The 118,945-nt window shown below is 42.2% G+C and overlaps 3 protein-coding genes and 2 long non-coding RNA genes across 10 annotated transcripts; 2 read left to right on the top strand and 3 right to left on the bottom strand.

The window, feature by feature from the left end:
- Positions 1-7,549: 7,549 nt before the first annotated feature.
- CIR1 (corepressor interacting with RBPJ, CIR1) lies at positions 7,550-50,142 on the bottom strand. 2 transcript variants are annotated; one of them, XM_039495543.1, is made up of 10 exons: positions 50,003-50,142; positions 42,101-42,195; positions 41,461-41,534; positions 38,593-38,603; positions 38,434-38,489; positions 37,948-37,996; positions 37,642-37,759; positions 12,320-12,426; positions 10,724-10,809; positions 7,550-9,128 (listed from the first exon to the last, which is right to left on the bottom strand). In XM_039495543.1, exons 1-10 carry the CDS (start codon positions 50,072-50,074, stop codon positions 8,417-8,419), a joined length of 1,380 nt encoding a protein of 459 aa, XP_039351477.1. In that variant the 5' UTR covers positions 50,075-50,142; the 3' UTR covers positions 7,550-8,416. The 2 variants fall into 2 exon arrangements, with proteins under 2 accessions (XP_039351477.1, XP_039351476.1); XM_039495542.1 differs by having other exon boundaries at positions 38,593-38,606; positions 50,003-50,141.
- A 30-nt stretch (positions 50,143-50,172) lies between these two features.
- SCRN3 (secernin 3) lies at positions 50,173-60,346 on the top strand. Its single transcript, XM_039495545.1, has 8 exons — positions 50,173-50,216; positions 50,706-50,877; positions 51,787-51,968; positions 52,857-53,056; positions 53,835-54,047; positions 57,038-57,200; positions 57,581-57,761; positions 60,146-60,346. The coding sequence occupies exons 2-8, from the start codon at positions 50,707-50,709 to the stop codon at positions 60,308-60,310; spliced, it is 1,275 nt and encodes a 424-aa protein (XP_039351479.1). The 5' UTR covers positions 50,173-50,216; position 50,706; the 3' UTR covers positions 60,311-60,346.
- Positions 53,375-55,811, bottom strand: LOC120375014. The gene is made up of 2 exons (XR_005586397.1): positions 55,588-55,811; positions 53,375-53,725 (listed from the first exon to the last, which is right to left on the bottom strand). It is a non-coding gene; the product is annotated as an uncharacterized LOC120375014 (long non-coding RNA).
- Positions 60,347-65,259: 4,913 nt separating the features above from the next.
- On the top strand, positions 65,260-67,635 carry LOC120375013. Its single transcript, XR_005586396.1, has 2 exons — positions 65,260-66,186; positions 66,601-67,635. It is a non-coding gene; the product is annotated as an uncharacterized LOC120375013 (long non-coding RNA).
- Positions 67,636-69,068: 1,433 nt separating this feature from the next.
- GPR155 (G protein-coupled receptor 155) lies at positions 69,069-117,757 on the bottom strand. 5 transcript variants are annotated; one of them, XM_039495539.1, is made up of 17 exons: positions 117,325-117,753; positions 107,530-107,678; positions 105,773-106,299; positions 94,169-94,568; positions 91,174-91,339; positions 89,443-89,598; positions 88,760-88,843; positions 86,151-86,271; positions 83,816-83,900; positions 83,639-83,729; positions 81,681-81,894; positions 80,877-80,984; positions 78,689-78,822; positions 76,721-76,816; positions 75,408-75,472; positions 74,507-74,644; positions 69,069-71,180 (listed from the first exon to the last, which is right to left on the bottom strand). In XM_039495539.1, the coding sequence occupies exons 3-17, from the start codon at positions 106,236-106,238 to the stop codon at positions 70,958-70,960; spliced, it is 2,547 nt and encodes an 848-aa protein (XP_039351473.1). In that variant the 5' UTR covers positions 106,239-106,299; positions 107,530-107,678; positions 117,325-117,753; the 3' UTR covers positions 69,069-70,957. The 5 variants fall into 5 exon arrangements, with proteins under 5 accessions (XP_039351473.1, XP_039351471.1, XP_039351472.1 ...); XM_039495537.1 differs by having other exon boundaries at positions 117,342-117,753; XM_039495538.1 differs by lacking the exon at positions 117,325-117,753 and adding an exon at positions 117,083-117,240.
- Positions 117,758-118,945: the final 1,188 nt, after the last annotated feature.

Genomic DNA, 118,945 nt, shown 5'->3' with positions numbered 1-118,945 from the left:
AAATCTTGTTAAATGTTATTAATTTTGACTTAGAGCACATAGCAGCCCCCTGTGCCTTGTATTCCCTTATTAGGGATTCATGTCTTATCAAATATCTAATTAATCTCCTAGACATCATTTGTTCTGGCCAACTTTATCTCAGCTGGTCCACGGGGACAACTCCGAATATTCTCGGTGACAAAGCTCCCTTGAAGATCCTTTTAATTGTCTAAATTAACTGCACCAAATTTGCATGTCAAACGGTAAAGGGCAACCTGAGATAAAATGTAAACGTTTTAAAAGCCCCAAACTAAGCACTTGATTTGATAACTAGGCTTTTTAATGTTATGGAAGACAACTGCTCCTTTCCTTTTCAAAGACAGTTGATCTATGCAAATAGTGAATTGGAAATGCTTATGTCCCCATGCAGTCAAATGGTCCTTGCATGTTATTTGAATATCAGTGGCTCTGCTATTGAAAAGGTTCAAGGATGCTCTCTGACTTCTTTGTGATTACTCAGTGCAGCGTCTTATTCTGAAGAAAAAAAACCTCAGGAATAATTAAAGGCTGGGCTAAGGCCTGGGAACACATTTGGGACAGGAATCTCATTTAGACAGGCTCTTTCAAAATAAGGCACAGTTAAATTGACCAGAAGGCAATTATTGAAATGAAAATTATTTTCACTCCCTTTGTCTCCTGACCACCAACTTAACAGACACAGTATTTTTTTAAAAAAGAAAATGGTTAAATGAGATAATTGCGCTATTTAAAAAGAAAAAAAAGTTAATTTAGTGTAGAGTGGAGGAATAACATTTTAAACCAGTACAAGCTAGAGAGTGCAAATAAAATCAGAAAAAGGATTGTGCTGTCAGTCACAAATCAAATATTTTTTAATTTAAAAAATTCTGCTGTGAATATTAATAGACGGCATTTCACTTTCCCCAACACTGCTACAAAACACTAGCAGAACGTATTCCTACATCGGTTGTTTTAAATGCACACAAGTGTAGCTCAGCGGCGGTGCTGACAGAAGGAATCTTTCTGCACTTTCAATTCCTTTTAAAAACAATCTTGAGTTGATTTTTTTTCCGGCTTAAATTATTCAAAAGCATCGACTATCTCCACTTTCTTTTCTCCTTTCCTGACCTATTTTTGTCTTCCTTATCCCCACGTTTTAAACTGAGACCGCTCTGTAAGATGAAGGAAAATCCTCTGGCTTTTCCACACCACTCTTTCCCCGGAGTGGCTAGAGGATCTGTATTAGATGTATTTTATTCTAGGGCAGGCGGGGAGAGAGACAATGGGAGCTGGCGAGGATGACACTGGCGGGCAGATGTAAAATAAACAGTGCGCTTGCTGGACTGCAGGACATGAGTCCCCTGCTTGTCAGTTGTTGGGGTTTCCGAGGAATGCATTCTCCCTGGGTGTTGGGCAGAAGTCAGCTTTGTTTTCAATCCATAATAAAACACATCAAAGGAAGTCATCCAGGTCCAGTTTCTGCCAGGCCAGGGTTACAATTCTCAGCTCAATGATCAAGGACCTCTTTGCATTGCCTTTGCCCCTTGGGGTCAGAAAACGTCCATCATTTACAGACTCCCCAGAAATGAAGAAGGGAGCAACTCTAGGCCGCAGAGCCGGTTCGTTTAACCAAGAAAATAGAAAGCATGTAACCTTTTAAAAAATAAATGGCACCATTCTTTAGTACTTGTTGGTGATAATTATATGGTCTGGGGACTACAGAACTTTTGTAGGACTGGATAAAGAACAGACAGTGTGAGAACCGAAAAATAATTCTGATTCACTCTTTTCAATTACAGTTAAATGGCATTTCTATAGTGGGAGCCTGCAAACCCGGGAGCAAAAAATAACATTGGGACATAGAGAAACGGGTTTTTTTTTTTCGTGTGTCACCCTCTAATGGGAAGGGAGCCAGAGAAGTCGAATGATGATTTAGATTCGTTGCTGTTTCGGCCCGGTTCAAACGCGACTTTTATGACTATTAGTAATTTACATTTTGCCTGCACGGTTACTTCCAACCAGTACACGTTGTGGGACTTAGCTTCCATACTCGATCCTGTAGCTAACCCAATGAAACAAGATTAAAGATAAAATATCTGATAAAACTATTGCTAAATGTCATTCGATCACTCTGCTCCTGATTCACCGGAGATGTGGCTCCTGCCCTCCCCTCCAGGGTGTATTATAGTCCTTTAAATAAATAAATAAAAATAATAAAAGTAGTAAAGGTAGCATGAATATTTTTGTTTGAGATAATATATAACTCCATCTTTGTGTATGAACAGTTATTTTTTACCTTTGTTTAAATATTTCAATTGAGAGGGAAACTATTTATTGAAGCTCTAATTTATTTGCAGCCATTAGCTGATTTAAGAAGATTTTCTGCCACACTCCCAAAATGCAGATGAAGGAAATCTTACAGAAATCCCGCCCATTTGGGTAATTGGTACACTAAGTGTTTATTTTAAGTGAGAATAATTTAGCTACAAATTTTCTTAAGGAATAACATTCTTAACACATTAACAAAAAAAAAGGAAAACTCTGATTTGCTTTTATGTTTGACAGTCGCTCTTGATGCCTTTGAAGGACGCGTATAACTGTAGCTCTTTGGCGCCATCTAGAGCTTCAGGAGCACAGGGCGGCACTTGCTTCGCTCCCTACGGCACAAGCCCAGAACCGCTAAGACTGTTATGCCGGCGCAAGAAAGATCCCTGCTCATTTCGTTTGCCAGAAGGACTCAGCGCCGCGCTACGTGGCGTTCGGGTGAGCCTGGCTGGAGTCAGTTTTTATCTGTGCAAGGCTGGAAATGTTAGACAGGTAAAGCTAAAATAGGCGGCTCTCTGGCAGATACCTGGATTTCAAGTGTATTGGAACCCCCTACAAGGCAGATGGAGGTACCGCAGCAACCCTCCTGGCCCGTCATTCCCGAGAGCAAGGGTGAACCACCCCCAGCAGCCTTGGCTGCGGGTGCAGGTCCATCAAGCCACACGCCGAGCCTTTCTTTAGCAGCCAGGGGAGACACAAACGACGCGTGTTCAAGTTAGTCCTATTGTTTCACGAGCAAACTTACCAGATGAGGAGGAAAAAAAATCGAGCCAGGCTGCAGAGATCACCCACCTGAAAAAGGGACCTGGCTTGGGTCTGGGCCACCGCTCCATCGCTCTTCCACCCCCGAGCTGGCCCAGCACCCAAGCTAGGCAACCAACCGGCCAGGGAACACAATGGAGCCGCTTGCTCTGATCTGTAGCCCTCCCTAATTCAGTGCAATTACTTTATGGGCAGGAGTGGCCCTTTCCAATTAGTTCTAGCCTCCAGGCCACACGTGTATGGTTTTTAAACGTCCACCTAATGTGCGGTTTGGGGCCTTAATCCCCAATGGGATCTGCACCTTGGTGCCACTCAGCCTTTGACTCGTGTGCAGAGCTAGGCTGGAGTTAGTATTTGGGAACTCGGTCATCCGTGACCATGCAAGGAGTAAAATATGTTCCTCAGTAGCAGGCAGCTACCTTTGCACTGGGAAATGCGGCTGAATTTGTGTTGGTGTTTTAATACAAATCCCCAGCCCTGCCTGTTTCAGAGATGTGCTAATTACTACTTGGATAGCAGGGCGCAAAGTCCTTGTCCATTTCCTAGTACAAAGTAGGTTGCTAGAAAATTTGAAATTGCCTTTCAGCCTAAAGCTGCCTTACCTGAATGTCATAATTACAGTAATTATGTACATCCAAATTACATGCTAATTAAATTAGAATCAAATCGTTCTAAATCGAAATCAAATGAGGTAGCGAGAATTAATCAATGACAACATAAATAGAGAGCTTCCTTCAGGGATATTTATTGTAACGATCCAAGCAGGAATTTGATCTGAGTCACCTGTTTATTTACTTTCCAATTAGTAATAATTTATTTTCGTTCGCCATAAATTTCAGCGATCAGTTTTCCAAGCGCCAAGAGCTAAAGGAAAATTTGAGCAGTGTGAAAAATATGATCTAGGTGTCGGTACTCCGAGTTACTCGAACATCAACAATGCGAACTCGATCGTCATCCTAAAATTACAACAAAAATCGACCCCTACTAGAGGCTGCGGAGTAGCGCCCCACGGCTACTTCCCAGGGGCAAGGGCCAAGGCTCCATTTTGACCATAATGTACACTGGCCTATGGGAGCACAATGGACAACGCCCTGTTTTCCTGCTGATCACTGGCATTCCACACCTGATTAACACGTTTCCATGACAAGTTAAGCCTCTCCCTTGTTACAGCGCAAACAGGAGGAGACGGGCCGAAATTAAAGCGGAAGACGCGTTTCACCTGTGGAATCCGCCGCGCCGCGAGCAGCTAAAACGGGCCGGGCCGCTCACTTGTTCGCCACGCCCCGGCTCCATCTCCAGAATCAGGCCGCCCCCCACCCCCGGGGAAACTCCCCTCTCAGGAGCAAAGACTGTCCAGGGGCTTGAACCTTGGGGCCCGTCTCTGCCCCCGCCCGCCGACCAGCAGCCCGGGGCCTGTAACCCGGGGGGCCTATTAGGAGGAGCCGATTATTCTCTTCGTGGGGCACTTTATTCCCACCTTGGCTTGGCTCCCGCGGGGGTGCATGGGCCGAGGGGGCGGCCCCGGACACGCCTTCGAAGCACAGAGGTGGGCCCAGCAGCTCCAGCCTTGGCCGAGTTCCCCGCGGTGAAAGACTCACGTCTGACCATTCCCCCTCCCCCAGTCACTCGAGCAGCGGCCCCTCCTCCGGCGGCACTGGGGCTGCCCCGCCGTGTCCCAGCGGGCCGGGCTCCCGTTCTGGCTGATGACAAAGGGGCTCCTGCCTGAGCACCTGCTGGCTCCCCTCCTCTGCACGGGGCCCCGCTGCCAGCAGAGGGGTCCCCCGGCGAGGACTCGCCTGTTTACAGCAGCACCTCGCGGCCGAACTTCCCACAACTTTCCCTGAGGCGTGTCAAGGCGCGGTCTGCTCGCAGCCTGCAGGGAGGGGCTGCGGGGGGGGGTCCCAGACATGACGGGCCCGGCTAACACCCCGCCCCGGAGATGGGGTTTCGGGGGGGGGGCTCCCAGACATGACAGGCCCGGCGACCCCCCCGCCCCGGAGCTGGGGTTTGGGGGGGGGGGGGGCTCCCAGACATGACAGGCCCGGCGAACACCCCGCCCCGGAGATGGGGTTTCGGGGGGGGCTCCCAGACATGACGGGCCCGGCGAACACCCCGCCCCGGAGATGGGGTTTCGGGGGGGGGGGCTCCCAGACATGACAGGCCCGGCGAACACCCCGCCCCGGAGATGGGGTTTCGGGGGGGGGGGCTCCCAGACATGACGGGCCCGGCGAACACCCCGCCCAGTCAGGGGGCTGCAGAAAGGTGCGGCGGGGAGACAGCGGGAGACTCGCCCTTTGGCCCGCTGCCTTTGCAGCGCAGGTGCCATGACCACCTCGGGGCTGGCGAGCCCCCGGGACCCCTGCTCCCTCCCAGAGTGCACGTGCAGCGGGAGCGGCCCGCAGGCTGCCCAGCCCCTGCCTCACGGGCAGCTGCCTTTAATGTTGCGGGTTAAGCGAATTCGCTGCGGGCTTCCGCACGGGTGGTTCCCGAGGGCTGGGGACTTACCGACCCGCCAGTCATCCGGCGCCAGGGTTAGTCCTGTCCCGCGGCAAACGGGAGCTGACATCTCCGGCCATTCGTGAGCCAACAGCACCTCCTCCCGGAGCTGACTCGCTAGTGTCAAATCGCGCCGCTTCCACCATCCCCTGCGCGCGCAGTAGCCGGGGGCCTCGGGCGGGCCAGTGCGCTGCAGCGTTAGGGGCCCCCGCGCGCGGTGTCTGCCTAGAGCCCCGGGGCGGAGCAGAAGGTGCCGTGGATGCCTAGGGCAGCCGCACAAGCGCGCTCCCTCAGCACGAACAATGAAGGTCTCCTCGTGCCCCGCAGGGGTTGGAGGCCAAGCACAAGCTGCTGACTCTAGCTTCGGCAACAGGCCGCTCTGGAATCCTGGCCCCTTTGCGCTAGGTTTGAGGCACCCTGGCTGCCCTCCTGTAAAAGCTCCATATCCTGGGGTAGACAAATCAGGCCCTTCCAAAGAGCAGCCCTGCCAAAGGGAGCGGGGGCTCTCCCAGACCCTCCCTTGGGTTTTCAGTTTGGAATGGGCAACAAGGTTCTTCGCCTGACCCAGTGTGAATCCTTCCCCAAAGCTGCCTCTGCTCGCTGCTGAAGGCAGAAGAACCGTTTAACTAACAAAAATACCAGATTTATCAGCCTGCCCTATGCTGCCTCTTACCCAGATATTTCCAAGATTGCATTGCTTGTTTCTGTCCTTTCCAGGTTGCAGACAAAACAGCCAGCCAGCAGAACAGATACACACCCCTTAACCACAGACTAATACCTGCTCCATGCATGCACAAAGGCAGTGTCAGATGCTCAGGATACACTTTACCAACTGCCTGCAAACAGAAATCAAACACACACAGCATACACAAATGCCTACTACAAATAGAGGGGCTCAGCCCTTCCTCCTATCTTCACCAGAAAGTTAGTAGCTGTATTATAGCCAAGCTGCAAGGCTGGTAAGCCACTAGTACATATCGAAGGCACTGTCTGCCATGTGCAACAAAATACACTGCATTCATGGAGAGACAGACTGAGCTCTTCATCCTGCTCGTTGTTATTCCTTGTGCCCTTTCAAATTGGGTTCAAAACACCATTTAAATGATGAATATGTGGGATATCAAAACAGGCCATTTCCCCAACCACCCAAACATTGGAGAGAGTGACCCTGGCTTCTACCTTGTATACAGGCAGCCATGTGTTTTTTTTTCCAGTCTGGTGATCAGTGTTTTACACACCTTTTGAAACAAAGTAAATGCCACTTGGTAGCAAAGGTGCCTGGTTCTGTAGGTGCCTCACCCCCAATATTCAGGTGGATGTGCTTGAAAGTACTTTATTAATATGCTGTGAGTCAAATGGAATATGCTTTAAAAGGTTACATCCTACCACTGGGCAGTCAGACTAAATCCCAACATTTCTCCCAACAGTTTGTTTGGTTTGTTTGTTTAAGATTCTCCCCCAAATTTATCAAATCTTGCCTCTTGTCCCTTTTAAATGACAGCTTTTACAAGCAAATACTATGGATTAATTTAGGGCCCAATCCTTCCAAGTGGCAAGTGCCATCAATTCCCATTTATATCAGCACTGCAAAGGGCCTAAGGGGCAAGCTGGTTCAAAGTATTTAAAGAAGAAAAGCCTGACATGTTTTAAAGGGTGAAAACTTTCAAACCCCAGTGTTTAAAGGTCAAATCACTTCTGTAGCATTTTAACTCCATATGATATTTAAAAACTTCTGCCTGGCAGTTTTAAGATGTGCAGGTGGGACAGTTAAAGAACTACAACCCTCCATTTGTAGTCAAGAGGGGAAAAACTTGCTTGCCTGAGTCTGATTGCATCATTTTACCATTTCACTGCTAACTAAAGCATTTTCCATGTTCTTAAAAACCATAAAGACACCATTCTCTTTGCAGCAAAAAAGCATGTGATTTTTCCTGCCTATGCCTTTGAAATGACTTAGGACTCTGGAAAATTAGGCGATTCATACTGTTTATAGAAAGTAACAGTTTATTAAGGTATAATAATTCATCCTCGTGGCATATGGCGGGGGGAATCCCACAACTGTTAAGAAAAAAATAAAAGTCAAACTGCTGCATGACAACACAAGAATGAGCATTTGCCTTAACTTTCTATTGCACATGAGAGATCTTGGAAACAGCTGAAAGGGTGAATATTCTTTTCATCTCTTGAGAAATTCTTGAACAATAACAACACTGTACTGGCACATACCAACAGGGGTTCAAGATGCTTAGATAGCCCTGATTAAGTTAGACGCTGCAGGAGGTCAAAAAATGTTGGCTATACACTTATGTGGAACTATGTCTGTGTTGTTTTAACAGGTGAAATTGCCCTCTTATGTGAAACCTCTGAAAAAGTTTCAGTACAAAAATAATCTAATCTGAGGTCTGAAGCAGTGATTTTTATCCTGAACTATGTCAAATAATGTTTGGCATCATTACCCCCTGCCCCTCCAAAATTGTTACATCTCATAAGCAAGAAGAAATAATACTCTACAGAATGTTAACACATCATGTACTGGTATTTTACAAATATTTCTGAACAAAGGAAGTATAATTTACAAATGGTCTAGGGCTTGTTACACAAATACAAGAAAGGTTCACCAACAAAAAGATTTCTACAAAAATACCATAATATTTATATCTAACTTACAAATATCCCCAAATCATGAATGGAGTTGAAGCTGTTTTGTAGGACATGACAATTTATAAGAATTGGAAAATGAAAAGTGACTTCTTAGAAAGAAAGCAATGCATGACTGAGCCTTGGTTAAAGGTATGCAATGAAAAGGAAGATGTGTTTGCACCTGTCACCCACCACACTATCTATATTTTCTGTCTCTCTCTCTGCTTCTACTTCTGCTGTTTCTGCCTCTTTCCTTATGGTCCACTTTACTGCACTTGTCTCCACAGCTCTCTCTACATTTCTTCTCTCTGTACACATCTGTGCTGTGGCTTCTGGTTTCATTTTTCCTGTGCCACTCTTCACTGGGGCTTCGACTTGGTCGTCTTCTTATCTGCCTTTGCCTGTAATTGCTGTGACTTGTGCAAGAGCTTCTCCCACTCCTCTCATCCTTGCTTTGGCTTCTGCTATCCCTCTCATTTCTTTCAGTTTCTCTCTTGTCTGTGCTCTGGTTTCTGCTTTTGGACTTTCTTTCACTCTCATAGGAGCTCCATTTGTTGTTCTCCCCAGAACTATCTTGTTTTAAAAGTCTACACTTCTCCCTGTCTTTGTCCTTGTTACCGTGACTACTGGAGGGTTCTTCATAAAGTTTTTCCTTCTTAGTCTTTGCCTTCCCTTCTGAATCACTGCTGTTAGCCTCTGAAAACTTGTCTTTTTTTCCTTTCTTAGAATACATCTTATTTTGTATGGCTTTGCTGTCAGTCTCACTATCACTGCTGCTTACTGAAGTCTCACTGGAGGAGGAAGAGGAGCTGATCTTATGTTTCTTGTGTTTACGTTTGCTTTTCTTCTTTTGCTGCTTTTTCTTCTTTCTGTCTTTCTTCTTCTTCTTCTCCAGACGATCCAATTTCCTTTTATTTTGAAAATAAAAACAAATAATCAAGCATTTAAAAATGTAGCACCGCCTTTGTGTGCCGTCAATACTTAAGACGATATTACGCAGTAAACACGCAACATTTTCTTACAAAGTGTGTTGAGCTTTTAATTTTTAAATTTCTGATCTCAAACTAAACTGAGTATTTAAAATGTAGTTCCCCTCTAGCCCTCCCTCAGAACTACTGTACAAAGAAGTAATTTCTAATGGACCAAATTTAGGAAGGTGAGGGTAAGAAATGTGAACTGGGCCTTACAACTGGTAGCGCAACCAGTTTGATTCTGTAATATAACAAGAAAAATTTTCAACGGCAGAAATAGCAGTTAGGTGCCCAACTCCCAATGACCCTCAATGAAAGTTAGGAGCCTATCTGCTATATGTGCCCCAATGTTAACAGCTTTCTGGAGAACGCTATAATCTATTCAGTCATCAATGGAGGGGTAAAATGTCTAGTCAACAGTACACTGTTCTAATAGGCAAGCAAACACACTCATTTTCATTTCAATTGCTTTTGCCCAGTTTTGTAATTTTAAGCTCTTGGTCACTCTTTATTTTGTTAATTCTTATCCATGAGTCAGCCACTAAATTTGACATGCTACCTAGACTGCCTTCATTGGATTTAAAACAAATTGAGAAGTTTAAAATCACTGAGGACCTAAACACTTAGCTAAATTGGAGCATTTAAAAATATACAGTAATTTAAACAGTATGTTTGGGACATTAGGAAACCAAACAAAATTATCAAAGGTTAAATTATTGAATTTCTCTCTCTCTCTCTCTATACACACACACACACAATTATCCTTCATAAATAGTGTAAACTGTTTTCCTTCCTTAAAGTTAATTACATTTTTGGACCTCACAATACTCACAGAGTGCTCTTTTAACTTTTCTTTAGGTTATTATATTTAAATAATATGTGTGGTTTATCAGCCAGTGATTCAAAATTGGTTAATAAGGACACAGAAAATTAGAGAAGAAATGTAAAACCTCCTTTCCCCTTAAGCATATGAAAGCAACAAGGCAGCAGCAGAGAAAATACAGACTTTGTTTGGGAACCACAAAAATATCCTGCGCTCCCTCTGCTGGCTAACCCTAATCCTAGGGCTATGGTAAACTTTACCACCACCATTGATGCTGATGCACAGAAGACAGGTTAAGTGTAGCTCCCTTAGGAACAAAGGAAATATGTCAAGCTTTGCCAAGTGCAAAATCAACAAGGAAAGAAATTTAATTTTAAAACTTGGAAGAGGGCATGGTAAATTATGGAGTGTAAAATAATATTTTAAAATAGCAACTGACATTGTCCTCTATGAGCCAATGCATATACAATGTTAGTGTGTCACAGCATTCACAGTTAAGTATGAAATGAAAATGAAAACGAAGCCATTAAAATTGCATTACAATTGGATTACAAAACGATGGATAAACATGCTGCATAATACAAAGTGTAGTAGTCAAGTGTAGATTAATCTAAATTGATTTTTAGTAGATGGAAAACTGTAGTTAAAAGGTATTGGCTATATTGCTAAACTCATAGGAGTAGGTGCCATGCAACTGCGATAAAATTACCTCAGAAGTTTCTGTTTTTGTTTAGTTGACAGTGATTTTAAAAATTCAACTTCTGGGTCGTCATCTCCTTCACTTGCAACAAATTCCTATGAAGAGAAAAAGTAATAAGATACCATATCCTTACATAAAAATAAGGTGACATTTCAAATTCATGATTCCTGTATTAAAATATTATGAACATTAAAAGGTGTGTGAGAATTTGATTTTATGTATATAAACACACACACATATACACCTCCTATAGAGCAACCTTGGGAACATAAGCAGTTAGCTTGCTACAAAAAGGGAATCTATACTGGGTTTAAAAGGAGTTGGGTGCCAGAGTACAGGAACCATATAGCACCATAACGTGAACACTATAATGTTTCCACAGGCTAAGTCATTTAGGGAAAGCTTTCCTGAGTTCTGTCTAGTGTAAGAGATGGAAGCATTGGTTGGTGGATGGGAGACTGCAAGTCCCACTGAGTCACAAAGAAATTTAGGCAAGTCACTTAACCTTTTTCTACATTAGCTTACTATCTTGCTTATACCCATCCACCTCACAAGTGTGTCATGATGCTTAAATTATTGTCTATAAAGTGCTATACAAGTACAATATGTTGCAATTGTATTTTCTACCAACAACAACAACACTACTAAAAATCAGGTCAGATTTAAATTTAGGAATTTTAAGACCCCCCCCTTCCTTTCAAATTATATGCATCTGGAATACCCAATTTCTCACTCTTCACATTTTTAATTTTAATAACACATGAGCAATGACAGGGCAGAAACTAGGACAGAAGTTCTCCATTTGTGACTTTTCTAAAAAAACTGGTGAGAACTTTGCAACACATTTAACGCTAATCCCATAAACTAGATTGTCTCCAGAGTACATAATTTCTTGTGAAGGCAAAGAATGCTGCTTATGTGCATAAAAAGGGACATAAGCAATTGTCTGTTTACTCAGGCTTTTTAGGAAGGATTGCGAGGCAGATTGTCCCTGCCCTGCAAGTCCCCATCCCCACCTGGTCCAGTTATCTTACTATACGAGTGAGGTTGCTTTATGGTGGGCTTGCTAGTTTGGATAGTGTATATAAATTGCATATTTCACATTTTTGTTAAAGCACCTACAAATCTGGAATAGGCACTATGTGAAAGTCTAAATAAATACAATTATATATTTAAAGTCTTGTAAATAAAATTATATAATACAAATAAATTAAGATAAAAAGCTTTAAATAGAGTGTTATTTTTTGCATGCTTTTCTCTGGTTTCATCCAAAGCCAGTTCCGGGGCAAGGCTGCAGGCAGCAAGTATCACATCAGACGTATGTTGCAGGCGCCCAAATCATCCCCTCTGGGAGATATTCAATTTCTAGTAATCCAGGGGAGATATTTAATTTATTAAACTGTGGCCTTAAAAAAATAATTTCAGATTTGTCACTTTGGCTAAAACTAAGCAGCAAAACACAATAAGTTTCAAGATATTTTCCACTGCTGGATCTATCCAGCTTTCCTATGGATATGCATATTGGAAAAATGTTAAGTCGCAATTCACAAGCAATCACATTTAGATTTACAGACATTTTCAGCTTACTGATAAAAAGATCATTACCTGTGATGGATCATTTGCGGTCAAGTTTCTCCCCAGTACATTTTGTTTCAGTGCAAACCCACTGTTTCTCATCTCCGCTATTAGCTCTGAGGGGTGCATTGATGGCCCTGTTCACAAAAATCACAGTTTGAATGTATCATTTATATCTCTCTACCTTTTTTGGGCTCCACAGTAGGAATTCAGTTGAAGCTTTGTTAAGTAAAATCACAGCTAAATCAACTCAATAATCTTCTGCTGAGCAAATAATCAGATATGATTTTCTAAAACAGCAGTCTGGAGATTCAGAATAGAAAATAATTGCATTTTTCTTTAAGTGCAAGGGGATTCTCTTCTTATGTAACTTTGTCATGTTGAAAACAATATATTTAGGTATTGTCTGGTTGTATGCTTTTGACTGTAGTACAAAAAATATAGGAAGCCTAGAACAGCCATATTAACTTCAAGATTTTTTAATACTTCCTCTCTCCAAAAGCAATAAGAAACCACACTTTTAAGAGGACATATAGCATTTTTCATAATCGTACAATACACATTTTAAAACTTTCCCATATATTTTTATGATTTAGTAATTGGACTTCTCTGAAATAATTTTTAAAGAACGCCCTGTACCAAAGACTGTTTTTCTTCGAAAATATAATCAAGACCAGAGTTACATAATATGCATGTACTGATCACCTTGTTTACATTTTCTTTGTTTTGTTTTTTAGTTTTAAATACTGACTGTGGAGAGGTGGGAAACATCACTGTAAGTTCCAACTCCTCAGCATTTCTGTGCATACTTGTCACTGTATAGATCAGAGCCAGGACGACTATGCAATACCAAAAAGGCTATGTACATCCGCAAACAAAACATATAACTATTGCCTGTGAAAGAGCTGTTATAATTTATTAGGTAAAAGGTAGGTGAATCATAAAGATACAGGCCATTCACCAGTAATTCAACATACGTAGCATCTCAGTATGCCATCAAACCTTAAAGAAATTTACTAACAATGTAATATATTTTAATTACACAATCTGTAATGCCAGATTAACAATTGGATGCAAAGAGGAAAGCTATTACTCTTCAATTTTGTCTGAAACGCTGTCTATGCTGGATACCTTTTGACTGGCATTTTCAGAGAGATGTAATACCTGAAATGGCAGACATACTCTGCAGCATAATTAGGTGCCAGTGAGACAAATGGGCCAGCAGATGATGACCTCAGAGCCAGCCCTAGGAGGGGTAGGTGTGAGCAGACCAGAGAGAGCATAATCTGGTCAAGATTCAGAAGGGATTTATAGGTCAAGAGCAGCACCTTGAGTCTAATTCTGAATGTGACAGGCAGAGAGAGTGTAACAGAGTCAGAACTGCTGCTGTAACCTTGCTCCGCTTATCCATATCTGCTCCTGATGCATTATCCTGGTACCTGCTTATACCAGATGGAAACCTAGCAACAGAATTTGGTACCAGCTGAAGTTTTAATGATGCATACAGGGAAACAAACAAAAAGGGCATTACAATAGCCTAAACAGGGCAAAACAATGACCTCAGAACGGGGGAGAGAAAGGCAGACACACCAGGGCAACGGACTTGAAAAGACAGATGGCAAATTTCACCATAGCAGAGAAATCAAAATGTTTAATCAGACCAAAGCCCAGAAGGACACTTCTAAGCTAGCACACATGAAATGTGGCCATGGAAGAGATACACCAAGTGACAGAATAAAATAGTAATTCTAGAACTCCTGCCTTCTTCAGGATCTCACAGCATTTTACACACATTAACGAATTAAAACTAGTTATCCCCAGTCAGCAGATGGGAGAAACTGAGGCACAGCAAATATAGGTAACGTGTGCAAATTTTCCCCAAAGGGGGGTGGGGAGAGAATAAATGCATGTGCTATTTTGTTTTTTATTATATAAAAAAGTCTGAAAGATTCTTAAGATTTTTTCCCCTATTTCCCTTCTTTTGCTGTAGAAATATCAGCAATTTCAAATCTTTGTCTTTCCTATTTTTGCTGGAGAACTAATGAGCTAGAGTGGGAGCTCTCTAAGCCATCCATTCATTCACAGGCTACATAGGGCTATTCAGCCTCTTGCAAAGAGATCTCTTCTCTCAATTCCTCACCTGGTATTTAAAGTTAAATAGGTGTTAAGGGAAAAAAGAAAAAGGGCAAAAAATCCAGTTTTGAACAATCTGACTAAATATCACTAATTCTTTTGGTGCTTGTGATATCATGATTTTTTAGTTACCTAGCTATCCATAAAGCAGCCTGCTATAGCTCCGTTTTTGTTGGCTCAGCTGCTGTGAAGTGGCCACAGAACCTGTTTACCTGACTCCTCCAAGGAATATCTTTCTTAAGGGGCTTTTCTGGCAGCACAGACCTGGTAGCATGATGCCTGTGGCACACAGGCATGTCAGAGATGGGGGGCAGAGATGTGGCTGAGCTCAAAACACTCCAACTATTCTCTAGACTGGCAGAATGGCCCATAGGAGGTAGTTCAAAATTGTCATTAATCAGAGTAGTCTTTCGGGGGTAGCTGTCTTATGCTACAGATATGCTCAGGATCTGAGAAGTGCAACAGAGAATTACAGCCCCCGTTCCCTCTCATCTCCTTGATCTCTTTGCTTAGGTTGTGTCTTCTAAGTACGCCTCCTGGGAGACCTTTGCACCACTGCACACATGCAGAATTCATGTCTGGTGCAAAAAAAAATTTCCAGCAAAAAATACATTGTGCCCAAGAAGTGCTGAAGTTCTACCTTTCACCCACCACAGGTCGCTGTGGCCCCAGAAGAGCCAGCAGCTGACTGCATTCATCACAGCATCCTGCCCGCGGAGCCAGGTTAGGACAGACAGAGTGGGGCACACAGGGCTGCTGGGGGATCCGAGGCTGGGCTTCAGAAGGACTAGTGGGGGGAACAGATGGGGAAAGCACTCATGAGCTAGTGGGGTGACAGCATTGAGTCAGGCACTGAATGGGAGGGGTGCTGCAGGGCCACAAGAGGGTGCAGGGACATGTGCAGATGTGCCTGACTGAATGGGAGAGGCTTGGGATGGGGGGAGGCTCCCCAACTACCTAATAATTCCTCCCTTCTCCCCCCAAAAAATCCTGTTCCATACTTCTCCCTCCCACACCAAGCAACCCTCCAGGTTCACTCCCACAGTCCTTCCCGCTCCCTCAGCTCCTTCATTACCCCTGACTCCTCCCAGCCTTTGCACTGCTTCTGAGGAGTGCAGGAAATATGTTTCTGTATTGTAGTTCAAATGAATTACTCAAAGTTATGTATTAATATGCCTACTAAGGAATCTATTTGTCAAAAAAACATTACTTGCATCTTTTTTTGTGTGTGTGTATACTATAACAGACATACATGCTGACAGGTATTTTGAAATAAATTACCAAAATATTTGAAACCATTGTGATTATATTGTGTTATTTTGACAAATAAAAGAGGCAGAATTTTGCAGAGTTTTTCAAATATTGTGCACAGAATTTTGAATGTTTTGGTGCAGAATTCCCCAGGGAGTAGAGAGGTACAGTTCAGAACTGGGGCCAGAGTCTTCCAGGAATAAACTTCTTTAGTTTTAAAATATCTCTCTGGCCTTCTTTGCATATAATAATTGAAAAGAAAGCACACTATTTTCTTCTTCTTTCCATAAAAAGCTTATGGGAATATATCTTACTACTGATTTTTGTACAAAGCTCCAATTGACTTTGGTTGACATTTAAGGCCAGATTTGTTACTTCAGTGACTGCTCAGAATCAGACAAACCCCAAACTGTATTTAAACATCTCTGTTCTCCAAAAGCATGAGAAAACTAACTGTATTCAGCAAGTTATGAAGTTTGCTGGGAAAAATAAGAACCAGTGGAAGGCAAACCTGAAAAGAAAATGAATTAAACTAGTAAGAGATTTAGACAATTTCTACTTTTTTTTTTAAATTATGGAGCCATGCTTATAGCTCCACCAATCAGTAATACTTTAGGTTCGAACCAGGTTCTACTATAATTATAAGTGCTTAAAGGAGGTAAGCAACATTAGACCTATAGGTGTATTACATTGAAGTTACATCAAAGGTGCCTACAGCACATGGAAAGGTTCCCTTTTTTAGTCTGTATATATTGAAACATATAAAATAAACATGATCCTTATTTTGAGACTCCACATAATTCTGGTTAGTGAAACTGGCTTGACCTGAAATTGACAGGTTTGCTCTGAAGACAAAGGAGAATTTTCTGCAAACTTTGAAGAAAACTGGTCAAACTGAGTTTTAAGTCGGTAAAAAATTATTCATTTGGAATTTTGACAAGCATAACAGCGTTCTAGATCCCATTAGCTCAGAAATGTCTGGTTAGTACCCCTTGAAATTTCCCATATATTTAAATCTACTGCAAACTTGTGCTCAGGCTATATTTGAAGAAATTGCTCTAAAACTACAAAACATTACTAACGATAGTTGTATTTCTGATGAAAGGTTATAGCATGTGTATGACAGACAGAGTGAAACAGGATGCCAGATGTTATGACCCTGGACGGAAATGCAGAACTATTTTGCTGATTGAGCCGTGTAGCTAGATGAGGTGAATTTCATTAGAACCAACTAAGGAAGAAAAAAAAGAAAGCTGAGTTATTCTTAAAAATGATAGAGCTAAGAAGAGGACAGGAAATCTTGTAGAGGGAAGCCCTGGGGATAAAACAGTGAAAAGAAGCTTGAGTGAGGGTTAATGGAAAACTGTAAATAGCGTCCTGCCTTGAAGTTTTCTTACATATGTTATGTTTCTAAAGCTGCAGAATAAAAGCATACCCCAGGAACAGGCATACATTCTCAACAAGCCCCTGCTGTGCATGTATACTATGTTGTGTGGGGGAATGGTGTAGGTACCTCACCCATTCACAGTGAGTATGTCACCCAATAATGGCTGGTTAGAGTGAGTATAAGAATCCTCTCTGTAGTTGCCAGGTAATGGAGAGATTTTTCTGTCTTAAAAAAGGTAGAGACCTATGTTTTTTGGATCTGTAGACTTGGTTCTAGTTCAGGTGCTGGTGGTGTATTTATTTAGTCATTTGTAGCTGTGAGAACCAAAGGCTAATTAAGTAGAGCTTGTCAGGCTTTTGGGTTGACTGGCAGGTATCCAGCCAGGTCCGCAAAGGTTCTGGACACATGTTGCTAATTGAAAGAATTGAGAGACTCAGTATCAGTTTTATAAATTTTATTGAAACACAAAAATAAAATGTAACCAAAACTAAGCTACTATTAATAATATTAAATGAACTAGGATCTATGTTTTTACAGTGCCTAGCACAATGGAGTCCTGGTCCATGACTAGAGGGTTCCTGGGAGCTACAGTAATACATAAGAAAAAAAAAAAAAGCAACACAACTATCAAATCAATATCAAAATCAACAAATTGGCCTCAATACTGGACTGCAATTAAACCATCAATCCTTACAAATTCTAAGACAGAATCTGAGAAGGTGGCTGTTTAGTTATAAATCCCAACTAAAGAATTTAACCAATGTCTATTGGGTTTATAATTTGAATGGTTAAGAAGCTTAATGCTGAAAGCAAATTATTCTCTAGTGTCTGGAACACAATCCCAGAGTTAATTAAAAAGCTTCCCCTTAGATTTTAAATTTCTGTGACCTGGCTAACCCTTTCTGCCCTTCCCCCCGCCCCCCACACTCCTGCCTGGAGATATTAGAATACAGACTTTAACAACACACTCTTGATAAGGAAAAGTTTGAAACTACCAGAAGTTACCGGTGACAATCTCAAGTCTCAGGATTTTTAAACATCAACCACACTTTAATGAGTAATTTCATGAGACAAAAGTTAGGGCTGTTTCCAGACACCTTCCCCATGTGGACTTTATGGGATATCTGACTCTCTGAGTAGGAGCTGAATCTACAGTTAAGGAGCCAAGCAGTGATATTTTGCTAGCACAGTGCTTCTCACTAGCAGACCTTCTTTGGGTGCAGGGAGACTGATCAAAGGCTGGAGTGGCCTTGTTGGTGCTTGTGACTTCCTCTCGTCAAAGTTGCTGGCCTTATAGGATCTGGAACTCTTACCCCTCAGGTAGTCTGCTGACCTGAAAGACTAGGGGTGTCAGCTTTACCCTTGATTCTTATGGCTGGCGAGCTTCGCTCACTCCTTCTTGCAACATCTTCCCCCAAGGTCTTTGGACAAGTCCAGTGTAAAAGCTATTTTGGAGTCATGCAACTTGATCCAATTACATCTGAATTAGGCCATCCTTAGTGATCATCAACTTGGAAAAGTTCCACTTAAATCAGCAATTTTAAATATATTTGATGTTTGCGTACCAGAGACGGACATCAGCATTTCCTCAAACCACATAAAACAATCTGGATACAAATGACCACTTTGGAGGAAGTTGGCATGGAAGTTGGGTGTAAAAGGTCCTGTGTCACCAGTTTATGGAAAGTTAGACATAAAAATCCTTTAAAAACTAGGATTTAAATCCTTTAAAAGCTAGGACCCCTTTTCAACAGTCACTCAACATTCATTCATCAGCAAAACTGAAAATAACATCAAACAATGATCTGTTTCATCATCGCCACTTTCTATTCTTCTTGAAACAAGGCAATTAAAGTACCTAAACTATTACTGAACTGGGCAAACAGCTTGTTGTCTGGAATCTACATCTTAACAGAGATAAGTTACATACAAACTTTTGAAGACACCTATTTAAGAAATAAAAATTGCAAATTTCTATAAAGGTCTGTATAGCCATAAAAGCGGTTGTCCTCATATAGCAGCAGGTCATTGCAGAATGGTACCAGACTTTTTTCCTCTATATGATGACAATTGGCTAAACTGTTTAGCTTTATGCATAATTAAAATTACATTATGGAATCACACAGAAGAACCTCCATAGTTAAGGATGCATCCAGGGATCCAACACAAGACCCTTATTTTCATGGTCCTAGTAACTGTGCAAGGAGAAACTATTTCCAGCTAAGTCTCCTGTGGTGTGTCAGAGTGACCCTCCCATGGACTCAGCTACCCAACAACTCTTCAGCGCAAGTCCGACTTATCTCCCATAAAACACCTGCTCTCTATTGCCCTTCTTCCACCTACACCTATTATCTCTCCACTGAATGTCACTATCCACTTCTGGGCTCCCCACAATGCTATTGTATAAAGCAAAGGGAGACCTGAATAGGTAAAGGGCGAGGTAAAGGGTTACTTAGTGGGGGGAGACCTAGATTGTGAGCATGTCCTTAGATGGGCTCCAAAGCTACATTGACCCCGATAGCTCTGCTTTGCTCTCTGCTCCCACCAGCCTACCTTAGAATACCTCCCTGGTGAATCACAGAGTCAGGCTAGCAGCATCAAAGAATGGAAATAGTTGGTGGAACTTGACAGTTCTATCAGCTTTTCCTTGTAGGGAATCAAGCAACCGGTTATGGCAAATAGAAATAATTCTAACATTTTAAATTAAAACATACAGTGTGGCCTACATCTGAGCTGTCATGTGAATGAATGTGCTAAGTTTGGGGCAATTGTGATAAAGTTAGTGCAGCCTGAAAACATTTCAGGTGAAATTTCAAAATGGGCTTATTTGGAAATGTTTCTTCTGCTAAAGTTACTATTTGAGAAAAAAATACAGACAATTCAGTTGGCTCAGAAAAAGTTAGAGTATTAAATGTGGAAACTGAACTCATTTAATAAAGTGTGAAATTAGGGATTTTAGTCCTGTTTGAAGTACAATCCGAGTGCAACCGTAACAGAGCACTCAGATTTCTCCTGATATTTAACTGAGATCAATTTAACTGCATCAATCTGATGATTGCTATTAAACAACAAAGGTTAAAAAAAATCCTATATTTTACTTGCTACAGGTCTAATTTACAAGTTCTCTCGTTCCCCTTTTAGGCCCCTCCCTTCCCATACACAAGACGACTGGAAGTTATGTCTGAAACTATTTCCTTTTAGGTCCTGTCCACACTCTGGCTGAAGTCACACAGCCAACAACTGTATTTAGCACATAGTAGTTGCTATCATGGTTTCCACTAACAAATGTGGGCAGGGATTTCTTTTTTTATTAGAATAATGCTGACTAAAGTGTAGGCCTACATTAAAGTGGTCTAAAGCATGGTTTTCAAATTATCCCCAATGGCGGTGGAAAATTAAATTAAATACAGCTGTTGCTAGAGTAGTTCAAACTGTAGCATGGACAGAATCAATCTTTTGGTCACTAGTGACCACCAAAAACGGCACTTTGGTATTTCTCCTATCTGCTCCTGATGCATTGTCTTGATAATGCCTGGTTAGTTGATTGACAAAAGCTTTCATTTCTGTCAGCACTGCAGAAGACCAAGCTGAGTTATTCTGCTGCATGCAATCAATTAAGTTACCAACTAAGTTTTGATTCTAGACTCCTGTGGAAAGTGTTGAGGTAAGAGGCAGTGAAACCACAACTCATTCCCACCAGAGGCAGATGACAGTAACTGATTTTCAGACATCGTGTTATGCTTGCATAGTAGTGGCATTTACTGAATCTTGTTTTGATTCATAACAGACAATTTGATAGGGAAGTCACTGATCATAGGCTAACAGGTGTCATTTTTACAGTCACTTTTCTAACAGCCACATTTTAGTGCACCCCAGTTGTTTGCATATATTGCAGATTTTACCAAAGCACAGATTGTTTAGATTAGAGATGGACCATGAAATTCAAGTTTGGGAATGGAAGTTGCACAGATCCAGAGTGCTGAACTAGAAACAGACCAGTGTGGCAATGCTGACTTCACACAGGTGAAGGGAGCTGGAATGGGGGTTCTGGTTTGGGACAGTTTCTAGTTTAAATGTGTGTTATTTTTACTCTAAAAGGAACAACCCTAAGATCCATCATTATAGAGCCTCCATAGATGTATGCTGATGAATCTGATTAAGAACTAATCACCTGCGAGATGGTATTCTTTGAATAATGCACTGTTTTGGGAATAATACTTGGCAAAAGCAAGCTGTCTACTCTCTCCTATCCAAAGAGTACCTGAGACTACATGCTACTGTAATATTTCCAAATTTGCATTTTTCAGATGGAATAAACCTACAGCACTGTTCTACTTTGCTTCCTATGCAGCAATGATTCTAGGAACATGCTCTTATATTTCAGAGAGGGAAATAGATGACTATAATCACTCAAGCTTTAGACCTAGTCCCTCTAGCAACTTCTAAAGAAAAGAGAAGGATTTACTAGATTACCTATTCAATGTGAACTCTGCAACCTACGTTTACAAACTAGACAATCCTATTGGTCAAAAACTACATAGGCAAGTGTAGGAGTCCCTGGACTGGATTGCAAAGGGAAGAAGTGTTGAGCCGTGGAGGTCACCTGGATGAGTTGTTCATATTATCGTCAGATCTGATATCACAAAGTCTTGCTGTTCTGAGTGACTTCATTGACTATGAAGACAAACTCTTCTAGATTGATTCAAGAGCTCTTAACAACCAAGGGCTGTCTCTCTGGTGGGCTTTTGCTGAGTTAGCCCCATACTGGATTTATTTTGGAGTTTGAATAAGAGATCCAGAACACTGCTTCCTATGGTTGGAGGTCAGGGCTCACGGTTTGAGGTGGAAGACCTGTTTTAATTGGTCTGTCCTTGGAGACTAAAGAAAACTAGCTAGACTTCAAAATTCTTGGAGGGAGTATACCGTAAAAACCAATGAATTATTCTACCCAGCAGTTTCTTGGAACACACTTTTTCAGTCTCTACCATTAAATACTCTCAAATGTCCCCCTACCTTTGTGTCATTGGAGAAAGAAGAAAGTTTATCACCAGTGGTGGAAATCACAATCTGAGCTTGATCACAGGACAGAATTTTTGAATTTAGATCATGGCTGTGATGGAGATAAAAGCAGAGCTCTTTTTCACTCCACCACAAGGACAATGAAGTCCCAGACAGCAGAAATGTTCCAGGTCAAGACAACCTAATGAATCTGGGCTACCTCCACTAATACAGAGTTGAGCATTTCTCACTCAGAATTTTTCTACTACTTCCCAGAGAAGACTTATTGAGTTCAGATGAGATATGCACTTTGATGGAGTAATTTTCATACCCACTGTGGGGGAAAATAGTAAGTGCAACATCTTCTATCCTTGACTTTAAATTAGTTTTATCCTTTGCGGTCCTGGAAGTGCTTCATGAACTTCAGTTTACAGCCTCTATTTGGGTCAGTCTCTCTCATGGGTTGTTAAACTGAGTGGGATGATACTGACTCTATTATTGGTGAAGCAAGTCAGTGCTTCTTTGGGGGAGAGCAGAAAGCCAAAAATTTCTTCAATAAGCAGTTATTAGATGGCTATTGTTTAAGAAACTGGCTCTTGATGCAGAGAATCTTGACAATAATTGCCCTGTATCTAACCTTCCTGTTTTGGGGAAGGTTACTGTGAAGGTTTTAGCCAAACAGCTTTGCCAATACCTTGAGTATTCCGATAACCAAATCTAAAACCAGTTTGAAAGGATTCCAGGGTAAGTTATGGAGGCAACTCTGAGGATTTTCCTCCTGGCAATGGACAAAGATGAAATATCTGTGGGGTCAAGTAGGAACAAGTCAATGGGACATATGTTTCTAACTCACTTCTGAAAATCCCATCCTCTATTCCATTCTCTCAAAGAAGACCCAGACAATACATCGGGCAATAGCTCCTCTGTCCTAAGCATTCTCTTGCATGTGGTGCCGAAGGTTCTAACCTGTTAGCTTTCCTGTTCAATGTGCAAATAAACTCCCTCATATAGCAAGGACGTTTGGGCTGCGAGGACACCAATCTGCTGATTACGCTCAGTTCCTCTTTTTAATATCAGACCTGAATAGGGGAGCGGCTGAGCTCTCCCAGTGTACGTCTGAGATTGGGTCCTAGATGAGGCTCAATCCACAGAAGATGGCGGTTGACTGGGGGAAACATCCAGGAGATGATAGAGTTGATTTCTTGAAAGAGGGGATTTGCTCACCTTTTGTCATAAAGACACACAAACTAGGCAGGTGAAGCCCCGTTGGATCCCTGACTGCTTTTACAAGGCCAGGTAACAGCTATGGCCAGAAGTGCTAATTTTCATCTACTTTCTGAGACAGATTTTTCCATTCTGATGCAGACCTTGCCATGATGATCCATGTGTATGTCATCTCTAGAATCGATTACTTATCAACAAAGCTTCCCTTAACTCTCTCTCTCTCTCAGATTTCATCCAATATGAAACATGGCTGCCCACTTAGTGGTGCTTCTCACTGGCTTCAAATTTGCTTCTGGATGCAATTAACAGCAATAGTTTGAGCTATGAGGATCAATATTTGGTTGTTTTCAAACTGCAATCAGTGTATCACCAGTTATCTGGGGGGCTGACAAATGAAACAGTAACAGAACCAAGCAGTAGAGAATTGTTGGGCTTGGGGAGAGAGAACATTTGCTCTCTTACAAAACAGTAATGAAGATAATGAGAAAGTTAAACCAGTGGTCATGCTTGGCTTGGGGCGGAGTCCTGGTTACCTGAGCAACTACCCATCCTTACTTTATATTATGGTAACTGAGATCAGCTGAGGCACTTGAGCTAACAACCTCCTTGATTTAAATATGAGAAGGCTAAAGACATGGTATTTTCAATGAGGGAACCTCTACATTGCTCACTTCTCCCCCAAGTTGGTTTGACAAGACACAAGGCCAATATAATCAGTCATGCTTTTACCAAAGACTATATTTGGGAGGATATTCAAGACTTCTCTTTTTTGAGGGGCAAGGAAGTGGTCTTATTGACATAAAGAGAAACATGTCTTCAGTGAATTAATCCATGCTTTTATAAAACCTAAGTATATTTAATGCCCATAAACCAAAATATTGAGAATTTTGAAGCATGAATTTGGGATTAAACTAAAATCTGACTGGTGCCGAGGCTAAGTGAAGATTTTGCTGGGATCCTACTGTTTACAATCAAAGTGCTCAACTGCAGATCTTTAAGGGGGGTTTTATTTTCTATGCATTTTCTGATGGTACCTAAATACAGATGACTATTTACACATGGTAGTCACATTAAACAACTTTTTCTTAATAAAAGACTATTCTAGATTAAGTAGAGCAAGGAATTAAATTCTGCTTTCTTATTGCATGCTAACTGATTTTTATCTGCTAGGAAACAAAAATTGGTATTAAAAGTACCATGTTGTTCACTGTTTTCTGAAGCAATCAGAGCTTCACTTCTCTAGTGATGCTTCTAAGTTTTTAGAAGATATTGAGCCAGTTGTGATTCTTCTGACTATTGCTAACAATTTTCATTCCAAATTTAATATTATTACACTGTTGCAGGTGTGTGAAGGCATCCATTTTCTCCAATGGAATTAAATGCTCATTTATTTTACATGCCATGACCACAGCCTTGGAGTTATCCAAATATGAAACTAACTCTGGTGTTTTATTATAACCTCTTGTTCCTCTAAAAGTAAATTCCATTACCGAACTTATATCGCATATTTTAAATCTGTGTGTACCACTTTCTGTAAGTGACATTTTGGAATGAACAAATATCAAAACATTATGAAATAGTTCCAGGATTATGAACAGACCACTGATGTATTCAGAAATTAAAAGCTGCTGTTTGAACTCCATAAAGCATCAAAAGAACAAATAATTGACAGATGCTGGTAGCTAATTAGAAAAATAAGGGTTGTATAAAATAAAAAAAAAACTTTTGGCGGCTAGCTGTACTTTTGTGTATAATTATTAAATATAAATACATATACACACAGAATACCAATTTGTAATCACAACTGATGTATAGTATTGCATATAATTTAGTATTGCATATAATTTTTACCTTATCTTGATTATGAACCTTAGAAGTTATGCTTGTATCAGTAAAACACATTTTAAACCAGCCTAGCCTGAAGAAGCATTTTGATTGCCTAATTTAACTTTGTAAAGGAGTCGTAAATCTTATAGTTGGTCTCTGTAAACCTCACAGCTGGAACATTCTAACACTACCTTGCAGTTTCCAGTGATCAAAGTTACTTACTTTATATATCAAACTAAGAATTTCATAATGGAAATAATGCAACATCAGGGGGTGCAGTTATCATGAAATAATTACACTCCTGGGAGATTACAGATAAGGCTGTACCCCAGGGGTGTGATTATCCCATGATAACCAACCACATCCACTGAAATTGCCTTATTGCAAAAATAATCTCTATTCACTGGTGAAATATTATTCAATAGGCGATTTTTTTTTTAAAGGTTTTTTTTTTTTTATCTTGAATCACCAACTGAATAAGTATAATGGTCTGCATGCAAAGAAAAATAAAACGAAACTAAGTCAGTACTGGGTTGTTATTGTTTTCCTGCTTGCTGCAGCGTAGCCCTACATTTTAGATCTTGAGAAACAACTGTCTCCTCTCACAGAACAGGACTCTGATTAGCAGGAGACATGTGCTTTAATCTGTAGAGGCCCAATCCTGCAGCAATTCCACATGTGGAATTCTCACTGAAGTCAATGGGAGGTCTGTACACGGAGCAGATATGGTATCCAGCCCGAAAGGGCAATGCAAGTCTGTTTGTATGTAAAGAGGAAAATAATTCCAATGCAGGTTCCTTAACATATCACTACCAAAGGCCCAAATGCTTTTTTATTAACTATTAAAACAATTTCAGTTTTTACAGGAGTGATAGTTATTGTTGTTGAATTGCAACTTAATATGTCACACTTGCACAGTGCTTTTTATGTACAAAATGTTTTCCAAACATTATTGAATCAGTCCACACAACAACCCTATGAGCTAGGTAATAGGATCACAGTTTTATATAGATGGGGAAACTGAAGCAAAGATTTTAAATGACTTGACCACACAGTCATAATCTCCTTTTCATTCACTTGCAACTCTGAGGCTGAAAATAGTCTCAGCCTAGAGGAGCCGCTTTTTTGGGTTTTACTGTGAAGGGGCAGCTGGGGTGGAGGATTGGGGATGAGATGTGAAATTCCCATTCACCGATTTTGGGGATGGGGCTGAGGAAACAACTTTTTTTTTCTCCCTTTTTAAACCCCCCTCCTTTACCCCACCCCCCGAAATTTCTCATGAGTCTGTTTAGACATAAGAATATAAGAATGGCCATACTGGGTCAGAACAGTGGTCCATCTAGCTCAGCCTCTTGTCTTCTGACAGTGGCCGGCACCAGATGCTTCGGAGGGAACGAACGGAACATGGCAATTATCGAGTGATCCATCCCATCATACAGTCCCATCTAGTGCTCAACAAAAAGCAACATTCTAGAAGAGTTATTTATACACACACACACACACACAAAATTCAGTACAGGCAATTAAAAGTTAAGTGCACTGTTCTTAAACACCTAAAGAACAAAGTGAGTAGGATTTTAAAAAAAACTTCTAGCAGTAGGCTACCCTAAAACTGTCAACAAGACATCAGAAATAGCTGAAATGTGAGAAATTATGCTTGACAGCAGATCATCATGAAGTATAGCATTTATAGTTCTGCTCATCCCCTGCCTTAGTCTCTTCAACAAGATCCACCCAGCACCGCCTGAATGAAAACTTTTGCCGTATTTAAATTGTAAATAAATAATTTTGGCTTTCAGTGAGATTTAGGAGCCTTAGGCACTTTTAAAAATTTTACTCTTAGACTTTATCAGATGTAGAACTAACATTTCAAATAACATGATATTTGAAACAAAAACAGACATTCCTCCATTAATGCTATGGGGCATCTTAACATGGTAGTCTAGTCAACAAAGGTTTGTCCTTATTGGGAAACAAAATAGAGAGGAATATTTGACTAAGTGCAATGTTCAAAATTTCTCTTAAATAAGGCAAGCACCTTCCCTATGTCCATACAGTAAAAGTTTGGCAGTGATAGATTGCTACCACTTTATTTGACACAGCTGGCCTGGAAAGGAAATATTTGTCCTGTGTTTAAGAGCCCTTCTACTCTACAGAACTTTAAAGACTTTAGGACTAGGTTATAATGGGTTGATTCCATACACAGCAACATGGTTATCACATGGTTGCTAGTTATATGAATGTAATATGTTTCGATCCTTCTTCGGAGCAGGCTGTAAACAGGTTAACACTACTGATCTACTCTATAGACAGGACAAGGCAGGGCATTGCTTGTCTTCCCATGAACCCAAGGTATGTTTACATTTGAGCTGGGAGGTACATTTCCCAGCTCATGTAGATTTACCCAATCTAGCTCTGCTCAAGCTGCTGGAGAGAGGACTTAAACTGGGAGTTTCCTGCCTCCCATGTAACTGCAAACCACCAGGCTACAGAGTCACTCCGGTATTTTCTCTTTGGCCCAATGATTCTTTCATTATTCATTCAAAGTGGAACAGCTTCAACATGGGGCCAGAGAGCCAGCATGACAGTAACTCTAGCTTGGTGGTTAGAGCACTCAGCTGGGAGGTAGGTGACCCAGAACCACTTTCCCTGCTCCAAATACTTATTTTATGTTTTTAATTATTTACCCAGAAGGGAACAGCTTCTCCAGAAGAGACTGAGAACACCTTATACCCCAGCGGCTAGGACACTCACCCGAGAGGCGGCAGATCCTTGTTCAAATCTCTCCTACCCTTCAGATGGAGGATGAACTTGCACTGGGAGTCTCCCCATTCCAAGTGTCTACTCTAACCACTGAGCTAAAAGTTATGAAGGAAGTCCTCCAACTTCTCCTTCCCTGGCATTTTGTATAAGCTTCTCTGTAGGATCCAATCAGATAGACAAGGTCCAAGCACATTTACTGGATCAGGAATCGCAAGCACGTTAGGAAAAGCAATGTGCATCTTCCCCTGGTTCACGTATCACTCTGAGTCCTAGGCACCTGGCATGGGGCTGCAGTGTGCATGCTCAGAGGCAGATGCACAGGTACTTAGGGAACTTTTACTGTACAAATCTGGGCACCGGGTGAGTTCAGGCACCTACAGAATTTGAAGGTAGGTAAGTGGAGGCCTTGCGAATCCCAGTGGGACCTGATTCTGGGATTTAGGCACCTAAAGCAGCAGGTAGGTGTTTAAGTCGATCTGTGAATCTAGTCCCTAGTATCTAGAACAGTGGTCCTCAACCTATTTACCACTGTGGGCCGCACATGCAGCTCTCTGTGTGTTATGCGGGCTGCAGCCACACAATATTATATCTATATCTGTATACACACACAACCTGTACGGCCCTGAGGATGTCACATGTGCCGCAGCTGTGTGCTGATTGGGCCGCAAGCAGCCCGTGGGTTGAGAACCACTCGTCTAGAACGTTACAAAATCTTCGTATTAATCCACCCACACACACCCCAAAAAATCAATCCCACAATTCTCATTTAGGTCTTGGGTTGGCAGCCAAAACAAATGGAAGTGCTTTGGATTATTTGTGTTTTATATGGATTCCTGCTAGCTTTCTAAAATTAAAGGGAGGTAACATTTATTTGCTATGCATTGAAAAGTCACAAGCTCTCACTTGGATTTTTAACTAATGCTCTCTTCATTAATTGTTCAGGTATTATAAAGAAATTAGTGACAGGATTTATTGAGCACCTGGATTTTGGGGAAGAAAGAGGAGTCAAAAATGACATCAAAGTTATGTGCCTGGGCAGCGGGAAAGACAGTACAATTGTCAATGGATAAGCCAGGACTAGCAAAGGGAAAAAAGCAAGCAAGCCAATGGGGAAAAACAGCAACTGTCATGGATTCCAGTTTAGCCATGTGTGTACACTAATAATTAACCATTTAGAGTCTGTATTAAAGCTACAGAGCATATAGCTAGTGATATCAAATAAAAAGACACAAACTCAAGAATCAGGAAATTCACTGATGCTCACTCACATCAACTAACTTAAGCCCCATTTGCACATGTAGGTGTAAAGCTTTCCTTCTCTATTATGGACAAGGAAAGCCCAGAATGCAGTAGAAACCAGGTGTATTTGTCTGTGGATGGGAGACGGACAAATGTTTGGGACACAGGGAAAAATGCAGGGAACCAATCAGGGGATCTGCAACCCGTGTGCTGCAAAAAATTATGGCTGTCGATTATTCACAGTTAACTCATGCGATTAATTTTTTTGAGTTAATCACGATTAACAGTGCGATTAAAACTGCAATTAAACAATAGAATACCAATTGAAATTTGTTAAATATTTTAGATGTTTTTTCTACATTTTCATATATATTGAATTCTGTGTTGTAATTGAAATCAAAGTGTATATTATTTTTGATTAAATATTTGCACTGTAAAAATTATGAACAAAAGAAATTGTATTTTTCAATTCACCTCATACAAGTACTGTAGTGCAATCTCTGTCATGAAAGTGCAACTTACAAATGTAGAATTTTTTTTGTTACGCTCTAAAACAAAACAATGTAAAACTTCAAAGCCTACAAAGTCCACTCAGCCCTACTTCTTGTTCAGCCAATCACTAAGACAAACAAGTTCTTATTAACAATGTCACCAGAAAGTGAGGACAGGTATTTGCATGGCACTTTTGTAGGTGGCATTGCAACGTATTTGCATGCCAGATATGCTAAACATTCATATGCCCCCCTTTATGCTTCGGCCATCATTCCAGAGAACATGCTTCCATGTTGTAGCATTTGCAGATACAGGAAGCAATTCATGATGAAATTCTCTGGGCAAGACTGGAAGGCCTTTCATCCTATCTACTCAGCTGTTTCTAGCCATTGCAAACATTTGAAAAGTCCCTTCTATGTAAAAGGCTAATTCATGCCTACCATCCAGATAGTAGAGAGTCTCTGTTCCTCCTTGTTACCATGTGGTTTTGGATAGAAGACTGGTAGGAAGATATCCTGGTTACTAGGGAATTGCGAGACCACCTTTGGCAGGAAGGCTGGGTTTGGTCACAGTTGAAACTTGTCCTTGAAGATGACTGTATAAGGGTGGCTCCAAAGTAAGGGCTCAAATCTCTGAGACCCTTCTGGCAGAAGTGGCCACTAAGGCGGCCACTTTCCAGGATAAGTAGAGCAGCGCGCATATGGCCAGCAGTTGAAATGGAGGTCCTATTAGACTTGCAAACACCAAAATGAGGGAGTGGCTGATGTACTTGGGGGTATAACTGCTCCAAGGCCCTTAAGAAAACGACCACAGATCAATTTTGAGAAGACAGACTGGCCACTTACCCATGAGTGAAAAGCCAAGACTGCAACTAGATGGACCCTAACAGATGAAACTGTTAGGCAAGGGTTCTCAAACTGGGGGTCGGGACCCCTCAGGGGGTCGCAAGGTTATTACATGGGGGGTTGCGAGCTGTCAACCTTCACCCCAAACCCTGCTTTGCCTCCAGCATTTATAATGGCGTTAAATATATAAAAAAGTGGTTTTATTTTATGGGGGGAGGGCACACTCAGAGACTTGCTATGTGAAAGGGGTCACCAGTAAAAAAGTTTGAGAGCCACTGCTGTTAGGCCTTGCAGTTTCAAGTGGATTAAACAATCTAGAATGAAAGGTAGTGTTGACTGTGTAGGCGAAACCCCTTGCTGTGCAGACTAGATTGAGAATCTCTTCCACTTTGCCAGGTAAGTGGCTCTAGTGGATGGTTTTCTGCTCCCTAACAGTACCTTGTGAACAGGCCTGGAGCATGCTAGTTGTGCAAGGTTCAGCCATGGAGCTTCCAGGCTGTGAGTGAAAGGGACTCTAGGTTCCGATGACATAGGTGGCCGTGGTCCTGGGAGATCAGTTCTGGAAACAGAGACAGGCGGATTGGCAGTTCCACCGAGAGGTCCAGGAGGGTAGTGAACCAGTGCTGACAGGGCCAAGCCAATCAGGTTAAGATGCAACCCATCCCTTCTGACCTTCACCAGGATCTTGTGTATGAGGGGAAAGGGAGGGAATGCATAGAAGAGATGATCTGTCCAAGGGAGGAGAAAGGCACCTGCAAGTGAGCCCAGGCTGTGACCAAGAAAGGAGCAGAACTGAAGACACTTCTTGTTGTGCTTCATCACACAGAGATCTATCTGGGGAGTCCCCCACTTCTGGAAAATGCCTTTCACAACATCTGGACGGATGGACCACTCGTGGTGGTTGGAGAAGGATCTGCTGAGATGATCATAGAATTCAAGATCAGAAGGGACCATTATGATCATCTAGTCTGACCTCCTGCAAGATGCAGGCCACATAGCCGATCCACCCACTCCTTAGCAAGAGACCCCTGCCCCATGCTTCGGAGGAAGGCGAAAAACCTCCAGGGCCATTGCCAATCTTCCCTGGAGGAAAATTCCTTCCCGACCCCAAATATGGCGGTCAGCTGAACCCCGAGCATGCGGGCAAGACTCTCCAGCCATACCCTTGGAAAAGGTTATATCATATCATTGACCCATTGTACTATTTACCAGTGTGGCACTTAATTGACCTATTGACTAAGCCCGTTATCCTATCATACCATCTCCTCCATAAACTTATCTAGCTTAATCTTAAAGTCATGGAGGTCCTTCGCCCCCACTGTTTCCCTCGGTAGGCTGTTCCAGTATTGCACTCCCCTGATGGTTAGAAACCTTCGTCTAATTTCAAGCCTGAATTTCCTGACTGACAATTTATATCCATTTGTCCTCGTGTCCACATTAGCACTGAGCTGGAATAATTCCTCTCCTTCCCTGGTATTTATCCCTCTGATATATTTAAAGAGTGTAATCATATCTCCTCTTATCCTTCTTTTGGTTAAGGAAAACAAACCAAGCTCCTCAAGTCTCCTTTCATACGACAGGCCTTCCATTCCTCGGATCATTCTAGTGGCCCTTCTTTGTACCCGTTCCAGTTCGAATTCATCCTTCTTAAACATGGGAGACCAAAACTGCACACAATACTCCAAATGAGGTCTCACCAACGCCTTATATAACGGGACTAGCACCTCCTTATCCCTACTAGAAATACCTCGCCTAATGCATCCCAAGACCGCATTAGCTTTTTTAACGGCCACATCACATTGCCTACTCATAGTCATCCTACGATCAACCAGGACTCCTAGGTCCTTCTCCTCCTCCGTTACTTCCAACTGGTGCGTCCCCAGCTTATAACTAAAGTTCTTGTTAGTCATCCCTAAATGCATAACCTTACACTTCTCACTATTGAATTTCATCCTGTTACTAATACTCCAGTTTACAAGGTCATCCAAATCTCCCTGGAGAATATCCCGATCCTCTTCTGAATTGGCAATACCTCCCAACTTAGTGTCATCCGCAAACTTTATCAGCCCACTCCTACTCTTGGTTCCCAGGTCAGCAATAAATAGACTGAATAAAATCGGACCCAAAACCGAGCCTTGAGGAACTCCACTGATCTGTTAGCTTGTTCTGCAACCCTGGGAGATAGGAAGCTTCGAGGTGGAGTGAGTGGGCTATGCAGAATTGCCACAGGCGAAGAGCTTCCTGGCATAGGAGAGAGGAGTGTGCTCCACTCTGCCTGTTTATATAAAACACTGCTGTCGTGTTGTCTGTAAGGACTGATACACACTTGCCCTGCAAGTGGGGTTGGAACACCTGGCAGGCGAGGTGCAATGATCTGAGTTTCCTCATGCTGATGTATTGTGAGAGCTCTTCTGGAGACCAGAGGACCTGAAGAACCCCAAGTGAGCCCCCCATCCCATCGCTGACACGCCTGTAATGAGACATTGATGGTTGGCGCCTCAAGAATGGGACTCCTGCATATATTGCCCACAGGTCCAGCCACCAAAGAAGGGTGGTGATCCCCAAAGGGGGAAGTGAGACCATCATGTCCAAATGGTGTCGGCCCGGTGCATATACTGATGCCAGCCAAGTCTGAAGAGCTCTGAACCGTAGTCTCTTGTATTTCATTACACAGGAACATGATGCCACAAATACCAATGCTTCAGGCAGTTTCTTCCCATGGTAATGGGGTGATTTTCAGGCTCTCTCTGAGCACCCTTAGAGCTTGGGATCGGGTTTCTGTGAAGAAGGCTTTGGCCTGGACCGAGTCGAGGATCAACCCAATGAATTCTATCCTTTGAACCAGGGAGAAGGTAGACTTCTGCATATTTATCCACAGTCCCAGGTCCTGGAAAGCTGATTAACTTTACAGTTGCCTCCACCTAGCCCTTGATCTGACCTCTGATCAGCTAGTCATCAAGGTAAACCCCCTGCCTCCTCCGGAAGGCTGTGACGATTGCCATTCACTTTCTGAACATACAAGGGACCGCTGACAGGCCAAATGGGAGGATAGTAAATTGGTAGTGCACGTGGCTCACGATGAATCATAGGAACCTTCTGTGAACCCGAAATATGGAAATGTGAGAATAAGTATCCTTCAAATCAAGGGTAGGATACCAGTTCCCTGGATCCAGAGAAGGGATAATGGAGGCCAAAGAGACCATGCGGAACTTCAGCTTCTTCATGAATCTGTTGAAGTTCTGCATGTCCAGGTTCAGTCTGAGATCGCCATTAGCTTTCAGGATTAGGAAATAACGGGAGCAGAACCCCTGGCCCCTTAACTCCAGCAGAACCTCCTCCACTGCTCCCGCCCTTAGGAGCAACTGTACCTCCTGGGCTAGAAGTTGCTCTTGAGAAGGGTGCCTAAAGAGGGACAGGGAAGGAAGGTGGAAAGGAGGGGAACAACTGAATTGAGTATCCCAGTGCTATCATGCATAGCACCAAGCAATCTGAGGTAATGCAAGCCCTCACCTAATAGAAGTGGGACAGCTGGTCCACAATTAGGGAAATTGGATCCAAATGTCCTGGAACATCATCACCAAGCATCTCATCAAAAGGCCTGCTTAGACCCTGCCAATTACCCTAGGGGGTGCAGGCACGGAGGCTGACAAGGACTGAGACGGAGGCCTCCTTTTATAGCCTCTACTCTTTCTCTTACTGTAGTCTCGTCTTGATTGTGGCAGGTAGAAGCAAGCCGCCAGTTGGGACTTATAAAGAAGGAGCCAGAGTATGTAACACTAGGGATTTCAGGGTGGCTTGAGTCTTCAGACTATGCAGCTTGGCATCTGTTTGCGCCGAGAAGAGTGATGTGCCTTCAAAGGGAAGATCCTGCAATGTCTGCTGCACCTCTTAGAGTAACAGAGGACTGAAGCCACAAGTTTCTCCTCATAACTACAGCTGAAGCCATGGATCAGGTTGCAGAGTCAGCTGTGTCCAAGGCTGCCTGAAGAGACGCCCTTACCACCGATTTTCCCTTCTCAACTAGGGCCGAGCATCCACCCCTGGACTCCTGTGGCAATAGTTCCTTAAATTTTGCCACTGCGTTTCAGGAATTAAAATCATAATGGTTCAGGAGCACTTGCTAGTTCATGATCCTGAGCTGGAGGCCACCAGCTGAATAGACCCTTGCTGCCAAAAAGATCTAGATTTTTGCATCTTTGGCCTTGGGATTTGGCCCCTGCTGCTCCCACTCATTGGCTGCTGAAACCACCAGCAAATCCAGTGAGGGGGTAGTTAGGGGTGGGGGTTCCAGGAGGGGGTGGTCAGGGAACAGGGAGGTGGGGTTGGATGGGGGTAAGGTCCGGGGGGGGAGCAGTTAGGGGCAGGGGGTCTCAGGAGGGGGCATTCAGGGGACAGGGAGCAGGGAGGGTTGGATAGGGGGTGGGGTCCCAGGGGACAGTCAGGGAGCAGGAAGGGTTGGATAGGGGTGGGGGTGGGGTCCCAAGAGGGGGTGGTCTGGGGACAAGGAGTGGGGGGGTTGGATGGGTCAGGGGTGCCTTCCCTACCCGGCCCTCCATACCGTTTCGCAACCCCAATGTGGCCCTCGGGCCAAAAAGTTTGCCCACCCCTGTGCTAGGAGGTGCATGGCTTCAGAGCACACAAACTGTGGAAATTATAGTGCTTATGTTTAAATGGAAAGTATGTCAGATGTACTAAATCCCTTTCACTATGCTCTTAGCAGTTGCTTGGGAAGAAGGCCTGGGGACAGGTACCTGACTAGGAAAAGGCCTGGGACACTCAGAGATTACTTAGGGTTGATGACAAACTAGTTAGGTTTTCAAGACACTGAAACGTGGCCTTGGTGCAGTTATAAATGGGAAGAAGAATAAGCACAATACGATGTGTGAACACTTATTTACAAATGTTTTTAAATTTCACAAGAGTATTTGATGATTATATATGTCAAGATTGACTTCAGCACAAAATTGAATTTTCTGAGTATAAAAGCATGTCTCACTAGCAATAGCTATAAAGTATAATTCCCCATCCCCCTACCCACACACATATACCAGTAAAACTTTCCAATCAAAATTTCTTCTAAGCTGTAAACAACATTATAAGCCATTGAATACAGAGGCTCAGAAAGACTGCCATCTCATCTACAACTATACAGTTGCTTTTATGATGGTATGCTCTTCTGACAATGTTTAAAAGCAAAGCAGCATGATAGTTTCTTGAAGTAAAGCTTTATGGCACTTCCTTTCAATAAAGGAACACCAAATAACTTTTTGAATTAGTCCCTTTAAATAAGACAGATCGTCAACAGGCTGACTATGCAAAAAGAACTAATAGTTATTACATGAAAGCAACATAGTTTAGCTTCTATCCTTGGCCTCTCTGCTCAGAAAGTTAACGAGGGTGCCAATTGTAATGGTGTTCCTGAAGAAATGACTTGAGAATACATTTCATTCTGAGACTGTAAGATCTGCTATAGTCTGCAGTGGAATGTGCCACAGCATGAAGACTCCTTTATGTTTTTGTAACACACCTCTTCAGTGCAACTAGAATCACTCTTAGATACTTCATTATGACTGTGAAACTATCACAATCTTGGGTCAAATTACTGAAGACAAAAATTGAATTCCCCTTCAAGCATTCAAAGTAAATATAGCGTGCTATGTATTAAATCACATGTGCATCTGATTAAAGGATGGTATGATCTAAAAATAAAATGCAGCGTGTTTCTAGTCAACAAGAAAGATGACAGAGCAAAATCACTGTTCTTGAAGCAGTGGTAACCTAACACTAGGGGAAAATGTGGCATTTAGAAAACTAAGCCTCAATTACTTGTCGATTAATTTATTTAGGCACTTCAGAGATCTAAGAAATTAAGACAAACTACCCCTATGTACTCGATCATAAGCCGGTTTGTTTATAAGCCAACCCCCCCAGGATGGATAAGTAAAAATGGAAATTTTTTATAACCCGTTCATAAGCCGACCCTATAATTCAGGGGTCAGCAAACTTTGGCTCCTGTGCCACCAGGATAAGCCGCTGGCGGGCCAAGATGGTTTGTTTACCTCAAGCTTCCACAGACACGGAGGTAAACCTAAGTAAACAAAGTATCCCGGCGCGCCAGCTGCTTACCCTGATGGGCCGGGACAGCAACTGTTGGGGAAATGTTTTGGGGATGGGGGAGAGAAGCTGGGAGTCAGGGGAGTAACCCCTGTGACCACCCCCCACATGACTCCACCCCTAGCCCAGGACCCCCCCACTCTCCCCATCCCATCCCTTCCTACCTTATCTGGGGAGGGCCAGGGGAGGATGTCTCTGGCCTAGCTGGAGCTGCTCCGACAGGCTGGGCAGCGCGGCCACAGCCTGCTCCAGCGGGCCAGACCGGGCAGCATGGCCGCAGCGTGCTCCAGCGGGCTGGGCGGCACGGCCGCAGTGTGCTCTGGCAGGCCGGGCAGTGCGGCCACAGCCTGCTCTGAGGGGTGGGGCCGAGCAGCAGGGCTGCAGCCTGCCAGCCCCGGAGCTGCAGTTGCTTCAGAGGCTGGGGGGACAGCAGCCTGTCCAAAAGCAGAGACTCTGGCCCCGCCTCTTCCCTTCTGGCTCTGCTGCCTCTCCTTGCTCCTTCTGTTGTGGGGAGGGGCTGTGTCCACCTCTCCCTCTCTATACCCATTCATAAGCCAACCCCCTTTTCTGGTGCTTCCCTTTTTTACTAAAAAAAAAATTCAGCTTATGAACGAGTATATACGGTATGTCACCAGTATGAATTGGTGTTCCCTACTTCCCATGCCCTTATGGTTTGAGTCTGAATTGTGGTTACACAATTTTGATGGTCCATTTAACTCATTAGTTTATCAACACAGAAGAATCTTTTTTCCATTCAGAACTGAAGTAGACATCACAAGGCTGCATCAGAACTAGATGCCTACATAAAGGGGCAAAGCAATGTCACCAGGACAATGTTCATAGGATTTCTTTTTCACATATTACTAATTAGATCTTTGGAATCTAAGATATGATCTAGAAATTACAATAGATACAACGTTTAGAATCAAGGATTCTCGTTTCCTATTTCATCTACCATTTGAAACATGATGTACCTGTACATTCAACATTTAGATCTAAGAAATGCCTTCAAGATTTATGGTCAGTCCTTTCTGAGATAGACAATTACAAAACATTTTAAATGCATTTCTAGTGCCTACCTGATCCATCACTGGAAACTGAACTTGCATTAATTCCAGAAAGACCAAACAAAGGACATTCTCGGTCAGTGTTTACATGACCCCACTTGTGGCATTTAATACACCTCACATTCCGCACCTGATGAATAAACAGCATAGACATAATTGAGTTAACAATATAATTTCATGTCTTCTAGTAATTTGCTATGTTCTTAAGTCTAAGGAGGTGTTTTAACTTACTGAATAGGATACAATTAATGTGAATGTCATGTAGTTAGACAAACATTTGAAATACACCTAAGACACTCAGAGGTAAATGTAACTTGCCTGGATACCAAATGGCTGATCTCTGATGTTCATGTCATCCTTAGCATATCTGTTATATGCAGAAAGAAACAGATTAAAATCTTAAGATTAATACAATCAAATAATCAGAAAAGTTTTTCAAACTATCATATACAAAACTACCACAGAACATCTCATTGTTAGATGTATAGGATTCATATCTATTCCAAAAATCAAAGTATCTCAAACAATACACACAAGTGGGAGGAATTTCAAATAACTTAAAAGTGTACTTAAGTGTTCAGTACTAAAACAGTTGTTTTCAAATGTGCACCTGGAACAAAACCAAGAGAAAAATAGCTGATTGAGGAGTTGTGTGTGTTCTAGTTTTAAAAGCTTGATTAACCAGCCATGACAGAATAAGAGAAGCCACCTGCCTGAAAAGTAACAGAAGGAAAGAAAGCACAACAAAATGGAAACTAGCTCCAAAAAGAGTGGATTTTATCCAGATAAATAAACAGTTCTTACTTTTCTCGTGGGGCTACTTTCTGCCATTCAAATTTGTACTCAGTTTCTCCCTCTTGCTGTAAAACATAAAATACAAGAATGTTGAAAATCTCATATCAAGTTTGAAAGTTATATTAAGTAATTGTAAAGAAAGTGTTAAGAATTGATGTGCTGGATTACCTCTTTGGTTTCTTCTTTGAAGTACAGAAAAGCATGAAAAAAAAATAAGACAGGACATTAATCACGGACATAGCCTGTTGTGGATATCTACATCGGAGGCAGAACATTTTAAAGTTCTATAATACTGTAATACTGCCTTGAAACATAAGTATAAAATTTCCTCCCCTCAGACTTTTCAAATTAACACAACAAAGGAGCAGGAGGACATAGCTGAAGTTATAGAGCATTTTTGCTCCTTGGTGTTGAGCTCTGCATTCATTAGTAGTAAATACAAGTGAAGTTCAGAGTAACAAAACAACCTAATGAGCCAGTATCTAGGGTCTTGATCCTCCTAACACTTATGCACAAGCTTAACTTCACTACTGTGAGTAGTCTCAGATTTCCACAGGGCTACTTATGTTAGTGAAGTCATACATGTGCTTAAATGCTTACAGGATTGGGGCCTACGTTTTCAATTCTTGAGAAAATACTTAAAATAAGATTTCATAGTGAAACATTATTACACAAAATGAAATTAATGTTTATCATACAAAGATTTTGATTTAAGGTAAAGTCCAGTGATACATTACTGTAAGTTAGATACAACAGTAATATAGGTACAGATCCTTTAAGACTTAAAGTTTAAGTCAGAGACTCTCAACCTTTCCAGACTACTGTACCCCTTTCAGGAGTCTGATTTGTCTTGCGTAACCACAAGTATCCCAAGTTTCATCTCACTTAAAAACTACTTGCTTACAAAATCAGACATAAAAATATAAAAGTGTCATAGCATACTATGACTCAAAAATTGCATACTTTCTCATTTTTACCATATAATTATAAAATAAATCAAATTGAATATAAATATTGTACTTACATTTCAGTGTACAGTATATAGAGCATCTGTGTGACATTTTAGTTTGTATTGACTTCGCTAGTGCTTTTTATGTAGCCCGTTGTAAAACTTGGCAAAATCTAGATCAGTTGATGTCCCCCCTGGAAAACCTCTGTGTACCCCCAGGGGTATGCATACCCCTAGTTGAGAACCACTGCGTTAAGTAATTATCGGCAAATGCTATAACATTAAGAATTTTTTAGGTTTTTCTAAATACCATCACTATTCCTGGATAACTATTCAGCATCTCTCTACAGGGGTGCTTTCTTAATGATACAGTAGAACCTCACTAATTTTCACTTAGCTAACCACAAATCTGATTATTCTTACATAAACTCTACCAGCCTCACTCGACTTTGTAGCAATTGAACAATAGTGCTGTAGTAGGATCTCATATTACTGGTTATCATTACTTTTACAAATATACTCACCTACATTTACTACTAGACTATGAAATGAAATAAATAATTAAACCTAAACTGTACTTGTCAAGATAAATGAACACATTTCTTGCTAATTTATAAAATGTGGTAATTCACAATCTGTTTCATTAGTAAGGTTCTACTGTACTTCCTAGCAGGGGCACAGGTTGCTGACATGAAGAGGAACTCAATCAACCAGTTTTCTCATTAGAAACCACTGGAAATCTGTTTCATTGTTACTGTAAGGCAAGTTCTAGTTATATTAATGTCTTTGGTTAAAAGTACCATAAAAACCAACTAGAAAAGTAGGCATTAAAACAAAAAACAAAACAAAACATTAATTCAGGTACTATGTCCCTTAGTCCCTTGCTAATTTTTGTGGTTTTACAATAATTGTAACTTAAAAAAAAAGTGTGTTTCTCACTTCAGGGGAAACTGGAACACAGGGAAAACCTATTGACTATACCGGGGAAAGAGACAATCCAACTATGCACAAAATGCTGTCAGACACACAAAGTAAACTAACACAAAAACTAGAGGAAAACAATATTCCTGTATTTCAGAGATAGTCATTTTAAGGGTTACTTGTAACAACAGTAAAGTTAAAAGATTACATTTGTGTCTAAGATTGTTTAAATTGACAGACTTTTTAAGAACCCGGTTTAAGAGCCTTTAAGTTAAATTATAGAACTTACTTTACAAAGAAGCTGTCTCATTTCCAAGGGCTTCTAATGTGGATTCAGATTCTCTCTGGTCATACTGACAAGATGTGGGCTATTTAATTATTCTGATTAAACATTATATGCTTTTTAGCGATGTACTCTCTTGTAATTAGAAGAAGTCTTAGCACGTTACATTTGATTCATTAAAGTACTACCTTATTCATACTACAAACTCACTTAGAAATAGAAAAAAATCTGCTAGTGTTCTATATATCTACAAAACACTATTGCAGGCAGGTCCTACTATAGAAAGGTTGCCTGACACTTCCCATTATAAGACCCTGTTTCGGTCATTTTAACAACTTTCCCAAACTTCAGTCATTTGGGTTAACATTTCCCTTGCAAGGCTTCTGCCTCAGGCTGAGATTTTTTTTAAGTTTCAGCAAAAAAGCTTAAGGCATTTCAGAGAACACTATTAGGGTAAAATATGTTGTTTTGCCCAGGATTTAAAAAAAACAAAACTTTACAACCATTTCAGTGAGAAGCTCTAGCACCACCATGCTTCGGAGCAAAGGCTTGAAATTTGGCAGGAGAAACAGGGATCACCATTGTCAGGGATCAACAGAAGGTACATCTTGTAAAAATGTTTATACTTTAAAAAAAAAAAAGTTTCTCATTCCAGAGAACATTGGGAAACAGTTTTCCTGTGGAAACAATAGTATGTGATGTCATAAAAGATTGCATATCTCATAATGCAAGTGCACAAAGGTTGCCTGGGCAACATTAAGTATGTCATTTCCTAACTTTTGAGCACTTGACGTTACAACCTTAAGGTTATTAGCAGTTTTTTGTGCAAGCGCACAACATATTTAGATCAAATTTTCCACAAGATGTTAAGAAATCAGGGTACCTTTCTTTGCTCCTGGTGGGGCCTCATACATAAAATTAAGACCATTCTTCACACGCTCATCACCCATAAGCAATCTAAATTAAAAGAACAGTTTAGGACATATCACAGGAAATACACAAATTTACGTTATTTATGAAAAGAGCTATTTTACAATAGACATGAAAAGCACACAAGAGAATTGTGACAATAATTCACAATTTCCCATTTGTTAGGTTAACATTACAGATTAAATATTAAAAGAATATAGAGATTGGTCAATGGCTTTGCAGGCACTGCTACATAACACAATACATGAATGTTTCAGAAGACACCTGTCTCACTTCTGTGCTAGCAGCATTATGAAAAACAGACTTGGGCTGGTACACTTGTACCACACACATTTGCAGCAATCTCTGGTAACTTGTTGCTCCAAGCAGAGACCGTAGTATTGCATTTATATGAATCAGATGAATACTCATAAAACTTTTGAAGTATTAGTTGAGCAAGCAGAAAAATGATGGTCCAAAACAAAAGGAGCGACCAAAATGGAAACCAGGCGGTGATGCAACTTCAAGCACCTGAATATGGTCTGTTTCTTGATACCATAGAATACAGAGAGGGAGGAAAATTTAGCTTTTATTCATACTGCGGAAGTTCTCACCTATTATCATAAGATTCCTGTTCTTTAAGGTATTGTTGCATTAGTTCTTCTTGTTTCTTCTTATCATACGATATTTTCTGTTCTGCCATCCATACCTATTTAAAATACACATTAGTTAAAAATTAATCTTAAATGTTCATTACCTATAAGTAAAATCCTGTTATAGCAGAGATGCACATAAAGCAATATAGTCTCACAGTCTACTTATATATTAACCAGGGCTGTAAAGCAATTAAAAAAAATTAATCACGATTAATCACACTGTTGAACAATAATAGAATACTATTTATTTAAATATTTTTGGATGTTTTGTACATTTTCAAATATATTGATTTCAATTACAACACTGAATACAAAGTGAACAGTGTTCACTTTATATTTATTTTTTATTACAAACATTTGCACTGTAAAAAACAAGAAATAGTATTTTTCAATTCACCTAATACAAGTACTGTAGTGCAATCTCTATCATGAAAGTTGAACTTACAAATGTAGAATTATGTACAATACAAACCTGCATTCAAAAATAAAGCAATGTAAAATTAAAGCCTACAAGTCCTTGTTCAGCCAATCGCTCAGACAAACAAGTTTGTTTACATTTGGAGAAGATAATGTTGCCTGCTTCTTGTTTACAATGTCACTTGAAAGTGAGCACAGATATTTGCATGGCACTGATCTGGCCAGCATCACAAGATATTTACGTGCCAGATGCGCTAAAGATTCATAAGTCTCTTGATGCTTCAATCACTATTCCAGAGAACATGCATCCATGCTGATGATGGGTTCTGCTCAATAACGAGCCAAAGCGCTGCAGACCGAAGCATGTTCATTTTCATCATCTGAGTCAGATGCCACCAACAGAAGGTTGATTTCCTTTTTGGTGGTTCGGGTTCTGTAGTTTCCACATCGGAGTGTTGCTCTTTTAAGACTTCTGAAAGCATGCTCCACACCTCGTCCCGCTCAGATTTTGGAAGACACTTCAGATTCTTAAATCTTGGGTCAAGTGCTGTAGCTATCTTTAGAAATTTCAATTTGGTATCATATTTGCATTTTGTCAAATTTGCAGTGAAAGTGTTCTTAAAATGAACAACATGTGCTGGGTCATCATTCGAGACTGCTGTAACATGAACTATATGGCAAAATGCGGGTAAAACAGAGCAGGAGACATACAATTCTCCCCCAAAGAGTTCAGTCACTAATTTAATTAATGCATTTTTTTTTAACGAGCGTCATCAGCATGGAAGCACGTCCTCTGGAATGATGGCCAAAGCATGAAGAGGCATATGAATATTTAGCACATCTGGCACGTAAATATCTTGCGATGCCTGCTACAACAGTGCCATGCAAATGCCTGTTCTCACTTTCAGGTGCCATTGTAATTAAGAAGTGGGCAGCATTATCTCCCGTAAATGTAAAAAAAACTTGTTTGTCTGAGTGATTTGCTGAACAAAAGTAGGACTGAGTGGACTTGTAGGCTCTAAGGTTTTGCATCGTTTTGTTTGAGTGCAGTTATGTAACAAAAAAACCCTACATTTGTAAGTTGCACTTTCATGATAAAGAGATTGCACTACAGTACTTGTATGAGGTAAATTGAAAAATACTATTTCTTTTATCATTTTTACAGTGCAAATATTTGTAATAAAAAATAATATGAAGTGAACACTGTACACTTTGTATTCTGTGTTGTAATTGATATATTTAAAAATGAAGAAAAAACATCCAAAATATTTAATAAATTTCAATTGGTATTCTATTGTTAGTGTGATTAATTGTGATTAATTTTTTATCACAATTTCTGAGTTAATAATGTGAGTTAACTGCAATTAATCGACAGCCCTAATATTAACATGATTAGAATTGTGATTTGCTGCTTATGATCAAATAACATCTACAAATTCTTCATATAAACAAAATAGAATAAAAGGATGCCTGTACAAAATTATATCCTATAAAATAATGTCCAACTACATCTGTATGTGCAGCAAACAATCATTGCATTGCAAAATGATGCAGATAAAAGAGGTATCATTCCGAGGTCATTTTTCTGCAGATGTGCACATCATCAAAAATAGCTAAAAGCAAAAGTTGGACTGTAATAAGGGAAGACTTAAGGTGTTTTAACCCACAGAAATGAATCAAATAATATTAAATAAACTTTATAAGAGGATAATAAGATGAAACAATACTACCATCATCCAACTTTAGGTTATTTTACTCTAAAGAGATGCCACAGAAATTATAAAAAATGAATTGTCAAATTATAGCTTTCTTATCTCACATGTGGCAGGAGGAGGAAGGTCATCTGGACTGAGATGGGCTGCTGGAAATAAGCATCTCAGCGGGATAGGAAAAAGAGCTGGCTGCAGTGCTACATCAGCTCTGTGTAGGGATACTGCTATGCCCTCCCACTTTTTACCAGCCACAAGTGTGAGCAATGGGGGGAGGTGTCGGAGAGGGGTGGCTCGAGGGGGCAGGGCCTTGGGGAAAGGGGGCAATGTGAGGGAGCGGGGCCATGGTTTGGATGCCCGTGGCCCTGTCAATTTTAGGGACCTTCCGTTGCCCCTGGCTCTGTGGATCAAGATTACAGCCTAAATGTGGGTTTCTGAACAGCAGAATAAATCACACCCATCCTGGATAAGGATAATCGTGTGATAATCACCTAACAGCACTTGGATCCTTTACAAACTATTAAGTTAGTTAATAACAAAAACTGCACATATGCATTTACATGTACAGATATGCACAATGGTGAGCTCAAAGCAGTTACTAAATATACCAGTCATTGCCTGAGCTCAGTGTTATACTTTCAATGGACACTACCAGGAACACACTTCAATGCTATGGTAAGGAGGGCAGTATAAAAACCTATATAGAATAGAATAAAGCCAAAGTACCCCCCTCTGCACCATTCTGGCCTCAGGGTAGGTCAGATAGTGTTTCCACCCTTTCCCCCGGACTTCTGCCAGTCAGGTAGTGGGGCAGCTCTGACTGAAGCTGATTAAGGGATATAATGAAGCCACATTTCGCCCAACTGCTTTGGCCATACACCCTCTCTCCAGTCAGCACTGCCCACCACTGGGACAGGAGGTCAGGGCTGCCTTGTACTGCTCTGATCCCCTAAACAAACTTTTTCCTGAACAGGCACCTTCTGTCAAGGTCTATGCTCACTTCTATCAATGAATTTGTTCCAGGGTCCTCATTTGTTATTGGTGCAATTTTCTATCTTGTGGCTGTAAGCTTTAGTATACTATTGTCTCATCTTTATGGCTTATGTCGTATATTAGAGGCAAAGTAAGAGGTCACACTTCAGATGGGCTGTTAAATGCAGTTATTTTATACTCATCACACATTGATTTTTAGGTGCAGATTAATCAATCTCACAGCACAATCTTGCGTACAGTCCTCTCAATGAAGCAATAATTAGCTAGCAATAATTTGTTAACAGAAAATGCAGTTAAGTCACAATCTCATGTTTAAAAATGCAGAAATAAAGAACATATTTCCAACTTCTACATGTCAATGCAAGTGACTCTTAAAATAAGGGACCTGATCACGCAAACAGATGTGCTAATGTGGCCATATCATATCTGTTTCCAGATTACAGCCAAGATTAGGACCTACTCCTTATGTGCTATAACCAGCCCCTCAGGTTTGTCTGCCCTAGTGATCCCCCCCCCCCCCCGACACACCCCATTAACTCAAAGTACTTAACATACTTAACACATTAACTACTCTGATACTTGTAAAGGTTAGTCTGGATTCTCCCCAAATGTTTATTACAAATACAGATGTCTGGAATAGCCTTTACAAATATGTTAACTACCTGGAGTTAATTGGCAAACAAGGTAAGGGTTTGTCTACACATGGATTTATTCTGGAATAGCTAGCTACGCCATGTGTGATAACTCTTATGGATTGTCTACACTTAAAAGACAACTGCAGCTGCATCGTTGTAGTTCTACAGTGAAGACACTACCTATGCTGACTGGAGGGGTTCTCCCATTGGTGTAGATAATCCGCCTCCCCAAGAGGCAGTAGCTAGGTTGACAGAATTCTCCTGTTGACCTAGCACCAAAGGTTAGGTTGGGTTAACTGCATTGCTCAAGGGTGTGGATTTTTCGCATCCCTGAATGATTTAGTTATGTCGACCTAATTTCCTAGTGTAGACCAGACCTTACTGTGGATTAAGCTAAATCAGGAAAAGGCATTCTTATTCCACAAGTGGCCATACCTGGAGTTATTCTGCAATATTCTGCTTTAAATTCAAACCCTACCTCAACCCAGAGTAATTTTCATGTATAGAGGAGCCCTAAAAAGCTCTAGCATAGACAAAGCTGGGAAAGGTCTACACTCCAGACTTCTGTCAGCACAACCAAGTCAGCGAGCGGTGTATATTGTAGACACAGCTACACTGGCAAAGCTGTTTTTAGCAGTGTAGTTCGTTTCAATCATAGAGGGTGGTTTTACTAAACAGATACAAAGCACAGCTTTGTCAGTATAAGCTGCATCCACCCTAGGATCACTTTGCCAATTTAGTATACTGGTATCCTCTACCGGTAAAGTGTGCCTACTGTTGACATAGCTGCAGTGTGTAAATCTATCCTGGGCAGCTGCTTGATGTATTGTGCCAGCCAGGATGGCTCTCATCCCTTTTTTAATTTTTTTAAAATACTTTGACAATACACTCACTTCTCATGACAATCAAATAATGTGAATCTGGAAAAGTTGAGGAAGAAATTACCCACTTCCTGTCTTTTTAAGAGCCAGCCTTAAGGAAAATGGTGCCCTGGGCGAACTTGTATTTTGGTACCCTGTCCTCCCTGGGCGTCACCTCCCTCATTGCCTGGCTCCCGTGGGCTCCCCAACCCCTGAACCCCCATCCTGCACCCCAACCCCTGCATTGTGCCCCCTCCTGCACCTACATAGGGAAATTGACCTGGATGCATGGAGCAGCTGGCTTTGCTGCTCACTCCCCACTCCAATGCTGCTCCTCCAACACACCCCTAGGAGGTTGTGAGGGGAAGAGCGAGGTCAGGGCTCCCTGCATCCTGGTCACTTCTGCCACCCAGGGCTGTGTAAGGGGAAGACAGCAGAGCAGCAGCTCTTGATGCTCACCTCACAGCACAGCCCAGGTGAGGTAAGTGATCTGGATGCACAGAGCGCTTGGTGTTGCTCCTCGCTCCCTCCCCCCCCACAGTCCCCTGGGGTCATGGAGGAATGTTGGGGAGTGAGCAGCATCTGTGCATCACTGCTCGCCCCTCCCCCATGTTCCTCCACTGGGAGGAAGCAGGGAGAAAACTGGGCACCCTACCACCCAGCGCTCCCCTGCTAACCAGGAAAAGCTTCTGACTCCATACTGACAAGGGGCACCTCTGCACTGCCGCCCGGTATCCTCTTGACCACAGTGCCCCTGGGAGGTTGCCCGGTGACCCACCCCTAAGGCCAGCCCTCTTTATAGGTTACTATTATCTAATAGGTTACTGTGCCCAAAGTGTGGTTTGCATCTCATAATACAGACTGAAACCCATTTCTGCCAATGAATCCAGGCTGATGGTCTCTAAATCCAGAAACTGGATCTGCATGGAGTCGCATTCAAATACAGGGCACCAGCTCCAAAATGTTTACAATTTAATTTCAGAATTGATGCAAAGCAAAACAAAGCAGTAGACAGGGTATGTAGTGGAATGGCAGAGGTGACATCAGTAAGATTACATGTTTACTTAGGGCAAGCACAAGGAACGTTTAATAAAACTTCCGCCAAGTCATGCAGCGTCCCCTGACTAGTCCCCAAACTCTCCTGACTGCTGTCTCACCACTTTCTACAAGTTACAGCATGTATGACAGCCAGTTTTAGACATTTTGTTTTCTAGAACAAAGTTGATGCACTCTAAAAATGTCAAACCCAAGTTGTTTCAGGTCAATAACCAGCATGATATGGCCAAGCCCCATCAAAATTAGGACTCCTTTTGGAGGAAAAAAAAAAATATATGGCCCAAATTTACCAGAGAGGTTACCGAGGGGGTTGGAGGGAATGTACTGGGGGTCAGTGGCTCTGGCCAGGGTGGTATCAGGGGGTTGTACCAGGGGTCAGTGGCTCCATCCTGTGCAGTACTGGGGGGCTGTACCAGGGGTCAGTAGCTCCGGCCGGGGCTGTACCAAGGGTCAGTATCTCTGGCTGGGGTGGTATCAGGGGGTTGTACTGGGGGTCAGTGTCTCTGGCCGGAGCTGTACTGAGGGTCAGTGTCTCTGGCCAGGGTGGTATCTGGGGGTTGTACCAGGGGTTAGTGACTGACGGGAGGGGGGGCTGTGGCCGAGGCGCTATCGGAGGGCTGTACCGGGGGAGGGGGCTGTGGCCGGGCGGTATCAGGAGGTTGTACCAGGGGTCAATGTCTCTGGTCAGGGAGGTAGCAGGGGGCAGTACCGGGTGTCTGTGCCTGTACCGAGGGTTGGGGGCTGTGGCCGGGGCTGTACCGGAGATCAGTGTCTCCGCCGCGGGGTGTCGGGGGCTATACTGGGGTCGGGGCTCCGGCCGGGCGGTATCGGGGTTGGGAGCTGTGGCCGGGCGGTGTCGGGGCTGTACCGGGGTTAGTGTCTCCGGCCGGGCGGTATCGGGGCTGTACCGGGGTCGGGGCTGTGGCCGGGCGGTATCGGGGCTGTACCGGGGTTGGGGGCTGTGGCCGGGCGGTATCGGGGCTGTACCGGGGTTGGGGGCTGTGGCCGGGACGGTATCGGGGCTGTACCGGGGTTGGGGGCTGTGGCCGGGATGGTATCGGGGCTGGGGCTGTGGCCGGGACGGTATCGGGGCTGTACCGGGGTTGGGGGCTGTGGCCGACGGTATCGGGGCTGTACCGGGGTTGGGGGCTTCGCCAGGGCGGTGTCGGGGCTGTGGCCGGGCGGTATCGGGGCTGTACCGGGGTTGGGGCTGTGGCCGGGCGGTATCGGGGCTGTACCGTGGGTTGGGGCTGTGGCCGGGCGGTGTCGGGGCTGTACCGTGGGTTGGGGCTGTGGCCGGGCGGTGTCGGGGCTGTACCGGGGTTAGTGTCTCCGGCCGGGCGGTATCGGGGCTGTGGCCGGGGTGGTATCGAGGGGCTGTACCGGGTCGGGGCTGTGGCCGGGCGGTATCGGGGCTGTGGCCGGGGTCGGGGCTGTGGCCGGAGGTCGGGGCTGTGGCCGGGCGGTATCGGGGCTGTACCGGGGTTAGTGTCTCCGGCCGGGCGGTATCGGGGCTGTACCGGGGTCGGGGCTCCGGCCGGGCGGTATCGGGGTTGGGAGCTGTGGCCGGGCGGTGTCGGGGCTGTACCGGGGTTAGTGTCTCCGGCCGGGGCGGTATCGGGGCTGTACCGGGGTCGGGGGCTGTGGCCGGGGCGGTATCGGGGCTGTACCGGGGTTGGGGCTGTGGCCGGGACGGTATCGGGGCTGTACCGGGGTTGGGGGCTGTGGCCGGGACGGTATCTGGGGCTGTACCGGGGTTGGGGGCTGTGGCCGGGACGGTATCAGGGGCTGTACCGGGGTTGGGGGCTGTGGCCGGGACGGTATCGGGGCTGTACCGGGGTTGGGGCTGTGGCCGGGACGGTATCTGGGGCTGTACCGGGGTTGGGGGCTGTGGCCGGGGCGGTATCGGGGGCTGTACCGTGGGTTGGGGGCTGTGGCCGGGGCGGTGTCGGGGGCTGTACCGTGGGTTGGGGGCTGTGGCCGGGGCGGTGTCGGGGGCTGTACCGGGGGTTAGTGTCTCCGGCCGGGGCGGTCTCGGGGGCTGTGGCCGGGGCGGTATCGGGGGCTGTACCGGGGGTCGGGGGCTCCGGCCGGGGCGGTGTCGGGGGCTGTACCGGGGGTCGGGGGCTCCGGCCGGGGCGGTGTCGGGGGCTGTACCGGGGGTTGGGGGCTCCGGCCCCGCTCGCTCACCTTTTTGATGTTGGATTTGGAGGCGGGGTGAAAGTCTTTCTTGCACATGAAGTTGGCGAAGGATTTCCCCATGGCGGCGGCGCTGGGCCCGGGTCGCTCTGCTGCGCCGGGCTGGGGCCCAGCTTCCGGGGCAGGGGGCGGGGCTTCCTGCAGGGGGCGGGGCTGGGCGAGACCTGCCCCCACTCGGAGTCGGGCGGCGGGCTGCGTGCGCCAGGTGAGACCTGCGCGGAGCCCGCCCGGGCCTGACAGCCCGTAGCCCCGCCCCGCGGGATCCCCGCCCCTCCCCGCCAACCCCAGTTCCCGGGATCCCCCCTCCCGCCGCTGACAGTTCCGGGTCCCGACAGGATCCCTGTACCCTCCCCCCCGCGCGCGCCTGGCCCCGCGGGACCCCGGTTCCCCGCCCCTCTTGAGGGGAGCAGCCAGACGGGCCCGGGCTGCACTAACGGCCCCGCGGCCTGGAGTCCCGGCTCCCGCGGGAGAGCGGCTCCCCGTGGGCCATTGCGCCCGGCAGCTCTCGCCCAGCGGGTGGTTTCTAGTCTGTGTTTCGGGACCCAGGCCAGAGAAAAGCAGCGTTCAGCCAGCGGCGTGGTAGCCTCCAGCGCGCGGTGACATGCTTCGCTGCTCTCGGCTCCTGTTCATGGCAGCGGAGCACCCCCACCTCTGCATGTTAAGGTCATTCCTGTACATTATTGTGTATTTCAAGGATGGCTTCGAGACCCACTGAACCGCGCTCCTGTGACACATTTGTGGCGCTGCCTCCAGCAACAGTTGGCAGCCGGGTTTTTTTTGGAAAAAATTCAGATAGACCCTGTGATGAAGTGCAAGAGATCGTCTATTTCCCTGCCGCTTCTCATAAGGCAGGAGACAAGCTTGAGGTAAGAGCAAAGTGTTTGTGAACAGAAACTAACCGTGCTTGTCCACCGTATAATAAAAATAGTAAAGAATTAAACATTAGTTTTAAAAAATCTCCTATGTTTGGCCAAGCACAAGATGTAAAATAGTGTTAGTTTTGTATTGCTGTGTAATAGCAGAGCAGGATCGTAACCCTCCATCAGAAATACCCACTGACTTAGTGCCCTGAGAGTCAGCTCAGTGCACCCCTTCAGATTCTGCTTTTGAGGACCCTCTTTTATTTGACTCACTCTAAACCCACTTTTTGTGGGTCCCATTCTAAGTCAAGCTTGGCCTTTTGTGATGAAGACGGCTGTTAGTAGCATGTTAGTTTATTTATAGATACCCAACATCTCCTACAGCAGATAATCTAGACTCTTATCTAGCTGCAGCATAGAAGTTAGTTTGTGGGCCTTTTGAAATATGTAGCTAACTACCTCCCTAGCAACGTTTAACAACCAATGACCTTGATTGGAGAAATATTTTAAAATAGAGTTTGGGGATCCAAAGTATGTGCGGGTATCCCTTTAATCATTTGAATAGGAAACCAGATATTATTTTGTCTTCCGCTGCAAATTAGGAATGGAGAACCCTTAAAGAGAGCTTGTTTCTATTAATTATACTACTTCACTTACATAGTATATACATGTATTTCTATTGAATTTGGGTTTTTTAATGATAGTTTACTATTCTATGGTTTTGTGGGATAAGCAGGGCCAGGGCCAGCTCCAGCGGGGATAAGGAGAAGAGGCGGAATTTTAAGTAAGATACGATTTTGTTGGTAGCTTCTCTCACAAAGGAAATCTAGCTGAATGAGAACTTTCAGGCCCTGCATTCATTAAGTAGCATTTTGATTTTTGATTACACTTCTCATGCCATGGTTTATGTTGCAGTGCACTTATATAGAAATTGAGCAAGCAGCAAAAACATATGCGGTTGTTTTGAGTCGTCCATCTTGGCTATGGGGTGCTGAAATGGGAGCCAATGAACATGGAGTTTGTATTGGGAATGAAGCAGTGTGGGGACGAGAAGAAGTCTGTGATAATGAAGCACTCCTAGGCATGGACCTCCTCAGGTTGGTACATACTCGTTGTATTTAGATAGATATATTATGTTGAATTGGGTTTTAAGTTATAACCCAGATACAAGTTTTTATATAGAAACGGACGTATCTCTGAAGGCAAGGACCCTGCCTTCTCTACTGTTCTGTTCTTGGTTAAAATATGAACACTTCTAGGAAGAAAGGCCTGCTCCAACTTCTGTTAAAGTCATTGTGAATCTTTTACATGGCTGAAGCATTAATGTGGAATGTGCAAATGAAGATATTAGAAATTGTTCTATCAGTATTTCTAGAATTTTTTTAAAGATATAATTATGAATTGAAATTCTCACAAGCACACAATTGCAGTTTGACGGGTTGGGATTATGCCTTGTAATATTCTTCCCCAATTTTTTTTTCTGTCTCAGTTTTGGCCACAGATCCCCAAATAAAACAAATGTACAAAAACAAAAAAAGTCAGCTTCTTTTTTGCCAATTTCCAGTTGGCCAGAAACAAGCAATTAAGAACAAAACTAGTTTTACTATGGTAGAAGTCTCTGCCAATAGTTTAACCCTTTTTTCTTAATTCAGAGCAGGCAGTTAATTCCCACCTGGGAATGGGGGGTGAATGAGGACACTTCCTGGGAACGTTCTTCCTCCCTCGCACACTTCCATTTTATTGCATCCTCCCCCATGGAGGAGGCACAGCCAATCAGATATACAGTCCAGCAGCTTAACAAGGAGCTCAGGTAGGTTCCTCCTTTCTTCCCAGTGAAGGGGTCTGATCCCTTTCTGGTTAGGCAGAGACAGGGTACCCACACCCCACCACAGTATTCACTGTTCAGATTCAACTTTAATATTCATGTTCAAGAATTCTTCTAAAACAAGATAAATACATAAGGTAACATCTTAATTTTGTTTTAGACTTGGACTCGAAAGAGCAGATACAGCTGAAAATGCCCTCACTGTCATGGTTGACTTGCTAGAAAAATATGGACAAGGAGGAAACTGTATGGAGAGTCACATGGCATTTACCTACCATAACAGTTTTCTGATAGCTGATAGAAAGGAGGCTTGGGTACTGGAGACTTCAGGAAAATACTGGGCAGCAGAGAAAATAGAAGGTATGGGTAACATTCTTCATTAGGGTTTTAAATCTTCCCACTGCAACAGCATTAGTAATTCCCCCCCTTTTCATATACAAACCTCTTCATTAGGATGTGAAGGATCCAGCTAGCTTCTGGGTACATGTGTGCCACACTGCTTTCATGTCAATAACAGAAATGGGTCTTTAGAAGGGACTTAATTGTAGGCAGAATAGGGGCTTACGGATGAGCTCAGGGAGGTTGTACCATATATAGGGGGCCACAGATGTGACCGTGAAAGCAAACACTGATGGAGGAGAGGACATGGACAATGTAAAGCATGACAAGAGACTGGCAGAATTATGTAGAACTTTAAGGGTGGTGACAAGATGTTTAAAAACTGATGTGATAATAGATGTGGAGCCACCGGAGGGATTCAAAGAGGAGTGAGCGGATCAAATTGATAGGCAGAGATGATGATTGTTTGGGAGGCCGGTATAGTAGTTGAGCTGGAATATAACAAGGACCTGAACAAAACACTTGGCTGTGGGAATGGAAATAAAAGTGAATATCAGAGCTGCAGAGGATGAAGCAGCAGCAGAATTTGGATATGGCCTGGATGTGTGATGTGGGAGAGAGAGAGAGAAGCCAAAAATATCCCTATGACTGCAGGGGAACTCAGCAGGTTACATGAGAACTTCAAAAAAGCTGTAAAATAAAAAATATGTTTCAGTAAGCTAAATGTAAACAAATAAAATACTGGATAAATCACTGCATAAAGGACACTAAATGATCTCTTTCCCCATTTTACAAACAGAGGGTGTGCGGAATATCTCTAATCAGCTCTCTATAACAACCAAGATCGACCGGGAACATCCCAAAATGAGAGATTATGCTAAGAGCAAAGGCTGGTGGGATGGTGAAAAAGAATTTGACTTTGCTGCTGTATATTCCTACGTAAATACTGCCAGAATGACAACTTCAAGGGGCAGATACTGTGAAGGCTATAAGCTACTGAATAAACACAAAGGTACCCATTATTATTTGACTATAGCAAATCAAATAAAGTATTTAGTATGCTGTGTGCATTTAATTCAAGCGATTAAAAAGTCTGCTGTGGTAGTAAGTACATACACTGGATTAATTCAATAATAATTCAGTTGAAGACAATATTAGAGTGATTGGATTTTTAAGGGCTGTTCACTATTAAGTTTTCTAATATTTTTTGCATCTTTCTCAATTGGGTGGAGAGAAATCGTAAACAAATTTTATATATTCAACATTTAATACTGCAGCTGTACCTATAGGCCAGGGCTGGGCAAACTTTTTGGCCCAACGGCCACATCTGGGTATGGAAATTGTATGGCGGGCCATGAATGCTCACGAAATTGGGGTTGGGGTGTGGGAGAGGGCAAGGGCTCTGGCTGGGGTGGAGGCTGTGGGGTGGGGCTAGAAATGAGGAGTTCAGGGTATGGGAAGGGGTTCTGGGCTCGGTCAGGTGGGTTATTTTCCATCCGCCTACTTGCCAGAAAAAAAGACTTCCAAAAATTCACTGCCACCCATACAAGCTTGGGAAAGCTTTGGGGCAGGCCTCTATTAGTACAGTGCCTAACTGAACCCACTTCTGAACACTATTTTCATATGAATATGAAGTCATTCTGCCTAATCTTTTTTTTTGTTTTTTGTTGGACTTGAAGATACTCATATTAAAAACATAGATTTAAAAAATGTTACTGTTAAAATTATATAGTCTAGTAAAATACCCTGTCTGGAAGCAGGGTAAAGGAATTTACAGCACTATCAGAGGAAATTCTTAATTACTGACTTATTAACATGACTTTTTTCGCATTTATGCAGAGAGAAACTACTACTTCTCTTCCAACTGCTTCTATGTGGCAGCTTTTAACTGTATTACATATACCTCAAAATAGCATCTGTATTCACTGTTGCATTTGAAATGATTAAACGGAAATCAAATTGCATCCCTGGGTGCTTTTTGTTTTTTGAGCTCTGTCACCCCAGCTTTAGCACTTATTCACTGCATGCTAGGGAATTATCTATAGATAGCTTACTCTGGTGATCATGTAAATCCTGCGTCCATTTTGGGAATTGCAGGTTCTGAATACTTAATACCTGTATTATAGCAGTGTTAAGGTTCTATCAGCATTTTCACCTAAATCTCCATTTTCAGGCATTCACCTCAGCCGTTTTTAAATCACCCTAGGTGATCAGCCTGATATAGTTTCATTTCCTTTAGATTTTTTTTAAATCCATGCCTTAAAAGTGATTTAATTTAGAGCAGCAACAAAGGCATAGTTATCATATTCTACCCTTCCAAGCTTTTTCTCCCAATAGCTTAAAAAAAAAAAAGTCTTCCAGTCTACTGATCTTTGGTGTGTGGAGAAACTTTTAAAATGGCTATGATATTTATATTTGTAAAGTAGCTACTGAGAGACTATATGGGGAATCCATGATCATCAAAAACCTGATCTAGACAAGAGAAATGTAATACATAGTGCCGGCTGGACAAGCTGCTGACCTGCACTTAGTCTTGGTTTGCAATGACTGACCTTGACCAAATATGAAAACTGCCTCCTCGCTTTAGTGTCCTTCATTTGCCTGTCTGGTTTACTGTGATGAATTCCTCCTGCTGGCTTCCTCCAGCCCGTTGTGCCCATACACTGGAGAAGAGTGCACATGGTTAATTAACCATGTGCAATTCTTGAAGTGCCGCATGGGTTGCAACTTGCATCATATACAGGGAAACTTGGACAAGTCAACTTAATTTTTCTCACTGAGCAGTAGTCTTTTCTTAGAAATGGTAAGGCCATTTAAACTAGAAATCCTAATCCACTGAGAGATGGTATGAGGGAAACATAGCAAGTGTGGGAGGTTTCAAGTTGCCCTTTAAAATGGAAAAACAAATGAATAGATTAGCTGTTTTTCTCTTTTATATAAGCACTTGTTCACCTGTTATACCGGATTTGGAGAAAAAATGGCTGTAGATGCCCTTGTTAAAATATTGCCAGTACATCACTAGGCATTCACATAAACCACCACTACAGTATATAAAAAACAGAGACAGCATTTGAACACTATCTACTTTAAAATAATTTACTTTTAGAATTTTCCCAAGAATAGCCAATACCAATGAAGGGGTTCCATTCACCCCATCTCAGAAAGAAAATGATTTTCACAAGGATGCTGAACTCAAGTTTGCCTTATTTAGTTTGGTGCTTGCTGATCAGTATTACATAGCCCTTCACAAGTGGCTACGTTAGTGTGGTTCCATTCCATTCAAGATACAAAACTGATTGTTCTCTAATGCATCATTTCAGCGGGTCATCTTGAAATATAAATTACCTGGGAAGTAAAATAGTAATAGTCTAATCTCTTCAAGGTGCATTTTCAAAGCACTGCACAGGAAATCCACATAAAGTTATCATTAGTTTTACATTTTCAAAGCAGTCTAGTGGGATTTGTACACAGATAATACCAGTAAGCAATACTGTGATTTGTCTGCTTAACTCCCACACAGCATTTAGGAAGTTTAGTCTTTAATCTTGAACTATGAATTTTCATCTGAAAAGTTATTTTATCTGAACTATTTGCTAGGCTTATTATTTATCATACACTTTGGAAGTCCAAAATACATTTGTTAAAGCACTTGAGTCATAAATGCAATATCTCATTGTCATATCCTTATCAGAAAAGATAAAAATAAAACAGTAATCTTATTTGCTATTTTAAACATGTGGCTTATTCCAGTATGTATGTGGGCTGAAGGATTGATTGCTTTTATGACAGAGCTAAAGTGTCTCTTTCGTGTTTTTAACTACCGTGTAAGAAGCTAGTCTGATATCCCTTGTTTTGCACCAGTTGGCCTTTTTGCCAACATAGCATATTAACATGAACATTATCTTTGAAAAATGTGAGGAGTAAAGCAGGCAGTTCTAGCGTAGCTGATATTTAGTTGCTACTAGTCTTGTATGTACATTCATTGTTTTGTATTTTAAACAGGCAATATAACTTCTGAAATAATGATGGAAATTCTTCGGGATAAAGAGAGTGGCATTAATATGGAAGGAGGATTTATGACAACTGGAAGTATGGTCTCCATCCTACCTCAGGAGCCTAATCTCCCTTGTATTCATTTCTTTACGGGAACTCCAGACCCTGACAGGTGATGCAATAACTAATTAAAATGAAAAGTTAGCAAATGTTTTCTAAGTTATAAGATGGTGTAATTTACTTGCTTATTAGTTTCATTTTATTATTATTTTAAAACAAGTCCCAAAATGTACTGAGAGACAAATGCATAAGTCATAATTTAGGGGTTCATTACCCCTTTACATACATACATAACATTAATGTAAATGTGGGGAGATGTCATACACATTTTATCTGAGTAATTACAACAAGGCTAAGAGTTATTTGATGCCTTTCTCCAGTGAAAGTAGAGGGGATAAATGGAAGGAAAATACAATGAGGCATTGACTTCTGCTTGGTACCTTTAATAAAACTATATCAATTAAGGATCTGTGTTCTGTTTCCTCTCTCTAGGTCTGTTTTTAAGCCTTTTATTTTTGTGCCAAATATTACTCAGTTACTAAAAACCAGCTCACCAACATTTGGTCATGATGATCCAGTGAAGAAGAAACCACGGTTTCTGACTAAGCCAGATCGAAGACATGAACTCTATAAGCAACATGAAAGTGCTGCTGTGGTTATGGAAACCTTCAAGGTACATTCAATTTCACTGCAAGGTGGTGATTTGGGTAATTCACTCCACTCGTGGTTTGCAGATGTGATACTATTTAATGCTCCAGTTTGTTGGATGGTAAAGAATATTTATGTAGTGCACCAGTGTACAGTCTGTTCAGCCGCGAGTATGTATACATTTCAGAAATGCCCAGGAGCCATCAATCCTTCAACTATTTCCCTAGGCTCTGGCATGGCCAGTCAAACGTCTGTCCTGCTCAGCCTAGGGTTCCCAAAGCCTGAAATGGAGCAGACCAGAATACTCTTTCCATCTCCTGTAATTGCACCAGCCAGACCTTGGGGGTACTATTCAACAGCCCCAGCATGGAAGGAATGGCCCCAGGTCAGAGCACTCCCAGCCATCACAATTGCTGCTCTTGGGTCTAAAGGGAGGGGTTGGGGTGCCCGTTATCACTTCCTTATAGTGACAGGATTGATTCAAACACTTCAGTTTAAAAGTCACAGACTTTTCTTCGTAAGTCTCCCTTGAATGCCCCACGTTGGATACCACTGATTAAGTGCATCAATGTGCTCAGCACTGTTTTGCGTTAATATCATAATAGCTTGCGATGGTACTGCCTGAGCTCCAGATTGCATGTTGAATTATGAGGATTTTAATTTAAATTAGCTAGTGGTACCATGGACTTGCTGTAATAAATATTAGTGTATTCTTCATAAGTTGCTGTGATATATGTAGGCCAGTATGAGGATCACCAGTTACAAAAAGGCTGAGGCTTGGAGTCTGCTTAGACTCACCAGAAGGATTTCAGTATAAAGTCCTGTAACCAATAGGGCCAGGTCTAAAGTACAGTGGGGGTTGGTGCACTCTTTGGAGCAGTGTATATGGGAGCAGCAGCAGGTAGATGGGTGGGAACGGGGCTTTAAAATTGCAGCTGCAGCAATGTAGGCAGATTATGGGAGAAGCTGTAGCTAGGTACCACAGTGGACATGGAGGGTGAAGGGGGAGTGGAGAGGAGCTGCAGGGAGCCCGTTTTGTGTAAATACAGGGTTAGGAAGCACCACATTCCTCTGACCACTGATCTTCTAATACCCCACTCAAACTGAAAGCAGGGTAGGTGGGAGGGAGAACATGATTTTAGGGGTTATAGGTGGTCGATGAGTTAGTTCAGCTCCCGCTGCGGGAAGACACTGCTGGTGTTGCTACCTTAGCTAATTCAGACTAAAATGATGAAAGGGGAATAGAGATGAATATTATGGGATGTTTTGACTCTGAGGGAGATGGGGACCTCTGGTTTTCACCAAGTATTATTGGAAAATAGATGCTAAATATAGAAATCCTGGAGTAGTTATTACCAAGAGTTGTGTGATTGGCTTCTCTCTGGCTGGGCCCTCCATATCACTCCTGCCAGCTCCTTAGGTCTAATTGCCAAGGATGTGGCATCAAGCCAATCATTTTTCTGGATTTCCTGACTCTTCTGTTTCCTCTCTCTGCTGTTTTTTAACTTCTAAGTCCAGTTGTCTTCCCTTCCTTTTCATACCATCTTTAGTCAGGCTCCAGTTGTAGCTCCTGGTGACACCGTCCCACTAATACATCCTCACAAGAAACTTGAAGCAATGGAGCAGTAAGCACACCAGCCACAGATGAGGATTTCAAAGCATGCTTACTGCATTAGTACAACGTACAGCTCTGCCACACTGTGACTGTGTTTACATTATGAATAGCAGGAGCCCTAATTTCCATCAGCACAGATAAGCTGATGACAGCAATGGGCAAGGCTGTAGCCTAGACAGGGGTCAGGCTTTTATCACTGTTTTGTTTAAAGCTGCTCAGGGCAGCTCAAGACTATATGATGTGAAACAAGCCCCATTTCCTTTTTGGTACCACCTTAGAGAATTACAGGCCCCCGTTTTCCTCATTAGCATAATTGCCTATTTTTTGTGGAGCAAGGAGGCTAGTTGCTGACTTCTAAAAGATCACTGTTTTTGTTGAAGTAGAGCCTAGAATTTATTTAAACTTTCAGTCCAAAAATGGATGCCATCCAAAGACAGGGCTATTCAGAATCTAAACACCCCATTTCTAAAAAGGCACTTCTGCACAATTAAGTTTTGCTGCTGAAAGCACTGAAGAACCTTTTATTTTTACCATTCCATCCCCTCACACTAAAGGTTTGCAAGTTGTAGGTAGATGGGACAAAATACTGTATGAGGGACAGCACACCTGAGCAAGAACACTATGTAACCTAGACAAACTGGACAGCATTGATTCCTACTACCATCACAAATTGTTGTTATGGGCACAGGTACAAGAGCCTAAGTAGGAAGATGATTGACTATAGCAAGACTTTGTTTTAAACTGTACAGTGCTGTTAGAGTTTCATTGGGAAATGTATTTTTTTGTTTTTGTAGGAAAAGGGTAAAGAGATGCTGGAACAGATACGGAAGTTGGAGAAAGAGAAAATTAACAAGATGGAATCAATCCTGCAAAATCGATGTCTTGATGTTAACCAAGCTGTTAACCTTTTTTCACAGTGTGTGGAAGAGGAAATCAACACATATTGCCTAAGAGTATAAATCAAATACAGTGGAATTTGGTCTTGGTGATCATCATCCCTTGTAGTTGTATGGCTCTAGGAATCAAATCTTACTTTCCAAAAGTAATTTTTCATTGATGATTAGGCACTTAGCATCTTATACATGCTGGCCAACAGGCTTTTAATAATGATCAAACAAGAAAGATTTTCAAAGGTAGGGAATAGTTTTGCCTTTAAATGACACTTGGCTAAAGAATGACAACTAGGTGAAATTGCAGTTAGAAGCAACTTGATTAACAACTAAATAGTAGGTATTGAAATGCTTGGTTATTTTATGATTAAGATTTTCATTTGGTGCATCTTTGATTTGAATAATTCACTCTGTGAATATGCATGTAGATTTTATACTCAAGAAGTGTTACTCAAGTCGATCATCACAGCATAATTTCACTGTCTGAATTAAAATGGACAAGTGAGGACTCTCTAAGGCCTGGTCTACACTAGGACTTTAATTCGAATTTATCAGCGTTAATTCGAACTAACCGCTCAACCGTCACACCAGCCACATTTATTATCATTTAGGCTCTTTAGTTAGTTTTTTGATACACCCACCAGGCAGAGTGGGAGCTGGTGTAGCAGCTACTTCTGGCTTGCTGTGGCTGCTTGGTGTGGATGCTGGTGTGGATGGGGGCAGCCCCAGCAGCACACTCTGCTGTGGACCAGCACAGCAGCAGTCAGGCTCTGGCTCTGCTCCAGCCACACAGAAAATGACAGCCGAATTTTTTTTCATTTTTTCTGTTTTTGAATCTGACGGTTGGGTTCTGGTGTTGAGGCGGGCGGCTCCTGGCGAGCACACAGCAGCATGCAGAGCTCCAGCAGAGGAGTCCGGGCAATCCCAGAAGAGAGAGAGGTCCCCAGCATGGACCCGGAAGTCAGGATCTGATCGCTCAGTGGGGGAGAGGTGTGTGCTCTCTGAGCTGCTCCTCCCAACAAGCGCAGCGAAACAAGCTTCGAGAAGGTCTCTAAAGCATGAAAGACAAGCGATGCGATGCAGATGCAGTGCGCGTGAAAGGACCTAAGACAAAAGAGTAAAAAATCAAAAGCGCAGGCAAGGCAAGCGGCGCAACCCCAGACAGAGCCAGACACGTACTGCATGCCATGCCACTGCTGGGTCAGTGACAGTGTGCCACCAGTGACGGTGGACTCGAGGTGGCGGAATAGACGGCGGACAGTTCCCCCTCCCTGTTCGCGGAAGATGGGAAGGAAGGAATGGAGGAACGAGGCGAGGCGCGGCGCAACCACTCCCGCTTTCCTCCCTGACAGCCCCAGGATCTCACCTCACACTCTCTCCTACACCACCCCTCGTCGCCCGTTAACCCCCGATCAGAATCGGAGGAGGGGAAGAGGAAGAAGGGGCTACAAACAGGGAAAACATTTTTTTTAAATTTTTTAAATTATATAAAAAAATATATAAAAAAAATATAATATAAAAAACATTTTAAAAATGAAACTAAACACAACAAAAGGTCAATACAAACAAGCAATAGCTGGGAATAGAAAAAAAGCTTCAAAAAGAAAAAGAAATCAAAAGCAAGAGGTGCTTTGTGGGAGGTGCTTGATTATTGGGTGCGTTGGTTTGCCCACACTCAGTGCCATGCCATCTCGCCATGCCATCAGGTGCCTCTGAGCATGCATCTGTAGCAGGGTAGCGTGTGCGCGCAGGTCCTGGTGTGTCTGCTCTCTGTCAACATCCGCTCTCCTCAGAAGTGCTCGCCTCCGTGTGTGAATGTGGTTGTGCTTAGTGTGGAAGTGCTGTGGTGACTAGTGCTATGTTACTGACTTGCACTATAGACTTTACTTGCATACTTTGCATAAGAATTTGCCTCGTTTTTTTTTTTTGCTTTGAGAGAATTTTACAACAGCAGGAGTTTTGCTTTTTAACAGCCACTAAGGGCAGAGGGTCTTTTTCACTGGCAGGCCTCAGAGGAAAAAGCATCTTTTCTTTCTCCCACATCACTGGCCGCATCATATTCACATTTAACTTTCACACTTGCCACACTGCCTCCAGCAAAGGAGCTAGGCACTAACTGCTAAGGACTACTGGCTTGTGTCTGTAGGGATGCAGCTGTCTCTCTGCGCTTGTGCGCTCTCTCTCTCCTCGCTCTCCAGCTGAGATCGCGTGCGAGAGACTCTCTGAGTGGTCTTTCTCTCTAGACTTGATTCCTAGTGAGACTGAGTTTGTTCACTTTGTTGTTTTTCAACTGTGAACTGTGTTTGTTGTAGGTACTGTGTTCTAATCACCTACTTTTCACATCACACACACAGGCTCCTTCCCCGACTCCCCCCCAGCTCCCTCCAGGCCCCCTGCTAGAAGAAGGCTGCATTAGAAAGACAAAGAAAAAGAAAAGGGCAACACATGAGACAGGAAGGGCCAGGCAGGCTCCAGAGGAGGCAGAGGAGGAGCAGAGCAGAGCGGGGAGCACCTGTGAGCAGCGCAGAGGATACACCTGGGCAGGAAGACCAGCAGGCGACAGGAGCGCAGGAGGAGAGCTGGGCTGCGCTGCTTGCTCTAATGCCTTGTAGAGCTTCTGCAAGACTGCAACCGCCCGTTCTGCCCAAGCAGTGCATCTGCAACCGCCCCCTCACCTGTCCCCTGCACCCCTCCAACCCCAACGCCAGAGTGACTGTCCCACTCGCAGTGAGGCAGTGAGAACTGTCCCTCACACCGATACCACTGTGTGAGTGTAAGCTACAAATTGTAAAACCCTAACAAGCTGTTTTACAACCTCAACAGTGTCCAACTACTAAGCGGTTTACCCCCAACCAGTTATTCAAAATTAAAGCGGTTTGTTGTTACAAACTGTTGTTGCACGTTTCTTGTGTTCCTGTTCTGTTCTGTTGTTCTGGTGTGTTCTGTTGGTCAGTGTGTTTTGCATAGTGTCACCTGCTGCACTGCAGACTTGCAGGCAGCACTGCAGGGCACACACAGTGGGCAGTCACGGTCACACAGGACAGTTGTGTTCAGTGTGGTGTAGGCTGGTATCTGTTGTGTGGTTATGGTGTGCAGGGCCCTTCATGCTGGTGTATCCCCAGCATGTAAGGCAGGCCCGCCTTCACCTGCAGGCTTCCGCCAGTCACCATCCTCCCTTCCCCCACCCCCCCCTCACAAGCCCCACCCCAGCCAAAGCCACCTCACCCTTCCCCACCCCCACCCTCACCCCAAACCACCCCCACAGCCGTCACCCCTCCCCCTCCCACACCACAGCCCCTGCCCCCCCACCCATCCCTGCACCGCTTATCCAGCAACCCCATATTATTAATACAAAACACAGTATTAATAGAAAAAAAAACTTGTAAAAGTTAAAGAAAAAAAATGAAAACATAAAACAAAAATTATTATTAAAGGGAAGTGGGAAATGGTAAAAACTTAGTTTATGATCTCTTACAATCAAACTGACATGATCAGGTCACAGTCCCTCTGCTCTTACCGCAGCAGGTGTCTGGCCCAGCAGAGACTTGCTCGTCCATTCACTCAGTGCTCTTGCACAGCAATGTCTGCAGCAGCCTCTCGGCAGCCTCCACCTCACAGCTCAGCAAGCCTCAGCCAGCAAGCTGCACAGAGATTGTGGAGCAAGCACAGCAGGCAGCAAGGCTCGCGTTCACAGCAGATTGATATCACGGGTTAGCCAATCCACCGGACGCCCATAGTCAGTAAGGGCTGATGTCCTTTTTCACACGCCGTCACCACCTCTCCCACCTTAAGAGGGTTGCTCAAGAGTTTCACCAGAGTGGTCCAGCGATGAGCCAGGGCCGAGCTTTCCTTCCAGCGGCATTAGGCGATCACTGTCAGAGAGCATCCCTGTGGGTTATCGCCTGCCCGCCCAGAGTTCCTGAAGTAACGCGCCAAGAACAGACGTCACCGCGTCTAAACAGAAAAGAGTTCCTAGTTCCAGAACAAACAGCGCAGAGAGCCTGCCCACCAGCGCGTCATGAACCTTGCCCCCTCCCCCACCCTGGTTGGTCTTGCATGTTAATGTAGACCTCTGGCCTGGCAACCCCACCCAGGCTTTGGGATGGGTTGGTGCCATGGCCGTGATGCGGGGAATCCATCTAGCCCATGTTTGACATCTCCCATGGGTGCACCGCCAGTGATTCTTTTGCTTGATGCCAGACAGCAATCCGCCTGGAGCAGCTGCGACATTTTTGCCCATGCACTGCTTGCGAGAGCAGTTGCTCAAAGTCTTGTACGTGGGCTGAAGTGGCGCGCAGTGGTGTGGCTGTCTGGCGTGCCAGGTGTCTCTGCGCTATGGCCAGGCTGCTGTCACAGTCAGGTGCTGGCGCGGGTCACTTGGGACAGCAAGTCACACAGTTCAGCTGAAAAGTCCAGCATCCTGTCTGCAGCAGGCTGAACAGCAAGTGAGTCCCAGCAAAGTTCCAGAATCCTTGCTTCTAGGCCCGTCTCCACCCGTTGCCTCCAGCCCTTGGCCTGTCCCCACCATCCCCAGCAACTCCCGGCCACTTAGGTGACCCCACCATGCCCTCCACTCCGAGCCGCGGCCCCCGCTGCCACTCTCTTTCATCTGGTCTCGCCCTGCTGACCTCCCTGCGTGGCCTCTCAGTTGGTGCATTGGAAGAAGTGGCAACCGGCGTCGAGGGCGCGACCATGGCCATAATGGTGGGCGTCCAGCGGCTGCGATTTCCAGCCGCCAGCAGAGAGAGGCGCGAGCTGCTGTTGTAACCAGCCAGAGCGCGAGCAGATTTCCGCGGCGGGTTTTCCCCAGCAGAGATTGGGGTGGCGGGATTGTCGGAATGGGCAGCACATTGGGGGGAGCATGCATTCATTTGAAACACCATGCATTGCTTCAATTGGGGGCTTCTCCCGAAATTTGTGATAGCACAGTGCAGTGCAGTTGGGATTTGTGGGCCGTGAATGTGAACAAATTCGACTCGTCGTATTATTATGTTTACATTAAGGATAAGAGCAAATGGAGAAGCCACTATTATGCATCATTATCCTTTGAGATTATTTTATTCCTGTAAAACAAATGTCACAGCACCAATACTTATTTTAACTCTATTAATAATCCTCCAGTTGTACAATTGCAACACTAAGAAAAATATTTTACTGTCAGCAATAAGTTTTCATGACAGTTGTACAGTAGGATAGACTATCGCTCAATCTAGTATTACTCTAATAGGATACATGTACTTTACAGTTGCATTGCCACTTCCACAATTATGGATGACAAGTTAACCTTCAAATTAACACATTGAGTCTGAGTGTGCCTAAAGTAATCTGCCATTTTAAAACCAAATTACAGCTTCAGCTTTACAATAAGTAAGTTGTACTGAAATATGTTAATATAGCTTAGACTTTCAAGTTGCTTTAAGGTAATGAGTGTTTGGTATCTTAGCAATACAAAATGTCCTGCCAGTTACCACAAAACATTTAAGCTTAACATCCTTATACATTTGCTAACCTTTAGTTAGAAAGAAGTGTTTTGGTTTTATGTACTACTCTCTGATTACTTTGAAATGAATTTTGCTAGTGCATTTTTCAAGACAGCACTGGATTGTTTTTCATCATCTTTTTATTGAATCATTGCCTGTTTAAAAAACACAAGAACAATGAATAATAGGTCTGAGTATTTAAAGATCTGAAGTGTGCATACTCTTACAGCATGACAGTTTTAAATAGAGACTCTTCAAACTTTTCTTCTTTAGATGAACACCTTGTTATTCGTAACTTGTCTTGCCAGAGCTGCTAATTTATTAAAGATTTATTTCAACAAAGCTAAATCCTTGATCCTGTATTAAAGTCATGATGAATTTGTAACATTACCTTCATATTCTTGGCAAGAGACTGGAAGTACAGATGCAGGATTCTGACTTCATTCATACAGAATCAAGCAAAAGGTAAGGTAGACTGGTAAAGGAGAAAAGTACTTAAAAGTATCTGAAGTATAGAATGTATAAAATAACTGTTGATATTACTGGCATACTAAAAATCAGTTTAAATTTTCTGTAACTGGTTAGTAACCGCAATCAGTATTAGCATAGAAATCAGAGATAAATTTATACAAGTATTTTTAAAAAAAACAAACAGTTTTCCTGGATAAATTTGAAGAACTTTACCTATTTGTATATTTTCTCCATTTAAAACTGTTGCTTTTCTGTGCCTATAACTAAGCCTGTGTAATAGAAATAGAGTGCAGGCCACACTTTCAATTGCATCGAGATAGACTAACATCTAATTATTTAGCAACAAATACCTACTTTAGTCAGCAAAATACTGTGAGAAAACATTCTTGTAATATTTCTTTGTGTTAGGAGGAACACCCACTAGCAGAGGCATGAAAAATACAAGCAGAGGAAACCCTCGTATCCTACAGCTACCGTGAATACCACCTGCCAAGTGGGGAGGCTCTTGAACCTTCCCCCACAATGTAAAGTATTTGAAATAACACCACTTCCATGGCAAGAAGCTTTTGGAAGTGATCAACACACTTTTTATAATCCTAAAAATTAAATAGACGGTTTAAAATTGTGATCAGGATTCTAGCTATGACAGACCCTCCAGAAAGCCTTACAATAGTTTTGTAGATGCTTTTCTCTGTGTAGGGGCTACATCCGATGTACAATGCATACCGGTCCTAGAAGTAGGTTACCTCTCCCTCCAATGGCTCTATACTGGTTTGTTTTATCACACACTAGTAATGTTAACAGACTGAAGTATTGGGTGCATCATCTTACCCTTGTTTTACTGACACACACACACACACTCTTGCCTTTTGTCGAAAAAAACTTGGCTGTATAGACAAGGCCTTAGAGTCCTCACCTTTGTATAACAACTACATACTGGATTCTTGATTTCATATAAAAAGAGCTACAGAATTTTAGCAACTCTGTATCACCCCTGCCCCCATCAAAGTGATAGTTCTTGAAATGGACTACATAAAGATGACTAAGTTATTTCAGATATTCCACCTGCCATTGAGACATCTTGATGATTTGTAGTTTTACAAATCCAGGGTTACTCTTTTGTAAACTGTATCCTTTCCATCACTATGTGAAATAGTCCACAAACAAAAGATGAAATTGAAACTGAGTGGAGTATACAAAGCAAACTAAAAAGATAAGTTTTACATGCAGACTTTTAGGTTTAGCGATCAGAGGCGTTACAAATAATGCCAGCAGGTAAAACATTTTTTGTAGAAGTTTGATTAAGGTGACCGTGACTCCTCTGTGTCTGTGCTAGCAAACACTTAGAACCCCCCACAAGATTTCCTGAAGCTTCAGTAATACAAAGAGTGTTCATAAACTGTCAAGAGGATTTTTTTTAATAAAGTGATTTGCTATGTTCCACCTCAGCTCCTACTGAATGTGTTTTCGACAGCGAGCCATTTGGCAGTCGTACCACTTTGAGCGGTGATCTTGTCACACCTTCGAGAAGGGCACTCAAATGGACAGCTTCGTGTTAAAACTCAGGTACTGAAAGAAGCTGTTGGGTCAGAACTTAGCTCAAGCCTTAGTCACCAAGACTGTGGTGGGTAGGATTGTGAAGTAAGAACTGTACTTTTCTACATGATAGTGCTTGATTCATCACTACATTACACCAAGTCATAAATTGGACTACCTTACTACCTGCTCATAATGAGTGTGGATGTCCCGTTATGTGCGCAGCCTAGATTCCAACATGGCAGTGACATTTTGGCTATTCCCCTGTAGTTTCTATAACACTTTCCCTTTCCTGGCCTAAAGTGATATGTAGTGTAGATGGTGTGCTAGATTCTGGAGTGGGTCAACTGATGGATATTACTATATTTTTCTGTCATGCACCCTGGGATTTAGTTCTTTCAGACAAGACTCTGGCCAAAATATAAGGGAAGGAGAGAAGGAACTATATTAAACTGAAAGCTAAAGTGTCCTGTAGAGGGCAACCTCTGCACATATTTTGTTTAGAGACCCCTGCCCCCCCACACTCAACTTTCAAACATTCAGGGAGGAAGATTGTTTACAAACGATTCACTGAAAAACATTATCTAATATTTTTCTATTGTGAAACCTAGTACAAATGCTCTATTTCTCCACTGCTTCCTTTGGAAAGGGCTAGAAACATACAAGAAAAAGTTAGGTATCGGGGTAGCCGTGTTAGTCTGTATCCACAAAAACAACAAGGAGTCTGGTGGCACCTTAAAGACTAACAGATTTATTTGGGCATAGGCTTTCGTGGGTAAAAAAAACCTAACTTTTTCTTTGCATCTGAAGAAGTGAGAGCTCAGTGCTTCGTTCTACAGAGTATTTGAATTATCCTTCTGCAATTTGGACAAACTTCTGCCAGATTATATACGGATACTGCCAAAGCTGATGTTCACCTATAATTAACTAACCTTAAATACAAAAGAGACCAACAGACGCCATGTTATTAAGCTGATAATGGGCATATTCAGTACTTTAAACAGGCCAATTTCTTGAATGGAGAACTCACCAAATTTAGGAAGCCAATTAACGGGAGTTGAGTCACTTAAAATATTTCACAGCTAGATTGGCCGCCTCATTAACTCAGGTAGGAGAAGAGAACAGTAGTCTCCACTTAATTGAGTTCTTTCAACAGTAAGCCCTCCAGCCAATTGAAGAGCAGCATTGGGGAAATTAAAAGATGGCAAAAATTAGGATTCTCAAGTCTCTAGTGTTAGGAAGAGAAGTCCCTCACAAAGAGATGAAAGTATTTCCTAAAGTGTTTGGCCTCTTGAGGTAACCCATAAAATTACAATACATAAAAATTCAGAACCACAAGATAAAATAACTATAGATTTATTGAGAAGTAGCAACATTCAGAAGCCAGAGATATTAACTGCTTCTACTCTTAAAACACACACATCTATAATTCATCCAAAATAGCTTGACACAGCTGTTTTCAGCTGTTGCAGTGTAACAAAATTACGCCATCCATTTCACTCATGGATTATGCTAATCCACCACCTGTTACAAATGTCAGTTTCTTTGTTGTGGAAAAAGAAAATATCAGTTTGTATAGCATACAGTAGGACACCGTCTGCATCAATGCACACAGCAAACTAACGTGCAATAAGACTATATATTTGACAGCAAAAAGGAATTGCTTTCTCAGTGTCAGTCTTGCATGCATGTGGTGCAACATCCACATTGTAGCTACTGTAAAGTCACTTCTCCTTGTATTGCGGTTTATCCTGTTAAAACGACTTTATTCTTACTACTAGCAGATAATGGCCACATAAAAAGTAAAATCTGTGTCTTTAAAAAAAAAAAGGGGGGGGGGGGGCTGAGGGAAATTGCTCTATACATGTAGCTACTCCAGATGAGGAAACAAAGCAGATTTTGTTCCGTTTTTTTTCCAATTACACTAGTGATTAGAAATTTTATGGCAACAATTTAGCGCTCTTGTTGCAGTTTTAAAAGGGCAGTAAAAAGGGCTATTCCATACTCCAGGGTTCTGCTTTAGCCATTTCAAATTATTATAGAAAACATGGACTCAAACTCTCCTTGCAGTACATTCAAGTTAGATATGAGTATAACATACAATATTCGAGTAACTATTTGAACATTTTAGGGAGGTTACTGGGGTTTACTAGAATTTGATTATCTTGTATCCATGAAATAAAGCTTTGATAAAGATAATGTAATTTTCAGATACTTAGATATTCTAAAACCAAATTCAGAAGTTCAACAAGGATTCTTTGGATCATGCATTTTAAAGTCATTACATCTAGTTTAGAGGTTTTATGCTTTGTTCAAAGTTTTGGGTTTGATTTGGAGAGGTACTAAATATCTACCACCCCACCAAGAGTTGCAATAGCTTCTAGGGTTTCAAGATGAAGGTGTAATTTGCTAATTACTCTGTCTTTGCAGAGTTACTTAACGCCTAAGAGAAAATCTTTGGAAAACAAACTACTTAGAATTCATTATATTCTGTGATGTTTCTAGGGTTTTGTTTGGTTTCTTTGTTTTTTTAAAAACATCTCTTTAAGACTTGGTAAACTTGTATAAAACCAGGATCTTTGTTAATTGTTCATCTGCTCATTTCTCAGTTCTAATTCCTTAACATCGTGATCATCTTCACAGCAATTAACATAATCACAAACAGAGAACTGTCTCTTCAAGGGAGGAATAAGCAGCATAAACTGAGAGGTAAAAATTTGAACATAAAGTTCCTGGTTTTATGCAAGGGTCCTAAGTAACAGGGGTGGCGGGGGGGAATCCTGGTCCCATTAAGTCAAAGGAAAAACTCCCATTAACTTAAATGGGAGCTCAGGATTTCACCAGGAGAAGGAAATATTCTTAATATAGAATGTTTTAAAGTTTTTTATGTGCCATCAGCAGCTAAGTGCAGTTTTATTGGGGGTGGGGAATCGTTTTATATTGCTTACGTTCAAATTGGAAAAATCACTGAACTGTGAGCGTCTTACTTTGTTTTACAGTTACATTACTTAAAATAATTAAATAAAAGATTTTTTCATTAGTAAGCATTCAAAGCAGGCCATTTACTACACATTTTCTTTAGGTGGAACAAGAACCACCAGATTTCATCTGCATTACAAGTGAGAAACACCCAATTCAATAATTTGCATAAGAAAGAAAATGCTTTAGATTTCAGTGGTAAGGGCAGGTGAGGAGGACAAACTCACCCTTTGCTGAATACATGCCCAGTTTAGTGGCTTTCGGTCATTGTGGATCTCTTACGAATAAAACGGTAGTACAGGTACTCATCCTGAAATTCAAATTCGTTGGTAATATGCTGGATGACTCCTCCTTTTGCCAGTCTGTCTCCGTACATCACAGCTTCACCACGGTCAGATGCAAGGCCAACTTGGATAAGCCAGTTCACCAGCTCACAGCCAAAGAAGATGCCAGTCGACGTCTTTGCACCACACCTGTATGTCAAAGGAATGATTCACCCATATGTTCTGTAAATCTGCTATCACCACTGCATGATGGGGGAAGGCAAGGAAAAAATATGGGGAAACAAGGAAAGACAGCATGATAGTTAAAAGTATGTTAGAAGAGAACCTATTAATTCTGTATGTTAAGGGCATGCACATTTCATTACCTTTTCCTAAACACCTCAATGAAAAGCAAAATGCATGCAAAGTTCTGTTATGCCTGTAAAAAAAAAAACTTTATAGGACCTACATAGCAATCCTACAACAACACACGTACACGTACAAATTATTGGATACTTACTTCAAATGTATTCATTAGCATGACCACTTCTGTAACAAAATACCTGATTTAATTAAATGTAAAATGCCAGAAGCATTAGGTACTTGGGCTGCACTTTAATGCTCACCTTTTCTTCAAGTTTAAATAGCCACTGAATAATTGTGTATATTGTAGATAAGTCATTTAATTTGACTACTTACTGAATCTTTATTTACTAGAGGGAACAATTGAGAACAATATGACACTGATGCAAGACGGAAGTGTTTTGTTTTGCTTTTTTGACTTAGTGATGAGGCAATACTACTAGTATTTTCTAGTCAGTAGTAGGAAACTTTCACTCAGAAATTTACCTGTGGTAATGAATATTTCTGGTTATCTAAAATCTACTCTATGGAACCTAGCTGCAGGGTTTCTGAAGTTTGAGCAAACAAAGATGATTAACAGTTACACAAGACAGCAACAACCAAGGAACTTCTTTATATTTTAATTAAAACAAGCAGTAAAAATGAGAGCAAATATTAGCTTATATTAGTGGAGCAACTAAACAAAGAACCAAAATCATAATAGTAGGATATTAGATACAGTATTATTAAATTAAGGAGAAATTATATGAATATTTAAATAAGGGATAGAGGGATTGCACACATTCTCACAAATGGAAATAAGGTGGGAAAGAAATGCTGCACAGTATATAATATTCAAATATAAAATGCAATACAAATATTTGATATCAGAAATTGGTATTTTTTAAATACAGAGACCCAAAAATATATGTGCAAGCTTATGTTTCACTCTTTAAGTCTGATTAATTCTCAAATGAAAAACTATAAAAGCAAAGAAATAGTAGGGGGGATAAATGCCATGCACCACAGGCCCCGACTTTTCATTGTGCCAGGGGGTGCTCAAACCCTGCCTCTACCCCAGCCCCCACTCCACCCCTTCCCTTAAGGCCACCCCCTTTCTACCGTTTTCCTGCCCCATTCACCCCCTCCCCGAGTGTGCTACATTCTCGCTCCTCTCCTCTCCCCCAGAGCCTCCTGCAAGCCACAAAACAGCTGATCGCGATGGACGGGTGGCATGGATGGGTGCTGATCAGCGGTGCCCGCTGGCAGGCAGGAGGCACTGGGAGGAGGGGGAAGTACTGATGGGGGCTTCTGGTGGGTGCTCAGTACCCACCATTTTTTCCCCATGGGTGCTCCAGGGCTGAGCACAGAGTCAGTGCTTATGCCATGCACCATGTATGTACAAAGTGCACCCCATCTACTTTGTAAAAATACTTCCTGATGTGCCATATTTGCTTGTGTGATAGGAAGCCTGCTACATGAACTGTGTGATGTCTGTACCCCTTATGTTCACTCCTTTTACAAGATTATGATAAATTTCTTACAAAATATGCCTTGCGAGGTATCATTTGAAAACTCAATTTGCTGACCATTATTGTCCTGGTAAAATGTGTATGGCAACATTGTGTGTAAAGTTCTAAGATTCTACTGTATGATATTATTAAAACGTGTTCCAAATCTGGGGAGCCATCAGAAACCAGTTTTCCAGAGACAAAACCTAGCCAATGCTTCAGTCAGGTGTCTACAAAATCAAATGGATCATCATCTGGTTAAGAGGCCATTCTTTGGCAGGAAAAAGACGAGAGTGAAAAGTCTACATCTTGACAAAGAAACAGCTTGGTGTTCCCATACACGCAGACTTTCTGACTCCTGAACCACAGCTGGAAATGATTCTCAAAGAAGAGAAAAAACTACAAGAAGACACCCCAAATGATCTCTCCCTTTCTCTCTATCCATGGCATCGACAACACTTGAAGAACAAAGGAAGCAGCACTGGACTGGGGGAAGGATCCTGACTGAAAGGAATTCAGCCATTAAGACTGCTGAACCATGTGGTGAGACAGACCTTTGCTTTGAATTTACTTTAGCTTGTTAAGTTAAGCATTAGTTGTGTTGTACTTTTATTTTCATGTAACCAATTCTGACTTTTACAAGTAATGAGGTATAGTCACTGAAAAATCTCTCTTTTTGTAGTTAATAAATTTGTTTTATTGTTTTACCTAAACCAGTGAGGTATTTGGGATAACAGGATTTGTGCATATCATTTTCTATTAATAAAACAACAAACTTCCTATGAGCCTGTATTGTCCAGGAGAGCGCTGGGCAGGACAAGACCTATATTTCTGGGGAAACTCTGGGACTGGGAATTTGCTGGTGTTGCTCTGTAGTGTAATTCACAAGTGGCTGGCTATAGCACTCATACACTATAGCTGAGAGTAAGTTACATGCTGGAGGCTGTGAGAGAGCAGACCAGGAGTGGTTGCTCTCACAGCAAAGCCGTGTAAAAAGGACTCCAGATTGAAGAACTGAGGTGACAGAGCTGTTCATTAGTCCAGATTATACCCTGGGTAAATGTCTCAGATTGCCTTACTTCAATCCTTCTTTAAAGAATTACTCACACATCATGGGGAAATCTGAAGCATTCTGATTAGAAAAGTCATTCCTGCCTTTTCTTTATATCATGGGTATTTGCAAAACAAATATTTTTAAGCCATTCTACTTCTGCTGCTCCTTCTCCCCCACCTTCTACCTCAAACACAGTTTGGGGCATCGATTTGTTTCTGAAAGCTTGTGTGACATCACAAGATGATTATAACTTCATATGAAGAATAAGCAACAAGAATGAACTTGTAAGGGATAAGGACCTACAAATCCAGAATCACATGAGCAGTCTTTAGAGGCGTAGCCATAGCAAATGCATGTAAGTATAGGATGCAGGATTAGAGACCTCCAAAGCTTTTTCTCATGCAAATACTTTTAGTCACAACAAAATGAGGTTTGATGTTTCCATTGAAGACAAGTTAACTAAACAAGCTGCTAAATACTCATCTTTCACATTGATGTATACTGCAGTTTGAAGACATTTGCCATGGCTGTAAACACTAATGGAAGTGCTATCTTATTATTCCCAGCCTGTGATCTCTGAACAGTTTACTGCACCTTAAATGAACCTCTGTAAAGGAACAGAGCCCCACCTTCTGTCTTTGACAATGCTTCTGACACAGACATCTCTGTGATAATGAACAAACTGTTGACATGTCATCCTGATTTCCTCAGGTACAGAAGACTCTGATTGTTCTGCTTCTTCTCTACTACCCCAGAGGAATTCAAACCTGAAAAATAATTAACCAAGAATTCAACAAAGAACTGGCAATTTAAAATGAAAGCTGGAAAAATATTATAGAACTCAGGGGAAAATTCTCCACCATTTCTGTCACCAATTCTGTTATAATATAGTGCATACACTAGCTACCCATGATAGAACTTCCTAGCCCATATACTGTTGGCCTTTGAACACTCAAAAGCTTGATTCTAGCTAAGGCAGAGTGGAGGCAAGGAACTAGGTATACCTCCATGATTCAGAACTGCCTGGACCCTGTGCAATTTAGGGTTGCCTCTCCTCTCCCAAGCTCCAGCCACAACCTAAGTTCTTCCCACATCTTGGGGCAGTGTGGGACTTGGGAGTCCCAACTTCCTCACATAAGTGGCATATTCAGCTTCCCTGTGTTTGGGGAAGCAGCAGTGGCTTTGGCAGTTTCACTTGTACTAGCAGCAAGAGCTCATTTGCAAGCTAAGGTTTAAATGTAGTTTCAGCTGAGCTTTTATGTCCCACCAGATTTTCAGTTTGGCACCCACTGACTCTGATTAGCCAGCAGCAGTGACATTAGGGCATGGCCAGAAGAGTGCAGCTCACTGCATGTGTCCGTGCCAATCTAATACCAAAGGGGAATTCAGGAGAGGCACCCTGGAAGGCGCATGGGCAGAAAAGGAGGTAGGAGCAGCGATGGACGTAGAGGTTTAAAAGACCAATAACATTATTAATAGTTATCCTTAGCATTAAATCTGCCTAAGTAAGTGTTGAAAGATTGGATTTACCTTCTTTTGAATGGCAGAATGATTAAATGTTTATCCAAACCAAAAATACCAAAGGATATGAAGCCCTGGAAAAAAACCACAACACAGAAAAATATCAGTATTATAAACCTAGAAATGACATTATTTCAGACCCAGGAAAGAAAAGAAAATTAAAATAATCCACTGAATTTAGTACCATCAGGATTGAATTTTGTGGCTTGGACACTATTTCAAAGAATAAATAGGATTAAGGATCCTTTAAATTTTGGACCTAAAGAGACAGAGGCAGGTATGCAATAGGCTGTCAAAGAACTTCTCCAGCAAGGGGTCTGGTAAATTTATTCACGTAGATCGACATCTCATCTGCTACTACAAACACAACAACATCCTTCCAGAGCTATCTGCATGATAAGACCAGCTAAAATAAAGAGAATAAGTTGATAGCAATTTACTTCTGGAACACTTGCCCATCATACAAAACTTGCAAACAGGAACAACCTGTGAAGCAGAAAATGCCATGGTAGGCAGCCAAAGAAAATTGGATAAGTGACCTGTTGAAATGAATCACTGCCCCTTTCTAGAAAACTTGATACACCTCACATTTTATCAACCCTCCACTGAAAGTCTCAGCATGTTCTTTCCTATCACTGCTGATTACCAAGATGTCTGTGTGCGTATACACATACACTGACCTGACTCCTTTCTTATCAGCCTATTACATGTTCTCAATACATTCAATGATGCCACATTCCAGCACATGTGGCATCAGAATCTCACCCAAGGTGATGAAGTGTGACATAAGGATATACTGATTTGTGACAGCAAATTATCAAAGATGGCTGGAAAGAAGAATTTGTCTGTCAAAGGAAAATTCTTCAATTTGTGTGCTAGTTTAAGATGACTAGGAACAGGTTTAACCAAACTGAAATAAGCCACCGTTATACTGAAATAGGAGCGTGGCTACACAGCTTTTTGCCCCATTTAACTAGATTGGTGTGAAGTCACACCTGAAGTTAGACTGGGGCAACCTTCCACTGTAGACAAGGCCTAGCTCCCTTTGACTTTCAACAGGCCTTGAGAACCTCGCTGCCATTTGTTCCAGTGTAAATCACCCTCTAATGTCCATAAAACACTGTGCCGTTGAAAAGACTCTCGGGTACACAGAAGCCAAAACACTGAAAGTAAAGCATCACAGAAATTGGAGGTTTTAGCATAGCAGAGGGACTTCAGCCAACACAAGAGTGCTGTCTGCTACCAAAACATGCAAAGATGGAAGCTAACAGAGTCAGCAGCCAAGAGAAATAAGTGATTTCAAAGGAAACAATGCTAAGTACCTGACCAAAATTAAATACAGCACAAAAGAACTGCAATTCCACGTAGAGCCTTCCAGGTTCTTGGTTGAACAACCACCACAAACAGCTGGACAGATTCTGTTAAAAATATAAATTGAGTGTTAGAAAATTCTCTCTTCTTCACAGAAGATACCAAAAAACCCTCATTTATTCTCTTTATGCAATAAGTCATCTAGAACAAAAACAGTCACTGACAAGTAACCTGCTACATTCCTTGTGAGGTTCAGTAGCTGTAAATGGGACCCACATATTCTGATCGATTAAGGGTGAAATGTACCATCACTGCTGAGGGCCTGCACCTCTAATACCCTAAACAAAGGAGGACCTTGTTCTTTTATGTTAACCTCCATGCATACTTAGGTAATCAATAAGTAGCAAATCTACAATATTTCATAAGGCAGAAAGCAAACATTCCTACTGAGCTGAACACCAGCATTTTCTACATTGCTTCTTGTTTTTATGGAAGCTCAATAGCAGCTGAAATGGTGCTGGTATGCACTTCAGCTGAACATAATCTGGAAAAACAAATGGTAGCTTATGTGGGCATAAAAGTGAAATAATTTGAGTAGCAAGGGGCTCATAGTTCATTTAATAGTTTCTGCAACTAAAAATCTGATAATTGATTTATAGATAAAACTGGGGCCAAAATTTCAGGTACCTCTTTATCTTATGGGCCACCACAAAAATGTATTTATAATTATTTGAAATGTCTGATATACGATATTTGGAAAAAAGGAAAACTTGCTTCCAATGACCTAGTTCAGCGGTTCTGAAACTGTGGGTTGTGACCTCATTTTAATGGGGTGCCAAGGCTGGCGTTAGACGTGCTGAGGCCGGGGCTGAAGCCTGAGTCCCACTGCCAAGGGCCAAAGCCAAAGCACGAGCCCCACTGCCTAGGGAAGTGAGGCTCAGGTTATAGGCCCCCCTGAAGCCCAGAGCGGCAGGGCTTGGACCGGCAAAGGCCTCGGTCCCCCCCTCCCCGCACGGGGTTGTGCAGTAATTTTAATTGTCAGAAGGGGGTCGCAGTGCAATGAACTTTGAGAACCACTGACCTAGTTAAAAAGCAGTTCTGCTCTGACTAATAATGGCACTGTGGGGTTCACTAATTCCTCTTAGTTTCTTTATCAAATATATACTTTTTACAAGTAAAAATGTATGTTTTTTGTCAGCCCTACAAACTCTACTTGGGCTCTGAAAGTCAAACTGGGTTGTTTCCTTCTTCTGCATCACCACCAGCAATAGAGTTTCTGAAGGTCAAATGTTGACTTAGTTACACTCCAGCAAACAGTCTGGGGTCTTCAACATCTCACAGGAGTCACTGATTGGCTCTAACTGGAAGGTAGTAAATAATTCTGTTGATGATACAGCAAAGGAATAGAGTCCAGCTTACTGGGTGGCTGTGTGGAGTCCACAGTGCTAATATAAAACAGCACAAATAGATTTTTCTGTTTTATTTTATACAGGTTCTTATACCATGTTCATCACCATCGTATTTGTCATCGCTAAAGCAACCTGAATTCTGAATCCGCACAGATCTGTTAAGCAAGAAGGAGCCATTTTTAGGTAGCCCCTTTTCAAAGAACTACTGCACTTTTAAAAAGCTGACTATTGTGTAGTGAAGAAAGAGATCCCTGAAAAAAGTTTGATGAATTGGCAGACCAATGAGAAGTCAAATTTTGTCCCTCCCCATCCTGTTGTCAGCCCTGACTTGTTCACTACCATCTGCAGTGTTAACGGTACAGAGTTAGCGCAATTCTTTTTGTGATGTACTCTTCTAATGAGGGCCAGAACTGAGACACACACATTCATTTAATATAGTGCAGACTGAATTGACGTTGACCCAGAAAAATGGGGAACTACAAGCTTTTTACTGGTCTGCCTGAAAAAGGTTTCATGAAAAAGTGTCACAAACCACTGATCTAATCAATGTCAGAAAGAGGAAATATTTACAGCAAACAGGCCCACAATGAGAAGTAAACACAGCAACACGTGTCTAGCCAGTTGTTTGTCTCCACTCTGCAGACGTTGTTCTTCCTGTGCCAATAGGCAGTTTTCAGAACTGCACTGACTCTCACACTGATTTGCTGCAAAACATTAACCAGAATTTATAATTAGGCCTTTTAACTTAAACAGTCTGACCATTCTGACCCTGCTGTCAAGGAGTGTACTAGACAGCTTGTACAACACTCAGGCAAAAGCCACAATCTTACAACAATCCTTTAGAAGCAATGAGGAGGAGGAAGTATTGGGGAGAGATGGGAGGAGGAAGTGAACACCAGGAATGTCCACACACACAGCTTTCTTCATGTTTGGGACCTACGCATTATTCAGAGCTGAAATGACTGATTTAATCATTGTTGACACACACTGTAGTCTTGAACAACTCAGGAGTTCCTGGCTCCAAGTCCATGCACAAACTACATTACTACTACTTCCAGAATTTGCACGTATAATATCAATTTTAATTTCTGTGCTGAGGCTGCATGCACAAAAAGGGAAATTTTAATGTTAGCTTTAACTATAAATTGTTCAGACAGCTGTCCCAAAGCGGACCGGTTGATTTGTGGAGGAGATAGTTACTTTCTCCCTAACCAAGAAAACCTTACAAAACAAAAACTTTTGCTGCCTAAATTACAGCTCTACACTAGTGAAAAGTTTAGTAGTGGTTAGCTCTGAGAAACTGTTCCTGGCAGTACTAAAAAAATGAACAGTTTTGCAGAACAAGTTTTTAATCCGACAATGAATTTCCAGTATAGTGAAAGTATTAGAAAAACACTGTCATTTCTAACTTGCTGTATATCCTAGCCTCGTTGAGCTACAGATTAATCAGTTAATTTCTTCCTGTTTCTTCCAGTATCAAAACACTACACAGTTCTGTTAGCATACAATTCTGTGAAGTGCTGACCACCCTCAACTCTCATTGATGTTCCCATAACCCCACATCATTAAAGACAGCTATAAATACCCTTACTGAATGGATATTCCTTTTGTTTCAAACTGCAAATTACAGGTGGTTATTAAAAAGTTCTCTGTACTTGCCACTAGATGGCAACAAAAGAACTGCATAAAGAGGACATTAATATGTACTACACACAAAACAGGATATGTGTCACTGCAGTTCGGTAAAACTGGGAAGCATGATCAGCTGCTGTAATTAAGGTTACATGAGTGTTTCCATTGTAACCCCTATCAGGCTGAAATCATCTCTGCTTGATTTGAGCAAATAAGGTTCAGCCATTTGGGGGTAGGAATGAAAAAGGCCACACACACATTTACCAAAACCCCCCCACATCCGTGTGACATTTGTTCCAATGGCTCTACAGCCTAAGTGACTGGGGATAAACTGTGTGGAAATAGCCCTCACTGAGGAGACCTGATTAAGTGTTGCGGTGAGAAATGGTTTGGGTTCCAAAGAGTTCGGACCTGTTGAAAGTTACATGTTGTGCATGCAGTACGTATGGAATGGAGTTGCCTGTAAAGTGTGCAGCTAAGGAAGGCTGCAGTGTGCATGATCACTTTGATGGCTGTTGAGAAGAAAAGGTGTGCATGGGCTGGACCAAGGGTTCTCGCAGGGTGCAGAAAGTTCATTGTGAACTGTTCTTCAATTTCCATGGCTCTTTGGGACCCCTCAAACACTTACTTGCCCAAACTCCAAATACTTGAAAGGGAATGTTCCATATGAGGGCAAAATACAATCTACAGGGTTAGATCCAGAGCCCATTGAAATCAATAGAAAGACTTTTATGGACTTTGGATTAGGCCCTTCATGCTATCCCCAACAGTTTAGGACGAGGAATTTATGAACTGACAGAAGTGCCCTATATCTTGAAAGTCCCATCCCCTGTGTGAAGACTAGTGCTGAAAGGGCTGAGGACAAATCCCCTAAAAGAGTTGCATTCTGTGCAGCTTTCTAAATTGTCTGTTACAAATTAATAGTTCTGGACAATAAAAAATTCTACAACTGTCTCTGATGGCAGAGCGTAAACTATAAGAAGTTACCTGATAGCAAAAACCTTCTATTTTAATTAGAAGTTCAGGATATCCAAGTAGAACAGTTAAAGTGATGACATCTCCCAATTTAATTTTTGCTACTATTGCAATAGATAGACTATTATATGAGAATACATTATTATTGTACCTGTCTCGGTGGGAGGAGAACAGCTATCATTAGTGGTGGCATTTGACACTGGCTCTCCCTCTCCAGAGCAGCATAACTCACCATTTATTGTTTGACATGAACAGCAACCTATTAAAAATATTAAGTATTAAAGATAGTTAGTTTCCCTGATTTATAGTAATGTGATGGGAAAACTAAATTATTCTATTCTCTTCTAAAAGAAGAACATTGATTGAACATCTGCAAATATCCAAATTACTGACTGCCTAAAGGAGAAGGGTGTGACAATTCTCTTCCAGCTTCCATTCAGAGAGTGTCTTTTTCAAACTCCTAGTATACTGAAGTTTTCAAACACAACATTACACTATGGGAGCAACGTAGGTGCTCTTGGCTACATAAACAATGTAAGGGGAGCACTGGCATAACTGAGCACACTAAATCCAAATGAGTAGGACAATGAATAGTTTGACTGTCTTGAAAGAGATGGGTTAGTGGGCAGGGTGCAGATGAAATGGTCTGAGATGCCTGATCAATGAGATCTATCACATGGATATCACATACACACCACTATATTTTTAAATACATACACCCACCGTATTATGTATAGGGATAACTAAGAAACCTCCCTTAAATCATCATAATAAAGTAACTGAGAGAAAGTGCACTATTAAGGTTATATTTTCATGCATCACCATAGCAGCTTAGCGTTTCTCAAAAACTGACAAAGACAAGCTTTTCTCCTCCCCCCACTCCTCCTTCCAAACTCATGCACAGAATTATGGTTTATCCCCAGCTCCCAGTTTTTTGCACAGCCAGGCATCGTACCTCTTTCTGCAGAGGATTCTGCGAAAGGTGGAGAGCCACTGCTTGACGTCTGACTCTCCTCATTCCCTTCCCTTTCAGGGTTCTCCCTCTGGCCATTATGCGAATATGGGTTCAATACCTCATAGTCAGTCTCCTGTCCATTTCTGTTCATACACAGAAGTGAGATACCTGATATCAGAATGCTGATGAATAGGGTCACTGCTGTGGTAACCATCTGTCACAGGAAATCAAGAGAAAAGATATGCCTCTTTAACATAAGAAAATGTAAAAGCGTGTTTTTTGACACATTGAATACTAGCACTTTCTAGAATCCAACCCTCCAGGAGCACCTAAATCTGAACAAACCAAAATGTATTTCTATATTTATGCCACAAGACATAAAAGGTAGCTAAAAGTCCACTCAGCATGCTTGGCTGAGCTGATCTTCCTAGCCTGGATAACCTGCAGATGGTTTTTTCTTTGGCTTTTGTTCTGTAGGAACCCTTCTCTCCAGGCAATGAGAGCTCTCACTTACTTCCCGTCCTTTCCCCCCCCATTTCCCCTTCTTCTGTGATTCTTATTCCAAGGACAAGTGCACTCTTCCTCTTTTTGCAGGGCTCCATTTTCCACCCCCTCTCCTTCTGCAAGTCCAATTAGCCTTTCTGTCTGACAGATCTGCCATCAACACACAGTATCAATTTGGAAATTGTTTTAGTACTTGTGACAAGTACCAGATTGACAGACTCATGTCCTCTCTATCCACCAGCAAAGTAAAACTATAGCAAGGGGGGCTTCCTCACATTGACCCAGCTGTGTACGTCATGCCAGAGATGAATGGACAATTTGTCAGTAAGAGTGTAGTTCAGACTCCAGGTGCTTTCAGTCCTTGGTTTCTCTGCCAAGACTGCCAATGAGGATGCTAATTATTGCCAATTGGTGTAATGCTCTAGTAGTGTGGACACCTGTCTATAGAACCTTGACTAAGACCACTGATTAGCCATTAGATGGTAACAACTTTAGCTAACTACCAAGCTGAGCGGGATTCAAACTGGTAACCTAGAGCAGTGTTTCCCAAATGGTGGGTAGCAACCCACCAGAGGGTTGCAGGAAAACTGTAGATGGGTTACAGGCCCAATGCAGAGGGGAGGCCTCAGGATCAGGGGTTTAGAAAGCAAGCCTGCCCTGTACCCACTGTGCAGTGGCAGCTCCTCTCCCCTGGGGTGGGGCCCAGCTCCCCCATTCCAAGCACTGAGACCTGCCACATGGGGTAGCAGTGCCACTCACTCAAATTTGGCTCGGCCGCCCTTCCGCCATGACAGAAGGATGGCTGGGCCAAACCTGAGGGATGCTGCAACAGGCAGCAATGCCTGAAGTGGGGAGCCAAGTCCAGTCTCATGGGACAGGAGCCATTGCTACTGGGTGACTACAAGGTGGGCTTGGCTCATTCTCTAACTTTACCTCTGTTTTGCTTCGGCCTAAGATTAGGGTTGCAGCATCAGAGCAGAGGGTGACGCTGCCCCTTGGCAGGGCAAGGCAGCAGGGGAGGAGAAAAGGACGCTGGACTATGATTTTGTCCCTCCCCCGGACAAATTTGGACTCCAGGTGGGTTTAAAAAAAAATTTATCAAAATGTAGTTGGTGGATTACCTTAGGAAAAAGTTTGGAAACCACTGACCTAGAAGACGAGGGATTTACAGCCCATTATCACTCCCAGGCTATTCAGTCCCTGCTTTCTTTTTGTCAATGTTGCCAAAAAGGCTCCCTTTTCAAATAGTCTTTCATAATTGTTTGTTACAGAAAAACATTTTACTACCACAGCCTTCAAGCTGAGTAGTGTCTATATGAACCCTAGTATTTGCATTGCTAGAACTGTAAACTGTACTTGGAAGAAAGCTCTTTAGTTATATGTAAAGCAAAGAGTTTCTCAATAACGTACTGTGAAAGGCAGGTGTCAGAAGGGGTGAAGAGAAACACTCATACCTGATATTTTCCATAAAAAAATGCTGAGTCAATGCTATCAGTATTACGTTCACCAGTTATTAGTAAGATTCCCACTAGAAGTGCTGGGATGCTGCAACAGCAAAATACAAAGTGTGTCAAGAAAATAATTATTTTGCACGTTCTCATTTATTCTACAGGAAACTTTTGCCAACTTACCCCCATCCAGCTACGATGATAAAGCCAACAGGGATCTTTATTACGTCTCTTTTCTTTAAAAGGAGTAAAGTCAGAGAGAGGAAACCTAAGACGACAATAGGTTTATTACTTTTCATTAAAAAAAAAAAGTAACAATTGAAGAATCTAGATACGCTACAACTGGCATCCAATATCATACAGCTGGTAAGATTTTTTCTTTCTTGCGCCTCAATATATTAAGTCAAAAACTACAAGCTACAATGTTTTTCCCCTAGTTTTACTCTAACAAAATTATACAAAAAAATATTACCTTCAAAAGTTACATTATAAATAGGTATTTAAAATTTTAAAGAAACTTGGGCTCACTGTGCAGTAAGGTTCCATTTACAAATGGTTTCTAATGGATTTATAAACATTTAGTAGAGGTCATAAGAATGTTAGATATGAGTAGTTTGTTTTTATAGTTGCTAATAAGGACATTAGTAGCAGGTCTTATGTAGATGTGTTATATAGATAGGTGTTATGTCAACGTATTGACCAGCTGGATACTATAACAATTATTGATTAATTAGTAAACTATTCATAACCAGAAACTCTGTACATTTTTACATATACATAACAGTGTCTCTGAGCTGGACTTCCAAATTCTATTTTCAGTCCTTCACAACTCAGGAAGTTAGCAAACTACATACTTCCATAATTTATGTGAAAAACTGTGGATAAGATTTTTTAAAATGATCAACCAAAGCTGGGGTCCCAAGTCCATAATTAGGTGTCCAAATAAGGGGCCTGATTTTCAACCAGCTACTCCCATTGGGAAATGCCTTGCCTTTAGGGAGCTAACGTTATATGGGTATGAGCGAATGAAATGCAAGTGCAAAGAGGCTGCCCACTTAATACTGGTCCTGAGACACATGTATGACTGAGTAGTACAGGAGGGGCGGGAGGCCTTTCAAGCCTGGCTAAAGTTTCCTCACAAGAAACCTTGTCTGTGCCTGTTCATGTTTTCTCATCAAAGGCCAATGAAAAGCTAAAAAAACCATCATCTACACAACGTGGAAAATTCAGATAACTACATGGCTCTACATGGTCATCCTCAAGGTCATGGGGGGCCCTGTGTGTTGAGTGGGGCCGTCCCCATTGACCCAGTGCGGGGTTGGTACATCCCATCACACAGTCATCGGGACTCCCTGTGGGATCGGGTAAGTACAACAAGGAGGGCTCGGGACCCCTGGCAGGGCCAAACAGACAACAGACTATGGCCTGTGGGCCACCTGGCTGGGGCAGGCAATAGCAGTTGGGGTTCTGACCCTCTGGGCAGGTGGAACAATCTGTAGCCCCTGAGTGGGGCAGAGCAAACAAGCAGTAGCCACACCTACTGGCAGGTGAGGTGGGGGTTGGAGGGGAACCCAGGCAAATTCCCTGTTAAGAGTTTAAGCATCGGCTTCTATCACATTCCCTGGGTCCTTTGTATCGCAAGGTGCATCTCGGGCCTCTCCCCGGCTGGGAGCAGCTCAGCGTCCCAGTCAGTCTCTGCAGCTGGCTGGTCCTCCATAGCCCAGGTCCACAGTTCCCACCATTCAGAGAGTCACAGGCGTCTCTGCAGGAGCCTGCAGCACACATCCTTCCTCCTCCTCAGCCAGCCCAGACTGAGCTGGGTGGCCTCCTTTTATCTGTCCCTTCCACCTTGAGCATGTGCAGCAGGGGCGAGGTCTGTGGTCTCTTGGGCCCACAGTGATTGGGCAGACCCTCTTGGCCCCATGCAGGATTGGTACACCCCATCACACTCCCATTAGGCTATCCAAGTGTCCTGCCTCATTCTTTCCACCTCTTTTGGTCTGTTTTGTCCACTTCCATTGCACCCCATATGCCTAGCAGAGCTTTGGGGAAATTATGCTATTATACATCAATCTGCCACTGTCTCTATCCTTAAGAACCTACAGAAAACCCACACACTGTTTATGAAATGTTAAAAGGCTATACCCCACTGTTCACTCTGTGTTTGCTTTTGCTTTTAAGGCATATTCCTGCAATTTGTTCAGTACAAGCAGGTTGCTGCATCTATGCAGAACTGCACTCAAGTCAACAGAGCTCTGCATAGGCACAGCAATGTATCCACAAACTACAGGATCAGGGCCTTCGTCTGTAAGCTCCTCAGTGCAGGCATGTATGTTTCTGTTTGGCAATGACCTACCACTGTACAGAACTGTGAACATTTATAATATTATACAAATGATTAACATACAATGTGAGGAAAGATGACTCTGCAGAGTACAATTACTCTAGAACATTAATTGTACACTACAATACTTATTTTTACCACATGAAAGCAGAAGTTATTCACATTCCAACTTACCTGTCCACAAATAAGTACTATAAAGCGAGCTGTATAACAAGATGAACACCAGAATCTGCAGAGTGATGTTTCTCTCTCTAATAATGAAATTCCATATCACCATTCCAATGCAGGCAACAACCTGTGAAAGGAGAGTGAAGCTGCAATCATTTTCGTATTGAAATGAAAATATTCGGGGAAAAATAAATAGTGTGGCACAGATACAATAGTTACCAAAAATCCACTATCCACAGCCAGACAACTGAATTTTGTTTGAATTTATGGATTCTCAGATATTTAAAAATGAGTTTTCACAGCATTAAAGCAGTGCAATAATGGCCTCAAGTTAAGGCTACGTCACTGACTTAAGCATCTGTTTTTCAGGGATTTTCTGTTTTTGACAACAAACATATTCTAGAGTTAGAGAAACCTGAAGTAAGAGGGTTCAGAAAACAAATTTTATGAAATGTATTACACACTCTTTTTGTCTAAAGCGTTTTGGGGTCTGTCATAAACAGATAGTTAAGGGTTAATGTCTCTTTTACCTGTAAAGGGTTAAGAAGCTCAGTAAACCTGGCTGACGCCTGACCAGAGGACCAATAGGGGGACAAGATACTTTCAAATCTGTGCGGAGGGAAGTCTTTGTTTTGTGCTCTTTGTTTTTGTTGTTGTTCGCTCTCGGGACTGAGAGGGACGGGACATCAATCCAGGCTCTCCAAATCTTTCTGAATCAGTCTTTCATGTTTCAAACTTGTAAGTAGCCAGGCAAGGCGGATTAGTTTTATTTTTGTTTTCTCAACTTGTAAATGCTTCTTTTTGCTGGAAGGATTTTTACCTCTGTTTGCTGTAACTTTGAACCTGAGGCTAGAGGGGGTTTCCTCTGGGCTATATGAATCTAAGTACCCTGTAAAGCATTTTCCATTCTGATTTTACAGAGATGATTTTTACCTTTCTTTCTTTAATTAAAAGTTTTCTTTTTTAAGAACCTGATTGATTTTTCCTTGTTTTAAGATCCAAGGGGATTGGGTCTGAACCCACCAGGGATTGGTGGGGGGAAAGGAGGAGGGATGGTTAATTTCTCCTTGTATTTAGATCCAAGAGGTTTGGATCTGTGTTCCCCAGGGAATTGGTGAAGCCTCTCAAGGCTGCCCAGGGAGGGGAAGGTTTTGGGGGGACAGCAAGTGTGCCAGACACTGAATTCTGGCCGGTGGCAGCGTTACCAGATCTAAGCTAGGAATTAAGCTTAGAAGGGTCCATGCAGGTCCCCACATTTGTACTCTAAAGTTCAAAGTGGGGAAAGAAACCTTGACAGGGGCACTGAAAACCCCCCGAGATTGATAGAGGTTTGGATACCTGGGAGAATTACCAGGTAAGTAATTCACACTTGAGGACACAACCTGTCCAAGGATAATCTTAGTAGTGAAGAGGCCCAGATAAATTATTATAATAAAAATTTAAGAAAAATAACCTTTACAGTTGAAGTTAACTTGCAGTTATAAAAAAAGAAGTGTCCAATTTAAACAAATCATATTTGAAAAGGATGACCCCATAATAGTCAACAGAGCCTTGCTGGTTTTAATATTTTGTACTATATATTTCTATCAATATTATACTTAAGAAAAAGGTCTGCTGCATATGCACACCACAGGGGCCATCATCCTCCCACTGAACTCAATGGGAGTTTTGCAGTTGACTTCCAGGGAAGAAGGTCCTATGTGGTCTTTTCTCCCAATGCTAGGCACATGTAACTCACTCCTACTTGTAACAATGGGAATTATATACGTGTATTGAGAAAACAGTCCCGCAACTACTGTATGAATTTATGCTGCATGTTTATGATCCTATCTATACGTCAGGCAAGAGTAACATTTGCAAAGCATGGAAAAAAAGAAGCGCACACACAGATTCCAGTGAGTTAAGGGTGGTTCAGTCTTTTCTTGTCTTACACTACATGGAGAATTCTCATGCAATTTACTCCAATTACTCAAATCTTGCAGCAGAGACCTTATAAATCCAAATCTTTTCTGTCAAGTCTGGACCTTAAAGGTCCCATGGCTCTTTTCTCAAATACAAGGTTTTGCTCAGTGTCCTTGGCCAACATTTTCCTCTCACTGTTGGGCCATCTGCTGTGTACCAGATGTCCTCAAGTGGCTGACAGCAACCAAATGAAGATGGCTTCATGTCAATGGTGCTTAATGGATATATAGATTGGGAAGCATTGGGGGATGAAAAGATAGAATCTATCTTTAGAGATATGATTAACACCACTTAGAATTACACACACAAAATTGAGAAAAGAATGTATTCCAAATCTGAGCTTTCCCTCTGAATTTCCTCTATTTCTCAGTTTGAGAGACAGTTCTATCACAGAGATTTTAATGTCATCATCATCAATCATTTTATTCCAACAGAATCACAAACAATTGTTCTGTACAGTAAATACTATACATTCTACTACACAAAATCTCAGAGGCATAGTAACACTGAAGCTATTTAGAAAGTAATGTGTTAGATCTTTTTTCCCTTCATTATATATATTATATAAATAAAGTAATCTCTGTGTGGAAAGCTTTTTCAGAAAAAAATAAAAGCTTGTATCTGAAGTTTTTTATATTCTACAAGGTACTGACCTGAGCAATGAGTAAGTTTGTCGTCAGCATATGAGGAAGCTGTTTATATTTCTTACTCAAAAGAATAACCGTAAGAGACCAGATCTGAAACACACAAAAGAAATAAGAGTTCAATTTAGGACTTTTAAAAATTAAGATGAGCACTCAGGCTTACCATACCGGAATTAAATATCCAACAAGTAATTTCCTTTTGTTTTTAGGTAACAAAGCTGGAAGAGTCAGCTCTATGCCACCTGCTCCCAGTCCCTTTGCCATAGGAGGCATAGCCACAGTGCGTTCTGTGTGCTTGGGATGGTGTGACTTCTAGGGGACTGTTGTTGCTGGGGCAAGTTAAAGCTGCTTTATCATATGCTGAAGGCTGCTTGCCCCTCACAAAGGGGTGGAAAAGATGCTGAAATTAGGGGTGCTCAGGATAGGAGGATCTGGCGCACGCCCTCTCTCTAACGCCCTAACCACTGGACCATCCTTTTTTACTACTACTTAGTGTTCATGTTAGCTTTATGGTAGCTTTACCCTACACCGGGGAGCCTCTTTCTTCTCTCCTCCCCTCTCCTACAACAGGAGAAGAGTGATGAAATGACAATTTTGTCTTTCAATTACCTGGCCTGTTGTTTGTCACTACCTTACTGCCACTTAATGTGGTTTTGGTATTTCCTTCGCCTTACTGTATTATCAATACTTACCAGGGAGACGAGACTGACAATACTTATATCAAAGCTAACGTTTTGGATTGCAGATGCCAGTGGGTTTGGATCCATAGATGGAATGGTCAATAGCCAAGCAGAAACATACATGATAGGAGCAGACACAAATGTGCTTATCACCATTCCTGAGGTAATCTGCAAACAGAAATCAAATTTGTGACAGTGGAAAAGATATCAAACCTCTAGTTAAATTATGTTTTTACGAAATATACTATGGGAAAAATTCTACCCTGGTCTCAAATACCATATGGAATTCTACTGAAGTCAATGTACTGCATGGTTAGAATATGGGCTATGAATTGTAGGAAATACATCCATTTCTTGCAGACAGTTAAGAATAAGATGAACATCTTGTAATGAGCATAATCAAAAACAATGTCCATTTGGGAGCCCTCTGTGCAAATTCTCTTAAATTAACAGTGCATTCTCACAGGAGTAATCCCGATGACTCCAGGACAGGACTGGGCGCATGCAGTACAGTGCGGTGTGTCACCAGCTTAGTCTCTCCTGCAAATGCACAGCTTTATGTTTTACATTAACAAAATTTGGTTGCACAGATGTGCATTTTCTGTCACTCAAATTCAAGGAGGGAAAAAAAAGCCTGGATGTGTTTATAAGTTACTTATATTTTGGTTTTCTATGGCTTCCTTGCTTTCAGAATTCACATGGCGGCAGCAGTGGAGATTCTACACACACCAGCCCTCTGACTAAAAAAGGGACATTGCCAAGGTTGGTAGACACAAAATTCAGCCTACAATGCTTCGTTATTGTATCTTTCTTGTACATTTTTGCAAAAATCTGTGTAGTTCTTCTAAAAAATTAAGCCAAATGTTTTAATATTATTTTGCCTAGAAGGAACATTGAAAACAATCAAACAGTTATACATGCATATATATATAGGGCCAGATTCCGGAACTATGTGAAATGCCACTCCAAAATGCTGCTAAAAAAGCAGCATCAGTGTGTGCCCATATTCAAGGCAGCAACAACTTCATATATAGTCTATTCCCCAGAGTCTCTCTCTCTCTCAGCATCTTGAATAATCTATATGGGAAGCTGTTAATAGGAGCCATTTGCTGGGTCTGGTAATAAACATGATGCACCCTGGGCTACTTGGACTTTCCACCCTGAAATGTATGGGGAATACCTGTAAGAACTTGTCTCACTTCATAAAACATCTCTTCTGTTTAAGAGTTATTTGTAATAAATCCAATAGATAAGTTGGAGCAGTGTCCTCTGGATAAGAAACAAGAACTACATGTTTTTATCCTAAGGTTTAACCAGAGGGGAGAGTCACTCAAGGTGGGATTTTCAAAAGCTCATAGCAGTGACCTAATTCAGCTCCCACTGAAGCAAGTGATAAAACTTCCATTGGCTTCAACAGGAGCATGTAGAATTTTCCTTATGCTTTAAGTTATTTCAGTCCAGATATTTTTCTTAATCTAGACTCTAGGAATAGGATCTTAGGTTTAAAAATAAAAAATAAAATCTGTTTTATGTGAACAGTTGAAACAGAAAGCAGAAAAAAACTGCCTGGTTTAATTGTTAATTTGAAATGTAATTCATATTTTGATCCCTAGGGAGCATAAGAGACCCAGATGTGTCTATATTATGAAAAGCTAACTTTCTCAAAAGTTTGTATTAAAAATATCAGTTCAGTAAAATTAAAATCAAAATTAGTGCTGAGTTTGCTAAATGTCAGGCACATACAATCTCTACTTCCATATTGAACTGGTTTGCAAAGATAGCCACGCCAGGTGCTGCTGGAAAGACTCCATAGAGAAATGCATAGTTTGATAAACTGGTGTGGTTGACTAAGCTGTCATTCTTGTCCAACAGTTCCACCATCTCTCTACAGAAAAGTGGCATCATCAGTCTGAAAAGGAAAGAATAAATGAGTACACATTACTCATTTAGTGACATTTCCCTACACTGCTTTCACCTAAAAAGGGGAAATTTCAGGCTTTTCTTTGTATATTTAATACTGTTATTCAGACAAGAGAAACCTCACTTTCAGCAACTGGATACAATGGTATGTATACACAAAATCATGTTCAAAGAAATATATAATAGAACTCCAACAGTAAGTTTAGATACCTGCTAACTATTGCAACATGAACTAATACAGACAGAAGTAGATTCCAATCTCAGAGTCACCATATAAATCCTTTAAAATAATTTACTCTGGTTTTCAGGCCAGTCAATACGAGTTTTGTACCAGCACAACTGAGATCAGAATCTGGTCCAGAATCTTGTTTGAGATAACCAAGTCAGAAAAAAATGTCCACATCAGGCAGCCAGATGGAGCATCTGAAAACAATCTAGCTCCTGGCATGATTTTGGAGATGCTGTGTCACAGAGGCAAGATATAGTGGGAGCGCTGCTATTTTTAGCATCCTTGTCATCTCCCAAACAGTCCATAGATCAGCAAAATTGCAGTAGGCTCTGAGAAAGCAGAGCAAAGTATGTGTAGGCTAACTGAAGGAAAGATGCCATATAGTGACAATTGCTCCTGAGGGAAATCTGCATTAAAACTGGGGACATCCCACAGGCTGAAGAATAAAGCAGTGGGCAATCACGCATGTTTGAACAGCTTGCTGTAAGAGTCCAGTGGTGAGCAAAGAATCTTAGCAGAGTTCTTCTTGCACAACTGAAACAGTGACTACACAGTAAACCTTCCTACTTAGTCACCAAACATCAGAGACAATTTAAAACTGACAAACTCAAAGAATTTTTTTTAGAAGTTGCACTGAGAACTAGAATCTCTTTAGGCCAGTGGATCCAACCGGGTGGATTGCGATCAACTGGTCGATCCTAGCCCCACACCGCTCACAGAAGCGGCCTACCCCGGCAGTGTGAGAGGCAGACTCCCTGCCTACCCCAGCCCCACACCGCTCACAGAAGCGGCCACTGCAGCCCTGCGGTCTCTCTCCACACGCTGCTCCTGCCTGCAAGCACCGCCCTGACAACTCCCATTGGCCAGGAAAGCTGTGGGGACGGTGCTTGCAGAGAGGGGCAGCACACGGAGCCATGTGCCCCCCTCCTCCCACCCCGCTCCAGAGGCCGCAGACTGGCCCCTTCTGGGAGTGGTGTGGGGCCGGGGTAGGCAGGGAACCTGCCTTAGCCTTGCTGCGCCCACCACTGATCGGGAGCCACTGGAGGCAAGTGCTGCCCAGTGGGAGGCGCACCCCAATCCCCATCTCTGAGCCTCGTCCCGGAGCCAGCACCCCAAACTCCCTCCTGCACCCTAACCCCCAGCCCTGAGCCCCCTTCCAGAGCCAGCACCCTGTACCCCCTCCTGCACCCCAACACTCTGCCCCAGCCTGGAGCCCCCAAACTCCCTCCCAGAGCTTGCACCCAAACCCCCTGCCCCAGGCTCACCCCAGAGCCCCCTCTCACACTGCAAACCCCTTGGCCCCAGCCCACAACCCGCACCCCCCCTCTGCCCCCCAGCCTGGTAAAAGTGAGTGAGAGTGGAGGGGGAATGGAGTGAGTGGGGCAGGGCCTCGGGGAAGGGGCGGGGTAGATCCTGAGTTGCCCTTAGATTCAAAAAGTGATCTCGGGCAGAGGTTGGAGATCACTGCTTTAGGATATAAGCCTATTTTGTCATAATATGCTGAGCTGCTTTTTGTGCAAAGTCAAAGGCCAAAGGTGGTTGCCTCAAGTTAGTCTCCTAACTCCTTGTTAAGGTATGTAAATAAAAATGTACTTGATTTTCAGAGGTGCTGAGCATCCATAAATGCCACCTGAAGTCATTGGTAGTCGCAGGTGCTCACTCACTATCTTTGAAAGTGAGGCAAGTCCCTAAATATAGAATTCTGAGTCTATCTTTAGGCATCTAGGTTGGGAAATAGTGGCCATGATTTCCAAGCAAGGGGGGAAAAGAGTTTCCCTTAACAATGCTGTGTCAAGACACCATCTTTTTTGGATGGGGCAGGGGGGAAAAGAGGGAATGGGGGCAAAAAATCCACACAGATGTATATAGGCCTAGTATTAAACAAAAAATAGCATGGACATCAATTAGTTTTCTTTCATATTATTTTCATGTGTCCAATTCACAACTTCACTATCACTGATCTGGGTTATGCATGTTAATTATTTTTACTCTGCCAATATCTAAGCTCCTCTTCAGATGATGTTTATATTTCTTTGACTATATCAGAGCAGTAATACCGTGATGCGAATTGTAGCTTCACAGCAAGCAAAGAGTGCACAGTTCAACAATAAGAACATTTATTTAGTTAGGGCAGAGAGATGGCAGAAGTTACTTCACTGGCAAATTGGTTGAACTTTAAAGGGAAACTATCGTCTACTGATACACAAAATTTAGATGTAAATAAATAGTTTTATAGTCTAATGTGAACTGAAGTGGGTTTTAAAAATAATTTAATCCAAAATTATTTGGGGAATTTAAATATTGTAGCACAAGAAGTTAAAATGACTCAAAAGCAAATAGGAACCAATAAAGCTCACCAGTTTAGTTTCATCGTTTAAGCTAAGCAAAATACAAAAACTAACCAAGCAGTTTGGAATGAAAAGTACATTTGTTAAAAATGAGATCTGTTCTAATAATATAAGATATTAGTTGTCAGAGAGATGGATAAGTATTAGTAATATTGACGGTCTATTTAATGCTTTTCTAAATGTTGAGATATACAAAAAATATTGAAACATGTAAATACAAAAGTAAACACGTCAAACTTACAGTTTAGCTGTGATGAGAAGAATCAGTGCAACAAATGCATTCTTCGTCAGTTTTTTTATTTGTCCCACCATGCTGAGTCCAAGGTAAAAAAGTGCTGAGCCAGAAAATGAACTAGCTAGTCCATCAAGGAAATTTTCAAGATACACTGGAATCTTCTGGCCAAGAATAAAATTTGAGGCAATTCCTATGAAGACCATGAATACTATTGGGTTCCGCAACACTCGAAGGAGACCAAGTCCCACTATTTTCATTTTGTTGTGCGACATACTGCGATTATCTCGCCATTTCTGGATTTCACAGAAGATAAACCCAATTGGGTTTAGCATCATAAGAGATATTGGAGCCACTAAGTAAATGTACTGGAGATATTCTGGGTAAGTAGTTTGATATAAAGCTTCAACTAAAAAACAGGAAATGGAAAGTGATTATTGACAATACTTTAACAAAAATATATGATTTAATATTAAAATGAATGACTGTCTTTCAAATATACAAAAAGATGTTCATACTAACCATATTAGCCTAATTAACAGTTGAATACTTACAACTAGCACAAGATGACAGTGAGGATATAAAGAAATGCATGGTTAATTGCCATTAGACCATAGATATGCTTTGAAAATAATAAAAATGATAAAAGATTAACTAACCCACGTTGCTTTACTGTACTATGAATACCCCAAGGGCCAGCTGACAGAATGATTCATTTTGAAACAGGGTTCTAACATTGCTGTACAACACCAAAACAATACCACCATATGCCCTCTACTGTAGATTGTTCAGCATTTCAGATAAAATAAATTGTTTTTGCTGCACATTCCAGAATCATGGGAGAGTCACTGCATATTAATAGCACAGTTTGTGTAAGAGTCCAATTTGCAAATTGTTTTTCTTCTTACAAGTCTTTTAGATCTTTGAAATGTAACCAGTGGATCTGACAGGTGTAATTCATCATGGTGTATTTATGCTCACTTTATGGCACTCCATATAATAAATTAAAAGATAAATTAGTGCAAAACAAATAAGCAGTGTTCATGTTCTCGGACTACTCAGGTCAGGAGCTGGGATTTAGGCATCTTAGGTTCTGTTTCCATTGACAACAATTTGGTGTGGCCTTGGATAAACCACTTAGGGCTCCCACTTCAAAAGATACTGAGCACACGTAGCTCTCACTGAATTCTAAAGATCAGGCCATTAACCACTTTGTGACTCACTTTACACATCAGTATGATATGTACGATATGTATCCTCACAGGATTGCTGTCAAATAATTAGTTAAAGAGTCATAAACACTGTAGCTTAGCAATCCTTCCCACCCCTTTTATTATGTCACGTCTTCAGAGCAGAGTCTGTAGCTTCTATATATTCTGCAGATGCCTAGCGCACTTCTGGGCACTGTAAAATAACCAGTAAAATACTTTCAGAACCTTGGATGAAAGCAGTGAAATAAGTGCAAGTTATTGGGATATGCTGCACGATCGCTGTAGCCATAGCGTAGACACTTCCTACATCGATAGAAGGGTTGTTTCCATCTGTGTAGTTACTTCAGCTCTCCAAGAGGTGGTAGCTACACTGATGGAAGAATTCTTCCAACAACCTCGCTGTGTCTACAATGGGGGTTAAGTCAACCTAATTTCAACGCACAGGGTTTGAAATTTTTCACATCCCTGAGCAATGTAGATAGGTCAAACAAATTTTAAGTGCAGACCAGGCCTTAGTAAGCCAAAGCAGGGATAACAGAGATTGGTGAAAACTGACACTTCACTAGGGCCAGGTCTACACTACAAACTTTTGCTGGCACAGCTTTGTCAGCCACAGTGTGATGGGGTATGATTTGTGAATGACATAGCTGTGCCACTCAGTCTCTAGTATAGTATAGCGCTATAGCTATAGCAGCAGAACACTCCTAATACACACCTGGCCTAGGGCTTGATAAACTTTTTAGACATCTGCTAATGGAAGGATTAGACCTGCTAGCCAGAAATAGGGTTGGGAGCTCCAAAAATGAGATCCAGAGACACAGCCCCAGTGAGAAGCCCAACCCTGCAAACAAGTGGGAGAGGGCTGTCTTTGGTGCCATCTTGTGCACCAGCCTGCATCATATTTGAAATGCCAGTGCCTCCCTGCAGCAGCCAGAAGCTTGCTCTCTCTCTCTCTCCCCTCCCTGCAGCCCCTCAGAACTTCTTAGCTGCTGTGAAAGGCAAGAGGGGAGAGGCTCCATTACTTTACATTTCCACCAGCCTCCTGCCTAGTTCAAAGGCAGTGAGAATAAACACCAGCTACTCTTATCTGCCCTCCCCCTTCAGCCTCCCTTGTGACTAGCTCCCAGAGAGTGCCTCCACTGCTGTTCATAAATTTCACCAAGATTTAGCTGCATAAGTTGACACAACTCTTGACAATTTCACTACTACCTACAGCAGCAATGAAAACAATTAGAGGTTGTTTTTTTATTTATTGTACTTCTGTTTTGCAAACCTATAAGACATGAAAGCATTCGGAACAAAGACATTATGTCCTTTTAATCCAGGGGTGAGCAAACTTTTTGGGCCGAGGGCCACATCTGGATGGGGAAATTGTATGCAGGGCCGGGGCAGGGGGTTGGGGTGTGGGAGGGGGTGCGGTGTGCAGGAAGGGACTCAGGGCAAGAGACTGGGGCAGAGGAGGGGTGCGGAGTGTATGAGGGGGCTCAGGGCAGGGGGTTGGGGTGAAGGAGGGGTGCAAAGTGCAGGCAGGGGGCTTCGGGCAGGGAGTTGGGGGGCGGGGTGCAGGAGGAGCTCCCTGCCTGCCTGCCCTGTCCCTGGCCCCACACCGCTCCAGGAAGCATTGCTGCCCCTGGGGGCAGGTGGGGGTGGGGTGGGAGGACTCCATGTGAGCTGCCTTTGCTGCACCTCCAGGTACCTCCCCTGAAGCTCCCACTGGCCGCGGTTCCCTGTTCCCGGCCAATGGGAGCTGCGGAGAGCAGTGCCTGGAGGCAAGAGCAATGCACAGCGCCCTCTGCCCCCCTGCCCAGGGGCCAGCCACTTCTGGAGAGCAGTGCGGGGCCTGTGGCGCCATGGGGGGGCAGTCCTGCAGGCCAAATCCAAAGCCCTGAGGGGCCGGATCCGGCCCGCGGCCCATAGTTTGCCCACCCATTTTAATCCATTCACATTTGGGAAGTTACCAGCACAACTCTAGCCCTTATATATTTTAAGTAAATTACAATTCCAGTTTGCAGACATTAAAGGAATTGGTCCCCTCACTTGCTTGGCAAAGCTTCCCGCTTTTCAGAAGCAAGTGGATTTTTTAAAAAAATTTTTTTTTTTTTGAGGCCTGTACTACACTCCACAGGTGACAACAGCCATACCAACAACACTTTGTTTCCAAAAGTTATAAAACCATGAGGATCCAGTGGTCAGCAATGAGCATTTACGGATACTGTGATATAACTTATTCTTATATCTTACCCCTTTCCTAGTTCCTCCCAACAAGTCCAGGAAAGTTACACCTTCTGAAATAAACATTAATCCTTGTTTCTGTTGGCAGCCTTTTTACCTGTGTCCCACCTGAAAAGGCCAACAAAAGACACCCAGCAATTAGCTAGTACTATTTAATGTGCTAGCCAGAAAGGAGTGCTGAGAGAAGCTGACTTAGTATCAAATATGATAGATTGAAATCCATTTGGACATTTCATATTTGATCTAAAGCAGAATTAGTTTTGCAAGAAATCTATGAATTACATGAACCTAATCTCTTTAGCATCAAGGGCATAGCAACCCTATCCCTTTGGTTAGAGAGAGCAAACATTATAATATAGGTCAATTAGTATCTCTAAAAGGGACTTCTAACAAACAACCACCAATCCAGAAGGCAGGGGATTGCAAATGTAGGCTGAAAGCTCCCATTTGTGTGGATCTACCTTCATAGTAGTATTTGGAGAAATAAAGGTACAGAGGAGGAAAAAGTGGGAGCCCCAACCTGATTGCTCAATAGCCTTGATTATAATACTAAAAGACTTCAAAATATGCAAAGGGCATTTCATAAGGGATAATGACAACCTCCTACTCAGAGAGGCTGAGTCAGGGGAGGGAGATGTCTGATTTTATGAACAGACTAGCACCTTCAAGGTCAAAAGGATCAGACGATTGCTGAGGGGTGTGTGAGGCAATATAAAAAAAATAGGACTTTCTGGCTCTAAATGAACACACACCTATAAGATTCATTGTTCAGCTATTTACCTCACAACACTTGGTTAAACGCTTCATTTTCTGTTTACAGCTCAATAACTCAGCATTACTCACAGTACTTATGTAATTAGTAGTGTTTAAAGGGCAAGTTATAAGGACTCCGTTATGACTTATTTCTATATTTTAATAATGGAAGCCAGAAACCATCTGGATTTGCTAAGTCAACATATTATTAGACTGCAACACTTTAGAGGATCCTTAGTTTACCTGTCCCAGTTGAATACTGAAAATACCACAGGCCAGTCTAACAATGATTTGCTTTCCTGCATCTGCAGTAGAGGCTGTTGATAGTACTGCATCAAAGAACATATTCTTGCTTGATTTGCAAGCATTTTAATTGTACGTGCTATTAGTTCTTCCATATTCATGGAACTTGAAGTTTTAGGGTGAAGAGGGAAGAAAGAAATAGGTACACTAAGACAGAGAGAGAGAGAGAGAGAGAGAGAGAGAGAGAGAGATTCCACAATCTCCCTTGGAAGCCTATTCCTGAGTTAGATACCCTTGTAGTTAGAAATTTTTTCCTAATATCTAACCTAAATCTTCCCTGCTGCAGATTAAGCCAACTACTTCTTGTTCTACCTGCTGTGGACATAAAGTGATCAATTGTTCTCCATAACAGACAGCTCTTAACACATCTGAAGATTTACCAGGTTCCCTCTCAATCTTCTTTTCTCATGAACATGCCCCGTTTTTTTAGCCTTTCCTCACAGGTTAGATTTTCTTAACCTTTTCTCATTTTTATTGCTCTGCTCTGGACTCTCCAGTTTGTTCAGCCCTAAAATTTAGTGTCTAGAATTGGACACAGTACTCCAGCTGAGGCCTCACAGTGCCAAGTAGAGTGGGACAATTGCCTTCCATGTCTTACACTCTTCTTAATAAACCCCAGAGATATCAGCCTTTTTAGCAAATCCATCACATTGTCATATTCAATTTGTGATCCACTAAATACCACAGATGCTTTTTAGCTGTACTACCACCTATCTAGTTTTTCCCCATTTTGCAGTGGTGCATTTGATTTTTCCTTCCTAAGTGAATTACTTTGTACTTGATCTTTATTGAATTTCATTTTGTTTATTTCAGACCAATTCTCCAATTTGTGAAAGTCGTTTTGAATTCTAATGCGGTCATCCAAAGTGCTTGCAATTCCTCCCAGCTAGGTGTCATCCACAAATTTCATAAGCACACTCCCTACTCCATTATCAAAGTTACTAATGACAATACTGAATAGTTCCAGACCCAGGACAGACCCTGTGAGACCCCACTAGATATGTCCTCCCAACTTGACAGCAAACCATTGATAGCTATTCTTTGAGTATGGTCTTTCAACCAGTTGTGCACCCCCCTTACAGTAATTTCATCCAGACCACATTTCCCTAATTTGCTCATGAGAATGTCATGTGGGACTATTCCAAAAGCCTTACTAAAAATCAAGATATATATACACAAACACACACTTCCAACACATTACTAGATGCCCAAGTCAGACATTCTGTCAGACAGATTCTCCAATTGCGTGCATGCTTGCAAACTGCTCTGTTAAACTCTTGAACCTACTGATATGAAGAATATCTTTTCCTGTGCAAGAAACGTAAACATTTGGTTTCACTGGCTTTTAAGTAAATAGTGGCAAAACGGATTTCATTTTTTAATTTCAAGCTTATTGTAGAGCACTTCAAGGTATCATAAAAAGGCTCTATGAAAATGTAAGTAGTTACCATTAACTTAAAAACACATACATTACACTTATGATTTTTTTTAAACTTATTGTTAAAAGAAAGCAACATCTACTGTTATTATAAATTAAAGTTTAGGTGGCAAAAATCAGTATGTTTGCATGGTGCATTTTGAAAGCACTTTGTATCTAGTCAGCTTCACTGTTTCTTCTGTACAGTCTGTCACTTTTTCCCGTTTGTGTGGGTCTTTCATACAAAAGCAAGGGAGAGAAAAACATTTAAAAAATAGGAAAATGTGGTTATAAAAATAAAAAAAATAATATGGAAACTCACAGGTAGCTTTTGATTAATTTTTAAAACTGACCAGAGCTCATGTTGAAGGGGTCCTTTTAAGTAGTTGCTATTGTAAAGTGCAGACATGCCAACTCCTTTTTTTTAAATAAAAAAAAAAACCAAACCAAAAAAACCCTTCAGCTGTAAGTGCATGGTTTTTAAATTGTGCTTTTTACCTTTTAAGTGCTGTTTAAATGGCCACAGTGTTTCCTGTTAATTTGAACACATTATTACAGGTCACTATAAGTAAACACACACACAATTATTTGTACAATCCAGTTTTCCAGGTATGTTTGGGCTGTGATACACAGTAAATAGTTTTATAAGTGCACATTAGCAAACAAGCAACAAAAACTACAAAAAGCCTGTCTACCAAAAGTGGAGGAGAAGGAGTGAGCTATGTTTTTATATTGTTTGAAATTTAAAAATAAGGATGCAATTACAAAAAAGTAAACAGAATAAAAAGTTGTATTCTTGAAGGAAATAGGATTTTTTTTTAAGATCCCTACCAGAAAAGAGATTTCTTGTTACACTTGATGCTGAAGGCACAGAAAAAGTCCCAAGAAGCTCAGATTTGAAATACATTGTCACTCACTACCATGAGCCATGCAAAATCTGATGTACGTACAAAGTGACATTTCCCCCACAGAACATATGACAATGCATGCTTGATGATCACATATTAGAACTGAGTCCAAAAGATGCAACTTTCCTCCATCACCTACAGAAATCAAGATGCCAGCATGCAAGCAAGTGGATAGTTAAATTCTGATTTGAGCAGATTTAAATCTTCTTGAACAAACTCCACAATAGATGGAAACATGCACATTAGATGGTTTCCTTATGTTAGGTCATTAGCTAGAGCCAAGAAGGTACAAGGCAACTCATCTATTGCAGCTCCTGAAATGTTATATAAATGTACAATTAAGCTGCAACATCAGGGTTTTAAAGTTTGGGGAGACTCTAGTAGCCTGGATTGGAAATCAGCATTTTTGCTAGGGGAGTGGTAAACCCTTAATTAGCCACTCATAAGAAGAATTTTATTCTGTGTTGCAATTTCTGGAAACACTACAAAACAAAAAGAAAACTAATGTTATAAATGATGAGTCTTTAAAGCCACCTATAACTTTGTGACAACAGTGCACCAAACACCACAACTACAGGACAGCGACATCTTATTTCAGTCAAGTCTTCTAGAATTGTGCGTGAAGGTTGGTGGGATGTCAGATCTTTGTGGGAGTTTTGTACTGCAATGTATACTGCTTTACATCTCTTACACACTCAGTAAATATTTCTAGTTTTAAGACTCTTTTGCAAGTTTTCACACAGAGCTAAGAATTTTGATTATTTAAAAGAATGTAAGGGGCGTTTATTGCTCACAACTGTCATCAGATTGATACCTCTGGAGAATTAAGTACTCTCTTTATGTACAGAAGGAATACAGCACAAGCAGCAGCACCACCACAGAATTCCTCAGACTTCCCTGCTAATGTGCCGCCACACAGATTTAGAGGGCTCACTCATGTGCACGACATGTTAGTCCAGTCTATTTATTTCTTGGTTTCTCTGCAGACAGTGCCACCATGGATGTGGACATCAGTCCACTGAAAACCAAACTAAGATCACCAGCTCATTATATGTAGACCACAGAATAGCTAACCGATAGTAGCAACTTCTTGTCCCCATAGACCTGGGGTAGATGCAAAGTGACAAACTGCAGCTGAAAGACTCTGTATCCTATTCTCTGCTCCAAGCACAGTGGATAAAAATCAATAGTTTAAATAAAATTAAAAAAAATCGGATTTTTTTGATAAAATACTTTTTGAGGGGGAAAAAAACCCTATCTAAAGATAGTTTTAATTAAGATACATTATAGCTCAAAGATATCTGATCATGGAATAGGGATTATAAATTCTAGAGTATGAGACAACATATTCATGTAATGTTTAAGAAAAGTTTTGTAAATGACTTCTAATAGTTCATGGATTAGGGACTCAATCTTATGGGGTTCCAGGGGCTTCTCTATAGATTATTTAGGTTAATCTTTCTAATCTACCCAATGGGACTCAGTGCTCAGCCTAGAAGATACCATCAGAGATGCTTAGTTTTGCAGGTCTCAAGAAAGAAAGAAGAGAAATAACAGACCTTAACCCTATTGTCCCTCTGCAAAATTTGTGTAAACAAAGTCAATCCCTTACCTCTCTCTAAAGTGCAAAGTTTCAAAAAGTTCAATGAATAGAAGATTGTTGGAGGCGGAATAGATCTGGACTAGGAGAAGAAGTCTGGAGATAAATGTGAGAAAGGAGGGACAAGCAGTAGAAACAAAAGTGAAACTGTTTGAGCAGCATATTCCAGAAGGCTTGAGGTCTGAGTGTAGCCTTCATTGATTTGAGATCTACCACATCATTCTCTCACTAGAAGGGAAAATTTATAATGGCAGCAGGCTGTAAAAGAGACCCAGTTTGGGAATATTTTAATGAAGTTCCTCTACCTGTGGGTAAGGCAGGCATGCGTGCAAAATGCAAACAGTGCAACAAAGAAATGCAAGGCCTGGTTGCCCGAATAAAACAACATCATGAGAAGTGTTCCTTCTCAGGAGGAAGCTGCGTTGAAGATGATGAAAGGAACATATCTGAACATGCAGGATCTTCAGGTTGGTAAACTTTTTTTATTTCATACTTCTTTCTTAAGGACTGCCTGTCTTCCTGCTGGACTATTCTTGAATTCTCATGTTTGAGCAAAAAATATAGTTGTTACTCTATGGTACTATCATTTTAGATGTAGGTGTGATAAAAAATAAATAGCTGAAATAGGCAGATTTTCCTTTTATAATTTCATCTTTAAAGTAGTACCGAGTGTCAGCGAATGCAATGAGAAATACTAAATGAGCAGTATGGTGATAATAATTAAATAACTGCATTGACTTATTTTGTTTAGGAGAATCCATCCTCAGCGTACAGGATTCTGAAGACTATCCACCTTCAAGATCACCATCATTTTCTACAGTTTCACAGTTATCTGCCAATGACAGTGTTTTAGTCACATCATGTATGTCACATAGCCACAGTATATCACCTGTAGCAAAAAGAAAAAAAAAATCTCCATCATCCAGAAACAACCATAGATAAGCTTGTAATAAGAACCAGCAGATTACAAAAAGAGGTAATTGATGAAAAAATTGCCCCGTTTATGAAACAAACTCTCCTTTCCGTATGATTGAGAACCAACACTTCATTAACATGGTTCAGTCAAGACCAGGATACAGTCCACCCAACAGAGCAGATGTCGTAGGCAAATTGCTGGATAAAAATGTATGAAAGAGAAATTGAGCAGTGTGCAAAAGGTCTAGAGGGTCAGATTGTTAACCTGAGTCTTGATGGGTGGAGCAATGTCCACAATGATCCTGCTGTATGTGCTTGTGTGACAACAGAAGAAGGGAATGTCTTCAGAAACAATTGGTACATCGGGAAATGCACACACAGCAGAATACTTAAAAGTAGTAGCAGTAAAAGCTATAACAAACTGTGGGGAAAAAAATTTAAATGTCTAGTATGCAGCTTGGTCACAGACAATGCTGCAAATGTATCCAAGATGAGAAGAAATTTAGAAGAGAGTCCCAAGCTAATACCGTACCGTTGCAGTGCTCATTTGATGCACATCCTAGCCAAAACTTCAGTGTTCCAGAAATAAAGGCTAATGTTGTTGAAACTGCAAAATACTTCTGTAACAACCACTTTGCAGCAGCTGCTCTGAAAAAAGTGGGAGGAACCAAGCTAACTCTCCCACAAGACGTGCGATATCAAGACCTGGACTAATCTGACGACTGTTTGTGAACAAAATCATGAAAAAATAGATGGCACTGTCACAGCCAAAGTTCTCAACATTGGGCTTAAGAGAAATGTTGAACACATGCTGAGTACCCTGAAGCCTATTTCTGTAGCCTTGAACAAAATGCAGGGAAATAGCTGTTTTATTGCTGATGCTGTTGAAATATGGAAGGAACTGAGTGAGATCTTAAAAAGAGAAATATGCAATGATGGAGTTAAATTACAAGCATTAAAAAAACAAATGGGACAACCACTATCTCCAGCTCATTTTCTTGCAAATATTCTCAATACTTGGTACCAGGGTCAAACCTTAACTGCTAAAGAGGAGGAGTTGGCTATGACATGGACATCCAGCAATCATCCCTCCATAATGCCAACTATAATAAAACTTCAGAGCTAAGGGTGAACCATTCAAGAAATATAAGTTTGCTGATGATATTTTAAAGAAAGTCACTTAAGCACTTGGATTCAGAGACTGTTGAATTGATAATCTCACTTTTAACAGCAGTAGCTTCTTCTGCTGGTGTAGAAAGAATATTTTCTTTCTTTGGACTAATTCATTCCAAATTGAGAAATCGTTTGGGAACTGAAAAAGCAGGAAAGCTTGTTTTTCTTTTCCAGATTATGAACAAACAGGAAAATGAAGATGAAGACGACTGAGTTAGCTGCAGAAGCCAATATTTTAAGTTTCTCATGTTGACCTGGCTGACATAGTTGATTTAATTTTTGTTTTTTTATAAAAAATATTTCACTTAACTATTTTAGTTAAAAAAACAAAAACAAACCTGATTTTAAAAAACTTGAATGTTTAACTAAATTCAAAAATCCATATGCTTGTTTTGTTAAAATATCATATGCTTGCTGTTGGAAAAAAAAATCCAGAATACATAACGTTGATGTTTTAAATAAAATAATTTAAATGCCTGTCTGGTGATGTTCTCCTTCGAATACAGCATGGCAAGAAAATCCTCCCAATATTAATGATTAACCTGTTGAATTGGAGATAGTTCACCTCTCAATGACTTCATAAATATCTGCTTCAATTACCTTTGGTAAATGAAATAACCAATCATTCATTTTCTGATATAGCTGTAAAACTAATCTGAAAAGTTTTCAAAATAAATCACTTAAAAAATGTATAGTGTGTACCTTCTAAAAATGAAACCTACATCTATCTCTGAGTTGTGAAGAATATGTATTAAGATTATAAGAACCAACAAGAATGCACTATGTAGAAATCCATGATTAAATTGAGTCTTCCTGACTTGATGTAAATCAAATTGATTTAAATCACTAATCCCAGAGCCATCCAGTCAACACATTTGAAGTCATAAGAATGTCTCTGTACAAGTAAACGTATGTTTGTTCGTTGACAACTGTTTTATACAGCCTAAGATTTCAGTTCAGCAGAATGTAAAACAACTCAAATTTAGAAGCACAAGAGCACAAGACTGTATAATCACAGCATATAGTAAATCCCTAGCACAAGGAAAAATAATATTTAACACAAAAGTTAACAAAAACAAGAAAGCATAAGTGGTTTCTTACCTATAGGATATCCCAGTGCAAAGTCATTGCTTTGTGTAGCAAAAATAGGGAACAGTCCTGCTTTGCTAAATCGACTTTCAGGACTGGCTACCAATAATGTTAAAATACAGACTAAGAAAAATACAGAAGCTTTGGCAACCAGGATGCTGCAAAGGAAGGACCAGTTCACATTGGAAAAATTAAGTACCACCATGTTTTTGAATAGTAAAGCTGGAAGTGCAAAACAGGAGACAAAATTTCCCAGTCCTTTGGCCTGACTTGATGTGATGATGTTGGCTCTTCCGGCTATATATCCACAGAGGATGATGCCGAAGCATTGTAGCAGGGCTGGGAAAAGCCTGCTTATTGACATGGAAGGAGAACGGCTGGTAACATTGAATTGGTAGTCCAAATGGCTGGGCAGGGACTGTGACATATTGGCTGAAGAGGAGAGGTTCTTTGCGGTGAAGTCTGAGAAAGTATCCATCTTCTCTCACTGCTCGTTTTATTTAGGCTCGTTTTAGAAGTGGAGTATGCGATGTTCTGATCTGTAAAAATAAAAGAGAACAAAACAGTGTTATTCAACTTCTGAGTGGGCGTGTGTTTCACTGATTATTTTAAAATGCACTTCCAAATCCCTCCCACAAGTACTTCTGTCAGTCACCCGGCCAGATAATAGCAGCTACTGAGAGAGAGAGAAAGAAACAAAACTGATAAAATAGAAAACTGTAAAATCATTTGGGTGGATCCCAAATACACATTCTTCCCTCCTTAGCTAGTTCTCTCTTCTGCTGGTAGTGGCAAGTACACACAACTCACCAATAGCACAGCTGTACAATTAGTAAAAATACTAAAATCCACTTGGGTTTCAACTTCAATTCTAGTATATATGTCAAGTGAAACATTAAAGCTAAATGTAACTCATGAGCTGAAACAATGAAAATCTGTTGGCATGGAAAGGGATGTGACTTGAGGATTTTCTGCTGTAGTCTCTGGTATCTAAAATTTATTTAAAATAAATAAAGGCACTTTAAGCTCTTCTGGTTTAAAGAAAAATAAATCACTAAGCAATCACAAAGTAAAGCTAAGGCATTTGTCTTGTTGGGCCAGGTCTGAAAACTAGTTTCACCTAACACGGCCATATCAGCCAGCGTACAACACATTTTTTTTAAAACAAACTTTTAAATAAATTATGTTTCATGTACACCAACTGGCAGCATCATTTTAGCTGAAATGATATTTAAGAGCTTTCTTTAAGAAACTGTTTCCTAACATCATGAAAAGTGAATATGAGCAGGGCCAGAAAGATGGAAGTTCCATATATACCAGGGGTTGGCAACCCTTCAAAGTGGTGTGCCGAGTCTTCATTTATTCACTCTGATTTCAGGTTTTGCGTGCCAGTAATACATTTGAACGTTTTTAGAAGGTCTCTTTCTATAAGTCTATAATATATAACTAAACGATTGTTGTATGTAAATAAGGTTTTTAAAATGTTTAAGAAGCTTCATTTAAAGTTAAATTAAAATGCAGAGTCCCCTGGACCGGTGGCCAGGACCCCGGCAGTGTGAGTGCCACTGAAAAATCAGCTTGCGTGCCGCCTTTGGCACATGTGCTATAGGTTGCCTACCCCTGATATATACTAAAACTCTAATCAAGTCAGGAGAGCCTGTTACAACACCATTAGAAGCTGTAGAGTAAAAAGAAGCTCACTGTTACAATACATGCAGTTAGGTCTTATATATGTTACAACTTGTAATGAGGCTAGGGGAGAAAGGTACCGTATTTGGGTCTGTCACAGGTGGAACTGTTCCGTAGCAACCCAGTTTAGGGCCAAGCGTGGTACTGCAGACGCCTCCTGGCTTAGTCCACAAGTTTTGGCTGCCTGCTTGCAGGAGGGTAGTCTGTGCCATAAGCTTGACTTCAGTATCTAAACAGTTAAATAAAAATAAACTCAGAATTTGGCTGCCTGCACCTTTAAATAAATGAACCTCAAAGACAAGCACTTAGTTGCAATGCTTGAAAGCAAGACCCTGAGGTTCTGGGCTAGCAGAGCTCCTCATCTGTCCCAGTCTCATCCAGAAGCGCTGCCCTGAGAAAAAAGGGGCAAGTCTTTTTAACTGGTCTGCTGGCTCCTGATTGGTCGAAGTCTCCTCCTAGCCATTCTAGGCCTCTGGAGGACTGTGTCTTGTTAGTAGCCTGGTCTGGTCATTGGAGCCCTGACATCCCCTCTTCAATGCCTCCAGCAACGAACAGAGAAAGACTGATAATGAGACCCTGGCACAGGGTCTCATTACTAAATTATAGTTGTAATGTAGATGGGGGAAGGAGTCTGCTTAAAAAAAAACAAACAAAAAAAAAAAAAACCCAACAGTGAGCTTTGCCCATGCATGATACCCTCCTGTCAAATCTGAAATCTAAACTATTTTGAATGAGGCGTTACAAGCAGTTTCAGATCCCACACCTGCTCCCAAGTTCCTCAGTCAATTTTTATTGTTATACAGGCAAGTCTCATCTTAGGCAGAGGTTCGGTTCCGCGGTTATCGCGTAAAGCGAAAACCACGTATAGCCAAAATTATATCCCCAAACCCTTTAAACCCCGCCCTCAGCTCCTGCAGCCGGGCCAGGGGGGCATTTAAAGGGCTCTACTGGGCTCCCCGCCGCCCTTTAAATGCTGGCCCCGGCCCCGCCGCCGGAGCTGCGGGCAGGATTTAAAGGGCTCCGCCGGGCTTCCCACCATGGCAGGGAGCCCGGTGGAGCCCTTTAAATCCCGTCCGCAGTTTTGGCAGCCGGGCTGGGGCTGGCATTTAAAGGGCTCGGAGCTCCACGGTGGCTGGAGCCTCGGGCCCTTTAGTTCACCACAGGGGCTACCAGCCACCTCTGCAGCTGGGAGCCCCCTGGGTGATTTAAAGGCCCTGGGACTCCCAGCCACAGCTGGTGCCCCAGGACCTTTAAATCTTGAGGTCACGCCCCCCCACTTCGGCCCTACACGTATAGTTGAAATTGCGCATGTTAAATGCGTGTAAGTTGCGAGAGACCTGTACAACCATACTTATATAAAAGATTCCCCTCCACTCATCTCTGATGATGCATAAGACACCAATCCAAATGGGCAAATGACTGACTGATGAGGAAACAGTTTAACTGACTCAACACAGAGTGCTGTCAAATGCAGAGTGAACAATCTGATTCAGTCTAATCTTATTTGGTTACACCGTTGCTTCTGAATGAGGGGTAGTAATATTTTCAGAAAAAATTTTGATTTTTAAGTTGATGTGCTTCTTTCATGAGATGTCAAATGCCCCCTCTGTGAACCATCTGATTGCTGACTACATGACCAGAAAGACATGTGGGTGTATGTACCCATCACATACCCTTGGTGTTCTGTTCATTTGAAAGAACAAATGATATCATTCGATAAGAATGCAAGTTCTGAATGTAAAAGAGGGAAAATATTCTTTCAGTTATTCAGATAGTTAAAATGTTTTCTACAATCTTTAAAAATTGGCTAATGGTAATGTGGCTTTTAATGCTAGCAAGTGCTCGGCCTCCTGCCCAAGAGCAGGGAAAGCACAGTTCAGTTTAATATATTAATACATATTTTGGAGTGAGCTGCTTTCTCTCGGACATGTATGGTATTAAAATGTAAGAGCAGCACCAAGCAGACTAGAAAATAAGGAACTAGCTTCCTTCCTTTTCCCACTGGCTCTATTCTCTGCCTGACTCTGGGACATTTTGGGGTGGACGGGGCATCTTACCAGCTTGCTAATTTAAAAATACAGAAAGAAAGCTCTCTGTATTTCACCACCACTGCCTAATGATCTCAATAAGATGCCATAATAGAGGAGAATTCCTATTCTAATCAAGAATAAATTCCAGTGGCCACAGAAGAAATCATGTCCACTGCTACCACACCAAGCAAAAAAGGATCAGATCATCATTCTAAGCCAATTATCCTTTCTAACCAACCAGACTTTCTGCATCATTCATCTGGTTAAGAACTCAAGACAAAGTGTTATTTTTATGCTGAGAGGTGATGGTGGCTGCAGGGATCACAGATCTGGTAAGTACCTATGAAGGAACCATTTAAAAAAGGGAACTTTGTTTAGTACTAATAAACAATGGAAACCACCACTCGGGATAGACCACCATGGTAAGCCAGGGCCACGCTGGCCCAGGGGTTTCCCTGAAGAGTAATAATCACAGAGGCTGGCCAGGAACTGGGGCAGGGCAGCTGTGTGTGAGAGAGAGACAGAAGGGAAGCACCAGAGCAGAGACCAAAGTAGCCAAGAACATAGGCTGAGCAAACCCTGCGACCATGGCCCAGGGGGGAAAAACTTAGAGAGGGAACATTTGGGCTGAGTGGTGGCCAAAAGGGGCTTGGAACTATGAGCAAAGAAACTCTCTCTTGTCTGATTCCTCCTGTGTTCAAGGAAACAGGACTTTGTACATTCTTGAGAAGCAAACAGGTTTGCATGAAAGACATGCCTGGCTCCATCATCAATTTCTCCTTCCAACTGAAATCACCCATGGGACTCTGAATTTCGTCTAAGGGTGCAGGTAAAAGAGGGTAACATTCCTCCCCCTCCCACCCAGAATAACCACGGCAGAAACACTAGAATTGACACAACACAGGCATTCTTTACCTTAGGTAGACAACACAGTGGTAAAGATACCAACTGCTGGTCTACACTAGCATTCCCCGTTACAAGCAGTGGTGATGCTGCACTGATGCTGGATTAAGAGTTGGAAAATTTAAGAAAAAAGCTAATGTAGACAAGGACATAGAGATTCTGCTTTTTTCCTGTGCCCCATTTCAGACTGAGATGGAGACGACCTTTCTAATTTCTTCAGTTGCTATGGAAGCATGGCCAACGGAAAGTCACAAATTTGTTATGTACTTTTTAAAACAAAAAACAATTAACAGTTTGTTTCTCCTCTGATTATAAAGACAACCTTCACGCCTTGATTACTTTGTTGCAAGTGTGACATATGCACTAGTATCAACAGTGGTAGGAACTCTTCTCCAACTTCTTTTTAAAGACACTGTAATAGAGGCTCAACTTAAATGTATACCCCAATTTAAAAAACACAGTAAGACAACCAAAAAAGAGCCACCGTGGTTAAACAACAAAGTAAAAGAAGCAGTGAGAGGCAAAAAGGCATCCTTTAAGAAGTGGAAGATAAATCCTAATGAGGAAAATAGAAAAGAGCATAAACTCTGGCAACTTAATGTGCAGCAGCAGTCCAAAAAGTGAACAGAATGTTGGGAATCATCAAGAAAGGGATATATAATAAGACAGAAAATATCATATTGCCTCTATATAAATCCATGATATGGCTACACCTTGAATACTGCGTGCAGATGTGGTCGCCCCATCTCAAAAAAGATATATTAGAATTGGAAAAGGTTCTGAAAAGGGCAACAAAAATCCTTAGGAATATAGAACTGCTGCCGTATGAGGAGAGATTAATAAGACTGGGACTTTTCAGCTTGGAAAAGAGGCGACTAAGGGGGGATATGATAGAGGTCTATAAAATCATGAGTGGCATAGAGAAAGTAAATAAGAACGTGTTATTTACTCCTTCTCATAACACAAGAACAAGGGGCCACCAAATGAAATTAATAGGTAACAGGTTTAAAACAAACACAAGAAAGTATTTTTTCACGCAATGCACTGTCAACCTCTAGAACTCCTTGCCAGAGAGTGTTGTGAAGGCCAATACTATAACAGGGTTTCAAAAGGGAGCTATACAGATTAATGGAAGATAGGTTCATAAATGGCTATTAGCCAGGATGGGCAGAATGGTGTCCCTAGCCTCCGTTTGCCAGAAGCTGGGATTGGGTGACAGGATCACTTGATGATAACCTGTCTGTTCATTCCCTTTGGGGCACCTGCCATTGGCCACTGTCAGAGGACAGGATATTGGGCTTGATGGACCTTTGGTCTGACCCAGTATGGCCGTTCTTATGTTCTTAATGGCACATTAAAAACTTCAAAGTTTTGTTTGGATCATTTAATAGGCTGATTTTTAAAGAAAGTTTTCCTAACTCAATTGAATTATAAAACATTACACGTTAATCCAGAGTACCAATGTATACTAGTGTTCTTAGAGTGAGCTCCTTCCCTGCCCACAGCTGTTATATTTTATATTGTACATGCATTTAGAATGCAAGTTCTTTGGGACACAGACTCAGTATTTGACATCCTTACCCACCTTGCAGCATTGTGTACACTCACCACACTTGATCAACTGGGATGAAAATGGCCTATTTTCAAGGCAGCCAGTCCATCCTTATCCCATACAGTACATTTCCAATGTTGTGTCCACTCTACACTGTAAATCTCCCAAGCAACACGGATTCAGCACTTCTCTTGAGCGAATGCAACACACTTCACTATCAGTTAGTTTTTCCGGATGATCTAACTAAATTTCACCCCATTACTCCAAGTTATTCCCGTGTAATGCGGTCTACAAACCCCATACTGAGCATGGGGGGGAGGGGGGAAGAACCTCTTCATCTTGATCACACTCCCACACAGCTGCCAGAGCTGCCAATCATGGAGACAGATGCCCACAGCTGCAACTAAGAGAGGAAACAAGGCCTGAGAGTAGAGTAGACAGATGGAAGAGGAGGCAAAAAGGCATGGGACAGCAAAGGGCAGACACCAGGCTGCTTTCAGGAAAGTAATCAAGAGAGTGAAGCAGACTGGAAGCCCTAAAACTGAAGCACTGATAGCCTTAATTAGAGGTGAAGGTCCAGGAACTCACCTGACTGAAGACTAGCTAAGGAGAGTCAACAGGAGAAACTGGGGCCCCTTGAAAGACCACACAGGCTTCCATGTACCAACTTTTTGAATTCCTCTTTCTCCCTGGTGTATTCACCTTTCAAGTATTTGGATGGAGGATATGTTTGTTATGTGCCCTGTGCATTTGTAGCTAGGGATCTGGATCAATATCTTCATTTCCATCAGGGAATACTGGCTTCAAGACTAAGCTTGATAAGTTTATGGAGGGGATGGTATGATGGGATAGCCTAATTTTGGCAATTAATTGATCTTTATTAGCAGGTAAATATGCCCAATGGTCTGTGATGGGATGTTAGATGGGGTGGGATCTGAGTTACTACAGAGAATTCTTTCCTGGGTGCTGGCTGGTGAGTCTTGCCCACATGCTCAGGGTTTAACTGATCACCATATTTGCGGTCGGGAAAGAATTTTCCTCCAAGGAAGATTGGCAGAGGCCCTGGAGGTTTTTCGCCTTCCTCTGCAGCATGGGGCATGGGTCACTTGCTGGAGGATTCTCTGCACCTTGAGGTCTTTAAACCACAATTTGAGGACTTCAATAACTCGGACATGGGTTAGGGGTTTGTTACAGGAGTGGATGAGTGAGATTCTGTGGCCTGCATTGTGCAGGAGGTTAGACTAGATGATCATAATGGTCCCTTCTGACCTTAAGTCTGTGAGTCTACTCCTCAGTTTAACTGATGTTTAGCTCAGCCAGACACATTTAGCTCTTGAACCTTCATCCAGCCCACAGGTTAATTTTTCTTGCTCACTCAAAGCTTCCAATATCCTTCTGATGATAAGACATCCAGAACTGAACACAATATCTCAGGTATGGTTGCACCAGACCCACACAGAAATTAGTACCTCCCTGATCCATAGCACAGCTAGTTGCAGCCCACAGTTACATTGGCTTTTTCACTGCCATATCACATTGCAAACTCAGGTCTAATTTACTGCTCATTCTCACCCATAAGGCTCTTTCAGCATCGCTGCTTTCCAGGTTTTCCCTTCCAATGAACATCTCTATTTGATTATTTCCCACTAATTTATTGGTGGAAAGCACTTTTCCAAGCTAGTTTTTTAGCGCAGTGATAAACTCTCAGTCCTTCCCTCTGCACTCAAACAGCCCCAAGCAGGATACAATTGCATAACCACACCTGAGAAAGGTGTATATTTTGGCCTCTGCAGATAGTAAACTCTAAATGAACATGAGGCAGAGTTACAGAGGCCAGGCTCTCAGCAGCACTCAAAACTTGGCCTGCTTCCTGGCAATAACCTCAGTGTCTGGCTCCTTCACCCAAAGGCTTTGCTCTGATCCACAGCAGCAGCCTGTGTCCCATGCCTTCCTATATAAGACCACATCTACACTAGAAAGCTTTCAACGGTAAACTAATTGTTTAGGGATGTGACTTCCCCCCCAAAAACCATACTTCTATGCCAGCAAAAGCCCTAATGTAGATGTAGTTATACCAGCATAAAAGTGCTCTCGCTGGTGTAGCTTATTTTGCGCAGGGAATTGGTATAAACTATACTGTCTACAGCGGGGGGGGGGGGGGGGGTAGAGGGGTGCCAGCATAGTTATACCAGCAAACCTTTTCTAGTGTAGACCTGACCTAATATACTTATATGGCCTACTAGTGACACAGAGCTGACCGCCTCACAATCTTGAATATATTTATCCTCACAACACCCTCGTGAGGTAGGGAAATACTATTATCCTCATTTTACAGATCAGGAACTGAGGCCAGGTCTACACTTGTAAAGACTTGCTGGTATAGCTATATAGTGACACGGGTGTACTGTGCTGGCAAAGCACTCCTACCATGGACCCAGGTTATACCAGCAAAACTGTGTTTTTGCTCATGTAGCTTAGTCTAGCACCTCCCTCCCCCACTATACCCACTCAAATGAAATAAGCTATCCGTGCAAAAGCAGTTTTACCAATATAAGTGCAGCTACCCTTTGAGCTTGTCCTAGCACAGTTGTCAGTCACAAATGAAGCCCGACTGGCACAGCTACACCATCTGACGTTTGTAGTGTAGGCCTGGCCTCCCACTTTTTTTCCTTATTCCAGAGAAGGGTGAAGGAGAAGTTAGTCACAGATGCACCTATTTTTAAGGAACTGCTGACTAATTCATGACTCTTTGAGACAGTGCTGCCGAGGCTGCCATTTGTGCTAAGGACAGCTGCATTGCAGCCACTGGTTACAAGGAGGGATGGCTCAACAACAAGAGGAAGTCTGGTCTAGTAGTGGACTAAAAAGCAGCAGAGCATAAGGACCTACTGCATTCTATAACCCCAGCTCTAACACTAACTTAGTACCCTATCTGCAAAACGGAGACAATAATACTTACTTAGCTACCTATTTCACATGAGCGGTGGGTGTATTGATAAGTATTTGTAAAGCACTAAAATTTACCAAAACACAAACCAAACTCTCCAGTTGCTAGGAATTAGAGCAACTCCCAGATCCCTGCTTTGATCACAGTACTGTTTCTTGGGCCTGGTCTACACTGGGTGGCGGGGTGGGGAAATCGATCCAAGATATGCAACTTCAGCTATGAGAATAGCGTAGCTGAAGTCAATGTATCTTAGTTCGACTTACCTCGTGTCCTCACAGCGCGGGGTCGATTGCTGCGGCTCCCCCGTCAACTTTGCTTCTGCCTCTCGCCAAGCTGGAGTTCAGCTTGGCGACGGGAGAGTGATTGGGGATCGATTTATCACGTCTACACTACACGCGATAAATCGATCCCCGATAGATCGATCGCTACCCGCCGATCCGGGTACCCTACAACACTCTTCTAAATACAGGCAACTATGCCTAAACCCTAGCACAAGCAGCTGGGTTCCACCTCTTGGGCATGAAGATCCCCTTCACTCTTCCCTCCACTTTTAAAAGAAATGCCCAAAAATTCTTTTTACTGACCCTCCCCAAAATTTCCAGAGAGACTCTCTACCAGAAAAATGCTGATTTTGTTGGAGAGATTCTGTAAATTGTTAATGGATCCCGAGATCACTCTCACAAAGCAGATCACCTCATTTACAACATGATGCAATATAACGATGTCCTGATGGTGATGAACACATTATAGTTCTGTTGGACAAACTCATTTAAGTGGAAACCTTGAAAGAAGGGGCAACATCTATCATGAAAGAGTTCTCATCTCAGGTGCTCACATTGGAAGAACATACTGAATAGGTTTGTCCACTTTTAAAATTAGCTAGAGTAATAAAATCACCAAAAAGAGGAAGTTAATTGCATCATCATAGTGCTTTAAAAGATACTGTAGTGGTGAGAAATGATTGGTACAGATCCCACTCCTGTACATTGCCATTCTGTCTTCTAGCCTGGGGAGAATAAATGAAGAGCAATAGTGTAATCTTGAGCAAATCACTGAAAAGGGACACCATTAGTTTGAAATCTAGTCAATTCCAAAAGTAGTTTCAGGTACCAAACCTTCTTCTTTGTCCCCCTCCACATTGTTTAGGTTTTAAAATATTTCCTATTTTTAATTTTTTCCCCCACACTGTTGCTGTGTGAAAGTGCCTAGATGCCACAGAAACAACAACAACTAAGAAAACTGACTACACAAAAGAAGCAATGAAACGAAGGCCCTGGCCTACATACAAAATAGCACTGATATAACTAAAAGGTGTGGCTTCCAACTAAGTAAGTTAAATGGGTGTAAATTCTGTGTGTAAAAAAGCCCTAACAATATGTAGAAGTGTTGCCAATTGCACAAAGTAAACAAGAAAAGAAAAATATTCCCCCTACTCTCTTTTAGTTATAGTAATTTCATGTTTTAATTGTAGATGTGACCTTTGATGCCACAACAGTCAGTAAAACATTTTGCACACAGAAGTGTGATTTTTAGATTCAGCATCCCTTTAAAAGGAACAAAAAACCTTCAGTGCCTCAGTTTTCCCACTTTTAAGATCATCTGAGGCACGATCACTCACTTTTATTATACTATTTTAAACATACAGTGAAAAGCAAAGTCTCATTATTGGTATTTCATATTTATTTTCTTTGAGTGCCTACTATGCTCCTTCTGTGAGTAAGCATATTCATGATTGGGAAATGTCTGTGTTTGAGAAGTACAAAACTAATTGCACTGTACTGCATGACAACAGACTTGAGGAAAAAGCTGGAAGATGAAAAGGAAAAGGAAGGCTAGATGGGTATCCTAATTGTTTAGTTTGGTGGTGTGTTACTTTAAACTAAAACTACTTGAACATATTATAAACAGATATACACAGCAGATTTATGTCAAAATAGACAAAGCGAAGTATGAAAATAACTGATGCAAAAAAATAAACAAGTCAACGCTAAGACCGATGAAACACCGATTCGGCACCTACACAATCAGCCAGTGGCAAACTGTACCAGAGGTGTTTAGAATCACACTGAAAACACCCTGTAACCAACACTAGTTTTACACGGAGATGATGTTTACCAGTAAATAGGATGTGTTGTTGGATAGCTTTGAGTGAATATTAAAGGGTAAATTACACAGGTATAATCTCTCTCACACACACACACCTGCAAAGCGCCTACTGCAGCCACAGTTGTTAGGTGTTGCAGAAGTTAGGCAGCTAAAAAGAAGCACAAATTCTCCTTCCCGTGGGCTGGCTGAGCGCCTCTGAGGAGCAGACAGCCCGGGCATCCGCACAGACGAGCTCGCTGTGCCCAGCAATGAGCTGAAACACCCACACCGCGTCCAGCGCAGCCTTACGTAAGGCAGAGCACAGTGGCGCAGGGACCCCCCAGCACACGCGCCTTACCGCCCCCAAGGACATACTGATTTCGGGAGATCTCCCCGCGACGGTCACAGCCCCAGCGCGGGGCCGCACATGCCGGCTCCGGAGCCCCTCTCAGTGCCCGGCCAGTCTGCTCTGCGAGGTGCCCTTCGCTGCCTCTGCCGGGCGCAGGACTTGGCCGCCGCAGGCTAGGACCGGTCTCCAGCTCAGCCCCATGGAGCGCGAGGCGCGGCGCTGCCGCCCCCGGTCCCTCGGCAGCTCCCACGCGCGCCAGGGCCCGGCCCCACAGAGGAGGCGCCCGAGTCTAGGTGCCCGCCCTGCGTCGGGTGCAGCCAGGCGCTAGCCCCAGCCGCGGGAGGGGGAGCAGGGCGCGCATCGCCGCCCGTCCGCGCCGCTGCTGAGCCGGGAGCCGCCGGCCTTCAAGATGGCGGCGCTCGGTGGGCTGGTGCCCACGGGACCCAAGCCCCATGCTGGATGCAGCCGCTGGACCCGCCCCCTCTGTCTCAGGGAGCGGCTCCTGGGAGGGAAGGACACAGAGCTGCCTCTAGCGCCTCTCTCAGATGGGGGGTGTCACAGACCCACCCCCAGCTCCTTGGGGGTGTGGGTCTATCTCCCCAGTACGCCTGCTGGAGGGAGGGGTTACAGACTTATCCCCGTCCCCTCCTGTCCTTACTAATGGGGGGCTATGGATGTGTCCCCAAGTTTCCTCAGTCTGGGGGGTTGTAGGTTTAGCATGCACCCCAACGTCTCTTAGAGAGGGAAAGGGAGGCCTCAGACCTTATCCCTGCATTTCAATACAAAGGGGGGATGGGAACTATAGATCTGATCCCAAGTCTTGTCCCTGACCCACCTCTTCCAAAATCCTATCTCAAGGGGGGGGAAAGGTGGTCAAAGGACCTGCCCTCAGCCTCCCCACCTCATTCCCTGTGATCTCACAGAGCAGAGCGATGACCTCCCCCAAAGGAGCCAGAGTCGCTTTTCATTATTAGTAGGAACAGAGCTGCTCACAGCCTCACTCCTTGGGAGGGAAAAAGGGGTTGTAGATTCTGGCCCCTATTCTCCTAAGGCTGAGAGAGACTCCATCTTTGGGTGTTAGTTCTCAACAGCTTTTGGAATCTCTTATTGGGAGCCTGAAGGAGTAGGGAGTGGGCCTTTCTCTGAGAAACTTGCTGTAATCATTCCCTTAATATTGTCACAGTTCTGTATGAGCAAGTGACATGTTTCACATCGTGAACCAGATCTCAGGCTCACAAAGCTTTGGCTCTGTAAGCTCACAGAGATTCTTGGGACAAAGGCTCCAGGGGCTATATGCCTATGGAATCTATGTATATACAGCCATGGATAGGGCCAGTGCGTATATAAAATTTAGATGCTAGGAGCCCCACCTCTAGATCTTCAAACACTAACAGCAGGGCATAGAGGTGGAAGCTTTTAAAGTGAATTTGCTACTTTAGTTCTAGTTTACCTAGAAAAGAAACAAAACTAGAAATTAAACATTACCCATGTAATGTTCCACAATAATAGAAAGAGACAATTATAGAACTAAGAGAGATCAATCAGGAGGTGATAGTTTTCTATATTTGTTGTAACTTGTTTAGCTAAATTACTAGAACATTCATGGGATGTGCTAGAGTCTGATTTTCCA

Source organism: Mauremys reevesii, linkage group 11 (genome assembly GCF_016161935.1).
Source record: "Mauremys reevesii isolate NIE-2019 linkage group 11, ASM1616193v1, whole genome shotgun sequence".
In the NCBI taxonomy this organism is placed as follows: domain Eukaryota; kingdom Metazoa; phylum Chordata; order Testudines; family Geoemydidae; genus Mauremys; species Mauremys reevesii.
This window is presented reverse-complemented; position numbering and strand designations above follow the sequence as displayed.

Coding starts and splice junctions, on each gene's coding strand:
- CIR1 (XM_039495542.1), bottom strand. CDS start 50,074: ATGGGGAAATCCTTCGCCAACTTCATGTGCAAGAAAGACTTTCACCCC. Junction 42,196..50,002: donor CCAAATCCAACATCAAAAAG/GTGAGCGAGCGG, acceptor TATTTTAAATAG/GTATGGATGGCAGAACAGAA. Junction 41,535..42,100: donor CAGGAATCTTATGATAATAG/GTGAGAACTTCC, acceptor CTTTTAATTTAG/ATTGCTTATGGGTGATGAGC.
- SCRN3 (XM_039495545.1), top strand. CDS start 50,707: ATGGCTTCGAGACCCACTGAACCGCGCTCCTGTGACACATTTGTGGCG. Junction 51,969..52,856: donor CTAGGCATGGACCTCCTCAG/GTTGGTACATAC, acceptor ATTTTGTTTTAG/ACTTGGACTCGAAAGAGCAG. Junction 53,057..53,834: donor GGCAGCAGAGAAAATAGAAG/GTATGGGTAACA, acceptor TTTTACAAACAG/AGGGTGTGCGGAATATCTCT.
- GPR155 (XM_039495540.1), bottom strand. CDS start 106,238: ATGGATACTTTCTCAGACTTCACCGCAAAGAACCTCTCCTCTTCAGCC. Junction 86,272..88,759: donor CAAACTTACTCATTGCTCAG/GTCAGTACCTTG, acceptor CTCCTTTCACAG/GTTGTTGCCTGCATTGGAAT. Junction 71,181..74,506: donor AGCATTGTCAAAGACAGAAG/GTGGGGCTCTGT, acceptor TTTGACATACAG/GTGTGGTGCAAAGACGTCGA.